Source organism: Poecile atricapillus, chromosome W (assembly GCF_030490865.1).
Source record: "Poecile atricapillus isolate bPoeAtr1 chromosome W, bPoeAtr1.hap1, whole genome shotgun sequence".
In the NCBI taxonomy this organism is placed as follows: Eukaryota; Metazoa; Chordata; class Aves; order Passeriformes; family Paridae; genus Poecile; species Poecile atricapillus.
In genome coordinates this window covers 72,011,039-72,153,877 of record NC_081288.1, presented here as the reverse complement: position 1 = coordinate 72,153,877, position 142,839 = coordinate 72,011,039, and positions in this window count along the sequence as shown.

The following is a 142,839-nucleotide window of genomic DNA, read 5'->3' as shown; positions in this document are numbered from 1 at the left end:
TTCCCTGCTCGAGGCTCTGCTGCTCGATTATGAGCCCCGGCTGGTCCAGCTGCTAAGGGTTTGGCGGCAGTGCGCCCGTGTTTTGCATAGTCGCTCGCCCTCTTCTGTGAGTTCTGTGGCCACTCTCTCTGATCTGGATGAGAGCGGCGACTCTGATTCCAGCTGTGGCAGTGAGGCGGAGTTTTCCCTCTCCCCCGGTGATGCGGAGCGGGTGGATGAGGCCCCGTCTCGCCCAGCACCCCGGCGGCGCCGGTCTGGGGCAGGGTTGGATTCCGAACGGGGGGATGTAACTCCACCGCGTCCGGCACCCCGGCTGCGTCGGGCTGGGGTGGGGTCGCCTCCTTGGTGTGCTTTCCCGGCACAGGCCGATGGGGGGCCACCTGAGCAGGGGGCGCCGCCGCCCCTGGGGGCGATGTCAGGGACGGTCCCCTGCCCCTGCTGTGGCTGGGCCGTGTCGTATCCCGCTGTGGGGGATGGGGCAGGCCCGGGCTCTGCGGCAGCGCCTGCGCACGCTGCTCCAAAGGGGGGCTGGCCGGTACCGGCTCCTGGCTTTCGCGCTCCCGACGGGATGTTGCTGGGGGCGCTGCCGAGCGTTGTCCCTCCCGCGCCGGATTTGTGCGATGTGAGGCCAGGTGCGGCGCGTTGTGCAGACGCTGGGCCGGCTGCCAGCTCCGGGGCGCGGTTTTCTCCCCCTGCGAGCCCGGGACGGCCCCTGGGGGCGGAACGGGACGGTGCCGCGTCTCCACGGGCTACGCCCCAGCCGGCGCCGCGTTCCCCCCCCTCACGGGAGGGGGGCCGCGCTGCGCCGGCTTCACCTCGCCCCGCCTTGCGTTCTCGGGCATCGCCGGCGCCTGCGGCTGGGGGCAGCCCCCCCCCGTCGCCTCCGGCGGCCGCGGGGACGAAACCGGTGGCCCCCAAGGGGGAGGGATCCCGGGCTGCCAAGGCTTCTTCGGCTACCCGGCGGACCTTGCCTTCCAGCCCGGTGCCTGATCCTGTCTTGGGGCACTCTCCGAGACGGGGAGCGGCAAGTGAGGCCGCTCCTCCGGGGGGGTACCAGGCATTTCCTGTGCTTCAGGATGGGGCTCAAAAGACTCATCAGCCGTTACCCTGGAAGGCTTTGACAGATCTCCGCGAGACGGCTGAAAAGCATGGCCTTGGATCGAACGAGGTTATGCAGCCTCTTCGAGGCATTGTGGGGGGTGTGCTGGTACCCTATGACATTCGGAATATAGCCCGTGTTGTCTTTCAGCCAGTGGAGTATGGCATTTTTGAGGCGGTATGGGCTGAGATGGCTTGTCAAGTGGTACAGCAGAATACTGCCTTGGGTCAGCGAGATCCCAGGCGGGTGGCCAGCTCAGATGTTCTGCTGGGTAGGGATGTCTTTGCTGATGTTAATAGGCAGGTTAACCTTGACCCTCTTGTACTTGAGCAGTGTAAGGAGACCGGCGTGGCGGCGTTGGTGCGGACCTTAGAACTGGCCGCCCCCAAGGAGCCCTTTGCAACTGTTGTCCAGCGAGATGGCGAGTCTTTTCTGCGTTTTGCAAATCGGCTGACTGCTTCTGTGGAGCGGCAGGTGCAGGATGGTATGGCGAGGGAGATGATGCTTAAGACTCTCGCAAAGACTAATTGTAATGCCGCATGTCGGAGGGTCATTAGTGCGATCCCTGGTGATCCTTCGCTGCCACAGATGGCGCGAGCCTGTGTAGAGGCTGGTGTCGATGTTGGAGAGACCCCTACTGTGGCTGCTGCGCAGCGGCCACCTTGGGTGAAGCCGCCGGGTGGGCAGCAACAACAGGGGACCGCTCAGGCCGGCAAGAAGCAGAAGAAAAAGGCGCAGGGAGCCTCGGCTCCTTTGTATTACTGCGCCCGGTGTGGTAGGGCCAATCATGGGGCGGATGTGTGCAGGGCGACGGTCCATGTCAATGGTAAATCTTTGACGGGCTCGGGAAACGAGAAGCCGAGCGCGAAGGGGAGACGCGCTCAGACACAAGTCTCTCTTCACACTCCGGAGCCAATGGAGGTCTGCTCAGCCAGCTTGTAGCCAGCACCTCCGGCTCTGCAGGCCTTGATGTCTGCACAGCAGACACAGTTGTCTTGGACTCTTGTAGGGTGCACAGGGTCCCTTTGGATGCCTCAGGCCCAGTGGGTGGAGGCATGAGTGCTCTTCTTGTGGGGAGATCTAGTGCCACTGCTCAGGGCATCATTGTGCACCTAGGAATCATTGATTCAGACTTCACGGGGCGGATTTATGCCATGGTTTCCACACTCACCCCTCCTGTTACTATCCCTGCGGGAACCAGACTTGCTCAACTTGTGCCCTTTAAGTCTTGTATTCGCAGGGCAGAAGGTCGGCAGCGGGGAACTGGCGGCTTCGGATCCACGGGGCCACCTCAGGTTCACTGGACTGCAGTTCTGGCGGCCAAGGATCGTCCTGAGCGGCTCTGCATCCTGTCCAACCCTGGCGAGACGCCATCAGAAGTCAGTCTCCGCGGGCTTCTTGACACTGGCGCAGATGTTACGATCATCGGATCTGCCGACTGGCCCTCGGGATGGCCCTTGGACCCAGTGCAGACGTCAGTTGTGGGGCTGGCAGGAGCTGCACAATGCTATGTGAGCCGAAGGCCTGTGTTCGTCACGAACCCCGAGGGGGACACGGCCATGGTCTGGCCGTATGTCACGAAAGACTCCCGGTTAACACTCTGGGGGAGGGACGTTCTGGCTGCATGGGGGGTGCGTATGGGGACGGATTTTTGATGGGGGCCACTGTGTTGGAGGGTGCAGATTGTCCTACACCTCCCATACGTTGGTTGGTGGACAAACCCGTTTGGGAAAATCAGTGGCCCCTCTCTCAAGACAAGTTAGTCGCCCTCCGTGAATTGGTGCAGGAACAGTTGGACCAGGGTCATCTGGAGCCTTCAACCAGTCCCTGGAACACTCCTGTTTTCTGCATCAAGAAGAAATCTGGGAAATGGAGGTTGTTGCAAGACCTCCGGAAAGTTAATGCCGTGATGGAAAGCATGGGAGCATTGCAGGTTGGAATGCCATCACCCACCATGCTTCCTGCTGATTGGCCCGTTCTCATTGTGGATCTGAAGGATTGTTTCTTCACAATTCCTTTGCATCCCGATGACAGACCGAAATTTGCTTTCTCAGTGCCGGCTATCAATAATGCTGAGCCTGCACAGAGATATCAATGGAGGGTTTTGCCGCAAGGCATGAGAAACTCACCGGCCCTTTGCCAATGGTATGTGGCTCGAGCCCTGTCTGGAGTTCGCGAGCAGTTTCCTGATGCTCATATTTATCATTATATGGATGATATCTTGGTGGCTGCGCCCACCCAGGATGAGCTGCTGAGGATACGGCCTCAGCTGCTCACTGCTTTGCATTCTTATGGGCTGCAAGTGGCTCCAGAAAAGGTTCAGCAACAACCTCCTTGGAAGTACTTAGGGATGAAAATTTTGGAACGGACAGTCCAACACCAGGAGGTGCAATTTGTGCATTCGGTGAAGACACTGAATGATGTTCAGAAATTGGTGGGTGTCGTTACTTGGTTGCGTCCCTACTTGGGACTGACCACGGCACAATTATCCCCCTTGTTTGGTCTATTGAAAGGGGACTCTGATTTAAAGTCACCTCGGACACTGACCCCGGAGGCACAGCAGGTACTGGAGGAGGTTCAGCGAGCGGTTTCCGCTCGTCAGGTTCATCGCATTGACCCTTCCATTGATGTCGCTGTGTTCATTGTTACTCCAGATTTGCATCCTGCGGGTATCATTGGCCAGTGGAATGATGAGTGGTCTGATCCCTTGCATGTCCTAGAATGGATTTTCCTGCCCCATCAGCCGCAGAAGACGGCGACAACGATGTTTGAGCTGATAGCTCATTTGATAATTAAATGCCGACAACGGTGTTTACAATTGATGGGTGCAGATCCCGCAAAGATTGTGCTCCCGGTACCACGGGAGGACTTTGATTGGAGCTTTGCAAACAGTATTTCCATGCAAAGTGCTCTGGAGAATTTTTCTGGGCACATCACTTACCATCTGCCCAGTCATAAGTTGCTGCAAGTGGCAAACTTCACAAAACTTTCTTTGCGGCCCAAACATAGTCAGGAGCCTGTGCAAGGCCCCACTGTCTTTACTGATGGTTCAGGGAGGACTGGAAAGGCCATTGCTACCTGGAAGGAAGGATCTGAGTGGCAAGTCTTGGAGAGTCGTGAGACTGGGTCAGCCCAATTGGTGGAATTACGGGCTGCCGTCATGGCGTTTCAGAAGTTTTCCCAGGAACCTTTCAATTTGGTCACGGATTCCGCCTACGTGGCCGATATAGCCCAGCGGTTGGGTCATTCAGTCTTGAAGGAGGTCAGCAATCCTGCCTTGTTTAGTTTACTGAAGGCCCTGTGGAGTGCTATTCAGGCCCGGGTGCATCCATATTACGTTCTGCATGTGCGGAGTCACACCAATTTGCCAGGGTTTGTTGCAGAGGGTAACGCAAGGGCTGACAAGTTGGCTAACCCTGCATGGGTTGCACCTCAGCCTGATACGCTCAGCCAGGCCAAGGCATCGCATGGATTCTTCCATCAGAATGCGCATACTTTGCAGAAACAGTTTCAGCTGACGTCAGCTGAGGCCCATGACATCGTTGAGTCTTGTGACGATTGTCATGCACTTGCTGCACCTCTGCCGGCAGGGGTAAACCCCAGGGGCCTTCGGGCCTTGGAGCTCTGGCAGACAGATGTCACTCAGGTTGCCGAGTTCGGCCGGCTTCGGTATGTGCACGTTAGTGTGGACACTTTCTCCTCTGCCATGTGGGCTTCTGCTCACACGGGAGAAAAAACCTGCGATGTCATTGCCCACTGGAAGCAGGCCTTTGCTGTTTTGGGCGTGCCTTCTGCTGTGAAGACCGATAATGGTCCTGCTTACACCTCTCAGAAGGTGCGGCAGTTCCTGCAGTTGTGGGGTGTGTCACACAAGTTTGGTATCCCTCATTCTCCGACAGGTCAGGCTATCGTAGAACGCGCTCACGGTACGCTGAAGCGAGTTCTGCAGAAGCAGAAACGGGGAATGCAGGGTGAGACCCCACACAGTCGGTTGGGGAAAGCTTTATATACCCTCAATCACCTCACGGTGCCGCAGAACTCCAGTAACCCGGTCATGTTGAATCACCACCTTTCTTTGCGGGCTTCGGATGAGACGCCTCAGCCTCGGGCAAAGGTTAGAGTGAGGAATCTCGTCACAAAACAGTGGGAGGGTCCCTATGACCTCATTGCCTCGGGGCGAGGGTATGCTTGTGTATCCACAGATACTGGGGTACGCTGGGTACCTGCGAAGTGTGTCCGTCCTGACCTGCAACCACAGAGGCAGCATTCGACCGGTGAGCGGGCTGGAGACCGTGACCAAATTGGAAGTCAGCGGATGGGTGGGTCATCGGATGAGGACTCAGATGTAGATGACATGCGTGCTCACCCCGATGGCCCATCCACAAGCAGGTGTTGATGTTGGACAATTGTGTCATTTATTTTTGAGTTTTGTTGTTTTTTCTGGTTCTTGTTTTTTTTGGGTTTTGTTCTTTGTTTTTTTTTGTTTTTTTTATAATAACGAAAGGGTGAGATATCACCCTGAAATTACAGCCTTCTGATTGTATGGAGTATTGTATTTTTCCTGTTATTTATCTTTTGATTGTTTATAATGTTGCTAGTTTCTTTGTTCATTTTTCTTTTTTCTTTTCTTTTTATTAAACCGAAAAGGGTGAGATGTCGCCCTGAAAACTCAGCTTCTGAGCTTGCTAACATAGTTTTCTAAAGACTTTCCCAGGACAGTAACTGTAAACATAGATATGTGTACATTCTTTCTGTTACACGTCTTGTGATGGACATCTCTCATGGCCAGTGCTGTGAGAAAGTGTTATCCTGACCATCCAATCTCTGGCCGTGGTCAGAAACCTATAAATCCTGGAGGGAAAAATAAACTTCTCTCTTCTCTTCACCACACCTCGACCTGTGTCCGTGTGATCTATTCATCTTCAGCGGTAACACAGCGCAGCCTCTTCTTTTCTGTGTGATCAGCTGCTCAACATGTAACTCGCACACACTGAACTGCATCCACCTCCCTGGAGATATAAAATGTGTACATCACTTTCCTCAAACTCTATGTATTACCTTGCACTCTAGCAGATCCCAAACCGCTTCAAAACGTCCAGCAGCTACTCAAAAAGAAAAAGTCCAACAAAAAGCTAGTGCTGGCCTTTAGAGTGCCTTTGCAGTCCGTAAAATGGACGAAATGCACTAGGGCTTTGAATGCTTCTTCCCAACTATATAAATTCTCTCCAAGTGGCAAAGTCCATCATTACAGCAAAATTTTTCAGCTGGAGTTCTGACTGAGAGATGTGCCAGGACAGAAGGCATTTGCTGACCTACCCTTTTTCCCTGTGTAACTTGGTATTTGCAGTGCAATTATTTTCAGTGCCGCTGTGTCCAAGCAGCTAGAGATTACACAGATAGAAGTGTCAAGAGAGATGCTGCTAAAGTACGCCCTTCTTATAGCAGCATTTAAATGGCACACGACGCCTTGCTGCTTTTTCTTTCCCAGAGAGACCTGCTGTCAATTTTTTCACTCTGGCTTCTTGATCAAAAATGTCCACCTGAAATGTCTTACAGAAATAGGCTCCAGGTGTAAAAACCAGTACGGGGCTACATTTTCTGCGTGCTCCACATAAGTCACATCAAACTCACTCATCAAACTTCACTCTCTCCTTCCATTCTCCACTGCCTCTACCATTGTGTTCTCTGGATCTCAGAGTCTAAAGGCAGGCGCAATAGTTTCCACTGAGGGGTTGGAAGAGGTGTACAAGCAGCACAAATAGCTTCTGCGCTGTGCAGGCCATTTCTCTGCATTTTAGAGTCTAAGGGAAAGCGCTAGTGTTCCTGCGGAGAGCTGCAACAGCTGCAGAATATGTGTTGTCTTGGCACATGTTTGCAATCCACCATGATGGATCCTTAGTGAAACCAAACTGTGGTTCTGCTTCAAACATCTCACCCTGCTTGGCCACAAAGCTTTCGCTGACATGTCCCATTGCCTTTTTATTGCTGCGTTTCATTTTCAGAGTTTGTACGGAATCATTGCACTTTGCTTCTAAGCTGAACGTCGATACTGCTGGAGTCTCATATGTCCATTTTCTTCTCACACAAAAAAACTGCTTCCTTTAAAACATGCTGATGCGACCTGCTTTCTTGCTCAGCTGTAATTTTAGGGGTGTTCTCTGTCCCGCTTACAGTCTGAATCTAAACGAAGAAGTTTATGGGACACAGATGTGCCAAGACAAATAGTTTGCTTGGACCTTGCCACGTGTATTCAAAAGCATCCTTTCACTCCACCATCAAGTCTCTGCTTTACATCCTGCAAACTTCACACACACATACATACATACTAACTGGAATGAGGCACTTTCTTTCTTTCTTTCTTTCTTTCTCAGCTACACTCACCTATCCCCCACGCTAACTTCTTTACCGCTTTTCTCTTGGCCTTGCTATGCATACTTTTCCTCTTAAGACACCCATTGTCTGGCCTACCCCTTCCCTACATTGCCTTGCCTTTCCTTTCCTATCCAACCTTGCATTTCTTTGTCATTCCTGGCCATTGTTTTCCTCTTCCTTCCTGACCCATCCATGTCTTTCCCTTGCCCTTCCTACCAGTCCAGTGCCTTGCACCACCCATCCCCCTTGCCACTTTGTCCGGTTTCCCTTCCCCTTTGTCCAGCTCCAATCTTTCATTTCCTTCTCCTTCTAGGACTCTCATTGCCTTGCTTGCCTCTCCTTTGTCTTGCCTGGCAAAGCCACCACTTTTCTTGGCGTTACCTTTGAACCTCTCCTCTCCCTTGCCTTGCATTCCCTTGCTCACTCGTCCCCCACCTGGAATTCAATACCCCTCTTTTTGCGGCATTTCTTCATCTTGCCTTGCCCTCCCTGCTTCTCCTAGGACTCTCAAGGCTTTCACGTACCTCCAGCGTTTCAGGAGCATGTGAGAGGAAGCCCAAAAGAGGTCACGTGCAAGCACACCCATCTGTCCTGGCAGCTTGCTTCTGGCACCTATCCTTACATGTCTTGAATTTTGGACATAAAATTCACATTTCACCTTTGCGCTTCAGGACCAGAATGACAGTTCTTTTGTATACCAAGGAAAGCAGGTAATCCAAGTGTTTTAGGTGCAGATTAGAGATGGCCCATGTGAGATCAAGGCCAGACAGAGAAGTCTGTCCTAGCCCCTTTTGTGTACCAGCAGTCTTTGAATGTACCTCTCATTTGTCTTGCCTTGGTGACCCAAAAGTTTCCGTGCCTTGCCCTGCCTTGCCTCCCTAGCCTTGCACTCCCTCCAGTGCCTACGCCCACACTTGACCTGCCTACTGCTTTCCTCCAGGGAAACCTAGCCTTGCCTAGGCCTTCCTGTTTCTGCCTGGCCTTCCTATGCCCATCCTTGCCTAGAAGTTCTGGGCCTTCTCTCACCTACCACTCCATTTGCTTGCCCCTCATGGCTCCAGCCTTGTCAGCTTCTCCCTTGACTTGCCTACAATTGCGCCTACACTTGGTTTGCATTGCAAAGAGCGGTAGGCAAGGCAAAGCAAAGCAAGGAAGGTCTTTCTAGGTCTTGCCAGGCAAGGCACACATAAGCAAGCAAGCAAAACAAGAGTAGACTAGCCACAGCATCAAAGGCAAGGCAAGGCCAAGTGACTCTGAGTGCCTTTCCTTGGCAAGTAAAAGATATAGTGACAATGTAATAGGGCAGGCGTTAAAGGTACCATGAGGAGGTATAGTCCAGCAAGATATTTATGTCGTAGACCCTTCTGTGCAGGAGCCATTGTTGGACATAGTACAGGACATGGCATACAGCTTGGCTTGGTAAGTTCCTGAAGGAGAATGGCAATGCTTTCTCATGGAAAGGAAAGCACGTAGCCCCAGAGTTGGAGGTGCAGATAAGAAGCTGTGTCGCGCAGCTCAAGGACGACAGCAGCTTCTTGTGCCGGCATATTTGGAAGCACTCCCTCAATTTGTACAGTCATTGAGTCAGTATCCATCTTTGGAAGGCTGTCTGCCTCTAGTAAGAGTGTTCTGACACCATTGTATGGGATCAGTCACTGGATGTTTTGGATTTTGGAGGAGGGGATGCCCTTTCTCTTGAAATGAGCTTCTTGTTCTTCTCTTTGGCAAAGAAATTAAGTTTGGATGGGCACTTTGGGTGGTCTCAGTGAATTTAAAGGTTTTTCCCAAGAGGTTTCCCTGTGGGTTAGAGCTGTTGAACTGACAGTGGGAATCTAGACAGCAAGTTGTTGAGCTTTTTGTCCTTGTAGCTTTAGTGTGTGAGTAGTCCCTGTTGCCGTGCTGCTTGGATCTTGACTCTGAGACTGAAAGCTTAGGAGCGTAGAGCTGAAAAGAAAAGTGCCAATAGCAGGGTGTGTGTTCATTGTTTGATGGGTGAAGCTGAAATTGTAGGCAGCAAAGAACTTTCTCTCTCCGCTGGCACATTTGTTGTGCAGATGTCTTTGAGTTTGTTAGCGGAATCTGCGAGAGTGAAAATGTTTGTTAGGGCAGAGGATTTCGTGTTGCCCTTTGAGTGTGGTGCAAAAGTGTTTGCACACTTGGAGGGGGAAGATCAGCAAAGTCTTTTTTTCCTGGCACAGTTAATTTGAGAGCAGGGACGTTTCCAACTCGGCTCTGTCCTTTGGAGCTGGCCTCGGTGCGTTTCCTTCTTTTGTTAGTCGACAGCGCCATCGTGTGGTTATTTTGATGAGCGCTGGCAGACGGTGCCAGGGAAAAAGCCAAGCTGTTTGCGGCTCCGGCCTCATTGGTGTAGGAGCAGCGCAGGGAAGAGCTCCGCTGGGGGTCCTGGCCCTTAGAGACTGAGAGAATGTGATCCTGTATGTAGCACAGAAGGAAGTGGAATTGTTTCATTGTGGGCTGTGCAGTTTATAAGCTGCAAATGAAAAGGCAATTGCAGCGCAGCCTCTTCTTTTCTGTGTGATCAGCTGCTCAACATGTAACTCGCACACACTGAACTGCATCCACCTCCCTGGAGATATAAAATGTGTATATCACTTTCCTCAAACTCTATGTATTACCTTGCACTCTAGCAGATCCAAAACCGCTTCAAAACGTCCAGCAGCTACTCAAAAAGAAAAAGTCCAACAAAAAGCTAGTGCTGGATTTTATAGTGCCTTTGCAGTCTGTAAAATAGACGAAATGCACTACGGCTTTGAATGCTTCTTCCCAACTATATAAATTCTCTCCAAGTGGCAAAGTCCATCATTACAGCAAAATTTTTCAGCTGGAGTTCTGACTGAGAGATGTGCCAGGACAGAAGGCATTTGCTGACCTACCCTTTTTCCCTGTGTCACTTGGTATTTGCAGTACAATTATTTTCAGTGTCGCTGTGTCCAAGCAGCTAGAGATTACACAGATAAAAGTGTCAAGAGAGATGCTGCTGAAGTACGCCCTTCTTATAGCAGCATTTAAATGGCACACGACGCCTTGCTGCTTTTTCTTTCCCAGAGAGACCTGCTGTCAATTTTTTCACTCTGGCTTCTTGATCAAAAATGTCCACCTGAAATGTCTTACAGAAATAGGCTCCAGGTGTAAAAACCAGTACGGGGCTACATTTTCTGCGTGCTCCACATAAGTCACATCAAACTCACTCATCAAACTTCACTCTCTCCTTCCATTCTCCACTGCCTCTACCATTGTATTCTCTGGATCTCAGAGTCTAAAGGCAGGCGCAATAGTTTCCACTGAGGGGTTGGAAGAGGTGTACAAGCAGCACAAATAGCTTCTGCGCTGCGCAGGCCATTTCTCTGCATTTTAGAGTCTAAGGGAAAGCGCTAGTGTTCCTGCGGAGAGCTGCAACAGCTGCAGAATATGTGTTGTCTTGGCACATGTTTGCAATCCACCATGATGGATCCTTAGTGAAACCAAACTGTGGTTCTGCTTCAAACATCTCACCCTGCTTGGCCACAAAGCTTTCGCTGACATGTCCCATTGCCTTTTTATTGCTGCGTTTCATTTTCAGAGTTTGTACGGAATCATTGCACTTTGCTTCTAAGCTGAACGTCGATACTGCTGGAGTCTCATATGTCCATTTTCTTCTCACACAAAAAAACTGCTTCCTTTAAAACATGCTGATGCGACCTGCTTTCTTGCTCAGCTGTAATTTTAGGGGTGTTCTCTGTCCCGCTTACAGTCTGAATCTAAACGAAGAAGTTTATGGGACACAGATGTGCCAAGACAAATAGTTTGCTTGGACCTTGCCACGTGTATTCAAAAGCATCCTTTCACTCCACCATCAAGTCTCTGCTTTACATCCTGCAAACTTCACACACACATACATACATACTAACTGGAATGAGGCACTTTCTTTCTTTCTTTCTCAGCTACACTCACCTATCCCCCACGCTAACTTCTTTACCGCTTTTCTCTTGGCCTTGCTATGCATACTTTTCCTCTTAAGACACCCATTGTCTGGCCTACCCCTTCCCTACATTGCCTTGCCTTTCCTTTCCTATCCAACCTTGCATTTCTTTGTCATTCCTGGCCATTGTTTTCCTCTTCCTTCCTGACCCATCCATGTCTTTCCCTTGCCCTTCCTACCAGTCCAGTGCCTTGCACCACCCATCCCCCTTGCCACTTTGTCCAGTTTCCCTTCCCCTTTGTCCAGCTCCAATCTTTCATTTCCTTCTCCTTCTAGGACTCTCATTGCCTTGCTTGCCTCTCCTTTGTCTTGCCTGGCAAAGCCACCACTTTTCTTGGCGTTACCTTTGAACCTCTCCTCTCCCTTGCCTTGCATTCCCTTGCTCACTCGTCCCCCACCTGGAATTCAATACCCCTCTTTTTGCGGAATTTCTTCATCTTGCCTTGCCCTGCCTGTCTCTCCTAGGACTCTCAAGGCTTTCACGTACCTCCAGCGCTTCAGGAGCATGTGAGAGAAAGCCCAAAAGAGGTCACGTGCAAGCACACCCATCTGTCCTGGCAGCTTGCTTCTGGCACCTATCCTTACATGTCTTGAATTTTGGACATAAAATTCACATTTCACCTTTGCACTTCAGGACCAGAATGACAGTTCTTTTGTATACCAAGGAAAGCAGGTAATCCAAGTGTTTTATGTGCAGATTAGAGATGGCCCATGTGAGATCAAGGCCAGCCAGAGAAGTCTGTCCTAGCCCCTTTTGTGTACCAGCAGTCTTTGAATGTACCTCTCATTTGTCTTGCCTTGGTGACCCAAAAGTTTCCTTGCCTTGCCCTGCCTTGCCTCCCTAGCCTTGCACTCCCTCCAGTGCCTACGCCCACACTTGACCTGCCTACTGCTTTCCTCCGGGGAAACCTAGCCTTGCCTAGGCCTTCCTGTTTCTGCCTGGCCTTCCTATGCCCATCCTTGCCTAGAAGTTCTGGGCCTTCTCTCACCTACCACTCCATTTGCTTGCCCCTCATGGCTCCAGCCTTGTCAGCTTCTCCCTTGACTTGCCTACAATTGCGCCTACACTTGGTTTGCATTGCAAAGAGCGGTAGGCAAGGCAAAGCAAAGCAAGGAAGGTCTTTCTAGGTCTTGCCAGGCAAGGCACACATAAGCAAGCAAGCAAAACAAGAGTAGACTAGCCACAGCATCAAAGGCAAGGCAAGGCCAAGTGACTCTGAGTGCCTTTCCTTGGCAAGTAAAAGATATAGTGACAATGTAATAGGGCAGGCGTTAAAGGTACCATGAGGAGGTATAGTCCAGCAAGATATTTATGTCGTAGACCCTTCTGTGCAGGAGCCATTGTTGGACATACTACAGGACATGGCATACAGCTTGGCTTGGTAAGTTCCTGAAGGAGAATGGCAATGCTTTCTCATGGGAAGGAAAGCACGTAGCCCCAGAGTTGGAGGTGCAGATAAGAAGCTGTGTCGCGCAGCTCAAGGACGACAGCAGCTTCTTGTGCCGGCATATTTGGAAGCACTCCCTCAATTTGTACAGTCGTTGAGTCAGTATCCATCTTTGGAAGGCTGTCTGCCTCTAGTAAGAGTGTTCTGACACCATTGTATGGGATCAGTCACTGGATGTTTTGGATTTTGGAGGAGGGGATGCCCTTTCTCTTGAAATGAGCTTCTTGTTCTTCTCTTTGGCAAAGAAATTAAGTTTGGATGGGCACTTTGGGTGGTCTCAGTGAATTTAAAGGTTTTTCCCAAGAGGTTTCCCTGTGGGTTAGAGCTGTTGAACTGACAGTGGGAATCTAGACACCAAGTTGTTGAGCTTTTTGTCCTTGTAGCTTTAGTGTGTGAGTAGTCCCTGTTGCCGTGCTGCTTGGATCTTGACTCTGAGACTGAAAGCTTAGGAGCGTAGAGCTGAAAAGAAAAGTGCCAATAGCAGGGTGTGTGTTCATTGTTTGATGGGTGAAGCTGAAATTGTAGGCAGCAAAGAACTTTCTCAGCTGGCACATTTGTTGAGCGGATGTCTTTGAGTTTGTTACCGGACTCTGCGAGAGTGAAAATGTTTGTTAGGGCAGAGGATTTCGTGTTGCCCTTTGAGTGTGGTGCAAAAGTGTTTGCACACTTGGAGGGGGAAGATCAGCAAAGTCTTTTTTTCCTGGCACAGTTAATTTGAGAGCAGGGACGTTTCCAACTCGGCTCTGTCCTTTGGAGCTGGCCTCGGTGCGTTTCCTTCTTTTGTTAGTCGACATCGCCATCGTGTGGTTATTTTGATGAGCGCTGGCAGACGGTGCCAGGGAAAAAGCCAAGCTGTTTGCGGCTCCGGCCTCATTGGTGTAGGAGCAGCGCAGGGAAGAGCTCCGCTGGGGGTCCTGGCTCTTAGAGACTGAGAGAATGTGATCCTGTATGTAGCACAGAAGGAAGTGGAATTGTTTCATTGTGGGCTGTGCAGTTTATAAGCTGCAAATGAAAAGGCAATTGCAGCGCAGCCTCTTCTTTTCTGTGTGATCAGCTGCTCAACATGTAACTCGCACACACTGAACTGCATCCACCTCCCTGGAGATATAAAATGTGTATATCACTTTCCTCAAACTCTATGTATTACCTTGCACTCTAGCAGATCCCAAACCGCTTCAAAACGTCCAGCAGCTACTCAAAAAGAAAAAGTCCAACAAAAAGCTAGTGCTGGCCTTTATAGTGCCTTTGCAGTCCGTAAAATAGACGAAATGCACTAGGGCTTTGAATGCTTCTTCCCAACTATATAAATTCTCTCCAAGTGGCAAAGTCCATCATTACAGCAAAATTTTTCAGCTGGAGTTCTGACTGAGAGATGTGCCAGGACAGAAGGCATTTGCTGACCTACCCTTTTTCCCTGTGTAACTTGGTATTTGCAGTACAATTATTTTCAGTGTCGCTGTGTCCAAGCAGCTAGAGATTACACAGATAGAAGTGTCAAGAGAGATGCTGCTAAAGTACGCCCTTCTTATAGCAGCATTTAAATGGCACACGACGCCTTGTTGCTTTTTCTTTCCCAGAGAGACCTGCTGTCAATTTTTTCACTCTGGCTTCTTGATCAAAGATGTCCACCAGAAATGTCTTACAGAAATAGGCTCCAGGTGTAAAAACCAGTACGGGGCTACATTTTCTGCGTGCTCCACATAAGTCACATCAAACTCACTCATCAAACTTCACTCTCTCCTTCCATTCTCCACTGCCTCTACCATTGTGTTCTCTGGATCTCAGAGTCTAAAGGCAGGCGCAATAGTTTCCACTGAGGGGTTGGAAGAGGTGTACAAGCAGCACAAATAGCTTCTGCGCTGCGCAGGCCATTTCTCTGCATTTTAGAGTCTAAGGGAAAGCGCTAGTGTTCCTGCGGAGAGCTGCAACAGCTGCAGAATATGTGTTGTCTTGGCACATGTTTGCAATCCACCATGATGGATCCTTAGTGAAACCAAACTGTGGTTCTGCTTCAAACATCTCACCCTGCTTGGCCACAAAGCTTTCGCTGACATGTCCCATTGCCTTTTTATTGCTGCGTTTCATTTTCAGAGTTTGTACGGAATCATTGCACTTTGCTTCTAAGCTGAACGTCGATACTGCTGGAGTCTCATATGTCCATTTTCTTCTCACACAAAAAAACTGCTTCCTTTAAAACATGCTGATGCGACCTGCTTTCTTGCTCAGCTGTAATTTTAGGGGTGTTCTCTGTCCCGCTTACAGTCTGAATCTAAACTAAGAAGTTTATGGGACACAGATGTGCCAAGACAAATAGTTTGCTTGGACCTTGCCACGTGTATTCAAAAGCATCCTTTCACTCCACCATCAAGTCTCTGCTTTACATCCTGCAAACTTCACACACACATACATACATACATACTGGAATGAGGCACTTTCTTTCTTTCTTTCTTTCTTTCTCAGCTACACTCACCTAACCCCCACGCTAACTTCTTTACCGCTTTTCTCTTGGCCTTGCTATGCATACTTTTCCTCTTAAGACACCCATTGTCTGGCCTACCCCTTCCCTACATTGCCTTGCCTTTCCTTTCCTATCCAACATTGCATTTCTTTGTCATTCCTGGCCATTGTTTTCCTCTTCCTCCCTGACCCATCCATGTCTTTCCCTTGCCCTTCCTACCAGTCCAGTGCCTTGCACCACCCATCCCCCTTGCCACTTTGTCCAGTTTCCCTTCCCCTTTGTCCAGCTCCAATCTTTCATTTCCTTCTCCTTCTAGGACTCTCATTGCCTTGCTTGCCTCTCCTTTGTCTTGCCTGGCAAAGCCACCACTTTTCTTGGCGTTACCTTTGAACCTCTCCTCTCCCTTGCCTTGCATTCCCTTGCTCACTCGTCCCCCACCTGGAATTCAATACCCCTCTCTTTGCTGCATTTCTTCATCTTGCCTTGCCCTGCCCGTCTCTCCTAGGACTCTCAAGGCTTTCACGTACCTCCAGTGCTTCAGGAGCATGTGAGAGAAAGCCCAAAAGAGGTCACATGCAAGCACACCCATCTGTCCTGGCAGCTTGCTTCTGGCACCTATCCTTACATGTCTTGAATTTTGGACATAAAATTCACATTTCACCTTTGCACTTCAGGACCAGAATGACAGTTCTTTTGTATACCAAGGAAAGCAGGTAATCCAAGTGTTTTAGGTGCAGATTAGAGATGGCCCATGTGAGATCAAGGCCAGACAGAGAAGTCTGTCCTAGCCCCTTTTGTGTACCAGCAATCTTTGAATGTACCTCTCATTTGTCTTGCCTTGGTGACCCAAAAGTTTCCTTGCCTTGCCCTGCCTTGCCTCCCTAGCCTTGCACTCCCTCCAGTGCCTACGCCCACACTTGACCTGCCTACTGCTTTCCTCCGGGGAAACCTAGCCTTGCCTAGGCCTTCCTGTTTCTGCCTGGCCTTCCTATGCCCATCCTTGCCTAGAAGTTCTGGGCCTTCTCTCACCTACCACTCCATTTGCTTGCCCCTCATGGCTCCAGCCTTGTCAGCTTCTCCCTTGACTTGCCTACAATTGCGCCTACACTTGGTTTGCATTGCAAAGAGCGGTAGGCAAGGCAAAGCAAAGCAAGGAAGGTCTTTCTAGGTCTTGCCAGGCAAGGCACACATAAGCAAGCAAGCAAAACAAGAGTAGACTAGCCACAGCATCAAAGGCAAGGCAAGGCCAAGTGACTCTGAGTGCCTTTCCTTGGCAAGTAAAAGATATAGTGACAATGTAATAGGGCAGGCGTTAAAGGTACCATGAGGAGGTATAGTCCAGCAAGATATTTATGTCGTAGACCCTTCTGTGCAGGAGCCATTGTTGGACATAGTACAGGACATGGCATACAGCTTGGCTTGGTAAGTTCCTGAAGGAGAATGGCAATGCTTTCTCATGGGAAGGAAAGCACGTAGCCCCAGAGTTGGAGGTGCAGATAAGAAGCTGTGTCGCGCAGCTCAAGGACGACAGCAGCTTCTTGTGCCGGCATATTTGGAAGCACTCCCTCAATTTGTACAGTCATTGAGTCAGTATCCATCTTTGGAAGGCTGTCTGCCTCTAGTAAGAGTGTTCTGACACCATTGTATGGGATCAGTCACTGGATGTTTTGGATTTTGGAGGAGGGGATGCCCTTTCTCTTGAAATGAGCTTCTTGTTCTTCTCTTTGGCAAAGAAATTAAGTTTGGATGGGCACTTTGGGTGGTCTCAGTGAATTTAAAGGTTTTTCCCAAGAGGTTTCCCTGTGGGTTAGAGCTGTTGAACTGACAGTGGGAATCTAGACACCAAGTTGTTGAGCTTTTTGTCCTTGTAGCTTTAGTGTGTGAGTAGTCCCTGTTGCCGTGCTGCTTGGATCTTGACTCTGAGACTGAAAGCTTAGGAGCGTAGAGCTGAAAAGAAAAGTGCCAATAGCAGGGTGTGTGTTCATTGTTTGATGGGTGAAGCTGAAATTGTAGGCAGCAAAGAACTTTCTCTCTCCGCTGGCACATTTGTTGAGCGGATGTCTTTGAGTTTGTTACCGGACTCTGCGAGAGTGAAAATGTTTGTTAGGGCAGAGGATTTCGTGTTGCCCTTTGAGTGTGGTGCAAAAGTGTTTGCACACTTGGAGGGGGAAGATCAGCAATGTCTTTTTCTCCTGGCACAGTTAATTTGAGAGCAGGGACGTTTCCAACTCGGCTCTGTCCTTTGGAGCTGGCCTCGGTGCGTTTCCTTCTTTTGTTAGTCGACAGCGCCATCGTGTGGTTATTTTGATGAGCGCTGGCAGACGGTGCCAGGGAAAAAGCCAAGCTGTTTGCGGCTCCGGCCTCATTGGTGTAGGAGCAGCGCAGGGAAGAGCTCCGCTGGGGGTCCTGGCACTTAGAGACTTAGAGAATGTGATCCTGTATGTAGCACAGAAGGAAGTGGAATTGTTTCATTGTGGGCTGTGCAGTTTATAAGCTGCAAATGAAAAGGCAATTGCAGCGCAGCCTCTTCTTTTCTGTGTGATCAGCTGCTCAACATGTAACTCGCACACACTGAACTGCATCCACCTCCCTGGAGATATAAAATGTGTACATCACTTTCCTCAAACTCTATGTATTACCTTGCACTCTAGCAGATCCCAAACCGCTTCAAAACGTCCAGCAGCTACTCAAAAAGAAAAAGTCCAACAAAAAGCTAGTGCTGGCCTTTAGAGTGCCCTTGCATTCCGTAAAATGGACGAAATGCACTAGGGCTTTGAATGCTTCTTCCCAACTATATAAATTCTCTCCAAGTGGCAAAGTCCATCATTACAGCAAAATTTTTCAGCTGGAGTTCTGACTGAGAGATGTGCCAGGACAGAAGGCATTTGCTGACCTACCCTTTTTCCCTGTGTAACTTGGTATTTGCAGTGCAATTATTTTCAGTGCCGCTGTGTCCAAGCAGCTAGAGATTACACAGATAGAAGTGTCAAGAGAGATGCTGCTAAAGTACGCCCTTCTTATAGCAGCATTTAAATGGCACACGACGCCTTGCTGCTTTTTCTTTCCCAGAGAGACCTGCTGTCAATTTTTTCACTCTGGCTTCTTGATCAAAAATGTCCACCTGAAATGTCTTACAGAAATAGGCTCCAGGTGTAAAAACCAGTACGGGGCTACATTTTCTGCGTGCTCCACATAAGTCACATCAAACTCACTCATCAAACTTCACTCTCTCCTTCCATTCTCCACTGCCTCTACCATTGTGTTCTCTGGATCTCAGAGTCTAAAGGCAGGCGCAATAGTTTCCACTGAGGGGTTGGAAGAGGTGTACAAGCAGCACAAATAGCTTCTGCGCTGTGCAGGCCATTTCTCTGCATTTTAGAGTCTAAGGGAAAGCGCTAGTGTTCCTGCGGAGAGCTGCAACAGCTGCAGAATATGTGTTGTCTTGGCACATGTTTGCAATCCACCATGATGGATCCTTAGTGAAACCAAACTGTGGTTCTGCTTCAAACATCTCACCCTGCTTGGCCACAAAGCTTTCGCTGACATGTCCCATTGCCTTTTTATTGCTGCGTTTCATTTTCAGAGTTTGTACGGAATCATTGCACTTTGCTTCTAAGCTGAACGTCGATACTGCTGGAGTCTCATATGTCCATTTTCTTCTCACACAAAAAAACTGCTTCCTTTAAAACATGCTGATGCGACCTGCTTTCTTGCTCAGCTGTAATTTTAGGGGTGTTCTCTGTCCCGCTTACAGTCTGAATCTAAACGAAGAAGTTTATGGGACACAGATGTGCCAAGACAAATAGTTTGCTTGGACCTTGCCACGTGTATTCAAAAGCATCCTTTCACTCCACCATCAAGTCTCTGCTTTACATCCTGCAAACTTCACACACACATACATACATACATACTGGAATGAGGCACTTTCTTTCTTTCTTTCCTTCTCAGCTACACTCACCTATCCCCCACGCTAACTTTTTTACCGCTTTTCTCTTGGCCTTGCTATGCATACTTTTCCTCTTAAGACACCCATTGTCTGGCCTACCCCTTCCCTACATTGCCTTGCCTTTCCTTTCCTATCCAACCTTGCATTTCTTTGTCATTCCTGGCCATTGTTTTCCTCTTCCTTCCTGACCCATCCATGTCTTTCCCTTGCCCTTCCTACCAGTCCAGTGCCTTGCACCACTCATCCCCCTTGCCACTTTGTCCGGTTTCCCTTCCCCTTTGTCCAGCTCCAATCTTTCATTTCCTTCTCCTTCTAGGACTCTCATTGCCTTGCTTGCCTCTCCTTTGTCTTGCCTGGCAAAGCCACCACTTTTCTTGGCGTTACCTTTGAACCTCTCCTCTCCCTTGCCTTGCATTCCCTTGCTCACTCGTCCCCCACCTGGAATTCAATACCCCTCTTTTTGCGGCATTTCTTCATCTTGCCTTGCCCTCCCTGCTTCTCCTAGGACTCTCAAGGCTTTCACGTACCTCCAGCGTTTCAGGAGCATGTGAGAGGAAGCCCAAAAGAGGTCACGTGCAAGCACACCCATCTGTCCTGGCAGCTTGCTTCTGGCACCTATCCTTACATGTCTTGAATTTTGGACATAAAATTCACATTTCACCTTTGCGCTTCAGGACCAGAATGACAGTTCTTTTGTATACCAAGGAAAGCAGGTAATCCAAGTGTTTTAGGTGCAGATTAGAGATGGCCCATGTGAGATCAAGGCCAGACAGAGAAGTCTGTCCTAGCCCCTTTTGTGTACCAGCAGTCTTTGAATGTACCTCTCATTTGTCTTGCCTTGGTGACCCAAAAGTTTCCTTGCCTTGCCCTGCCTTGCCTCCCTAGCCTTGCACTCCCACCAGTGCCTACGCCCACACTTGACCTGCCTACTGCTTTCCTCCGGGGAAACCTAGCCTTGCCTAGGCCTTCCTGTTTCTGCCTGGCCTTCCTATGCCCATCCTTGCCTAGAAGTTCTGGGCCTTCTCTCACCTACCACTCCATTTGCTTGCCCCTCATGGCTCCAGCCTTGTCAGCTTCTCCCTTGACTTGCCTACAATTGCGCCTACACTTGGTTTGCATTGCAAAGAGCGGTAGGCAAGGCAAAGCAAAGCAAGGAAGGTCTTTCTAGGTCTTGCCAGGCAAGGCACACATAAGCAAGCAAGCAAAACAAGAGTAGACTAGCCACAGCATCAAAGGCAAGGCAAGGCCAAGTGACTCTGAGTGCCTTTCCTTGGCAAGTAAATGATATAGTGACAATGTAATAGGGCAGGCGTTAAAGGTACCATGAGGAGGTATAGTCCAGCAAGATATTTATGTCGTAGACCCTTCTGTGCAGGAGCCATTGTTGGACATAGTACAGGACATGGCATACAGCTTGGCTTGGTAAGTTCCTGAAGGAGAATGGCAATGCTTTCTCATGGAAAGGAAAGCACGTAGCCCCAGAGTTGGAGGTGCAGATAAGAAGCTGTGTCGCGCAGCTCAAGGACGACAGCAGCTTCTTGTCTCAGCATATTTGGAAGCACTCCCTCAATTTGTACAGTCATTGAGTCAGTATCCATCTTTGGAAGGCTGTCTGCCTCTAGTAAGAGTGTTCTGACACCATTGTATGGGATCAGTCACTGGATGTTTTGGATTTTGGAGGAGGGGATGCCCTTTCTCTTGAAATGAGCTTCTTGTTCTTCTCTTTGGCAAAGAAATTAAGTTTGGATGGGCACTTTGGGTGGTCTCAGTGAATTTAAAGGTTTTTCCCAAGAGGTTTCCCTGTGGGTTAGAGCTGTTGAACTGACAGTGGGAATCTAGACACCAAGTTGTTGAGCTTTTTGTCCTTGTAGCTTTAGTGTGTGAGTAGTCCCTGTTGCCGTGCTGCTTGGATCTTGACTCTGAGACTGAAAGCTTAGGAGCGTAGAGCTGAAAAGAAAAGTGCCAATAGCAGGGTGTGTGTTCATTGTTTGATGGGTGAAGATGAAATTGTAGGCAGCAAAGAACTTTCTCTCTCCGCTGGCACATTTGTTGTGCGGATGTCTTTGAGTTTGTTAGCGGAATCTGCGAGAGTGAAAATGTTTGTTAGGGCAGAGGATTTCGTGTTGCCCTTTGAGTGTGGTGCAAAAGTGTTTGCACACTTGGAGGGGGAAGATCAGCAAAGTCTTTTTTTCCTGGCACAGTTAATTTGAGAGCAGGGACGTTTCCAACTCAGCTCTGTCCTTTGGAGCTGGCCTCGGTGCGTTTCCTTCTTTTGTTAGTCGACAGCGCCATCGTGTGGTTATTTTGATGAGCGCTGGCAGACGGTGCCAGGGAAAAAGCCAAGCTGTTTGCGGCTCCGGCCTCATTGGTGTAGGAGCAGCGCAGGGAAGAGCTCCGCTGGGGGTCCTGGCCCTTAGAGACTGAGAGAATGTGATCCTGTATGTAGCACAGAAGGAAGTGGAATTGTTTCATTGTGGGCTGTGCAGTTTATAAGCTGCAAATGAAAAGGCAATTGCAGCGCAGCCTCTTCTTTTCTGTGTGATCAGCTGCTCAACATGTAACTCGCACACACTGAACTGCATCCACCTCCCTGGAGATATAAAATGTGTATATCACTTTCCTCAAACTCTATGTATTACCTTGCACTCTAGCAGATCCCAAACCGCTTCAAAACGTCCAGCAGCTACTCAAAAAGAAAAAGTCCAACAAAAAGCTAGTGCTGGATTTTATAGTGCCTTTGCAGTCTGTAAAATAGACGAAATGCACTACGGCTTTGAATGCTTCTTCCCAACTATATAAATTCTCTCCAAGTGGCAAAGTCCATCATTACAGCAAAATTTTTCAGCTGGAGTTCTGACTGAGAGATGTGCCAGGACAGAAGGCATTTGCTGACCTACCCTTTTTCCCTGTGTCACTTGGTATTTGCAGTACAATTATTTTCAGTGTCGCTGTGTCCAAGCAGCTAGAGATTACACAGATAAAAGTGTCAAGAGAGATGCTGCTGAAGTACGCCCTTCTTATAGCAGCATTTAAATGGCACACGACGCCTTGCTGCTTTTTCTTTCCCAGAGAGACCTGCTGTCAATTTTTTCACTCTGGCTTCTTGATCAAAAATGTCCACCTGAAATGTCTTACAGAAATAGGCTCCAGGTGTAAAAACCAGTACGGGGCTACATTTTCTGCGTGCTCCACATAAGTCACATCAAACTCACTCATCAAACTTCACTCTCTCTTTCCATTCTCCACTGCCTCTACCATTGTATTCTCTGGATCTCAGAGTCTAAAGGCAGGCGCAATAGTTTCCACTGAGGGGTTGGAAGAGGTGTACAAGCAGCACAAATAGCTTCTGCGCTGTGCAGGCCATTTCTCTGCATTTTAGAGTCTAAGGGAAAGCGCTAGTGTTCCTGCGGAGAGCTGCAACAGCTGCAGAATATGTGTTGTCTTGGCACATGTTTGCAATCCACCATGATGGATCCTTAGTGAAACCAAACTGTGGTTCTGCTTCAAACATCTCACCCTGCTTGGCCACAAAGCTTTCGCTGACATGTCCCATTGCCTTTTTATTGCTGCGTTTCATTTTCAGAGTTTGTACGGAATCATTGCACTTTGCTTCTAAGCTGAACGTCGATACTGCTGGAGTCTCATATGTCCATTTTCTTCTCACACAAAAAAACTGCTTCCTTTAAAACATGCTGATGCGACCTGCTTTCTTGCTCAGCTGTAATTTTAGGGGTGTTCTCTGTCCCGCTTACAGTCTGAATCTAAACGAAGAAGTTTATGGGACACAGATGTGCCAAGACAAATAGTTTGCTTGGACCTTGCCACGTGTATTCAAAAGCATCCTTTCACTCCACCATCAAGTCTCTGCTTTACATCCTGCAAACTTCACACACACATACATACATACATACTGGAATGAGGCACTTTCTTTCTTTCTTTCTCAGCTACACTCACCTAACCCCCACGCTAACTTCTTTACCGCTTTTTTCTTGGCCTTGCTATGCATACTTTTCCTCTTAAGACACCCATTGTCTGGCCTACCCCTTCCCTACATTGCCTTGCCTTTCCTTTCCTATCCAACCTTGCATTTCTTTGTCATTCCTGGCCATTGTTTTCCTCTTCCTTCCTGACCCATCCATGTCTTTCCCTTGCCCTTCCTACCAGTCCAGTGCCTTGCACCACCCATCCCCCTTGCCACTTTGTCCAGTTTCCCTTCCCCTTTGTCCAGCTCCAATCTTTCATTTCCTTCTCCTTCTAGGACTCTCATTGCCTTGCTTGCCTCTCCTTTGTCTTGCCTGGCAAAGCCACCACTTTTCTTGGCGTTACCTTTGAACCTCTCCTCTCCCTTGCCTTGCATTCCCTTGCTCACTCGTCCCCCACCTGGAATTCAATACCCCTCTTTTTGCGGAATTTCTTCATCTTGCCTTGCCCTGCCTGCTTCTCCTAGGACTCTCAAGGCTTTCACGTACCTCCAGCGTTTCAGGAGCATGTGAGAGGAAGCCCAAAAGAGGTCACGTGCAAGCACACCCATCTGTCCTGGCAGCTTGCTTCTGGCACCTATCCTTACATGTCTTGAATTTTGGACATAAAATTCACATTTCACCTTTGCGCTTCAGGACCAGAATGACAGTTCTTTTGTATACCAAGGAAAGCAGGTAATCCAAGTGTTTTAGGTGCAGATTAGAGATGGCCCATGTGAGATCAAGGCCAGACAGAGAAGTCTGTCCTAGCCCCTTTTGTGTACCAGCAGTCTTTGAATGTACCTCTCATTTGTCTTGCCTTGGTGACCCAAAAGTTTCCTTGCCTTGCCCTGCCTTGCCTCCCTAGCCTTGCACTCCCTCCAGTGCCTACGCCCACACTTGATCTGCCTACTGCTTTCCTCCAGGGAAACCTAGCCTTGCCTAGGCCTTCCTGTTTCTGCCTGGCCTTCCTATGCCCATCCTTGCCTAGAAGTTCTGGGCCTTCTCTCACCTACCACTCCATTTGCTTGCCCCTCATGGCTCCAGCCTTGTCAGCTTCTCCCTTGACTTGCCTACAATTGCGCCTACACTTGGTTTGCATTGCAAAGAGCGGTAGGCAAGGCAAAGCAAAGCAAGGAAGGTCTTTCTAGGTCTTGCCAGGCAAGGCACACATAAGCAAGCAAGCAAAACAAGAGTAGACTAGCCACAGCATCAAAGGCAAGGCAAGGCCAAGTGACTCTGAGTGCCTTTCCTTGGCAAGTAAAAGATATAGTGACAATGTAATAGGGCAGGCGTTAAAGGTACCATGAGGAGGTATAGTCCAGCAAGATATTTATGTCGTAGACCCTTCTGTGCAGGAGCCATTGTTGGACATAGTACAGGACATGGCATACAGTTTGGCTTGGTAAGTTCCTGAAGGAGAATGGCAATGCTTTCTCATGGGAAGGAAAGCACATAGCCCCAGAGTTGGAGGTGCAGATAAGAAGCTGTGTCGCGCAGCTCAAGGACGACAGCAGCTTCTTGTGCCGGCATATTTGGAAGCACTCCCTCAATTTGTACAGTCATTGAGTCAGTATCCATCTTTGGAAGGCTGTCTGCCTCTAGTAAGAGTGTTCTGACACCATTGTATGGGATCAGTCACTGGATATTTTGGATTTTGGAGGAGGGGATGCCCTTTCTCTTGAAATGAGCTTCTTGTTCTTCTCTTTGGCAAAGAAATTAAGTTTGGATGGGCACTTTGGGTGGTCTCAGTGAATTTAAAGGTTTTTCCCAAGAGGTTTCCCTGTGGGTTAGAGCTGTTGAACTGACAGTGGGAATCTAGACAGCAAGTTGTTGAGCTTTTTGTCCTTGTAGCTTTAGTGTGTGAGTAGTCCCTGTTGCCATGCTGCTTGGATCTTGACTCTGAGACTGAAAGCTTAGGAGCGTAGAGCTGAAAAGAAAAGTGCCAATAGCAGGGTGTGTGTTCATTGTTTGATGGGTGAAGCTGAAATTGTAGGCAGCAAAGAACTTTCTCTCTCCGCTGGCACATTTGTTGAGCGGATGTCTTTGAGTTTGTTACCGGACTCTGCGAGAGTGAAAATGTTTGTTAGGGCAGAGGATTTCGTGTTGCCCTTTGAGTGTGGTGCAAAAGTGTTTGCACACTTGGAGGGGGAAGATCAGCAAAGTCTTTTTTTCCTGGCACAGTTAATTTGAGAGCAGGGACGTTTCCAACTCGGCTCTGTCCTTTGGAGCTGGCCTCGGTGCGTTTCCTTCTTTTGTTAGTCGACACCGCCATCGTGTGGTTATTTTGATGAGCGCTGGCAGACGGTGCCAGGGAAAAAGCCAAGCTGTTTGCGGCTCCGGCCTCATTGGTGTAGGAGCAGCGCAGGGAAGAGCTCCGCTGGGGGTCCTGGCCCTTAGAGACTGAGAGAATGTGATCCTGTATGTAGCACAGAAGGAAGTGGAATTGTTTCATTGTGGGCTGTGCAGTTTATAAGCTGCAAATGAAAAGGCAATTGCAGCGCAGCCTCTTCTTTTCTGTGTGATCAGCTGCTCAACATGTAACTCGCACACACTGAACTGCATCCACCTCCCTGGAGATATAAAATGTGTATATCACTTTCCTCAAACTCTATGTATTACCTTGCACTCTAGCAGATCCAAAACCGCTTCAAAACGTCCAGCAGCTACTCAAAAAGAAAAAGTCCAACAAAAAGCTAGTGCTGGATTTTATAGTGCCTTTGCAGTCTGTAAAATAGACGAAATGCACTACGGCTTTGAATGCTTCTTCCCAACTATATAAATTCTCTCCAAGTGGCAAAGTCCATCATTACAGCAAAATTTTTCAGCTGGAGTTCTGACTGAGAGATGTGCCAGGACAGAAGGCATTTGCTGACCTACCCTTTTTCCCTGTGTCACTTGGTATTTGCAGTACAATTATTTTCAGTGTCGCTGTGTCCAAGCAGCTAGAGATTACACAGATAAAAGTGTCAAGAGAGATGCTGCTGAAGTACGCCCTTCTTATAGCAGCATTTAAATGGCACACGACGCCTTGCTGCTTTTTCTTTCCCAGAGAGACCTGCTGTCAATTTTTTCACTCTGGCTTCTTGATCAAAAATGTCCACCTGAAATGTCTTACAGAAATAGGCTCCAGGTGTAAAAACCAGTACGGGGCTACATTTTCTGCGTGCTCCACATAAGTCACATCAAACTCACTCATCAAACTTCACTCTCTCTTTCCATTCTCCACTGTCTCTACCATTGTATTCTCTGGATCTCAGAGTCTAAAGGCAGGCGCAATAGTTTCCACTGAGGGGTTGGAAGAGGTGTACAAGCAGCACAAATAGCTTCTGTGCTGCGCAGGCCATTTCTCTGCATTTTAGAGTCTAAGGGAAAGCGCTAGTGTTCCTGCGGAGAGCTGCAACAGCTGCAGAATATGTGTTGTCTTGGCACATGTTTGCAATCCACCATGATGGATCCTTAGTGAAACCAAACTGTGGTTCTGCTTCAAACATCTCACCCTGCTTGGCCACAAAGCTTTCGCTGACATGTCCCATTGCCTTTTTATTGCTGCGTTTCATTTTCAGAGTTTGTACGGAATCATTGCACTTTGCTTCTAAGCTGAACGTCGATACTGCTGGAGTCTCATATGTCCATTTTCTTCTCACACAAAAAAACTGCTTCCTTTAAAACATGCTGATGCGACCTGCTTTCTTGCTCAGCTGTAATTTTAGGGGTGTTCTCTGTCCCGCTTACAGTCTGAATCTAAACGAAGAAGTTTATGGGACACAGATGTGCCAAGACAAATAGTTTGCTTGGACCTTGCCACGTGTATTCAAAAGCATCCTTTCACTCCACCATCAAGTCTCTGCTTTACATCCTGCAAACTTCACACACACATACATACATACATACTGGAATGAGGCACTTTCTTTCTTTCTTTCTCAGCTACACTCACCTATCCCCCACGCTAACTTCTTTACCGCTTTTTTCTTGGCCTTGCTATGCATACTTTTCCTCTTAAGACACCCATTGTCTGGCCTACCCCTTCCCTACATTGCCTTGCCTTTCCTTTCCTATCCAACCTTGCATTTCTTTGTCATTCCTGGCCATTGTTTTCCTCTTCCTTCCTGACCCATCCATGTCTTTCCCTTGCCCTTCCTACCAGTCCAGTGCCTTGCACCACCCATCCCCCTTGCCACTTTGTCCAGTTTCCCTTCCCCTTTGTCCAGCTCCAATCTTTCATTTCCTTCTCCTTCTAGGACTCTCATTGCCTTGCTTGCCTCTCCTTTGTCTTGCCTGGCAAAGCCACCACTTTTCTTGGCGTTACCTTTGAACCTCTCCTCTCCCTTGCCTTGCATTCCCTTGCTCACTCGTCCCCCACCTGGAATTCAATACCCCTCTTTTTGCGGAATTTCTTCATCTTGCCTTGCCCTCCCTGCTTCTCCTAGGACTCTCAAGGCTTTCACGTACCTCCAGCGTTTCAGGAGCATGTGAGAGGAAGCCCAAAAGAGGTCACGTGCAAGCACACCCATCTGTCCTGGCAGCTTGCTTCTGGCACCTATCCTTACATGTCTTGAATTTTGGACATAAAATTCACATTTCACCTTTGCGCTTCAGGACCAGAATGACAGTTCTTTTGTATACCAAGGAAAGCAGGTAATCCAAGTGTTTTAGGTGCAGATTAGAGATGGCCCATGTGAGATCAAGGCCAGACAGAGAAGTCTGTCCTAGCCCCTTTTGTGTACCAGCAGTCTTTGAATGTACCTCTCATTTGTCTTGCCTTGGTGACCCAAAAGTTTCCTTGCCTTGCCCTGCCTTGCCTCCCTAGCCTTGCACTCCCTCCAGTGCCTACGCCCACACTTGATCTGCCTACTGCTTTCCTCCAGGGAAACCTAGCCTTGCCTAGGCCTTCCTGTTTCTGCCTGGCCTTCCTATGCCCATCCTTGCCTAGAAGTTCTGGGCCTTCTCTCACCTACCACTCCATTTGCTTGCCCCTCATGGCTCCAGCCTTGTCAGCTTCTCCCTTGACTTGCCTACAATTGCGCCTACACTTGGTTTGCACTGCAAAGAGCGGTTGGCAAGGCAAAGCAAAGCAAGGAAGGTCTTTCTAGGTCTTGCCAGGCAAGGCACACATAAGCAAGCAAGCAAAACAAGAGTAGACTAGCCACAGCATCAAAGGCAAGGCAAGGCCAAGTGACTCTGAGTGCCTTTCCTTGGCAAGTAAAAGATATAGTGACAATGTAATAGGGCAGGCGTTAAAGGTACCATGAGGAGGTATAGTCCAGCAAGATATTTATGTCGTAGACCCTTCTGTGCAGGAGCCATTGTTGGACATAGTACAGGACATGGCATACAGTTTGGCTTGGTAAGTTCCTGAAGGAGAATGGCAATGCTTTCTCATGGGAAGGAAAGCACATAGCCCCAGAGTTGGAGGTGCAGATAAGAAGCTGTGTCGCGCAGCTCAAGGACGACAGCAGCTTCTTGTGCCGGCATATTTGGAAGCACTCCCTCAATTTGTACAGTCATTGAGTCAGTATCCATCTTTGGAAGGCTGTCTGCCTCTAGTAAGAGTGTTCTGACACCATTGTATGGGATCAGTCACTGGATGTTTTGGATTTTGGAGGAGGGGATGCCCTTTCTCTTGAAATGAGCTTCTTGTTCTTCTCTTTGGCAAAGAAATTAAGTTTGGATGGGCACTTTGGGTGGTCTCAGTGAATTTAAAGGTTTTTCCCAAGAGGTTTCCCTGTGGGTTAGAGCTGTTGAACTGACAGTGGGAATCTAGACAGCAAGTTGTTGAGCTTTTTGTCCTTGTAGCTTTAGTGTGTGAGTAGTCCCTGTTGCCATGCTGCTTGGATCTTGACTCTGAGACTGAAAGCTTAGGAGCGTAGAGCTGAAAAGAAAAGTGCCAATAGCAGGGTGTGTGTTCATTGTTTGATGGGTGAAGCTGAAATTGTAGGCAGCAAAGAACTTTCTCTCTCCGCTGGCACATTTGTTGAGCGGATGTCTTTGAGTTTGTTACCGGACTCTGCGAGAGTGAAAATGTTTTTAGGGCAGAGGATTTCGTGTTGCCCTTTGAGTGTGGTGCAAAAGTGTTTGCACACTTGGAGGGGGAAGATCAGCAAAGTCTTTTTTTCCTGGCACAGTTAATTTGAGAGCAGGGACGTTTCCAACTCGGCTCTGTCCTTTGGAGCTGGCCTCGGTGCGTTTCCTTCTTTTGTTAGTCGACAGCGCCATCGTGTGGTTATTTTGATGAGCGCTGGCAGACGGTGCCAGGGAAAAAGCCAAGCTGTTTGCGGCTCCGGCCTCATTGGTGTAGGAGCAGCGCAGGGAAGAGCTCCGCTGGGTGTCCTGGCTCTTAGAGACTGAGAGAATGTGATCCTGTATGTAGCACAGAAGGAAGTGGAATTGTTTCATTGTGGGCTGTGCAGTTTATAAGCTGCAAATGAAAAGGCAATTGCAGCGCAGCCTCTTCTTTTCTGTGTGATCAGCTGCTCAACATGTAACTCGCACACACTGAACTGCATCCACCTCCCTGGAGATATAAAATGTGTATATCACTTTCCTCAAACTCTATGTATTACCTTGCACTCTAGCAGATCCCAAACCGCTTCAAAACGTCCAGCAGCTACTCAAAAAGAAAAAGTCCAACAAAAAGCTAGTGCTGGCCTTTATAGTGCCTTTGCAGTCCGTAAAATAGACGAAATGCACTACGGCTTTGAATGTTTCTTCCCAACTATATAAATTCTCTCCAAGTGGCAAAGTCCATCATTACTGCAAAATTTTTCAGCTGGAGTTCTGACTGAGAGATGTGCCAGGACAGAAGGCATTTGCTGACCTACCCTTTTTCCCTGTGTCACTTGGTATTTGCAGTACAATTATTTTCAGTGTCGCTGTGTCCAAGCAGCTAGAGATTACACAGATAGAAGTGTCAAGAGAGATGCTGCTAAAGTACGCCCTTCTTATAGCAGCATTTAAATGGCACACGACGCCTTGCTGCTTTTTCTTTCCTAGAGAGACCCGCTGTCAATTTTTTCACTCTGGCTTCTTGATCAAAAATGTCCACCTGAAATGTCTTACAGAAATAGGCTTTAGGTGTAAAAACCAGTACGGAGCTACATTTTCTGCGTGCTCCACATAAGTCACATCAAACTCACTCATCAAACTTCACTCTCTCCTTCCATTCTCCACTGCTTCTACCATTGTGTTCTCTGGATCTCAGAGTCTAAAGGCAGGCGCAATAGTTTCCACTGAGGGGTTGGAAGAGGTGTACAAGCAGCACAAATAGCTTCTGCGCTGCGCAGGCCATTTCTCTGCATTTTAGAGCCTAAGGGAAAGCGCTAGTGTTCCTGCGGAGAGCTGCAACAGCTGCAGAATATGTGTTGTCTTGGCACATGTTTGCAATCCACCATGATGGATCCTTAGTGAAACCAAACTGTGGTTCTGCTTCAAACATCTCACCCTGCTTGGCCACAAAGCTTTCGCTGACATGTCCCATTGCCTTTTTATTGCCGCGTTTCATTTTCAGAGTTTGTACGGAATCATTGCACTTTGCTTCTAAGCTGAACGTCGATACTGCTGGAGTCTCATATGTCTATTTTCTTCTCGCACAAAAAAACTGCTTCCTTTAAAACATGCTGATGCGACCTGCTTTCTTGCTCAGCTGTAATTTTAGGGGTGTTCTCTGTCCCGCTTACAGTCTGAATCTAAACTAAGAAGTTTATGGGACACAGATGTGCCAAGACAAATAGTTTGCTTGGACCTTGCCACGTGTATTCAAAAGCATCCTTTCACTCCACCATCAAGTCTCTGCTTTACATCCTGCAAACTTCACACACACATACATATATACATACTGGAATGAGGCACTTTCTTCCTTTCTTTCTCAGCTACACTCACCTATCCCCCACGCTAACTTCTTTACCGCTTTTCTCTTGGCCTTGCTATGCATACTTTTCTTCTTAAGACACCCATTGTCTGGCCTACCCCTTCCCTACATTGCCTTGCCTTTCCTTTCCTATCCAACCTTGCATTTCTTTGTCATTCCTGGCCATTGTTTTCCTCTTCCTTCCTGACCCATCCATGTCTTTTCCTTGCCCTTCCTACCAGTCCAGTGCCTTGCACCACCCATCCCCCTTGCCACTTTGTCCAGTTTCCCTTCCCTTTTGTCCAGCTCCAATCTTTCATTTCCTTCTCCTTTTAGGACTCTCATTGCCTTGCTTGCCTCTCCTTTGTCTTGCCTGGCAAAGTCACCACTTTTCTTGGCGTTCCCTTTGAACCTCTCCTCTCCCTTGCCTTGCATTCCCTTGCTCACTCGTCCCCCACCTGGAATTCAATACCCCTCTTTTTGCGGAATTTCTTCATCTTGCCTTGCCCTGCCTGCTTCTCCTAGGACTCTCAAGGCTTTCACGTACCTCCAGCGTTTCAGGAGCATGTGAGAGGAAGCCCAAAAGAGGTCACGTGCAAGCACACCCATCTGTCCTGGCAGCTTGCTTCTGGCACCTATCCTTACATGTCTTGAATTTTGGACATAAAATTCACATTTCACCTTTGCGCTTCAGGACCAGAATGACAGTTCTTTTGTATACCAAGGAAAGCAGGTAATCCAAGTGTTTTAGGTGCAGATTAGAGATGGCCCATGTGAGATCAAGGCCAGACAGAGAAGTCTGTCCTAGCCCCTTTTGTGTACCAGCAGTCTTTGAATGTACCTCTCATTTGTCTTGCCTTGATGACCCAAAAGTTTCCTTGCCTTGCCCTGCCTTGCCTCCCTAGCTTTGCACTCCCTCCAGTGCCTACGCCCACACTTGACCTGCCCACACTTGACTGCTTTCCTCCAGGGAAACCTAACCTTGCCTAGGCCTTCCTGTTTCTGCCTGGCCTTCCTATGCCCATCCTTGCCTAGAAGTTCTGGGCCTTCTCTCACCTACCACTCCATTTGCTTGCCCCTCATGGCTCCAGCCTTGTCAGCTTCTCCCTTGACTTGCCTACAATTTCGCCTACACTTGGTTTGCATTGCAAAGAGCGGTAGGCAAGGCAAAGCAAAGCAAGGAAGGTCTTTCTAGGTCTTGCCAGGCAAGGCACACATAAGCAAGCAAGCAAAACAAGAGTAGACTAGCCACAGCATCAAAGGCAAGGCAAGGCCAAGTGACTCTGAGTGCCTTTCCTTGGCAAGTAAAAGATATAGTGACAATGTAATAGGGCAGGCGTTAAAGGTACCATGAGAAGGTATAGTCCAGCGAGATATTTATGTCGTAGACCCTTCTGTGCAGGAGCCATTGTTGGACATAGTACAGGACATGGCATACAGCTTGGCTTGGTAAGTTCCTGAAGGAGAATGGCAATGCTTTCTCATGGGAAGGAAAGCACGTAGCCCCAGAGTTGGAGGTGCAGATAAGAAGCTGTGTCGCGCAGCTCAAGGACGACAGCAGCTTCTTGTGCCGGCATATTTGGAAGCACTCCCTCAATTTGTACAGTCATTGAGTCAGTATCCATCTTTGGAAGGCTGTCTGCCTCTAGTAAGAGTGTTCTGACACCATTGTATGGGATCAGTCACTGGATGTTTTGGATTTTGGAGGAGGGGATGCCCTTTCTCTTGAAATGAGCTTCTTGTTCTTCTCTTTGGCAAAGAAATTAAGTTTGGATGGGCACTTTGGGTGGTCTCAGTGAATTTAAAGGTTTTTCCCAAGAGGTTTCCCTGTGGGTTAGAGCTGTTGAACTGACAGTGGGAATCTAGACAGCAAGTTGTTGAGCTTTTTGTCCTTGTAGCTTTAGTGTGTGAGTAGTCCCTGTTGCCATGCTGCTTGGATCTTGACTCTGAGACTGAAAGCTTAGGAGCGTAGAGCTGAAAAGAAAAGTGCCAATAGCAGGGTGTGTGTTCATTGTTTGATGGGTGAAGCTGAAATTGTAGGCAGCAAAGAACTTTCTCTCTCCGCTGGCACATTTGTTGAGCGGATGTCTTTGAGTTTGTTACCGGACTCTGCGAGAGTGAAAATGTTTGTTAGGGCAGAGGATTTCGTGTTGCCCTTTGAGTGTGGTGCAAAAGTGTTTGCACACTTGGAGGGGGAAGATCAGCAAAGTCTTTTTTTCCTGGCACAGTTAATTTGAGAGCAGGGACGTTTCCAACTCGGCTCTGTCCTTTGGAGCTGGCCTCGGTGCGTTTCCTTCTTTTGTTAGTCGACAGCGCCATCGTGTGGTTATTTTGATGAGCGCTGGCAGACGGTGCCAGGGAAAAAGCCAAGCTGTTTGCGGCTCCGGCCTCATTGGTGTAGGAGCAGCGCAGGGAAGAGCTCCGCTGGGTGTCCTGGCTCTTAGAGACTGAGAGAATGTGATCCTGTATGTAGCACAGAAGGAAGTGGAATTGTTTCATTGTGGGCTGTGCAGTTTATAAGCTGCAAATGAAAAGGCAATTGCAGCGCAGCCTCTTCTTTTCTGTGTGATCAGCTGCTCAACATGTAACTCGCACACACTGAACTGCATCCACCTCCCTGGAGATATAAAATGTGTATATCACTTTCCTCAAACTCTATGTATTACCTTGCACTCTAGCAGATCCAAAACCGCTTCAAAACGTCCAGCAGCTACTCAAAAAGAAAAAGTCCAACAAAAAGCTAGTGCTGGCCTTTATAGTGCCTTTGCAGTCCGTAAAATAGACGAAATGCACTACGGCTTTGAATGTTTCTTCCCAACTATATAAATTCTCTCCAAGTGGCAAACTCCATCATTACAGCAAAATTTTTCAGCTGGAGTTCTGACTGAAAGATGTGCCAAGACAGAAGGCATTTGCTGACCTACCCTTTTTCCCTGTGTAACTTGGTATTTGCAGTACAATTATTTTCAGTGCCGCTGTGTCCAAGCAGCTAGAGATTACACAGATAGAAGTGTCAAGAGAGATGCTGCTAAAGTACGCCCTTCTTATAGCAGCATTTAAATGGCACACGACGCCTTGCTGCTTTTTCTTTCCCAGAGAGACCTGCTGTCAATTTTTTCACTCTGGCTTCTTGATCAAAAATGTCCACCTGAAATGTCTTACAGAAATAGGCTCCAGGTGTAAAAACCAGTACGGGGCTACATTTTCTGCGTGCTCCACATAAGTCACATCAAACTCACTCATCAAACTTCACTCTCTCCTTCCATTCTCCACTGCCTCTACCATTGTGTTCTCTGGATCTCAGAGTCTAAAGGCAGGCGCAATAGTTTCCACTGAGGGGTTAGAAGAGGTGTACAAGCAGCACAAATAGCTTCTGCGCTGCGCAGGCCATTTCTCTGCATTTTAGAGTCTAAGGGAAAGCGCTAGTGTTCCTGCGGAGAGCTGCAACAGCTGCAGAATATGTGTTGTCTTGGCACATGTTTGCAATCCACCATGATGGATCCTTAGTGAAACCAAACTGTGGTTCTGCTTCAAACATCTCACCCTGCTTGGCCACAAAGCTTTCGCTGACATGTCCCATTGCCTTTTTATTGCTGCGTTTCATTTTCAGAGTTTGTACGGAATCATTGCACTTTGCTTCTAAGCTGAACGTCGATACTGCTGGAGTCTCATATGTCCATTTTCTTCTCACACAAAAAAACTGCTTCCTTTAAAACATGCTGATGCGACCTGCTTTCTTGCTCAGCTGTAATTTTAGGGGTGTTCTCTGTCCCGCTTACAGTCTGAATCTAAACTAAGAAGTTTATGGGACACAGATGTGCCAAGACAAATAGTTTGCTTGGACCTTGCCACGTGTATTCAAAAGCATCCTTTCACTCCACCATCAAGTCTCTGCTTTACATCCTGCAAACTTCACACACACATACATACATACATACTGGAATGAGGCACTTTCTTTCTTTCTTTCTCAGCTACACTCACCTATCCCCCACGCTAACTTCTTTACCGCTTTTCTCTTGGCCTTGCTATGCATACTTTTCCTCTTAAGACACCCATTGTCTGGCCTACCCCTTCCCTACATTGCCTTGCCTTTCCTTTCCTATCCAACCTTGCATTTCTTTGTCATTCCTGGCCATTGTTTTCCTCTTCCTTCCTGACCCATCCATGTCTTTCCCTTGCCCTTCCTACCAGTCCAGTGCCTTGCACCACCCATCCCCCTTGCCACTTTGTCCAGTTTCCCTTCCCCTTTGTCCAGCTCCAATCTTTCATTTCCTTCTCCTTCTAGGACTCTCATTGCCTTGCTTGCCTCTCCTTTGTCTTGCCTGGCAAAGCCACCACTTTTCTTGGCGTTACCTTTGAACCTCTCCTCTCCCTTGCCTTGCATTCCCTTGCTCACTCGTCCCCCACCTGGAATTCAATACCCCTCTTTTTGCGGAATTTCTTCATCTTGCCTTGCCCTGCCTGCTTCTCCTAGGACTCTCAAGGCTTTCACGTACCTCCAGCGTTTCAGGAGCATGTGAGAGGAAGCCCAAAAGAGGTCACGTGCAAGCACACCCATCTGTCCTGGCAGCTTGCTTCTGGCACCTATCCTTACATGTCTTGAATTTTGGACATAAAATTCACATTTCACCTTTGCGCTTCAGGACCAGAATGACAGTTCTTTTGTATACCAAGGAAAGCAGGTAATCCAAGTGTTTTAGGTGCAGATTAGAGACGGCCCATGTGAGATCAAGGCCAGCCAGAGAAGTCTGTCCTAGCCCCTTTTGTGTACCAGCAGTCTTTGAATGTACCTCTCATTTGTCTTGCCTTGATGACCCAAAAGTTTCCTTGCCTTGCCCTGCCTTGCCTCCCTAGCCTTGCACTCCCTCCAGTGCCTACGCCCACCCTTGACCTGCCCACACTTGACTGCTTTCCTCCAGGGAAACCTAGCCTTGCCTAGGCCTTCCTGTTTCTGCCTGGCCTTCCTATGCCCATCCTTGCCTAGAAGTTCTGGGCCTTCTCTCACCTACCACTCCATTTGCTTGCCCCTCATGGCTCCAGCCTTGTCAGCTTCTCCCTTGACTTGCCTACAATTGCGCCTACACTTGGTTTGCATTGCAAAGAGCGGTAGGCAAGGCAAAGCAAAGCAAGGAAGGTCTTTCTAGGTCTTGCCAGGCAAGGCACACATGAGCAAGCAAGCAAAACAAGAGTAGACTAGCCACAGCATCAAAGGCAAGGCAAGGCCAAGTGACTCTGAGTGCCTTTCCTTGGCAAGTAAAAGATATAGTGACAATGTAATAGGGCAGGCGTTAAAGGTACCATGAGGAGGTATAGTCCAGCGAGATATTTATGTCGTAGACCCTTCTGTGCAGGAGCCATTGTTGGACATAGTACAGGACATGGCATACAGCTTGGCTTGGTAAGTTCCTGAAGGAGAATGGCAATGCTTTCTCATGGGAAGGAAAGCACGTAGCCCCAGAGTTGGAGGTGCAGATAAGAAGCTGTGTCGCGCAGCTCAAGGACGACAGCAGCTTCTTGTGCCGGCATATTTGGAAGCACTCCCTCAATTTGTACAGTCATTGAGTCAGTATCCATCTTTGGAAGGCTGCCTCTAGTAAGAGTGTTCTGACACCATTGTATGGGATCAGTCACTGGATGTTTTGGATTTTGGAGGAGGGGATGCCCTTTCTCTTGAAATGAGCTTCTTGTTCTTCTCTTTGGCAAAGAAATTAAGTTTGGATGGGCACTTTGGGTGGTCTCAGTGAATTTAAAGGTTTTTCCCAAGAGGTTTCCCTGTGGGTTAGAGCTGTTGAACTGACAGTGGGAATCTAGACAGCAAGTTGTTGAGCTTTTTGTCCTTGTAGCTTTAGTGTGTGAGTAGTCCCTGTTGCCATGCTGCTTGGATCTTGACTCTGAGACTGAAAGCTTAGGAGCGTAGAGCTGAAAAGAAAAGTGCCAATAGCAGGGTGTGTGTTCATTGTTTGATGGGTGAAGTTGAAATTGTAGGCAGCAAAGAACTTTCTCTCTCCGCTGGCACATTTGTTGAGCGGATGTCTTTGAGTTTGTTACCGGACTCTGCGAGAGTGAAAATGTTTGTTAGGGCAGAGGATTTCGTGTTGCCCTTTTAGTGTGGTGCAAAAGTGTTTGCACACTTGGAGGGGGAAGATCAGCAAAGTCTTTTTTTCCTGGCACAGTTAATTTGAGAGCAGGGACGTTTCCAACTCGGCTCTGTCCTTTGGAGCTGGCCTCGGTGCGTTTCCTTCTTTTGTTAGTCGACAGCGCCATCGTGTGGTTATTTTGATGAGCGCTGGCAGACGGTGCCAGGGAAAAAGCCAAGCTGCGGCTCCGGCCTCATTGGTGTAGGAGCAGCGCAGGGAAGAGCTCCGCTGGGGGTCCTGGCTCTTAGAGACTGAGAGAATGTGATCCTGTATGTAGCACAGAAGGAAGTGGGATTGTTTCATTGTGGGCTGTGCAGTTTATAAGCTGCAAATGAAAAGGCAATTGCAGCGCAGCCTCTTCTTTTCTGTGTGATCAGCTGCTCAACATGTAACTCGCACACACTGAACTGCATCCACCTCCCTGGAGATATAAAATGTGTATATCACTTTCCTCAAACTCTATGTATTACCTTGCACTCTAGCAGATCCCAAACCGCTTCAAAACGTCCAGCAGCTACTCAAAAAGTCCAACAAAAAGCTAGTGCTGGCCTTTAGAGTGCCTTTGCAGTTTGTAAAATAGACGAAATGCACTAGGGCTTTGAATGCTTCTTCCCAACTATATAAATTCTCTCCAAGTGGCAAAGTCCATCATTACAGCAAAATTTTTCAGCTGGAGTTCTGACTGAGAGATGTGCCAGGACAGAAGGCATTTGCTGACCTACCCTTTTTCCCTGTGTCACTTGGTATTTGCAGTACAATTATTTTCAGTGTCGCTGTGTCCAAGCAGCTAGAGATTACACAGATAGAAGTGTCAAGAGAGATGCTGCTAAACTACGCCCTTCTTATAGCAGCATTTAAATGGCACACGACGCCTTGCTGCTTTTTCTTTCCTAGAGAGACCCGCTGTCAATTTTTTCACTCTGGCTTCTTGATCAAAAATGTCCACCTGAAATGTCTTACAGAAATAGGCTCCAGGTGTAAAAACCAGTACGGGGCTACATTTTCTGCGTGCTCCACATAAGTCACATCAAACTCACTCATCAAACTTCACTCTCTCCTTCCATTCTCCACTGCTTCTACCATTGTGTTCTCTGGATCTCAGAGTCTAAAGGCAGGCGCAATAGTTTCCACTGAGGGGTTGGAAGAGGTGTACAAGCAGCACAAATAGCTTCTGCGCTGCGCAGGCCATTTCTCTGCATTTTAGAGTCTAAGGGAAAGCGCTAGTGTTCCTGCGGAGAGCTGCAACAGCTGCAGAATATGTGTTGTCTTGGCACATGTTTGCAATCCACCATGATGGATCCTTAGTGAAACCAAACTGTGGTTCTGCTTCAAACATCTCACCCTGCTTGGCCACAAAGCTTTCGCTGACATGTCCCATTGCCTTTTTATTGCCGCGTTTCATTTTCAGAGTTTGTACGGAATCATTGCACTTTGCTTCTAAGCTGAACGTCGATACTGCTGGAGTCTCATATGTCTATTTTCTTCTCGCACAAAAAAACGGCTTCCTTTAAAACATGCTGATGCGACCTGCTTTCTTGCTCAGCTGTAATTTTAGGGGTGTTCTCTGTCCCGCTTACAGTCTGAATCTAAACTAAGAAGTTTATGGGACACAGATGTGCCAAGACAAATAGTTTGCTTGGACCTTGCCACGTGTATTCAAAAGCATCTTTTCACTCCACCATCAAGTCTCTGCTTTACATCCTGCAAACTTCACACACACATACATACATACATACTGGAATGAGGCACTTTCTTTCTTTCTTTCTCAGCTACACTCACCTATCCCCCACGCTAACTTCTTTACCGCTTTTCTCTTGGCCTTGCTATGCATACTTTTCTTCTTAAGACACCCATTGTCTGGCCTACCCCTTCCCTACATTGCCTTGCCTTTCCTTTCCTATCCAACCTTGCATTTCTTTGTCATTCCTGGCCATTGTTTTCCTCTTCCTTCCTGACCCATCCATGTCTTTCCCTTGCCCTTCCTACCAGTCCAGTGCCTTGCACCACCCATCCCCCTTGCCACTTTGTCCAGTTTCCCTTCCCTTTTGTCCAGCTCCAATCTTTCATTTCCTTCTCCTTTTAGGACTCTCATTGCCTTGCTTGCCTCTCCTTTGTCTTGCCTGGCAAAGTCACCACTTTTCTTGGCGTTCCCTTTGAACCTCTCCTCTCCCTTGCCTTGCATTCCCTTGCTCACTCGTCCCCCACCTGGAATTCAATACCCCTCTTTTTGCAGAATTTCTTCATCTTGCCTTGCCCTGCCTGCTTCTCCTAGGACTCTCAAGGCTTTCACGTACCTCCAGCGTTTCAGAAGCATGTGAGAGGAAGCCCAAAAGAGGTCACGTGCAAGCACACCCATCTGTCCTGGCAGCTTGCTTCTGGCACCTATCCTTACATGTCTTGAATTTTGGACATAAAATTCACATTTCACCTTTGCGCTTCAGGACCAGAATGACAGTTCTTTTGTATACCAAGGAAAGCAGGTAATCCAAGTGTTTTAGGTGCAGATTAGAGATGGCCCATGTGAGATCAAGGCCAGCCAGAGAAGTCTGTCCTAGCCCCTTTTGTGTACCAGCAGTCTTTGAATGTACCTCTCATTTGTCTTGCCTTGGTGACCCAAAAGTTTCCTTGCCTTGCCCTGCCTTGCCTCCCTAGCTTTGCACTCCCTCCAGTGCCTACGCCCACACTTGACCTGCCCACACTTGACTGCTTTCCTCCAGGGAAACCTAACCTTGCCTAGGCCTTCCTGTTTCTGCCTGGCCTTCCTATGCCCATCCTTGCCTAGAAGTTCTGGGCCTTCTCTCACCTACCACTCCATTTGCTTGCCCCTCATGGCTCCAGCCTTGTCAGCTTCTCCCTTGACTTGCCTACAATTTCGCCTACACTTGGTTTGCATTGCAAAGAGCGGTAGGCAAGGCAAAGCAAAGCAAGGAAGGTCTTTCTAGGTCTTGCCAGGCAAGGCACACATAAGCAAGCAAGCAAAACAAGAGTAGACTAGCCACAGCATCAAAGGCAAGGCAAGGCCAAGTGACTCTGAGTGCCTTTCCTTGGCAAGTAAAAGATATAGTGACAATGTAATAGGGCAGGCGTTAAAGGTACCATGAGAAGGTATAGTCCAGCGAGATATTTATGTCGTAGACCCTTCTGTGCAGGAGCCATTGTTGGACATAGTACAGGACATGGCATACAGCTTGGCTTGGTAAGTTCCTGAAGGAGAATGGCAATGCTTTCTCATGGGAAGGAAAGCATGTAGCCCCAGAGTTGGAGGTGCAGATAAGAAGCTGTGTCGCGCAGCTCAAGGACGACAGCAGCTTCTTGTGCCGGCATATTTGGAAGCACTCCCTCAATTTGTACAGTCATTGAGTCAGTATCCATCTTTGGAAGGCTGTCTGCCTCTAGTAAGAGTGTTCTGACACCATTGTATGGGATCAGTCACTGGATGTTTTGGATTTTGGAGGAGGGGATGCCCTTTCTCTTGAAATGAGCTTCTTGTTCTTCTCTTTGGCAAAGAAATTAAGTTTGGATGGGCACTTTGGGTGGTCTCAGTGAATTTAAAGGTTTTTCCCAAGAGGTTTCCCTGTGGGTTAGAGCTGTTGAACTGACAGTGGGAATCTAGACACCAAGTTGTTGAGCTTTTTGTCCTTGTAGCTTTAGTGTGTGAGTAGTCCCTGTTGCCATGCTGCTTGGATCTTGACTCTGAGACTGAAAGCTTAGGAGCGTAGAGCTGAAAAGAAAAGTGCCAATAGCAGGGTGTGTGTTCATTGTTTGATGGGTGAAGCTGAAATTGTAGGCAGCAAAGAACTTTCTCTCTCCGCTGGCACATTTGTTGAGCGGATGTCTTTGAGTTTGTTACCGGACTCTGCGAGAGTGAAAATGTTTGTTAGGGCAGAGGATTTCGTGTTGCCCTTTGAGTGTGGTGCAAAAGTGTTTGCACACTTGGAGGGGGAAGATCAGCAAAGTCTTTTTTTCCTGGCACAGTTAATTTGAGAGCAGGGACGTTTCCAACTCGGCTCTGTCCTTTGGAGCTGGCCTCGGTGCGTTTCCTTCTTTTGTTAGTCGACAGCGCCATCGTGTGGTTATTTTGATGAGCGCTGGCAGACGGTGCCAGGGAAAAAGCCAAGCTGTTTGCAGCTCCGGCCTCATTGGTGTAGGAGCAGCGCAGGGAAGAGCTCCGCTGGGGGTCCTGGCTCTTAGAGACTGAGAGAATGTGATCCTGTATGTAGCACAGAAGGAAGTGGAATTGTTTCATTGTGGGCTGTGCAGTTTATAAGCTGCAAATGAAAAGGCAATTACAGCGCAGCCTCTTCTTTTCTGTGTGATCAGCTGCTCAACATGTAACTCGCACACACTGAACTGCATCCACCTCCCTGGAGATATAAAATGTGTATATCACTTTCCTCAAACTCTATGTATTACCTTGCACTCTAGCAGATCCCAAACCGCTTCAAAACGTCCAGCAGCTACTCAAAAAGTCCAACAAAAAGCTAGTGCTGGGCTTTATAGTGCCCTTGCAGTCCGTAAAATAGACGAAATGCACTAGGGCTTTGAATGCTTCTTCCCAACTATATAAATTCTCTCCAAGTGGCAAAGTCCATCATTACAGCAAAATTTTTCAGCTGGAGTTCTGACTGAGAGATGTGCCAGGACAGAAGGCATTTGCTGACCTACCCTTTTTCCCTGTGTCACTTGGTATTTGCAGTACAATTATTTTCAGTGTCGCTGTGTCCAAGCAGCTAGAGATTACACAGATAGAAGTGTCAAGAGAGATGCTGCTAAAGTACGCCCTTCTTATAGCAGCATTTAAATGGCACACGACGCCTTGCCGCTTTTTCTTTCCTAGAGAGACCCGCTGTCAATTTCTTCACTCTGGCTTCTTGATCAAAAATGTCCACCTGAAATGTCTTACAGAAATAGGCTCCAGGTGTAAAAACCAGTACGGGGCTACATTTTCTGCGTGCTCCACATAAGTCACATCAAACTCACTCATCAAACTTCACTCTCTCCTTCCATTCTCCACTGCCTCTACCATTGTGTTCTCTGGATCTCAGAGTCTAAAGGCAGGCGCAATAGTTTCCACTGAGGGGTTGGAAGAGGTGTACAAGCAGCACAAATAGCTTCTGCGCTGCGCAGGCCATTTCTCTGCATTTTAGAGTCTAAGGGAAAGCGCTAGTGTTCCTGCGGAGAGCTGCAACAGCTGCAGAATATGTGTTGTCTTGGCACATGTTTGCAATCCACCATGATGGATCCTTAGTGAAACCAAACTGTGGTTCTGCTTCAAACATCTCACCCTGCTTGGCCACAAAGCTTTCGCTGACATGTCCCATTGCCTTTTTATTGCTGCGTTTCATTTTCAGAGTTTGTACGGAATCATTGCACTTTGCTTCTAAGTTGAACGTCGATACTGCTGGAGTCTCATATGTCCATTTTCTTCTCACACAAAAAAACTGCTTCCTTTAAAACATGCTGATGCGACCTGCTTTCTTGCTCAGCTGTAATTTTAGGGGTGTTCTCTGTCCCGCTTACAGTCTGAATCTAAACTAAGAAGTTTATGGGACACAGATGTGCCAAGACAAATAGTTTGCTCGGACCTTGCCACGTGTATTCAAAAGCATCCTTTCACTCCACCATCAAGTCTCTGCTTTACATCCTGCAAACTTCACACACACATACATACATACATACTGGAATGAGGCACTTTCTTTCTTTCTTTCTCAGCTACACTCACCTATTCCCCACGCTAACTTCTTTACCGCTTTTCTCTTGGCCTTGCTATGCATACTTTTCCTCTTAAGACACCCATTGTCTGGCCTACCCCTTCCCTACATTGCCTTGCCTTTCCTTTCCTATCCAACCTTGCATTTCTTTGTCATTCCTGGCCATTGTTTTCCTCTTCCTTCCTGACCCATCCATGTCTTTCCCTTGCCCTTCCTACCAGTCCAGTGCCTTGCACCACCCATCCCCCTTGCCACTTTGTCCAGTTTCCCTTCCCCTTTGTCCAGCTCCAATCTTTCATTTCCTTCTCCTTCTAGGACTCTCATTGCCTTGCTTGCCTCTCCTTTGTCTTGCCTGGCAAAGCCACCACTTTTCTTGGCGTTACCTTTGAACCTCTCCTCTCCCTTGCCTTGCATTCCCTTGCTCACTCGTCCCCCACCTGGAATTCAATACCCCTCTTTTTGCGGAATTTCTTCATCTTGCCTTGCCCTGCCTGCTTCTCCTAGGACTCTCAAGGCTTTCACGTACCTCCAGCGTTTCAGGAGCATGTGAGAGGAAGCCCAAAAGAGGTCACGTGCAAGCACACCCATCTGTCCTGGCAGCTTGCTTCTGGCACCTATCCTTACATGTCTTGAATTTTGGACATAAAATTCACATTTCACCTTTGCGCTTCAGGACCAGAATGACAGTTCTTTTGTATACCAAGGAAAGCAGGTAATCCAAGTGTTTTAGGTGCAGATTAGAGACGGCCCATGTGAGATCAAGGCCAGCCAGAGAAGTCTGTCCTAGCCCCTTTTGTGTACCAGCAGTCTTTGAATGTACCTCTCATTTGTCTTGCCTTGATGACCCAAAAGTTTCCTTGCCTTGCCCTGCCTTGCCTCCCTAGCCTTGCACTCCCTCCAGTGCCTACGCCCACCCTTGACCTGCCCACACTTGACTGCTTTCCTCCAGGGAAACCTAGCCTTGCCTAGGCCTTCCTGTTTCTGCCTGGCCTTCCTATGCCCATCCTTGCCTAGAAGTTCTGGGCCTTCTCTCACCTACCACTCCATTTGCTTGCCCCTCATGGCTCCAGCCTTGTCAGCTTCTCCCTTGACTTGCCTACAATTGCGCCTACACTTGGTTTGCATTGCAAAGAGCGGTAGGCAAGGCAAAGCAAAGCAAGGAAGGTCTTTCTAGGTCTTGCCAGGCAAGGCACACATGAGCAAGCAAGCAAAACAAGAGTAGACTAGCCACAGCATCAAAGGCAAGGCAAGGCCAAGTGACTCTGAGTGCCTTTCCTTGGCAAGTAAAAGATATAGTGACAATGTAATAGGGCAGGCGTTAAAGGTACCATGAGGAGGTATAGTCCAGCGAGATATTTATGTCGTAGACCCTTCTGTGCAGGAGCCATTGTTGGACATAGTACAGGACATGGCATACAGCTTGGCTTGGTAAGTTCCTGAAGGAGAATGGCAATGCTTTCTCATGGGAAGGAAAGCACGTAGCCCCAGAGTTGGAGGTGCAGATAAGAAGCTGTGTCGCGCAGCTCAAGGACGACAGCAGCTTCTTGTGCCGGCATATTTGGAAGCACTCCCTCAATTTGTACAGTCATTGAGTCAGTATCCATCTTTGGAAGGCTGCCTCTAGTAAGAGTGTTCTGACACCATTGTATGGGATCAGTCACTGGATGTTTTGGATTTTGGAGGAGGGGATGCCCTTTCTCTTGAAATGAGCTTCTTGTTCTTCTCTTTGGCAAAGAAATTAAGTTTGGATGGGCACTTTGGGTGGTCTCAGTGAATTTAAAGGTTTTTCCCAAGAGGTTTCCCTGTGGGTTAGAGCTGTTGAACTGACAGTGGGAATCTAGACAGCAAGTTGTTGAGCTTTTTGTCCTTGTAGCTTTAGTGTGTGAGTAGTCCCTGTTGCCATGCTGCTTGGATCTTGACTCTGAGACTGAAAGCTTAGGAGCGTAGAGCTGAAAAGAAAAGTGCCAATAGCAGGGTGTGTGTTCATTGTTTGATGGGTGAAGTTGAAATTGTAGGCAGCAAAGAACTTTCTCTCTCCGCTGGCACATTTGTTGAGCGGATGTCTTTGAGTTTGTTACCGGACTCTGCGAGAGTGAAAATGTTTGTTAGGGCAGAGGATTTCGTGTTGCCCTTTTAGTGTGGTGCAAAAGTGTTTGCACACTTGGAGGGGGAAGATCAGCAAAGTCTTTTTTTCCTGGCACAGTTAATTTGAGAGCAGGGACGTTTCCAACTCGGCTCTGTCCTTTGGAGCTGGCCTCGGTGCGTTTCCTTCTTTTGTTAGTCGACAGCGCCATCGTGTGGTTATTTTGATGAGCGCTGGCAGACGGTGCCAGGGAAAAAGCCAAGCTGCGGCTCCGGCCTCATTGGTGTAGGAGCAGCGCAGGGAAGAGCTCCGCTGGGGGTCCTGGCTCTTAGAGACTGAGAGAATGTGATCCTGTATGTAGCACAGAAGGAAGTGGGATTGTTTCATTGTGGGCTGTGCAGTTTATAAGCTGCAAATGAAAAGGCAATTGCAGCGCAGCCTCTTCTTTTCTGTGTGATCAGCTGCTCAACATGTAACTCGCACACACTGAACTGCATCCACCTCCCTGGAGATATAAAATGTGTATATCACTTTCCTCAAACTCTATGTATTACCTTGCACTCTAGCAGATCCCAAACCGCTTCAAAACGTCCAGCAGCTACTCAAAAAGTCCAACAAAAAGCTAGTGCTGGCCTTTAGAGTGCCTTTGCAGTTTGTAAAATAGACGAAATGCACTAGGGCTTTGAATGCTTCTTCCCAACTATATAAATTCTCTCCAAGTGGCAAAGTCCATCATTACAGCAAAATTTTTCAGCTGGAGTTCTGACTGAGAGATGTGCCAGGACAGAAGGCATTTGCTGACCTACCCTTTTTCCCTGTGTCACTTGGTATTTGCAGTACAATTATTTTCAGTGTCGCTGTGTCCAAGCAGCTAGAGATTACACAGATAGAAGTGTCAAGAGAGATGCTGCTAAACTACGCCCTTCTTATAGCAGCATTTAAATGGCACACGACGCCTTGCTGCTTTTTCTTTCCTAGAGAGACCCGCTGTCAATTTTTTCACTCTGGCTTCTTGATCAAAAATGTCCACCTGAAATGTCTTACAGAAATAGGCTCCAGGTGTAAAAACCAGTACGGGGCTACATTTTCTGCGTGCTCCACATAAGTCACATCAAACTCACTCATCAAACTTCACTCTCTCCTTCCATTCTCCACTGCTTCTACCATTGTGTTCTCTGGATCTCAGAGTCTAAAGGCAGGCGCAATAGTTTCCACTGAGGGGTTGGAAGAGGTGTACAAGCAGCACAAATAGCTTCTGCGCTGCGCAGGCCATTTCTCTGCATTTTAGAGTCTAAGGGAAAGCGCTAGTGTTCCTGCGGAGAGCTGCAACAGCTGCAGAATATGTGTTGTCTTGGCACATGTTTGCAATCCACCATGATGGATCCTTAGTGAAACCAAACTGTGGTTCTGCTTCAAACATCTCACCCTGCTTGGCCACAAAGCTTTCGCTGACATGTCCCATTGCCTTTTTATTGCCGCGTTTCATTTTCAGAGTTTGTACGGAATCATTGCACTTTGCTTCTAAGCTGAACGTCGATACTGCTGGAGTCTCATATGTCTATTTTCTTCTCGCACAAAAAAACGGCTTCCTTTAAAACATGCTGATGCGACCTGCTTTCTTGCTCAGCTGTAATTTTAGGGGTGTTCTCTGTCCCGCTTACAGTCTGAATCTAAACTAAGAAGTTTATGGGACACAGATGTGCCAAGACAAATAGTTTGCTTGGACCTTGCCACGTGTATTCAAAAGCATCTTTTCACTCCACCATCAAGTCTCTGCTTTACATCCTGCAAACTTCACACACACATACATACATACATACTGGAATGAGGCACTTTCTTTCTTTCTTTCTCAGCTACACTCACCTATCCCCCACGCTAACTTCTTTACCGCTTTTCTCTTGGCCTTGCTATGCATACTTTTCTTCTTAAGACACCCATTGTCTGGCCTACCCCTTCCCTACATTGCCTTGCCTTTCCTTTCCTATCCAACCTTGCATTTCTTTGTCATTCCTGGCCATTGTTTTCCTCTTCCTTCCTGACCCATCCATGTCTTTCCCTTGCCCTTCCTACCAGTCCAGTGCCTTGCACCACCCATCCCCCTTGCCACTTTGTCCAGTTTCCCTTCCCTTTTGTCCAGCTCCAATCTTTCATTTCCTTCTCCTTTTAGGACTCTCATTGCCTTGCTTGCCTCTCCTTTGTCTTGCCTGGCAAAGTCACCACTTTTCTTGGCGTTCCCTTTGAACCTCTCCTCTCCCTTGCCTTGCATTCCCTTGCTCACTCGTCCCCCACCTGGAATTCAATACCCCTCTTTTTGCAGAATTTCTTCATCTTGCCTTGCCCTGCCTGCTTCTCCTAGGACTCTCAAGGCTTTCACGTACCTCCAGCGTTTCAGAAGCATGTGAGAGGAAGCCCAAAAGAGGTCACGTGCAAGCACACCCATCTGTCCTGGCAGCTTGCTTCTGGCACCTATCCTTACATGTCTTGAATTTTGGACATAAAATTCACATTTCACCTTTGCGCTTCAGGACCAGAATGACAGTTCTTTTGTATACCAAGGAAAGCAGGTAATCCAAGTGTTTTAGGTGCAGATTAGAGATGGCCCATGTGAGATCAAGGCCAGCCAGAGAAGTCTGTCCTAGCCCCTTTTGTGTACCAGCAGTCTTTGAATGTACCTCTCATTTGTCTTGCCTTGGTGACCCAAAAGTTTCCTTGCCTTGCCCTGCCTTGCCTCCCTAGCTTTGCACTCCCTCCAGTGCCTACGCCCACACTTGACCTGCCCACACTTGACTGCTTTCCTCCAGGGAAACCTAACCTTGCCTAGGCCTTCCTGTTTCTGCCTGGCCTTCCTATGCCCATCCTTGCCTAGAAGTTCTGGGCCTTCTCTCACCTACCACTCCATTTGCTTGCCCCTCATGGCTCCAGCCTTGTCAGCTTCTCCCTTGACTTGCCTACAATTTCGCCTACACTTGGTTTGCATTGCAAAGAGCGGTAGGCAAGGCAAAGCAAAGCAAGGAAGGTCTTTCTAGGTCTTGCCAGGCAAGGCACACATAAGCAAGCAAGCAAAACAAGAGTAGACTAGCCACAGCATCAAAGGCAAGGCAAGGCCAAGTGACTCTGAGTGCCTTTCCTTGGCAAGTAAAAGATATAGTGACAATGTAATAGGGCAGGCGTTAAAGGTACCATGAGAAGGTATAGTCCAGCGAGATATTTATGTCGTAGACCCTTCTGTGCAGGAGCCATTGTTGGACATAGTACAGGACATGGCATACAGCTTGGCTTGGTAAGTTCCTGAAGGAGAATGGCAATGCTTTCTCATGGGAAGGAAAGCATGTAGCCCCAGAGTTGGAGGTGCAGATAAGAAGCTGTGTCGCGCAGCTCAAGGACGACAGCAGCTTCTTGTGCCGGCATATTTGGAAGCACTCCCTCAATTTGTACAGTCATTGAGTCAGTATCCATCTTTGGAAGGCTGTCTGCCTCTAGTAAGAGTGTTCTGACACCATTGTATGGGATCAGTCACTGGATGTTTTGGATTTTGGAGGAGGGGATGCCCTTTCTCTTGAAATGAGCTTCTTGTTCTTCTCTTTGGCAAAGAAATTAAGTTTGGATGGGCACTTTGGGTGGTCTCAGTGAATTTAAAGGTTTTTCCCAAGAGGTTTCCCTGTGGGTTAGAGCTGTTGAACTGACAGTGGGAATCTAGACACCAAGTTGTTGAGCTTTTTGTCCTTGTAGCTTTAGTGTGTGAGTAGTCCCTGTTGCCATGCTGCTTGGATCTTGACTCTGAGACTGAAAGCTTAGGAGCGTAGAGCTGAAAAGAAAAGTGCCAATAGCAGGGTGTGTGTTCATTGTTTGATGGGTGAAGCTGAAATTGTAGGCAGCAAAGAACTTTCTCTCTCCGCTGGCACATTTGTTGAGCGGATGTCTTTGAGTTTGTTACCGGACTCTGCGAGAGTGAAAATGTTTGTTAGGGCAGAGGATTTCGTGTTGCCCTTTGAGTGTGGTGCAAAAGTGTTTGCACACTTGGAGGGGGAAGATCAGCAAAGTCTTTTTTTCCTGGCACAGTTAATTTGAGAGCAGGGACGTTTCCAACTCGGCTCTGTCCTTTGGAGCTGGCCTCGGTGCGTTTCCTTCTTTTGTTAGTCGACAGCGCCATCGTGTGGTTATTTTGATGAGCGCTGGCAGACGGTGCCAGGGAAAAAGCCAAGCTGTTTGCGGCTCCGGCCTCATTGGTGTAGGAGCAGCGCAGGGAAGAGCTCCGCTGGGGGTCCTGGCTCTTAGAGACTGAGAGAATGTGATCCTGTATGTAGCACAGAAGGAAGTGGAATTGTTTCATTGTGGGCTGTGCAGTTTATAAGCTGCAAATGAAAAGGCAATTACAGCGCAGCCTCTTCTTTTCTGTGTGATCAGCTGCTCAACATGTAACTCGCACACACTGAACTGCATCCACCTCCCTGGAGATATAAAATGTGTATATCACTTTCCTCAAACTCTATGTATTACCTTGCACTCTAGCAGATCCCAAACCGCTTCAAAACGTCCAGCAGCTACTCAAAAAGTCCAACAAAAAGCTAGTGCTGGGCTTTATAGTGCCCTTGCAGTCCGTAAAATAGACGAAATGCACTAGGGCTTTGAATGCTTCTTCCCAACTATATAAATTCTCTCCAAGTGGCAAAGTCCATCATTACAGCAAAATTTTTCAGCTGGAGTTCTGACTGAGAGATGTGCCAGGACAGAAGGCATTTGCTGACCTACCCTTTTTCCCTGTGTCACTTGGTATTTGCAGTACAATTATTTTCAGTGTCGCTGTGTCCAAGCAGCTAGAGATTACACAGATAGAAGTGTCAAGAGAGATGCTGCTAAAGTACGCCCTTCTTATAGCAGCATTTAAATGGCACACGACGCCTTGCCGCTTTTTCTTTCCTAGAGAGACCCGCTGTCAATTTCTTCACTCTGGCTTCTTGATCAAAAATGTCCACCTGAAATGTCTTACAGAAATAGGCTCCAGGTGTAAAAACCAGTACGGGGCTACATTTTCTGCGTGCTCCACATAAGTCACATCAAACTCACTCATCAAACTTCACTCTCTCCTTCCATTCTCCACTGCCTCTACCATTGTGTTCTCTGGATCTCAGAGTCTAAAGGCAGGCGCAATAGTTTCCACTGAGGGGTTGGAAGAGGTGTACAAGCAGCACAAATAGCTTCTGCGCTGCGCAGGCCATTTCTCTGCATTTTAGAGTCTAAGGGAAAGCGCTAGTGTTCCTGCGGAGAGCTGCAACAGCTGCAGAATATGTGTTGTCTTGGCACATGTTTGCAATCCACCATGATGGATCCTTAGTGAAACCAAACTGTGGTTCTGCTTCAAACATCTCACCCTGCTTGGCCACAAAGCTTTCGCTGACATGTCCCATTGCCTTTTTATTGCTGCGTTTCATTTTCAGAGTTTGTACGGAATCATTGCACTTTGCTTCTAAGTTGAACGTCGATACTGCTGGAGTCTCATATGTCCATTTTCTTCTCACACAAAAAAACTGCTTCCTTTAAAACATGCTGATGCGACCTGCTTTCTTGCTCAGCTGTAATTTTAGGGGTGTTCTCTGTCCCGCTTACAGTCTGAATCTAAACTAAGAAGTTTATGGGACACAGATGTGCCAAGACAAATAGTTTGCTCGGACCTTGCCACGTGTATTCAAAAGCATCCTTTCACTCCACCATCAAGTCTCTGCTTTACATCCTGCAAACTTCACACACACATACATACATACATACTGGAATGAGGCACTTTCTTTCTTTCTTTCTCAGCTACACTCACCTATTCCCCACGCTAACTTCTTTACCGCTTTTCTCTTGGCCTTGCTATGCATACTTTTCCTCTTAAGACACCCATTGTCTGGCCTACCCCTTCCCTACATTGCCTTGCCTTTCCTTTCCTATCCAACCTTGCATTTCTTTGTCATTCCTGGCCATTGTTTTCCTCTTCCTTCCTGACCCATCCATGTCTTTCCCTTGCCCTTCCTACCAGTCCAGTGCCTTGCACCACCCATCCCCCTTGCCACTTTGTCCAGTTTCCCTTCCCCTTTGTCCAGCTCCAATCTTTCATTTCCTTCTCCTTCTAGGACTCTCATTGCCTTGCTTGCCTCTCCTTTGTCTTGCCTTGCAAAGCCACCACTTTTCTTGGCGTTACCTTTGAACCTCTCCTCTCCCTTGCCTTGCATTCCCTTGCTCACTCGTCCCCCACCTGGAATTCAATACCCCTCTTTTTGCGGAATTTCTTCATCTTGCCTTGCCCTTCCTGCTTCTCCTAGGACTCTCAAGGCTTTCACGTACCTCCAGCGTTTCAGGAGCATGTGAGAGGAAGCCCAAAAGAGGTCACGTGCAAGCACACCCATCTGTCCTGGCAGCTTGCTTCTGGCACCTATCCTTACATGACTTGAATTTTGGACATAAAATTCACATTTCACCTTTGCGCTTCAGGACCAGAATGACAGTTCTTTTGTATACCAAGGAAAGCAGGTAATCCAAGTGTTTTAGGTGCAGATTAGAGATGGCCCATGTGAGATCAAGGCCAGCCAGAGAAGTCTGTCCTAGCCCCTTTTGTGTACCAGCAGTCTTTGAATGTACCTCTCATTTGTCTTGCCTTGGTGACCCAAAAGTTTCCTTGCCTTGCCCTGCCTTGCCTCCCTAGCTTTGCACTCCCTCCAGTGCCTACGCCCACACTTGACCTGCCCACACTTGACTGCTTTCCTCCAGGGAAACCTAGCCTTGCCTAGGCCTTCCTGTTTCTGCCTGGCCTTCCTATGCCCATCCTTGCCTAGAAGTTCTGGGCCTTCTCTCACCTACCACTCCATTTGCTTGCCCCTCATGGCTCCAGCCTTGTCAGCTTCTCCTTTGACTTGCCTACAATTTCGCCTACACTTGGTTTGCATTGCAAAGAGCGGTAGGCAAGGCAAAGCAAAGCAAGGAAGGTCTTTCTAGGTCTTGCCAGGCAAGGCACACATAAGCAAGCAAGCAAAACAAGAGTAGACTAGCCACAGCATCAAAGGCAAGGCAAGGCCAAGTGACTCTGAGTGCCTTTCCTTGGCAAGTAAAAGATATAGTGACAATGTAATAGGGCAGGCGTTAAAGGTACCATGAGGAGGTATAATCCAGCGAGATATTTATGTCGTAGACCCTTCTGTGCAGGAGCCATTGTTGGACATAGTACAGGACATGGCATACAGCTTGGCTTGGTAAGTTCCTGAAGGAGAATGGCAATGCTTTCTCATGGGAAGGAAAGCATGTAGCCCCAGAGTTGGAGGTGCAGATAAGAAGCTGTGTCGCGCAGCTCAAGGACGACAGCAGCTTCTTGTGCCGGCATATTTGGAAGCACTCCCTCAATTTGTACAGTCATTGAGTCAGTATCCATCTTTGGAAGGCTGTCTGCCTCTAGTAAGAGTGTTCTGACACCATTGTATGGGATCAGTCACTGGATGTTTTGGATTTTGGAGGAGGGGATGCCCTTTCTCTTGAAATGAGCTTCTTGTTCTTCTCTTTGGCAAAGAAATTAAGTTTGGATGGGCACTTTGGGTGGTCTCAGTGAATTTAAAGGTTTTTCCCAAGAGGTTTCCCTGTGGGTTAGAGATGTTGAACTGACAGTGGGAATCTAGACAGCAAGTTGTTGAGCTTTTTGTCCTTGTAGCTTTAGTGTGTGAGTAGTCCCTGTTGCCATGCTGCTTGGATCTTGACTCTGAGACTGAAAGCTTAGGAGCGTAGAGCTGAAAAGAAAAGTGCCAATAGCAGGGTGTGTGTTCATTGTTTGATGGGTGAAGCTGAAATTGTAGGCAGCAAAGAACTTTCTCTCTCCGCTGGCACATTTGTTGAGCGGATGTCTTTGAGTTTGTTACCGGACTCTGCGAGAGTGAAAATGTTTGTTAGGGCAGAGGATTTCGTGTTGCCCTTTGAGTGTGGTGCAAAAGTGTTTGCACACTTGGAGGGGGAAGATCAGCAAAGTCTTTTTTTCCTGGCACAGTTAATTTGAGAGCAGGGACGTTTCCAACTCGGCTCTGTCCTTTGGAGCTGGCCTCGGTGCGTTTCCTTCTTTTGTTAGTCGACAGCGCCATCGTGTGGTTATTTTGATGAGCGCTGGCAGACGGTGCCAGGGAAAAAGCCAAGCTGTTTGCAGCTCCGGCCTCATTGGTGTAGGAGCAGCGCAGGGAAGAGCTCCGCTGGGGGTCCTGGCTCTTAGAGACTGAGAGAATGTGATCCTGTATGTAGCACAGAAGGAAGTGGAATTGTTTCATTGTGGGCTGTGCAGTTTATAAGCTGCAAATGAAAAGGCAATTGCAGCGCAGCCTCTTCTTTTCTGTGTGATCAGCTGCTCAACATGTAACTCGCACACACTGAACTGCATCCACCTCCCTGGAGATATAAAATGTGTATATCACTTTCCTCAAACTCTATGTATTACCTTGCACTCTAGCAGATCCCAAACCGCTTCAAAACGTCCAGCAGCTACTCAAAAAGAAAAAGTCCAACAAAAAGCTAGTGCTGGGCTTTATAGTGCCCTTGCAGTCCGTAAAATAGACGAAATGCACTAGGGCTTTGAATGCTTCTTCCCAACTATATAAATTCTCTCCAAGTGGCAAAGTCCATCATTACAGCAAAATTTTTCAGCTGGAGTTCTGACTGAGAGATGTGCCAGGACAGAAGGCATTTGCTGACCTACCCTTTTTCCCTGTGTCACTTGGTATTTGCAGTACAATTATTTTCAGTGTCGCTGTGTCCAAGCAGCTAGAGATTACACAGATAGAAGTGTCAAGAGAGATGCTGCTAAAGTACGCCCTTCTTATAGCAGCATTTAAATGGCACACGACGCCTTGCCGCTTTTTCTTTCCTAGAGAGACCTGCTGTCAATTTCTTCACTCTGGCTTCTTGATCAAAAATGTCCACCTGAAATGTCTTACAGAAATAGGCTCCAGGTGTAAAAACCAGTACGGGGCTACATTTTCTGCGTGCTCCACATAAGTCACATCAAACTCACTCATCAAACTTCACTCTCTCCTTCCATTCTCCACCACTGCCTCTACCATTGTGTTCTCTGGATCTCAGAGTCTAAAGGCAGGCGCAATAGTTTCCACTGAGGGGTTGGAAGAGGTGTACAAGCAGCACAAATAGCTTCTGCGCTGTGCAGGCCATTTCTCTGCATTTTAGAGTCTAAGGGAAAGCGCTAGTGTTCCTGCGGAGAGCTGCAACAGCTGCAGAATATGTGTTGTCTTGGCACATGCTTGCAATCCACCATGATGGATCCTTAGTGAAACCAAACTGTGGTTCTGCTTCAAACATCTCACCCTGCTTGGCCACAAAGCTTTCGCTGACATGTCCCATTGCCTTTTTATTGCTGCGTTTCATTTTCAGAGTTTGTACGGAATCATTGCACTTTGCTTCTAAGCTGAACGTCGATACTGCTGGAGTCTCATATGTCCATTTTCTTCTCACACAAAAAAACTGCTTCCTTTAAAACATGCTGATGCGACCTGCTTTCTTGCTCAGCTGTAATTTTAGGGGTGTTCTCTGTCCCGCTTACAGTCTGAATCTAAACTAAGAAGTTTATGGGACACAGATGTGCCAAGACAAATAGTTTGCTTGGACCTTGCCACGTGTATTCAAAAGCATCCTTTCACTCCACCATCAAGTCTCTGCTTTACATCCTGCAAACTTCACACACACATACATACATACATACTGGAATGAGGCACTTTCTTTCTTTCTTTCTCAGCTACACTCACCTATTCCCCACGCTAACTTCTTTACCGCTTTTCTCTTGGCCTTGCTATGCATACTTTTCCTCTTAAGACACCCATTGTCTGGCCTACCCCTTCCCTACATTGCCTTGCCTTTCCTTTCCTATCCAACCTTGCATTTCTTTGTCATTCCTGGCCATTGTTTTCCTCTTCCTTCCTGACCCATCCATGTCTTTCCCTTGCCCTTCCTACCAGTCCAGTGCCTTGCACCACCCATCCCCCTTGCCACTTTGTCCAGTTTCCCTTCCCCTTTGTCCAGCTCCAATCTTTCATTTCCTTCTCCTTCTAGGACTCTCATTGCCTTGCTTGCCTCTCCTTTGTCTTGCCTGGCAAAGCCACCACTTTTCTTGGCGTTCCCTTTGAACCTCTCTTCTCCCTTGCCATGCATTCCCTTGCTCACTCGTCCCCCACCTGGAATTCAATACCCCTCTTTTTGCGGAATTTCTTCATCTTGCCTTGCCCTGCCTGCTTCTCCTAGGACTCTCAAGGCTTTCACGTACCTCCAGCGTTTCAGGAGCATGTGAGAGGAAGCCCAAAAGAGGTCACGTGCAAGCACACCCATCTGTCCTGGCAGCTTGCTTCTGGCACCTATCCTTACATGTCTTGAATTTTGGACATAAAATTCACATTTCACCTTTGCGCTTCAGGACCAGAATGACAGTTCTTTTGTATACCAAGGAAAGCAGGTAATCCAAGTGTTTTAGGTGCAGATTAGAGATGGCCCATGTGAGATCAAGGCCAGCCAGAGAAGTCTGTCCTAGCCCCTTTTGTGTACCAGCAGTCTTTGAATGTACCTCTCATTTGTCTTGCCTTGATGACCCAAAAGTTTCCTTGCCTTGCCCTGCCTTGCCTCCCTAGCCTTGCACTCCCTCCAGTGCCTACGCCCACCCTTGACCTGCCCACACTTGACTGCTTTCCTCCAGGGAAACCTAGCCTTGCCTAGGCCTTCCTGTTTCTGCCTGGCCTTCCTATGCCCATCCTTGCCTAGAAGTTCTGGGCCTTCTCTCACCTACCACTCCATTTGCTTGCCCCTCATGGCTCCAGCCTTGTCAGCTTCTCCCTTGACTTGCCTACAATTGCGCCTACACTTGGTTTGCATTGCAAAGAGCGGTAGGCAAGGCAAAGCAAAGCAAGGAAGGTCTTTCTAGGTCTTGCCAGGCAAGGCACACATGAGCAAGCAAGCAAAACAAGAGTAGACTAGCCACAGCATCAAAGGCAAGGCAAGGCCAAGTGACTCTGAGTGCCTTTCCTTGGCAAGTAAAAGATATAGTGACAATGTAATAGGGCAGGCGTTAAAGGTACCATGAGGAGGTATAGTCCAGCAAGATATTTATGTCGTAGACCCTTCTGTGCAGGAGCCATTGTTGGACATAGTACAGGACATGGCATACAGCTTGGCTTGGTAAGTTCCTGAAGGAGAATGGCAATGCTTTCTCATGGGAAGGAAAGCACGTAGCCCCAGAGTTGGAGGTGCAGATAAGAAGCTGTGTCGCGCAGCTCAAGGACGACAGCAGCTTCTTGTGCCAGCATATTTGGAAGCACTCCCTCAATTTGTACAGTCATTGAGTCAGTATCCATCTTTGGAAGGCTGTCTGCCTCTAGTAAGAGTGTTCTGACACCATTGTATGGGATCAGTCACTGGATGTTTTGGATTTTGGAGGAGGGGATGCCCTTTCTCTTGAAATGAGCTTCTTGTTCTTCTCTTTGGCAAAGAAATTAAGTTTGGATGGGCACTTTGGGTGGTCTCAGTGAATTTAAAGGTTTTTCCCAAGAGGTTTCCCTGTGGGTTAGAGATGTTGAACTGACAGTGGGAATCTAGACAGCAAGTTGTTGAGCTTTTTGTCCTTGTAGCTTTAGTGTGTGAGTAGTCCCTGTTGCCATGCTGCTTGGATCTTGACTCTGAGACTGAAAGCTTAGGAGCGTAGAGCTGAAAAGAAAAGTGCCAATAGCAGGGTGTGTGTTCATTGTTTGATGGGTGAAGCTGAAATTGTAGGCAGCAAAGAACTTTCTCTCTCCGCTGGCACATTTGTTGAGCGGATGTCTTTGAGTTTGTTACCGGACTCTGCGAGAGTGAAAATGTTTGTTAGGGCAGAGGATTTCGTGTTGCCCTTTGAGTGTGGTGCAAAAGTGTTTGCACACTTGGAGGGGGAAGATCAGCAAAGTCTTTTTTTCCTGGCACAGTTAATTTGAGAGCAGGGACGTTTCCAACTCGGCTCTGTCCTTTGGAGCTGGCCTCGGTGCGTTTCCTTCTTTTGTTAGTCGACAGCGCCATCGTGTGGTTATTTTGATGAGCGCTGGCAGACGGTGCCAGGGAAAAAGCCAAGCTGTTTGCAGCTCCGGCCTCATTGGTGTAGGAGCAGCGCAGGGAAGAGCTCCGCTGGGGGTCCTGGCTCTTAGAGACTGAGAGAATGTGATCCTGTATGTAGCACAGAAGGAAGTGGAATTGTTTCATTGTGGGCTGTGCAGTTTATAAGCTGCAAATGAAAAGGCAATTGCAGCGCAGCCTCTTCTTTTCTGTGTGATCAGCTGCTCAACATGTAACTCGCACACACTGAACTGCATCCACCTCCCTGGAGATATAAAATGTGTATATCACTTTCCTCAAACTCTATGTATTACCTTGCACTCTAGCAGATCCCAAACCGCTTCAAAACGTCCAGCAGCTACTCAAAAAGTCCAACAAAAAGCTAGTGCTGGCCTTTAGAGTGCCCTTGCAGTCCGTAAAATAGACGAAATGCACTAGGGCTTTGAATGCTTCTTCCCAACTATATAAATTCTCTCCAAGTGGCAAAGTCCATCATTACAGCAAAATTTTTCAGCTGGAGTTCTGACTGAGAGATGTGCCAGGACAGAAGGCATTTGCTGACCTACCCTTTTTCCCTGTGTAACTTGGTATTTGCAGTACAATTATTTTCAGTGTCGCTGTGTCCAAGCAGCTAGAGATTACACAGATAGAAGTGTCAAGAGAGATGCTGCTAAAGTACGCCCTTCTTATAGCAGCATTTAAATGGCACACGACGCCTTGCTGCTTTTTCTTTCCTAGAGAGACCCGCTGTCAATTTCTTCACTCTGGCTTCTTGATCAAAAATGTCCACCTGAAATGTCTTACAGAAATAGGCTCCAGGTGTAAAAACCAGTACGGGGCTACATTTTCTGCGTGCTCCACATAAGTCACATCAAACTCACTCATCAAACTTCACTCTCTCCTTCCATTCTCCACCACTGCCTCTACCATTGTGTTCTCTGGATCTCAGAGTCTAAAGGCAGGCGCAATAGTTTCCACTGAGGGGTTGGAAGAGGTGTACAAGCAGCACAAATAGCTTCTGCGCTGTGCAGGCCATTTCTCTGCATTTTAGAGTCTAAGGGAAAGCGCTAGTGTTCCTGCGGAGAGCTGCAACAGCTGCAGAATATGTGTTGTCTTGGCACATGCTTGCAATCCACCATGATGGATCCTTAGTGAAACCAAACTGTGGTTCTGCTTCAAACATCTCACCCTGCTTGGCCACAAAGCTTTCGCTGACATGTCCCATTGCCTTTTTATTGCTGCGTTTCATTTTCAGAGTTTGTACGGAATCATTGCACTTTGCTTCTAAGCTGAACGTCGATACTGCTGGAGTCTCATATGTCCATTTTCTTCTCACACAAAAAAACTGCTTCCTTTAAAACATGCTGATGCGACCTGCTTTCTTGCTCAGCTGTAATTTTAGGGGTGTTCTCTGTCCCGCTTACAGTCTGAATCTAAACTAAGAAGTTTATGGGACACAGATGTGCCAAGACAAATAGTTTGCTTGGACCTTGCCACGTGTATTCAAAAGCATCCTTTCACTCCACCATCAAGTCTCTGCTTTACATCCTGCAAACTTCACACACACATACATACATACATACTGGAATGAGGCACTTTCTTTCTTTCTTTCTCAGCTACACTCACCTATTCCCCACGCTAACTTCTTTACCGCTTTTCTCTTGGCCTTGCTATGCATACTTTTCCTCTTAAGACACCCATTGTCTGGCCTACCCCTTCCCTACATTGCCTTGCCTTTCCTTTCCTATCCAACCTTGCATTTCTTTGTCATTCCTGGCCATTGTTTTCCTCTTCCTTCCTGACCCATCCATGTCTTTCCCTTGCCCTTCCTACCAGTCCAGTGCCTTGCACCACCCATCCCCCTTGCCACTTTGTCCAGTTTCCCTTCCCCTTTGTCCAGCTCCAATCTTTCATTTCCTTCTCCTTCTAGGACTCTCATTGCCTTGCTTGCCTCTCCTTTGTCTTGCCTGGCAAAGCCACCACTTTTCTTGGCGTTACCTTTGAACCTCTCCTCTCCCTTGCCTTGCATTCCCTTGCTCACTCGTCCCCCACCTGGAATTCAATACCCCTCTTTTTGCCAAATTTCTTCATCTTGCCTTGCCCTGCCTGCTTCTCCTAGGACTCTCAAGGCTTTCACGTACCTCCAGCGTTTCAGGAGCATGTGAGAGGAAGCCCAAAAGAGGTCACGTGCAAGCACACCCATCTGTCCTGGCAGCTTGCTTCTGGCACCTATCCTTACATGTCTTGAATTTTGGACATAAAATTCACATTTCACCTTTGCGCTTCAGGACCAGAATGACAGTTCTTTTGTATACCAAGGAAAGCAGGTAATCCAAGTGTTTTAGGTGCAGATTAGAGATGGCCCATGTGAGATCAAGGCCAGACAGAGAAGTCTGTCCTAGCCCCTTTTGTGTACCAGCAGTCTTTGAATGTACCTCTCATTTGTCTTGCCTTGGTGACCCAAAAGTTTCCTTGCCTTGCCCTGCCTTGCCTCCCTTGCCTTGCACTCCCTCCAGTGCCTACGCCCACCCTTGACCTGCCTACTGCTTTCCTCCAGGGAAACCTAGCCTTGCCTAGCCCTTCCTGTTTCTGCCTGGCCTTCCTATGCCCATCCTTGCCTAGAAGTTCTGGGCCTTCTCTCACCTACCACTCCATTTGCTTGCCCCTCATGGCTCCAGCCTTGTCAGCTTCTCCCTTGACTTGCCTACAATTGCGCCTACACTTGGTTTGCATTGCAAAGAGCGGTAGGCAAGGCAAAGCAAAGCAAGGAAGGTCTTTCTAGGTCTTGCCAGGCAAGGCACACATGAGCAAGCAAGCAAAACAAGAGTAGACTAGCCACAGCATCAAAGGCAAGGCAAGGCCAAGTGACTCTGAGTGCCTTTCCTTGGCAAGTAAAAGATATAGTGACAATGTAATAGGGCAGGCGTTAAAGGTACCATGAGGAGGTATAGTCCAGCAAGATATTTATGTCGTAGACCCTTCTGTGCAGGAGCCATTGTTGGACATAGTACAGGACATGGCATACAGCTTGGCTTGGTAAGTTCCTGAAGGAGAATGGCAATGCTTTCTCATGGGAAGGAAAGCACGTAGCCCCAGAGTTGGAGGTGCAGATAAGAAGCTGTGTCGCGCAGCTCAAGGACGACAGCAGCTTCTTGTGCCGGCATATTTGGAAGCACTCCCTCAATTTGTACAGTCATTGAGTCAGTATCCATCTTTGGAAGGCTGTCTGCCTCTAGTAAGAGTGTTCTGACACCATTGTATGGGATCAGTCACTGGATGTTTTGGATTTTGGAGGAGGGGATGCCCTTTCTCTTGAAATGAGCTTCTTGTTCTTCTCTTTGGCAAAGAAATTAAGTTTGGATGGGCACTTTGGGTGGTCTCAGTGAATTTAAAGGTTTTTCCCAAGAGGTTTCCCTGTGGGTTAGAGATGTTGAACTGACAGTGGGAATCTAGACACCAAGTTGTTGAGCTTTTTGTCCTTGTAGCTTTAGTGTGTGAGTAGTCCCTGTTGCCATGCTGCTTGGATCTTGACTCTGAGACTGAAAGCTTAGGAGCGTAGAGCTGAAAAGAAAAGTGCCAATAGCAGGGTGTGTGTTCATTGTTTGATGGGTGAAGCTGAAATTGTAGGCAGCAAAGAACTTTCTCTCTCCGCTGGCACATTTGTTGAGCGGATGTCTTTGAGTTTGTTACCGGACTCTGCGAGAGTGAAAATGTTTGTTAGGGCAGAGGATTTCGTGTTGCCCTTTGAGTGTGGTGCAAAAGTGTTTGCACACTTGGAGGGGGAAGATCAGCAAAGTCTTTTTTTCCTGGCACAGTTAATTTGAGAGCAGGGACGTTTCCAACTCGGCTCTGTCCTTTGGAGCTGGCCTCGGTGCGTTTCCTTCTTTTGTTAGTCGACAGCGCCATCGTGTGGTTATTTTGATGAGCGCTGGCAGACGGTGCCAGGGAAAAAGCCAAGCTGTTTGCAGCTCCGGCCTCATTGGTGTAGGAGCAGCGCAGGGAAGAGCTCCGCTGGGGGTCCTGGCTCTTAGAGACTGAGAGAATGTGATCCTGTATGTAGCACAGAAGGAAGTGGAATTGTTTCATTGTGGGCTGTGCAGTTTATAAGCTGCAAATGAAAAGGCAATTGCAGCGCAGCCTCTTCTGTGTGATCAGCTGCTCAACATGTAACTCGCACACACTGAACTGCATCCACCTCCCTGGAGATATAAAATGTGTATATCACTTTCCTCAAACTCTATGTATTACCTTGCACTCTAGCAGATCCCAAACCGCTTCAAAACGTCCAGCAGCTACTCAAAAAGAAAAAGTCCAACAAAAAGCTAGTGCTGGCCTTTAGAGTGCCCTTGCAGTCCGTAAAATAGACGAAATGCACTAGGGCTTTGAATGCTTCTTCCCAACTATATAAATTCTCTCCAAGTGGCAAAGTCCATCATTACAGCAAAATTTTTCAGCTGGAGTTCTGACTGAGAGATGTGCCAGGACAGAAGGCATTTGCTGACCTACCCTTTTTCCCTGTGTAACTTGGTATTTGCAGTACAATTATTTTCAGTGTCGCTGTGTCCAAGCAGCTAGAGATTACACAGATAGAAGTGTCAAGAGAGATGCTGCTAAAGTACGCCCTTCTTATAGCAGCATTTAAATGGCACACGACGCCTTGCTGCTTTTTCTTTCCCACAGACACCTGCTGTCAATTTTTTCACTCTGGCTTCTTGATCAAAAATGTCCACCTGAAATGTCTTACAGAAATAGGCTCCAGGTGTAAAAACCAGTACGGGGCTACATTTTCTGCGTGCTCCACATAAGTCACATCAAACTCACTCATCAAACTTCACTCTCTCCTTCCATTCTCCACCACTGCCTCTACCATTGTGTTCTCTGGATCTCAGAGTCTAAAGGCAGGCGCAATAGTTTCCACTGAGGGGTTGGAAGAGGTGTACAAGCAGCACAAATAGCTTCTGCGCTGCGCAGGCCATTTCTCTGCATTTTAGAGTCTAAGGGAAAGCGCTAGTGTTCCTGCGGAGAGCTGCAACAGCTGCAGAATATGTGTTGTCTTGGCACATGTTTGCAATCCACCATGATGGATCCTTAGTGAAACCAAACTGTGGTTCTGCTTCAAACATCTCACCCTGCTTGGCCACAAAGCTTTCGCTGACATGTCCCATTGCCTTTTTATTGATGCGTTTCATTTTCAGAGTTTGTACGGAATCATTGCGCTTTGCTTCTAAGCTGAACGTCGATACTGCTGGAGTCTCATATGTCCATTTTCTTCTCACACAAAAAAACTGCTTCCTTTAAAACATGCTGATGCGACCTGCTTTCTTGCTCAGCTGTAATTTTAGGGGTGTTCTCTGTCCCGCTTACAGTCTGAATCTAAACTAAGAAGTTTATGGGACACAGATGTGCCAAGACAAATAGTTTGCTTGGACCTTGCCACGTGTATTCAAAAGCATCCTTTCACTCCACCATCAAGTCACTGCTTTCTTCTGCTTTACATCCTGCAAACTTCACACACACATACATACATACATACTGGAATGAGGCACTTTCTTTCTTTCTTTCTCAGCTACACTCACCTATCCCCCACGCTAACTTCTTTACCGCTTTTCTCTTGGCCTTGCTATGCATACTTTCCTCTTAAGACACCCATTGTCTGGCCTACCCCTTCCCTACATTGCCTTGCCTTTCCTTTCCTATCCAACCTTGCATTTCTTTGTCATTCCTGGCCATTGTTTTCCTCTTCCTTCCTGACCCATCCATGTCTTTCCCTTGCCCTTCCTACCAGTCCAGTGCCTTGCACCACCCATCCCCCTTGCCACTTTGTCCAGTTTCCCTTCCCCTTTGTCCAGCTCCAATCTTTCATTTCCTTCTCCTTCTAGGACTCTCATTGCCTTGCTTGCCTCTCCTTTGTCTTGCCTGGCAAAGCCACCACTTTTCTTGGCGTTCCCTTTGAACCTCTCCTCTCCCTTGCCTTGCATTCCCTTGCTCACTCGTCCCCCACCTGGAATTCAATACCCCTCTTTTTGCCAAATTTCTTCATCTTGCCTTGCCCTGCCTGCTTCTCCTAGGACTCTCAAGGCTTTCACGTACCTCCAGCGTTTCAGGAGTATGTGAGAGGAAGCCCAAAAGAGGTCACGTGCAAGCACACCCATCTGTCCTGGCAGCTTGCTTCTGGCACCTATCCTTACATGTCTTGAATTTTGGACATAAAATTCACATTTCACCTTTGCGCTTCAGGACCAGAATGACAGTTCTTTTGTATACCAAGGAAAGCAGGTAATCCAAGTGTTTTAGGTGCAGATTAGAGATGGCCCATGTGAGATCAAGGCCAGCCAGAGAAGTCTGTCCTAGCCCCTTTTGTGTACCAGCAGTCTTTGAATGTACCTCTCATTTGTCTTGCCTTGGTGACCCAAAAGTTTCCTTGCCTTGCCCTGCCTTGCCTCCCTTGCCTTGCACTCCCTCCAGTGCCTACGCCCACCCTTGACCTGCCTACTGCTTTCCTCCAGGGAAACCTAGCCTTGCCTAGCCCTTCCTGTTTCTGCCTGGCCTTCCTATGCCCATCCTTGCCTAGAAGTTCTGGGCCTTCTCTCACCTACCACTCCATTTGCTTGCCCCTCATGGCTCCAGCCTTGTCAGCTTCTCCCTTGACTTGCCTACAATTGCGCCTACACTTGGTTTGCATTGCAAAGAGCGGTAGGCAAGGCAAAGCAAAGCAAGGAAGGTCTTTCTAGGTCTTGCCAGGCAAGGCACACATAAGCAAGCAAGCAAAACAAGAGTAGACTAGCCACAGCATCAAAGGCAAGGCAAGGCCAAGTGACTCTGAGTGCCTTTCCTTGGCAAGAAAAAGATATAGTGACAATGTAATAGGGCAGGCGTTAAAGGAACCATGAAGAGGTATAGTCCAGCAAGATATTTATGTCGTAGACCCTTCTGTGCAGGAGCCATTGTTGGACATAGTACAGGACATGGCATACAGTTTGGCTTGGTAAGTTCCTGAAGGAGAATGGCAATGCTTTCTCATGGGAAAGAAAGCACGTAGCCCCAGAGTTGGAGGTGCAGATAAGAAGCTGTGTCGCGCAGCTCAAGGACGACAGCAGCTTCTTGTGCCGGCATATTTGGAAGCACTCCCGCAATTTGTACAGTCATTGAGTCAGTATCCATCTTTGGAAGGCTGTCTGCCTCTAGTAAGAGTGTTCTGACACCATTGTATGGGATCAGTCACTGTATGTTTTGGATTATGGAGGAGGGGATGCCATTTCTCTTGAAATGAGCTTCTTGTTCTTCTCTTTGGCAAAGAAATTAAGTTTGGATGGGCACTTTGAGTGGTCTCAGTGAATGTAAAGGTTTTTCCCAAGAGGTTTCCCTGTGGGTTAGAGATGTTGAACTGACAGTGGGAATCTAGACAGCAAGTTGTTGAGCTTTTTGTCCTTGTAGCTTTAGTGTGTGAGTAGTCCCTGTTGCCATGCTGCTTGGATCTTGACTCTGAGACTGAAAGCTTAGGAGCGTAGAGCTGAAAAGAAAAGTGCCAATAGCAGGGTGTGTGTTCATTGTTTGATGGGTGAAGTTGAAATTGTAGGCAGCAAAGAACTTTCTCTCTCAGCTGGCACATTTGGTGAGCGGATGTCTTTGAGTTTGTTACTGGACTCTGCGAGAGTGAAAATGTTTGTTAGGGCAGAGGATTTCGTGTTGCCCTTTGAGTGTGGTGCAAAAGTGTTTGCACAGTTGGAGGGGGAAGATCAGCAAAGTCTTTTTTTCCTGGCACAGTTAATTTGAGAGCAGGGACGTTTCCAACTCGGCTCTGTCCTTTGGAGCTGGCCTCGGTGCGTTTCCTTCTTTTGTTAGTCGACAGCGCCATCGTGTGGTTATTTTGATGAGCGCTGGCAGACGGTGCCAGGGAAAAAGCCAAGCTGTTTGCGGCTCCGGCCTCATTGGTGTAGGAGCAGCGCAGGGAAGAGCTCCGCTGGGGGTCCTGGCTCTTAGAGACTGAGAGAATGTGATCCTGTATGTAGCACAGAAGGAAGTGGAATTGTTTCATTGTGGGCTGTGCAGTTTATAAGCTGCAAATGAAAAGGCAATTGCAGCGCAGCCTCTTCTTTTCTGTGTGATCAGCTGCTCAACATGTAACTCGCACACACTGAACTGCATCCACCTCCCTGGAGATATAAAATGTGTATATCACTTTCCTCAAACTCTATGTATTACCTTGCACTCTAGCAGATCCCAAACCGCTTCAAAACGTCCAGCAGCTACTCAAAAAGAAAAAGTCCAACAAAAAGCTAGTGCTGGCCTTTATAGCGCCCTTGCAGTCCGTAAAATAGACGAAATGCACTAGGGCTTTGAATGCTTCTTCCCAACTATATAAATTCTCTCCAAGTGGCAAAGTCCATCATTACAGCAAAATTTTTCAGCTGGAGTTCTGACTGAGAGATGTGCCAGGACAGAAGGCATTTGCTGACCTAGCCTTTTTCCCTGTGTAACTTGGTATTTGCAGTACAATTATTTTCAGTGTCGCTGTGTCCAAGCAGCTAGAGATTACACAGATAGAAGTGTCAAGAGAGATGCTGCTAAAGTACGCCCTTCTTATAGCAGCATTTAAATGGCACACGACGCCTTGCTGCTTTTTCTTTCCCAGAGAGACCTGCTGTCAATTTTTTCACTCTGGCTTCTTGATCAAAAATGTCCACCTGAAATGTCTTACAGAAATAGGCTCCAGGTGTAAAAACCAGTACGGGGCTACATTTTCTGCGTGCTCCACATAAGTCACATCAAACTCACTCATCAAACTTCACTCTCTCCTTCCATTCTCCACCACTGCCTCTACCATTGTGTTCTCTGGATCTCAGAGTCTAAAGGCAGGCGCAATAGTTTCCACTGAGGGGTTGGAAGAGGTGTACAAGCAGCACAAATAGCTTCTGCGCTGCGCAGGCCATTTCTCTGCATTTTAGAGTCTAAGGGAAAGCGCTAGTGTTCCCGCAAAGAGCTGCAACAGCTGCAGAATATGTGTTGTCTTGGCACATGTTTGCAATCCACCATGATGGATCCTTAGTGAAACCAAACTGTGGTTCTGCTTCAAACATCTCACCCTGCTTGGCCACAAAGCTTTCGCTGACATGTCCCATTGCCTTTTTATTGCTGCGTTTCATTTTCAGAGTTTGTACGGAATCATTGCGCTTTGCTTCTAAGCTGAACGTCGATACTGCTGGTGTCTCATATGTCCATTTTCTTCTCACACAAAAAAACTGCTTCCTTTAAAACATGCTGATGCGACCTGCTTTCTTGCTCAGCTGTAATTTTAGGGGTGTTCTCTGTCCCACTTACAGTCTGAATCTAAACTAAGAAGTTTATGGGACACAGATGTGCCAAGACAAATAGTTTGCTTGGACCTTGCCACGTGTATTCAAAAGCATCCTTTCACTCCACCATCAAGTCACTGCTTTCTTCTGCTTTACATCCTGCAAACTTCACACACACATACATACATACATACTGGAATGAGGCACTTTCTTTCTTTCTCAGCTACACTCACCTATCCCCCACGCTAACTTCTTTACCGCTTTTCTCTTGGCCTTGCTATGCATACTTTCCTCTTAAGACACCCATTGTCTGGCCTACCCCTTCCCTACATTGCCTTGCCTTTCCTTTCCTATCCAACCTTGCATTTCTTTGTCATTCCTGGCCATTGTTTTCCTCTTCCTTCCTGACCCATCCATGTCTTTCCCTTGCCCTTCCTACCAGTCCAGTGCCTTGCACCACCCATCCCCCTTGCCACTTTGTCCAGTTTCCCTTCCCCTTTGTCCAGCTCCAATCTTTCATTTCCTTCTCCTTCTAGGACTCTCATTGCCTTGCTTGCCTCTCCTTTGTCTTGCCTGGCAAAGCCACCACTTTTCTTGGCGTTCCCTTTGAACCTCTCCTCTCCCTTGCCTTGCATTCCCTTGCTCACTCGTCCCCCACCTGGAATTCAATACCCCTCTTTTTGCGGAATTTCTTCATCTTGCCTTGCCCTGCCTGCTTCTCCTAGGACTCTCAAGGCTTTCACGTACCTCCAGCGTTTCAGGAGCATGTGAGAGGAAGCCCAAAAGAGGTCACGTGCAAGCACACCCATCTGTCCTGGCAGCTTGCTTCTGGCACCTATCCTTACATGTCTTGAATTTTGGACATAAAATTCACATTTCACCTTTGCGCTTCAGGACCAGAATGACAGTTCTTTTGTATACCAAGGAAAGCAGGTAATCCAAGTGTTTTAGGTGCAGATTAGAGATGGCCCATGTGAGATCAAGGCCAGCCAGAGAAGTCTGTCCTAGCCCCTTTTGTGTACCAGCAGTCTTTGAATGTACCTCTCATTTGTCTTGCCTTGGTGACCCAAAAGTTTCCTTGCCTTGCCCTGCCTTGCCTCCCTTGCCTTGCACTCCCTCCAGTGCCTACGCCCACCCTTGACCTGCCTACTGCTTTCCTCCAGGGAAACCTAGCCTTGCCTAGCCCTTCCTGTTTCTGCCTGGCCTTCCTATGCCCATCCTTGCCTAGAAGTTCTGGGCCTTCTCTCACCTACCACTCCATTTGCTTGCCCCTCATGGCTCCAGCCTTGTCAGCTTCTCCCTTGACTTGCCTACAATTGCGCCTACACTTGGTTTGCATTGCAAAGAGCGGTAGGCAAGGCAAAGCAAAGCAAGGAAGGTCTTTCTAGGTCTTGCCAGGCAAGGCACACATAAGCAAGCAAGCAAAACAAGAGTAGACTAGCCACAGCATCAAAGGCAAGGCAAGGCCAAGTGACTCTGAGTGCCTTTCCTTGGCAAGAAAAAGATATAGTGACAATGTAATAGGGCAGGCGTTAAAGGAACCATGAAGAGGTATAGTCCAGCAAGATATTTATGTCGTAGACCCTTCTGTGCAGGAGCCATTGTTGGACATAGTACAGGACATGGCATACAGCTTGGCTTGGTAAGTTCCTGAAGGAGAATGGCAATGCTTTCTCATGGGAAAGAAAGCACGTAGCCCCAGAGTTGGAGGTGCAGATAAGAAGCTGTGTCGCGCAGCTCAAGGACGACAGCAGCTTCTTGTGCCGGCATATTTGGAAGCACTCCCTCAATTTGTACAGTCATTGAGTCAGTATCCATCTTTGGAAGGCTGTCTGCCTCTAGTAAGAGTGTTCTGACACCATTGTATGGGATCAGTCACTGTATGTTTTGGATTATGGAGGAGGGGATGCCATTTCTCTTGAAATGAGCTTCTTGTTCTTCTCTTTGGCAAAGAAATTAAGTTTGGATGGGCACTTTGGGTGGTCTCAGTGAATGTAAAGGTTTTTCCCAAGAGGTTTCCCTGTGGGTTAGAGATGTTGAACTGACAGTGGGAATCTAGACAGCAAGTTGTTGAGCTTTTTGTCCTTGTAGCTTTAGTGTGTGAGTAGTCCCTGTTGCCATGCTGCTTGGATCTTGACTCTGAGACTGAAAGCTTAGGAGCGTAGAGCTGAAAAGAAAAGTGCCAATAGCAGGGTGTGTGTTCATTGTTTGATGGGTGAAGTTGAAATTGTAGGCAGCAAAGAACTTTCTCTCTCAGCTGGCACATTTGGTGAGCGGATGTCTTTGAGTTTGTTACTGGACTCTGCGAGAGTGAAAATGTTTGTTAGGGCAGAGGATTTCGTGTTGCCCTTTGAGTGTGGTGCAAAAGTGTTTGCACAGTTGGAGGGGGAAGATCAGCAAAGTCTTTTTTTCCTGGCACAGTTAATTTGAGAGCAGGGACGTTTCCAACTCGGCTCTGTCCTTTGGAGCTGGCCTCGGTGCGTTTCCTTCTTTTGTTAGTCGACAGCGCCATCGTGTGGTTATTTTGATGAGCGCTGGCAGACGGTGCCAGGGAAAAAGCCAAGCTGTTTGCGGCTCCGGCCTCATTGGTGTAGGAGCAGCGCAGGGAAGAGCTCCGCTGGGGGTCCTGGCTCTTAGAGACTGAGAGAATGTGATCCTGTATGTAGCACAGAAGGAAGTGGAATTGTTTCATTGTGGGCTGTGCAGTTTATAAGCTGCAAATGAAAAGGCAATTGCAGCGCAGCCTCTTCTTTTCTGTGTGATCAGCTGCTCAACATGTAACTCGCACACACTGAACTGCATCCACCTCCCTGGAGATATAAAATGTGTATATCACTTTCCTCAAACTCTATGTATTACCTTGCACTCTAGCAGATCCCAAACCGCTTCAAAACGTCCAGCAGCTACTCAAAAAGAAAAAGTCCAACAAAAAGCTAGTGCTGGCCTTTAGAGTGCCCTTGCAGTCCGTAAAATAGACGAAATGCACTAGGGCTTTGAATGCTTCTTCCCAACTATATAAATTCTCTCCAAGTGGCAAAGTCCATCATTACAGCAAAATTTTTCAGCTGGAGTTCTGACTGAGAGATGTGCCAGGACAGAAGGCATTTGCTGACCTACCCTTTTTCCCTGTGTAACTTGGTATTTGCAGTACAATTATTTTCAGTGTCGCTGTGTCCAAGCAGCTAGAGATTACACAGATAGAAGTGTCAAGAGAGATGCTGCTAAAGTACGCCCTTCTTATAGCAGCATTTAAATGGCACACGACGCCTTGCTGCTTTTTCTTTCCCAGAGAGACCTGCTGTCAATTTTTTCACTCTGGCTTCTTGATCAAAAATGTCCACCTGAAATGTCTTACAGAAATAGGCTCCAGGTGTAAAAACCAGTACGGGGCTACATTTTCTGCGTGCTCCACATAAGTCACATCAAACTCACTCATCAAACTTCACTCTCTCCTTCCATTCTCCACCACTGCCTCTACCATTGTGTTCTCTGGATCTCAGAGTCTAAAGGCAGGCGCAATAGTTTCCACTGAGGGGTTGGAAGAGGTGTACAAGCAGCACAAATAGCTTCTGCGCTGCGCAGGCCATTTCTCTGCATTTTAGAGTCTAAGGGAAAGCGCTAGTGTTCCTGCGGAGAGCTGCAACAGCTGCAGAATATGTGTTGTCTTGGCACATGTTTGCAATCCACCATGATGGATCCTTAGTGAAACCAAACTGTGGTTCTGCTTCAAACATCTCACCCTGCTTGGCCACAAAGCTTTCGCTGACATGTCCCATTGCCTTTTTATTGATGCGTTTAATTTTCAGAGTTTGTACGGAATCATTGCGCTTTGCTTCTAAGCTGAACGTCGATACTGCTGGAGTCTCATATGTCCATTTTCTTCTCACACAAAAAAACTGCTTCCTTTAAAACATGCTGATGCGACCTGCTTTCTTGCTCAGCTGTAATTTTAGGGGTGTTCTCTGTCCCGCTTACAGTCTGAATCTAAACTAAGAAGTTTATGGGACACAGATGTGCCAAGACAAATAGTTTGCTTGGACCTTGCCACGTGTATTCAAAAGCATCCTTTCACTCCACCATCAAGTCACTGCTTTCTTCTGCTTTACATCCTGCAAACTTCACACACACATACATACATACATACTGGAATGAGGCACTTTCTTTCTTTCTCAGCTACACTCACCTATCCCCCACGCTAACTTCTTTACCGCTTTTCTCTTGGCCTTGCTATGCATACTTTCCTCTTAAGACACCCATTGTCTGGCCTACCCCTTCCCTACATTGCCTTGCCTTTCCTTTCCTATCCAACCTTGCATTTCTTTGTCATTCCTGGCCATTGTTTTCCTCTTCCTTCCTGACCCATCCATGTCTTTCCCTTGCCCTTCCTACCAGTCCAGTGCCTTGCACCACCCATCCCCCTTGCCACTTTGTCCAGTTTCCCTTCCCCTTTGTCCAGCTCCAATCTTTCATTTCCTTCTCCTTCTAGGACTCTCATTGCCTTGCTTGCCTCTCCTTTGTCTTGCCTGGCAAAGCCACCACTTTTCTTGGCGTTACCTTTGAACCTCTCCTCTCCCTTGCCTTGCATTCCCTTGCTCACTCGTCCCCCACCTGGAATTCAATACCCCTCTTTTTGCGGCATTTCTTCATCTTGCCTTGCCCTGCCTGCTTCTCCTAGGACTCTCAAGGCTTTCACGTACCTCCAGCGTTTCAGGAGCATGTGAGAGGAAGCCCAAAAGAGGTCACGTGCAAGCACACCCATCTGTCCTGGCAGCTTGCTTCTGGCACCTATCCTTACATGTCTTGAATTTTGGACATAAAATTCACATTTCACCTTTGCGCTTCAGGACCAGAATGACAGTTCTTTTGTATACCAAGGAAAGCAGGTAATCCAAGTGTTTTAGGTGCAGATTAGAGATGGCCCATGTGAGATCAAGGCCAGCCAGAGAAGTCTGTCCTAGCCCCTTTTGTGTACCAGCAGTCTTTGAATGTACCTCTCATTTGTCTTGCCTTGGTGACCCAAAAGTTTCCTTGCCTTGCCCTGCCTTGCCTCCCTAGCCTTGCACTCCCTCCAGTGCCTACGCCCACCCTTGACCTGCCTACTGCTTTCCTCCAGGGAAACCTAGCCTTGCCTAGCCCTTCCTGTTTCTGCCTGGCCTTCCTATGCCCATCCTTGCCTAGAAGTTCTGGGCCTTCTCTCACCTACCACTCCATTTGCTTGCCCCTCATGGCTCCAGCCTTGTCAGCTTCTCCCTTGACTTGCCTACAATTGCGCCTACACTTGGTTTGCATTGCAAAGAGCGGTAGGCAAGGCAAAGCAAAGCAAGGAAGGTCTTTCTAGGTCTTGCCAGGCAAGGCACACATAAGCAAGCAAGCAAAACAAGAGTAGACTAGCCACAGCATCAAAGGCAAGGCAAGGCCAAGTGACTCTGAGTGCCTTTCCTTGGCAAGAAAAAGATATAGTGACAATGTAATAGGGCAGGCGTTAAAGGAACCATGAAGAGGTATAGTCCAGAGAGATATTTATGTCGTAGACCCTTCTGTGCAGGAGCCATTGTTGGACATAGTACAGGACATGGCATACAGTTTGGCTTGGTAAGTTCCTGAAGGAGAATGGCAATGCTTTCTCATGGGAAAGAAAGCACGTAGCCCCAGAGTTGGAGGTGCAGATAAGAAGCTGTGTCGCGCAGCTCAAGGACGACAGCAGCTTCTTGTGCCGGCATATTTGGAAGCACTCCCTCAATTTGTACAGTCATTGAGTCAGTATCCATCTTTGGAAGGCTGTCTGCCTCTAGTAAGAGTGTTCTGACACCATTGTATGGGATCAGTCACTGTATGTTTTGGATTATGGAGGAGGGGATGCCATTTCTCTTGAAATGAGCTTCTTGTTCTTCTCTTTGGCAAAGAAATTAAGTTTGGATGGGCACTTTGGGTGGTCTCAGTGAATTTAAAGGTTTTTCCCAAGAGGTTTCCCTGTGGGTTAGAGCTGTTGAACTGACAGTGGGAATCTAGACAGCAAGTTGTTGAGCTTTTTGTCCTTGTAGCTTTAGTGTGTGAGTAGTCCCTGTTGCCATGCTGCTTGGATCTTGACTCTGAGACTGAAAGCTTAGGAGCGTAGAGCTGAAAAGAAAAGTGCCAATAGCAGGGTGTGTGTTCATTGTTTGATGGGTGAAGTTGAAATTGTAGGCAGCAAAGAACTTTCTCTCTCAGCTGGCACATTTGGTGAGCGGATGTCTTTGAGTTTGTTACTGGACTCTGCGAGAGTGAAAATGTTTGTTAGGGCAGAGGATTTCGTGTTGCCCTTTGAGTGTGGTGCAAAAGTGTTTGCACAGTTGGAGGGGGAAGATCAGCAAAGTCTTTTTTTCCTGGCACAGTTAATTTGAGAGCAGGGACGTTTCCAACTCGGCTCTGTCCTTTGGAGCTGGCCTCGGTGCGTTTCCTTCTTTTGTTAGTCGACAGCGCCATCGTGTGGTTATTTTGATGAGCGCTGGCAGACGGTGCCAGGGAAAAAGCCAAGCTGTTTGCGGCTCCGGCCTCATTGGTGTAGGAGCAGCGCAGGGAAGAGCTCCGCTGGGGGTCCTGGCTCTTAGAGACTGAGAGAATGTGATCCTGTATGTAGCACAGAAGGAAGTGGAATTGTTTCATTGTGGGCTGTGCAGTTTATAAGCTGCAAATGAAAAGGCAATTGCAGCGCAGCCTCTTCTTTTCTGTGTGATCAGCTGCTCAACATGTAACTCGCACACACTGAACTGCATCCACCTCCCTGGAGATATAAAATGTGTATATCACTTTCCTCAAACTCTATGTATTACCTTGCACTCTAGCAGATCCCAAACCGCTTCAAAACGTCCAGCAGCTACTCAAAAAGAAAAAGTCCAACAAAAAGCTAGTGCTGGCCTTTAGAGTGCCCTTGCAGTCCGTAAAATAGACGAAATGCACTAGGGCTTTGAATGCTTCTTCCCAACTATATAAATTCTCTCCAAGTGGCAAAGTCCATCATTACAGCAAAATTTTTCAGCTGCAGTTCTGACTGAGAGATGTGCCAGGACAGAAGGCATTTGCTGACCTACCCTTTTTCCCTGTGTAACTTGGTATTTGCAGTACAATTATTTTCAGTGTCGCTGTGTCCAAGCAGCTAGAGATTACACAGATAGAAGTGTCAAGAGAGATGCTGCTAAAGTACGCCCTTCTTATAGCAGCATTTAAATGGCACACGACGCCTTGCTGCTTTTTCTTTCCCAGAGAGACCTGCTGTCAATTTTTTCACTCTGGCTTCTTGATCAAAAATGTCCACCTGAAATGTCTTACAGAAATAGGCTCCAGGTGTAAAAACCAGTACGGGGCTACATTTTCTGCGTGCTCCACATAAGTCACATCAAACTCACTCATCAAACTTCACTCTCTCCTTCCATTCTCCACCACTGCCTCTACCATTGTGTTCTCTGGATCTCAGAGTCTAAAGGCAGGCGCAATAGTTTCCACTGAGGGGTTGGAAGAGGTGTACAAGCAGCACAAATAGCTTCTGCGCTGCGCAGGCCATTTCTCTGCATTTTAGAGTCTAAGGGAAAGCGCTAGTGTTCCTGCGGAGAGCTGCAACAGCTGCAGAATATGTGTTGTCTTGGCACATGTTTGCAATCCACCATGATGGATCCTTAGTGAAACCAAACTGTGGTTCTGCTTCAAACATCTCACCCTGCTTGGCCACAAAGCTTTCGCTGACATGTCCCATTGCCTTTTTATTGCTGCGTTTCATTTTCAGAGTTTGTACGGAATCATTGCACTTTGCTTCTAAGCTGAACGTCGATACTGCTGGAGTCTCATATGTCCATTTTCTTCTCACACAAAAAAACTGCTTCCTTTAAAACATGCTGATGCGACCTGCTTTCTTGCTCAGCTGTAATTTTAGGGGTGTTCTCTGTCCCGCTTACAGTCTGAATCTAAACTAAGAAGTTTATGGGACACAGATGTGCCAAGACAAATAGTTTGCTTGGACCTTGCCACGTGTATTCAAGAGCATCCTTTCACTCCACCATCAAGTCACTGCTTTCTTCTGCTTTACATCCTGCAAACTTCACACACACATACATACATACATACTGGAATGAGGCACTTTTTTTCTCAGCTACACTCACCTATCCCCCACGCTAACTTCTTTACCGCTTTTCTCTTGGCCTTGCTATGCATACTTTTCCTCTTAAGACACCCATTGTCTGGCCTACCCCTTCCCTACATTGCCTTGCCTTTCCTTTCCTATCCAACCTTGCATTTCTTTGTCATTCCTGGCCATTGTTTTCCTCTTCCTTCCTGACCCATCCATGTCTTTCCCTTGCCCTTCCTACCAGTCCAGTGCCTTGCACCACCCATCCCCTTTGCCACTTTGTCCAGTTTCCCTTCCCCTTTGTCCAGCTCCAATCTTTCATTTCCTTCTCCTTCTAGGACTCTCATTGCCTTGCTTGCCTCTCTTTTGTCTTGCCTGGCAAAGCCACCACTTTTCTTGGCGTTACCTTTGAACCTCTCCTCTCCCTTGCCTTGCATTCCCTTGCTCACTCGTCCCCCACCTGGAATTCAATACCCCTCTTTTTGCGGCATTTCTTCATCTTGCCTTGCCCTGCCTGCTTCTCCTAGGACTCTCAAGGCTTTCACGTACCTCCAGCGTTTCAGGAACATGTGAGAGGAAGCCCAAAAGAGGTCACGTGCAAGCACACCCATCTGTCCTGGCAGCTTGCTTCTGGCACCTATCCTTACATGTCTTGAATTTTGGACATAAAATTCACATTTCACCTTTGCGCTTCAGGACCAGAATGACAGTTCTTTTGTATACCAAGGAAAGCAGGTAATCCAAGTGTTTTAGGTGCAGATTAGAGATGGCCCATGTGAGATCAAGGCCAGCCAGAGAAGTCTGTCCTAGCCCCTTTTGTGTACCAGCAGTCTTTGAATGTACCTCTCATTTGTCTTGCCTTGGTGACCCCAAAGTTTCCTTGCCTTGCCCTGCCTTGCCTCCCTAGCCTTGCACTCCCTCCAGTGCCTATGCCCACACTTGACCTGCCTACTGCTTTCCTCCAGGGAAACCTAGCCTTGCCTAGGCCTTCCTGTTTCTGCCTGGCCTTCCTATGCCCATCCTTGCCTAGAAGTTCTGGGCCTTCTCTCACCTACCACTCCATTTGCTTGCCCCTCATGGCTCCAGCCTTGTCAGCTTCTCCCTTGACTTGCCTACAATTGCGCCTACACTTGGTTTGCATTGCAAAGAGCGGTAGGCAAGGCAAAGCAAAGCAAGGAAGGTCTTTCTAGGTCTTGCCAGGCAAGGCACACATAAGCAAGCAAGCAAAACAAGAGTAGACTAGCCACAGCATCAAAGGCAAGGCAAGGCCAAGTGACTCTGAGTGCCTTTCCTTTGCAAGAAAAAGATATAGTGACAATGTAATAGGGCAGGCGTTAAAGGAACCATGAAGAGGTATAGTCCAGCAAGATATTTATGTCGTAGACCCTTCTGTGCAGGAGCCATTGTTGGACATAGTACAGGACATGGCATACAGCTTGGCTTGGTAAGTTCCTGAAGGAGAATGGCAATGCTTTCTCATGGGAAGGAAAGCACGTAGCCCCAGAGTTGGAGGTGCAGATAAGAAGCTGTGTCGCGCAGCTCAAGGACGACAGCAGCTTCTTGTGCCGGCATATTTGGAAGCACTCCCTCAATCTGTACAGTCATTGAGTCAGTATCCATCTTTGGAAGGCTGTCTGCCTCTAGTAAGAGTGTTCTGACACCATTGTATGGGATCAGTCACTGGATGTTTTGGATTTTGGAGGAGGGGATGCCCTTTCTCTTGAAATGAGCTTCTTGTTCTTCTCTTTGGCAAAGAAATTAAGTTTGGATGGGCACTTTGGGTGGTCTCAGTGAATTTAAAGGTTTTTCCCAAGAGGTTTCCCTGTGGGTTAGAGCTGTTGAACTGACAGTGGGAATCTAGACAGCAAGTTGTTGAGCTTTTTGTCCTTGTAGCTTTAGCGTGTGAGTAGTCCCTGTTGCCATGCTGCTTGGATCTTGACTCTGAGACTGAAAGCTTAGGAGCGTAGAGCTGAAAAGAAAAGTGCCAATAGCAGGGTGTGTGTTCATTGTTTGATGGGTGAAGTTGAAATTGTAGGCAGCAAAGAACTTTCTCTCTCAGCTGGCACATTTGGTGAGCGGATGTCTTTGAGTTTGTTACTGGACTCTGCGAGAGTGAAAATGTTTGTTAGGGCAGAGGATTTCGTGTTGCCCTTTGAGTGTGGTGCAAAAGTGTTTGCACAGTTGGAGGGGGAAGATCAGCAAAGTCTTTTCTTCCTGGCACAGTTAATTTGAGAGCAGGGACGTTTCCAACTCGGCTCTGTCCTTTGGAGCTGGCCTCGGTGCGTTTCCTTCTTTTGTTAGTCGACAGCGCCATCGTGTGGTTATTTTGATGAGCGCTGGCAGACGGTGCCAGGGAAAAAGCCAAGCTGTTTGCGGCTCCGGCCTCATTGGTGTAGGAGCAGCGCAGGGAAGAGCTCCGCTGGGGGTCCTGGCTCTTAGAGACTGAGAGAATGTGATCCTGTATGTAGCACAGAAGGAAGTGGAATTGTTTCATTGTGGGCTGTGCAGTTTATAAGCTGCAAATGAAAAGGCAATTGCAGCGCAGCCTCTTCTTTTCTGTGTGATCCGCTGCTCAACATGTAACTCGCACACACTGAACTGCATCCACCTCCCTGGAGATATAAAATGTGTATATCACTTTCCTCAAACTCTATGTATTACCTTGCACTCTAGCAGATCCCAAACCGCTTCAAAACGTCCAGCAGCTACTCAAAAAGAGAAAGTCCAACAAAAAGCTAGTGCTGGCTTTTAGAGTGCCCTTGCAGTCCGTAAAATAGACGAAATGCACTAGGGCTTTGAATGCTTCTTCCCAACTATATAAATTCTCTCCAAGTGGCAAAGTCCATCATTACAGCAAAATTTTTCAGCTGCAGTTCTGACTGAGAGATGTGCCAAGACAGAAGGCATTTGCTGACCTACCTTTTTTCCCTGTGTAACTTGGTATTTGCAGTACAATTATTTTCAGTGTCGCTGTGTCCAAGCAGCTAGAGATTACACAGATAGAAGTGTCAAGAGAGATGCTGCTAAAGTACGCCCTTCTTATAGCAGCATTTAAATGGCACACGACGCCTTGCTGCTTTTTCTTTCCCAGAGAGACCTGCTGTCAATTTTTTCACTCTGGCTTCTTGATCAAAAATGTCCACCTGAAATGTCTTACAGAAATAGGCTCCAGGTGTAAAAACCAGTACGGGGCTACATTTTCTGCGTGCTCCACATAAGTCACATCAAACTCACTCATCAAACTTCACTCTCTCCTTCCATTCTCCACCACTGCCTCTACCATTGTGTTCTCTGGATCTCAGAGTCTAAAGGCAGGCGCAATAGTTTCCACTGAGCGGTTGGAAGAGGTGTACAAGCAGCACAAATAGCTTCTGCGCTGCGCAGGCCATTTCTCTGCATTTTAGAGTCTAAGGGAAAGCGCTAGTGTTCCTGCGGAGAGCTGCAACAGCTGCAGAATATGTGTTGTCTTGGCACATGTTTGCAATCCACCATGATGGATCCTTAGTGAAACCAAACTGTGGTTCTGCTTCAAACATCTCACCCTGCTTGGCCACAAAGCTTTCGCTGACATGTCCCATTGCCTTTTTATTGCTGCGTTTCATTTTCAGAGTTTGTACGGAATCATTGCACTTTGCTTCTAAGCTGAACGTCGATACTGCTGGAGTCTCATATGTCCATTTTCTTCTCACACAAAAAAACTGCTTCCTTTAAAACATGCTGATGCGACCTGCTTTCTTGCTCAGCTGTAATTTTAGGGGTGTTCTCTGTCCCGCTTACAGTCTGAATCTAAACTAAGAAGTTTATGGGACACAGATGTGCCAAGACAAATAGTTTGCTTGGACCTTGCCACGTGTATTCAAAAGCATCCTTTCACTCCACCATCAAGTCACTGCTTTCTTCTGCTTTACATCCTGCAAACTTCACACACACATACATACATACATACTGGAATGAGGCACTTTTTTTCTCAGCTACACTCACCTATCCCCCACGCTAACTTCTTTACCGCTTTTCTCTTGGCCTTGCTATGCATACTTTTCCTCTTAAGACACCCATTGTCTGGCCTACCCCTTCCCTACATTGCCTTGCCTTTCCTTTCCTATCCAACCTTGCATTTCTTTGTCATTCCTGGCCATTGTTTTCCTCTTCCTTCCTGACCCATCCATGTCTTTCCCTTGCCCTTCCTACCAGTCCAGTGCCTTGCACCACCCATCCCCCTTGCCACTTTGTCCAATTTCCCTTCCCCTTTGTCCAGCTTCAATCTTTCATTTCCTTCTCCTTCTAGGACTCTCATTGCCTTGCTTGCCTCTCCTTTGTCTTGCCTGGCAAAGCCACCACTTTTCTTGGTGTTACCTTTGAACCTCTCCTCTCCCTTGCCTTGCATTCCCTTGCTCACTCGTCCCCCACCTGGAATTCAATACCCCTCTTTTTGCGGCATTTCTTCATCTTGCCTTGCCCTGCCTGCTTCTCCTAGGACTCTCAAGGCTTTCACGTACCTCCAGCGTTTCAGGAGCATGTGAGAGGAAGCCCAAAAGAGGTCACGTGCAAGCACACCCATCTGTCCTGGCAGCTTGCTTCTGGCACCTATCCTTACACGTCTTGAATTTTGGACATAAAATTCACATTTCACCTTTGCGCTTCAGGACCAGAATGACAGTTCTTTTGTATACCAAGGAAAGCAGGTAATCCAAGTGTTTTAGGTGCAGATTAGAGATGGCCCATGTGAGATCAAGGCCAGCCAGAGAAGTCTGTCCTAGCCCCTTTTGTGTACCAGCAGTCTTTGAATGTACCTCTCATTTGTCTTGCCTTGGTGACCCAAAAGTTTCCTTGCCTTGCCCTGCCTTGCCTCCCTAGCCTTGCACTCCCTCCAGTGCCTACGCCCACACTTGACCTGCCTACTGCTTTCCTCCAGGGAAACCTAGCCTTGCCTAGGCCTTCCTGTTTCTGCCTGGCCTTCCTATGCCCATCCTTGCCTAGAAGTTCTGGGCCTTCTCTCACCTACCACTCCATTTGCTTGCCCCTCATGGCTCCAGCCTTGTCAGCTTCTCCCTAGACTTGCCTACAATTGCGCCTACACTTGGTTTGCATTGCAAAGAGCGGTAGGCAAGGCAAAGCAAAGCAAGGAAGGTCTTTCTAGGTCTTGCCAGGCAAGGCACACATAAGCAAGCAAGCAAAACAAGAGTAGACTAGCCACAGCATCAAAGGCAAGGCCAAGTGACTCTGAGTGCCTTTCCTTGGCAAGTAAAAGATATAGTGACAATGTAATAGGGCAGGCGTTAAAGGTACCATGAGGAGGTATAGTCCAGCAAGATATTTATGTCGTAGACCCTTCTGTGCAGGAGCCATTGTTGGACATAGTACAGGACATGGCATACAGCTTGGCTTGGTAAGTTTTTGAAGGAGAATGGCAATGCTTTCTCATGGGAAGGAAAGCACGTAGCCCCAGAGTTGGAGGTGCAGATAAGAAGCTGTGTCGCGCAGCTCAAGGACGACAGCAGCTTCTTGTGCCGGCATATTTGGAAGCACTCCCTCAATTTGTACTGTCATTGAGTCAGTATCCATCTTTGGAAGGCTGTCTGCCTCTAGTAAGAGTGTTCTGACACCATTGTATGGGATCAGTCACTGTATGTTTTGGATTTTTGAGGAGGGGATGCCATTTCTCTTGAAATGAGCTTCTTGTTCTTCTCTTTGGCAAAGAAATTAAGTTTGGATGGGCACTTTGGGTGGTCTCAGTGAATTTAAAGGTTTTTCCCAAGAGGTTTCCCTGTGGGTTAGAGATGTTGAACTGACAGTGGGAATCTAGACAGCAAGTTGTTGAGCTTTTTGTCCTTGTAGCTTTAGTGTGTGAGTAGTCCCTGTTGCCATGCTGCTTGGATCTTGACTCTGAGACTGAAAGCTTAGGAGCGTAGAGCTGAAAAGAAAAGTGCCAATAGCAGGGTGTGTGTTCATTGTTTGATGGGTGAAGTTGAAATTGTAGGCAGCAAAGAACTTTCTCTCTCAGCTGGCACATTTGGTGAGCGGATGTCTTTGAGTTTGTTACTGGACTCTGCGAGAGTGAAAATGTTTGTTAGGGCAGAGGATTTCGTGTTGCCCTTTGAGTGTGGTGCAAAAGTGTTTGCACAGTTGGAGGGGGAAGATCAGCAAAGTCTTTTTTTCCTGGCACAGTTAATTTGAGAGCAGGGACGTTTCCAACTCGGCTCTGTCCTTTGGAGCTGGCCTCGGTGCGTTTCCTTCTTTTGTTAGTCGACAGCGCCATCGTGTGGTTATTTTGATGAGCGCTGGCAGACGGTGCCAGGGAAAAAGCCAAGCTGTTTGCGGCTCCGGCCTCATTGGTGTAGGAGCAGCGCAGGGAAGAGCTCTGCTGGGGGTCCTGGCTCTTAGAGACTGAGAGAATGTGATCCTGTATGTAGCACAGAAGGAAGTGGAATTGTTTCATTGTGGGCTGTGCAGTTTATAAGCTGCAAATGAAAAGGCAATTGCAGCGCAGCCTCTTCTTTTCTGTGTGATCAGCTGCTCAACATGTAACTCGCACACACTGAACTGCATCCACCTCCCTGGAGATATAAAATGTGTATATCACTTTCCTCAAACTCTATGTATTACCTTGCACTCTAGCAGATCCCAAACCGCTTCAAAATGTCCAGCAGCTACTCAAAAAGAAAAAGTCCAACAAAAAGCTAGTGCTGGCCTTTAGAGTGCCCTTGCAGTCCGTAAAATAGACGAAATGCACTAGGGCTTTGAATGCTTCTTCCCAACTATATAAATTCTCTCCAAGTGGCAAAGTCCATCATTACAGCAAAATTTTTCAGCTGGAGTTCTGACTGAGAGATGTGCCAGGACAGAAGGCATTTGCTGACCTACCCTTTTTCCCTGTGTAACTTGGTATTTGCAGTACAATTATTTTCAGTGTCGCTGTGTCCAAGCAGCTAGAGATTACACAGATAGAAGTGTCAAGAGAGATGCTGCTAAAGTACGCCCTTCTTATAGCAGCATTTAAATGGCACACGACTCCTTGCTGCTTTTTCTTTCCCAGAGAGACCTGCTGTCAATTTTTTCACTCTGGCTTCTTGATCAAAAATGTCCACCTGAAATGTCTTACAGAAATAGGCTCCAGGTGTAAAAACCAGTACGGGGCTACATTTTCTGCGTGCTCCACATAAGTCACATCAAACTCACTCATCAAACTTCACTCTCTCCTTCCATTCTCCACCACTGCCTCTACCATTGTGTTCTCTGGATCTCAGAGTCTAAAGGCAGGCGCAATAGTTTCCACTGAGGGGTTGGAAGAGGTGTACAAGCAGCACAAATAGCTTCTGCGCTGCGCAGGCCATTTCTCTGCATTTTAGAGTCTAAGGGAAAGCGCTAGTGTTCCCGCAAAGAGCTGCAACAGCTGCAGAATATGTGTTGTCTTGGCACATGTTTGCAATCCACCATGATGGATCCTTAGTGAAACCAAACTGTGGTTCTGCTTCAAACATCTCACCCTGCTTGGCCACAAAGCTTTCGCTGACATGTCCCATTGCCTTTTTATTGCTGCGTTTCATTTTCAGAGTTTGTACGGAATCATTGCACTTTGCTTCTAAGCTGAACGTCGATACTGCTGGAGTCTCATATGTCCATTTTCTTCTCACACAAAAAAACTGCTTCCTTTAAAACATGCTGATGCGACCTGCTTTCTTGCTCAGCTGTAATTTTAGGGGTGTTCTCTGTCCCGCTTACAGTCTGAATCTAAACTAAGAAGTTTATGGGACACAGATGTGCCAAGACAAATAGTTTGCTTGGACCTTGCCACGTGTATTCAAAAGCATCCTTTCACTCCACTTTAAAGTCACTGCTTTCTTCTGCTTTACATCCTGCAAACTTCACACACACATACATACATACATACTGGAATGAGGCACTTTTTTTCTCAGCTACACTCACCTATCCCCCACGCTAACTTCTTTACCGCTTTTCTCTTGGCCTTGCTATGCATACTTTTCCTCTTAAGACACCCATTGTCTGGCCTACCCCTTCCCTACATTGCCTTGCCTTTCCTTTCCTATCCAACCTTGCATTTCTTTGTCATTCCTGGCCATTGTTTTCCTCTTCCTTCCTGACCCATCCATGTCTTTCCCTTGCCCTTCCTACCAGTCCAGTGCCTTGCACCACCCATCCCCCTTGCCACTTTGTCCAGTTTCCCTTCCCCTTTGTCCAGCTCCAATCTTTCATCTCCTTCTAGGACTCTCATTGCCTTGCTTGCCTCTCCTTTGTCTTGCCTGGCAAAGCCACCACTTTTCTTGGCGTTACCTTTGAACCTCTCCTCTCCCTTGCCTTGCATTCCCTTGCTCACTCGTCCCCCACCTGGAATTCAATACCCCTCTTTTTGCGGCATTTCTTCATCTTGCCTTGCCCTGCCTGCTTCTCCTAGGACTCTCAAGGCTTTCACGTACCTCCAGCGTTTCAGGAGCATGTGAGAAGAAGCCCAAAAGAGGTCACGTGCAAGCACACCCATCTGTCCTGGCAGCTTGCTTCTGGCACCTATCCTTACACGTCTTGAATTTTGGACATAAAATTCACATTTCACCTTTGCGCTTCAGGACCAGAATGACAGTTCTTTTGTATACCAAGGAAAGCAGGTAATCCAAGTGTTTTAGGTGCAGATTAGAGATGGCCCATGTGAGATCAAGGCCAGCCAGAGAAGTCTGTCCTAGCCCCTTTTGTGTACCAGCAGTCTTTGAATGTACCTCTCATTTGTCTTGCCTTGGTGACCCAAAAGTTTCCTTGCCTTGCCCTGCCTTGCCTCCCTAGCCTTGCACTCCCTCCAGTGCCTACGCCCACACTTGACCTGCCTACTGCTTTCCTCCAGGGAAACCTAGCCTTGCCTAGGCCTTCCTGTTTCTGCCTGGCCTTCCTATGCCCATCCTTGCCTAGAAGTTCTGGGCCTTCTCTCACCTACCACTCCATTTGCTTGCCCCTCATGGCTCCAGCCTTGTCAGCTTCTCCCTTGACTTGCCTACAATTGCGCCTACACTTGGTTTGCATTGCAAAGAGCGGTAGGCAAGGCAAAGCAAAGCAAGGAAGGTCTTTCTAGGTCTTGCCAGGCAAGGCACACATAAGCAAGCAAGCAAAACAAGAGTAGACTAGCCACAGCATCAAAGGCAAGGCCAAGTGACTCTGAGTGCCTTTCCTTGGCAAGTAAAAGATATAGTGACAATGTAATAGGGCAGGCGTTAAAGGTACCATGAGGAGGTATAGTCCAGCAAGATATTTATGTCGTAGACCCTTCTGTGCAGGAGCCATTGTTGGACATAGTACAGGACATGGCATACAGCTTGGCTTGGTAAGTTCCTGAAGGAGAATGGCAATGCTTTCTCATGGGAAGGAAAGCACGTAGCCCCAGAGTTGGAGGTGCAGATAAGAAGCTGTGTCGCGCAGCTCAAGGACGACAGCAGCTTCTTGTGCCGGCATATTTGGAAGCACTCCCTCAATTTGTACAGTCATTGAGTCAGTATCCATCTTTGGAAGGCTGTCTGCCTCTAGTAAGAGTGTTCTGACACCATTGTATGGGATCAGTCACTGGATGTTTTGGATTTTGGAGGAGGGGATGCCATTTCTCTTGAAATGAGCTTCTTGTTCTTCTCTTTGGCAAAGAAATTAAGTTTGGATGGGCACTTTGGGTGGTCTCAGTGAATTTAAAGGTTTTTCCCAAGAGGTTTCCCTGTGGGTTAGAGATGTTGAACTGACAGTGGGAATCTAGACAGCAAGTTGTTGAGCTTTTTGTCCTTGTAGCTTTAGTGTGTGAGTAGTCCCTGTTGCCATGCTGCTTGGATCTTGACTCTGAGACTGAAAGCTTAGGAGCGTAGAGCTGAAAAGAAAAGTGCCAATAGCAGGGTGTGTGTTCATTGTTTGATGGGTGAAGTTGAAATTGTAAGCAGCAAAGAACTTTCTCTCTCCGCTGGCACATTTGTTGAGCGGATGTCTTTGAGTTTGTTACCGGACTCTGCGAGAGTGAAAATGTTTGTTAGGGCAGAGGATTTCGTGTTGCCCTTTGAGTGTGGTGCAAAAGTGTTTGCACACTTGGAGGGGGAAGATCAGCAAAGTCTTTTTTTCCTGGCACAGTTAATTTGAGAGCAGGGACGTTTCCAACTCGGCTCTGTCCTTTGGAGCTGGCCTCCGTGCGTTTCCTTCTTTTGTTAGTCGACAGCGCCATCGTGTGGTTATTTTGATGAGCGCTGGCAGACGGTGCCAGGGAAAAAGCCAAGCTGTTTGCGGCTCCGGCCTCATTGGTGTAGGAGCAGCGCAGGGAAGAGCTCCGCTGGGGGTCCTGGCTCTTAGAGACTGAGAGAATGTGATCCTGTATGTAGCACAGAAGGAAGTGGAATTGTTTCATTGTGGGCTGTGCAGTTTATAAGCTGCAAATGAAAAGGCAATTGCAGCGCAGCCTCTTCTTTTCTGTGTGATCAGCTGCTCAACATGTAACTCGCACACACTGAACTGCATCCACCTCCCTGGAGATATAAAATGTGTATATCACTTTCCTCAAACTCTATGTATTACCTTGCACTCTAGCAGATCCCAAACCGCTTCAAAACGTCCAGCAGCTACTCAAAAAGAAAAAGTCCAACAAAAAGCTAGTGCTGGCCTTTAGAGTGCCTTTGCAGTCCGTAAAATAGACGAAATGCACTAGGGCTTTGAATGCTTCTTCCCAACTATATAAATTCTCTCCAAGTGGCAAAGTCTATCATTACAGCAAAATTTTTCAGCTGGAGTTCTGACTGAGAGTTGTGCCAGGACAGAAGGCATTTGCTGACCTACCCTTTTTCCCTGTGTAACTTGGTATTTGCAGTACAATTATTTTCAGTGTCGCTGTGTCCAAGCAGCTAGAGATTACACAGATAGAAGTGTCAAGAGAGATGCTGCTAAAGTACGCCCTTCTTATAGCAGCATTTAAATGGCACACGACGCCTTGCTGCTTTTTCTTTCCCAGAGAGACCTGCTGTCAATTTTTTCACTCTGGCTTCTTGATCAAAAATGTCCACCTGAAATGTCTTACAGAAATAGGCTCCAGGTGTAAAAACCAGTACGGGGCTACATTTTCTGCGTGCTCCACATAAGTCACATCAAACTCACTCATCAAACTTCACTCTCTCCTTCCATTCTCCACCACTGCCTCTACCATTGTGTTCTCTGGATCTCAGAGTCTAAAGGCAGGCGCAATAGTTTCCACTGAGCAGTTGGAAGAGGTGTACAAGCAGCACAAATAGCTTCTGCGCTGCGCAGGCCATTTCTCTGCATTTTAGAGCCTAAGGGAAAGCGCTAGTGTTCCTGCGGAGAGCTGCAACAGCTGCAGAATATGTGTTGTCTTGGCACATGTTTGCAATCCACCATGATGGATCCTTAGTGAAACCAAACTGTGGTTCTGCTTCAAACATCTCACCCTGCTTGGCCACAAAGCTTTCGCTGACATGTCCCATTGCCTTTTTATTGCCGCGTTTCATTTTCAGAGTTTGTACGGAATCATTGCACTTTGCTTCTAAGCTGAACGTCGATACTGCTGGAGTCTCATATGTCCATTTTCTTCTCACACAAAAAAACTGCTTCCTTTAAAACATGCTGATGCGACCTGCTTTCTTGCTCAGCTGTAATTTTAGGGGTGTTCTCTGTCCCGCTTACAGTCTGAATCTAAACTAAGAAGTTTATGGGACACAGATGTGCCAAGACAAATAGTTTGCTTGGACCTTGCCACGTGTATTCAAAAGCATCCTTTCACTCCACCATCAAGTCACTGCTTTCTTCTGCTTTACATCCTGCAAACTTCACACACACATACATACATACAAACTGGAATGAGGCACTTTCTTTCTTTCTTTCTCAGCTACACTCACCTATCCCCCACGCTAACTTCTTTACCGCTTTTCTCTTGGCCTTGCTATGCATACTTTTCCTCTTAAGACACCCATTGTCTGGCCTACCCCTTCCCTACATTGCCTTGCCTTTCCTTTCCTATCCAACCTTGCATTTCTTTGTCATTCCTGGCCATTGTTTTCCTCTTCCTTCCTGACCCATCCATGTCTTTCCCTTGCCCTTCCTACCAGTCCAGTGCCTTGCACCACCCATCCCCCTTGCCACTTTGTCCGGTTTCCCTTCCCATTTGTCCAGCACCAATCTTTCATTTCCTTCTCCTTCTAGGACTCTCATTGCCTTGCTTGCCTCTCCTTTGTCTTGCCTGGCAAAGCCACCACTTTTCTTGGCGTTACCTTTGAACCTCTCCTCTCCCTTGCCTTGCATTCCCTTGCTCACTCGTCCCCCACCTGGAATTCAATACCCCTCTTTTTGCGGCATTTCTTCATCTTGCCTTGCCCTGCCTGCTTCTCCTAGGACTCTCAAGGCTTTCACGTACCTCCAGCGTTTCAGGAGCATGTGAGAGGAAGCCCAAAAGAGGTCACGTGCAAGCACACCCATCTGTCCTGGCAGCTTGCTTCTGGCACCTATCCTTACACGTCTTGAATTTTGGACATAAAATTCACATTTCACCTTTGCGCTTCAGGACCAGAATGACAGTTCTTTTGTATACCAAGGAAAGCAGGTAATCCAAGTGTTTTAGGTGCAGATTAGAGATGGCCCATGTGAGATCAAGGCCAGCCAGAGAAGTCTGTCCTAGCCCCTTTTGTGTACCAGCAGTCTTTGAATGTACCTCTCATTTGTCTTGCCTTGGTGACCCCAAAGTTTCCTTGCCTTGCCCTGCCTTGCCTCCCTAGCCTTGCACTCCCTCCAGTGCCTACGCCCACACTTGACCTGCCCACACTTGACTGCTTTCCTCCAGGGAAACCTAGCCTTGCCTAGCCCCTCCTGTTTCTGCCTGGCCTTCCTATGCCCATCCTTGCCTAGAAGTTCTGGGCCTTCTCTCACCTACCACTCCATTTGCTTGCCCCTCATGGCTCCAGCCTTGTCAGCTTCTCCCTTGACTTGCCTACAATTGCGCCTACACTTGGTTTGCATTGCAAAGAGCGGTAGGCAAGGCAAAGCAAAGCAAGGAAGGTCTTTCTAGGTCTTGCCAGGCAAGGCACACATAAGCAAGCAAGCAAAACAAGAGTAGACTAGCCACAGCATCAAAGGCAAGGCAAGGCCAAGTGACTCTGAGTGCCTTTCCTTGGCAAGTAAAAGATATAGTGACAATGTAATAGGGCAGGCGTTAAAGGTACCATGAGGAGGTATAGTCCAGCAAGATATTTATGTCGTAGACCCTTCTGTGCAGGAGCCATTGTTGGACATAGTACAGGACATGGCATACAGTTTGGCTTGGTAAGTTCCTGAAGGAGAATGGCAATGCTTTCTCATGGGAAGGAAAGCACGTAGCCCCAGAGTTGGAGGTGCAGATAAGAAGCTGTGTCGCACAGCTCAAGGACGACAGCAGCTTCTTGTGCCGGCATATTTGGAAGCACTCCCTCAATTTGTACAGTCATTGAGTCAGTATCCATCTTTGGAAGGCTGTCTGCCTCTAGTAAGAGTGTTCTGACACCATTGTATGGGATCAGTCACTGGATGTTTTGGATTTTGGAGGAGGGGATGCCCTTTCTCTTGAAATGAGCTTCTTGTTCTTCTCTTTGGCAAAGAAATTAAGTTTGGATGGGCACTTTGGGTGGTCTCAGTGAATTTAAAGGTTTTTCCCAAGAGGTTTCCCTGTGGGTTAGAGCTGTTGAACTGACAGTGGGAATCTAGACACCAAGTTGTTGAGCTTTCTGTCCTTGTAGCTTTAGTGTGTGAGTAGTCCCTGTTGCCGTGCTGCTTGGATCTTGACTCTGAGACTGAAAGCTTAGGAGCGTAGAGCTGAAAAGAAAAGTGCCAATAGCAGGGTGTGTGTTCATTGTTTGATGGGTGAAGCTGAAATTGTAGGCAGCAAAGAACTTTCTCTCTCCGCTGGCACATTTGTTGAGCGGATGTCTTTGAGTTTGTTACCGGACTCTGCGAGAGTGAAAATGTTTGTTAGGGCAGAGGATTTTGTGTTGCCCTTTGAGTGTGGTGCAAAAGTGTTTGCACACTTGGAGGGGGAAGATCAGCAAAGTCTTTTTTTCCTGGCACAGTTAATTTGAGAGCAGGGACGTTTCCAACTCGGCTCTGTCCTTTGGAGCTGGCCTCGGTGCGTTTCCTTCTTTTGTTAGTCAACAGCGCCATCGTGTGGTTATTTTGATGAGCGCTGGCAGACAGTGCCAGGGAAAAAGCCAAGCTGTTTGCGGCTCCGGCCTCATTGGTGTAGGAGCAGCGCAGGGAAGAGCTCCGCTGGGGGTCCTGGCTCTTAGAGACTGAGAGAATGTGATCCTGTATGTAGCACAGAAGGAAGTGGAATTGTTTCATTGTGGGCTGTGCAGTTTATAAGCTGCAAATGAAAAGGCAATTGCAGCGCAGCCTCTTCTTTTCTGTGTGATCAGCTGCTCAACATGTAACTCGCACACACTGAACTGCATCCACCTCCCTGGAGATATAAAATGTGTATATCACTTTCCTCAAACTCTATGTATTACCTTGCACTCTAGCAGATCCCAAACCGCTTCAAAACGTCCAGCAGCTACTCAAAAAGAAAAAGTCCAACAAAAAGCTAGTGCTGGCCTTTAGAGTGCCCTTGCAGTCCGTAAAATAGACGAAATGCACTAGGGCTTTGAATGCTTCTTCCCAACTATATAAATTCTCTCCAAGTGGCAAAGTCCATCATTACAGCAAAATTTTTCAGCTGGAGTTCTGACTGAGAGATGTGCCAGGACAGAAGGCATTTGCTGACCTACCCTTTTTCCCTGTGTAACTTGGTATTTGCAGTACAATTATTTTCAGTGTCGCTGTGTCCAAGCAGCTAGAGATTACACAGATAGAAGTGTCAAGAGAGATGCTGCTAAAGTACGCCCTTCTTATAGCAGCATTTAAATGGCACACGACGCCTTGCTGCTTTTTCTTTCCTAGAGAGACCCGCAGTCAATTTTTTCACTCTGGTTTCTTGATCAAAAATGTCCACCTGAAATGTCTTACAGAAATAGGCTCCAGGTGTAAAAACCAGTACGGGGCTACATTTTCTGCGTGCTCCACATAAGTCACATCAATCTCACTCATCAAACTTCACTCTCTCCTTCCATTCTCCACTGCCTCTACCATTGTGTTCTCTGGATCTCAGAGTCTAAAGGCAGGCGCAATAGTTTCCACTGAGGGGTTGGAAGAGGTGTACAAGCAGCACAAATAGCTTCTGTGCTGCGCAGGCCATTTCTCTGCATTTTAGAGTTTAAGGGAAAGTGTGATAAACAGAGACCCTTTTGTTCGACTAAACATGCAGATAGGATATCCTGTAATGTTATGTTCTGTAAAATCAAGATTTTTATTTACCCCTTACTTATTTACGATAGTTACTTACGTATGCATAGTAATTGATGCTTGTATAGCTACTGACGTTTATCATGTCCTTGCTAAGATTCCGTGCATTCCAAAAAATTACTGAGCTAAGCCTTTACAGAGAACAGTGAAGAAAGGTTAAAAGAAGATTAGGTAAAGACCGCACGATCGGACCCCTAGACCGATGAAGGCGCATGCGTAGAAAGACCCGAGGAAGGACACCTCACAGGAGAGCCCGGAGAGCTGGACTGATTAAAAGGAGACACACGAAAAATGAAAGCACGGCCGCGGAAAAGCGGGATCGCTTCCCGGCTGTCCAGCGCTGTCTTTTGCTTATTGCTTGCTTGCTATAATTAATAAAACTTCCCTTTATTAAACTTTAACACTCTCTCGAGTGAATTTATAACAATTTGTTGCCGTGACTTGGATGCAATCTGTAGGACGGATCGGCACTTCCGGGGGGCGCCCCGCTCTAAGGTTTAGCGGCCCTGGGGGGCCGGTTCCTGCCTCAATTGCACCGACAAACCTAAAATTAAAGCAATAAGCATAAGGGAGACCGGTCGACCCCTTAAATTCTGTGCACAGAGTCCGGACGAAGACACGGGACGTGGGACGCGTGAGTATAACGGGGATCCGTCTGGGCGGGGTCGGGATCCCGGAGTGTGGTGAGTGTGTGTCTGAGAAGGGAACCGGCAGCTGGATTCCCCGAGCAAGAGCGGTACGAACGAGGGGAAGCGAAAGGAATTGTGTGATTGAAGGCACTCTGGAAGAATGGGACAGGGGAAGAGCAAGCCTCCTGTACCTGTTAAACTCCCACCGATACCTAAAGATAGTCCGTTGAGTTTTATACTAGATAATTGGAAACATTTCCCGGGGACAGAAAATAAAGATAGGGCAAAAATGATTTTGTGTAGTAATTATTGTGTAGTAATATAGAGAGGAAAAGAAATTTCAAAGAATGTATTTTGGCCTATATTTGGATCAACCGAAGAGTGGGTTAAACAAAAATTAAATTCCTGGGAACAAAGGATCCCCTTTAACCCAGAGGAAAGTGCTTATGCAAAGACCTGAGTAGAAAATCCACTAGGATTTTGATCTACTAAGATCCACTAGGACCAAGAAGTATTTAAATCTTCCTACCTTTGGTAGTTCTGTGAAGTCAATTTGAATATTTGCAAAGGGTCTTTTGCTAAGGGTCTCCCTCCATAAGGTAATTTTCAGAGATTTTTCCTATTTGTTTTTAAACATAGGAGGCAGCTTCTAGTAATTTGCTTAGCTAAGTTTCGAATACCTGTGCTCATATACTTTGCTGCAAAATAATCTATTAACCCTTGTGCTCCCCAATGTGTTCTTTGATGTATTTTTCTAATATTCTTTGAGCTATGGCTTTTGGTAGTACTTCCCGGCCATCTGAGAGAGGCTATCTCCCCTCTGAGTTTTCTATTGCTCCTGTCTCTGAGAGTTTTGGCTTTTCTTCCTCAGTAAGTCTACTTCTTAAGTCACTATTCTTATGTTCTAAAGTTTCTTCCTGTCCCTCCCTTTTTTTTTCTTTTAAGACCATTGTTTGTAATGCCGCCTGTTTTGCCTCCTAATCAGCAGCATTATTTCCTCTACTCCTCAAGTCTATTCCCTTCTGGTGTCCTTTCAAATAAAACACTGCTAACCTCTTGGGCCTTCTCAGGGCCTTTAATACTGCAATTATAAGTTTTTGATGAACCAAATCTTTCCCTTGAGAGTTTATTAAACCTCTTTCTTCCCACAGTTTACCAAACATATGCACCACCCCATAACTATATCTGGAATCTGTATATATTGTCCCCTCCTTTCCTTCTAGTGATTTCAATGCCCTTAATGCTGCATACAATTCACAGGCTTGGGCTGACCAAGATTTGTCTAATGGACCTGATTCTAAAACTTGAATATCAGGTCCTCTTATTATAGCATAGCCTGTTTTCCTCTTTCCTTCTATCACTCTGGAGGACCCATCCACAAACAGCTTTTCTCCGCTTTCTAATACCTCTTCTTCCAGATCAGGTCTAATTTTGGTTTGTTCCTCAATTGTAGTTATACAGTCATGTGTCAAAGATTTACTTTCAGGTTCTCCATACAAAAGGCAGCCGGGTTTTGTACAGTTGTGGTTTTTAATATTAAGTTTAGGGCTTCAGTTGGAATTCCTTCATGTTTTAAAAGTCTAGCATCTGAAATCCATTTTTCCGCTTTTTGTTGTAGCACACCCCGAATGTTATGAGGGGACATTATCTTCAAATTGCTATTAAAGGTGATTTTGCTAGCTTCTTCTACCAGTAAGGTACATCCTGCTACTACTTGTAAACAGGCTAGCCAGCTTTTACTCACAAGGTCTAAGATCTTTGATAAATACCCTATTAGCTTCTTCCTCCCTGCCCACTCCTGAGTTAGGACTCCAGAGGCGACCCTATTTTCTACATTTACAAACAAGTAAAAGGGTCTCTTTAAATCTGAGAGACTCAAGACAGGAGCATGAATTAAACTTTCTTGTAGTTCCCGGAATTTTTCTGTATCTTCTAAACTCCATTTTATTACTCCCTCCTGTGTCAATTTTTGATATAAAAATTATACTTTACTACTATAGTTTTCAATCCACTGTCTACGATACCCTGTTAATCCCAAGATTTGACGTATCTGTCTTTTATTTTTAGGAATTAGTAGTGACAAAATTCCTTGTATTTTTTTCAGAGTCTATTTTTTCTCCCCTTTTCTAAAGTAATGGCCTAAATATTTTACTTCTTTTCCACAAATTGGAGCTTTGCCTTAGATACTTGCAATCCTTTTAAACCCAGGAAATTTAACGATTTAATACTCTCTCTCCTTACATCTTCCTCCTCTTTCCAGCTAAAAGCAAACCATCCACGTATTGTATCAGAGTCACTCCTGGGTCTGTCTGATAATCCTGTAGAATCTGTTCTAGTGCTTGTCCAGGCAAGTTGAGAGGTTTTGTAAATCCCTGGGGCAATAGTGTCCATCTCAATTGTTGTCTCCTCTCTGTGTCTGGATCTTCCCATTCAAATGTAAAATAATTTCGACTAGTCTCATCAAGAGATGAGACCAAGGCCCAAAATGTATCCTTTAAATCTATAACACTGTACTATAGACTGTCAGGTCCCAATTTGCTTAATGATGTATACGAATTTGCTATTACAGGGAACCGTGCCACTGTACGTTTATTAAATTCTTATTAATTTCTCTTAAATCTTGTACCAAACGATAAGTCCCATCTGGCTTCTTTACTAGCAGTATGAGTGTGTTAAAAAGTGACATACATGGTTCTAATAGTCCCTTATTTAACAATCTATCTATTTCTGGTTTCAACCCTCTTCGTCCCTCAAGTGACAAGAAATACTGTTTTATTCTAACTGAGATTTCTGAGTTTTTAATAGTGACCGAGAATGGAGTTATCTTCAACTGCCCTACACTCTCAAGTACAACCTGGAGAGTAAGCGCTGATAAGAAACTAGAAAGAAAATCCCTAACACCGAAGTGAAAAAAGCCGTACCAAGTGTTATTAACAACTGACTCTGTAGTTCGAACAGCTGAAAAGGAGTGGACACATGCCAGTCATATAAAGAGACCTGTGAACCCACAAAAGACTAATAACTGAGAAGTGGTTAGCCCGGCTGGGAACCTGAGACTTAAGGTATCCCGAACAAAGTAACATCCAAGGACTATTAACCGGCTTAAAAACTTATAAATAGTAAATTTCATAAAGATTTTTATATAGAATATAAAATACCCCCATCTAGTAGTAAAGAAATATATAATAGAAGTGTTAAAATAAGCTGTACTTTATGTCAGAATTGTTATCTTTTTGTTTGTTTTAAATGTATAATATGTAAAGAACATTAGTAGACCCACTGTCATAGAGGCTACCCACTAAGAAAGGTGTGTAGATCCTGCTACACTGCCCAGAGAAAACTCACGGATTCGCCCTTAATAACTAAAATAAGAGCAAAAAAAAAAAAAATTTTTGAGACAAAATCAGAGGAGTGGTGGACTATTTATGCCAGAGGAGTTAACCCCTTGTATTATTACCATCCAAACGAACCTGCACCTTTTATAGTAAATATAGTAGCTGGGTTGTGCAGACAGTGTCTCCAGGAATTGAGGTGTAATACCCCTTTAGTAAAGCATAAAAGTTGAGAAAAATACATAAAAATAATTAATAAGAGAAGGAGTAATTTCCCTCCCGAAGAATACTCTTGCTGCCGAGAAGATGGTACACCCCGTGTCCCGTAGCAACCAGGTCGACGATGGGAGAGGCAGAGGAGTAATAAACTGTGGAAGGAAACACTCCAATATATATGGGACCAAAAGGTCATAGACCTGGAAATGCCACAAGAATGGAAATGATACAACCCAGCGAAATAATTTTTGGAAAATCAAAACTAACACTATACAAAAGAAAAGCCTCTATTATAGCAGGGGAAGCTAATGCTCATTAAAGAAGTTAATAACATTTACAATCTTAATTAGCACATTTGACATTTGTATAGGTAAGACTCACGAACCCTTTAATTGGTCTATAATTCGATGGGAAGACCAAGCTATTATCCAATCACAGATCACTTCTGGAGACCCTAGCTTTCAAGTTACACTAGATTCTCTTATTAAATGGAAGAGTACTAGCAATATCCCGCTCGGGCGAGTACTATATATGTACCCAGCTTCTAATCCAAGCAGAGGATATTGTAATTATCCTGGGGAATTTTACTGTAGATATTAGAACTGTGAAACAATTTCCATGGGGTGGAAAGTACAAAACCCAGATAAGTATCTAAAGGTTGAACAAGGTCCACATAGATGTATAAAGCCCTGGATAGGCCCCTCAGGGGAAGTAACATATACTGGGACTTGTAAATTTCATTACATCAATATTACACAGTCCCAAATCCCTGGGTGGTTACTGAGACGAACCTGGAGTCTCAGAGTATGGAAACCCGGAAAAGATCGGGGAGTGCACATTCTTATAAAGAAAGAAATGGTTCCACATGATTCGGGATCTGTTGGACCAAATCCAGTGGTGTGGGGAGTAATAGATCCCAAAGTAAGAGATCAGAGTAACTATTCAGAAAAATTAGAAAATAGCACACAAGTAACAACTACAGTAGAAACACCCCAAGAATATGGAAATGAAGTTCTTTGGAAAATATTGCAAGCTACCTTTAAAGTATTAAATGATACATACCCAAATTTAACTAGAGAATGTTGGTTATGCTATAACATTAACCCACCCTTTTATGAGGCCATAGGCTCCATAGCAGAACCAAAAAGAGTAAATGGCACTAATCCTGCTGCCTGTTTATGGAAATTGGGAAGGAAAAACACTCCAGGAATAACATTATCTAGAGTCACTGGAAAAGAGAAATGTGTGGGAAATGTGCCCCCAGATAAGAAACACTTATGTCAGACAAAAATACAGATTAATGACCCTTGCAAGCCAGCTCAGTAGCTGATTCCAGCACCTAATACTAAATGGGTTTGTAACACTTTAGGAGTAACCCCATGTGTCTCTGTAACAGCCTTTAATGAAACTTATGAATTTTATATACAAGTTATAATAGTTCCCCGAATTATTTATCATTCTAAAGAATATATGTATACACAATACCAAAACTCAGAACACCATTTGGTGAAACGAGAACCCCTCACAGTATTAACAATATCCGTATTACTAAGCATAAGAGGAGCTGGATTAGGAACAGGTGTAGCATCCTTAGTTAATCAACACCAGGGGCTTAAAGAGCTTAAAATTTCAGTAGATGAAAATTTAAGAAGAATTGATAAATCCATAAAAGACCTCACAGACTCCCTAGACTCACTAGTTGAAGTAGTCTTGCAAAATAGAAGAGGATTAAACTTATTATTTTTACAACAAGGGGGCCTGTGTACTACACTTAAAGAAGAGTGTTGTGTATATGTAAATAAAAGCGAGATAGTAAGAGAAACCATGGCCAAATCACAAAAAGAACTGAAAAAGAGAAAGAAAGAACAAATGCAACAGAGTTGGTACGAATCCTAGTTTAATTATTCTCCCTAGCAAACAACTTTACTATCTACTACAGCAGGACCACTAATTTTACTAATTTTAAGTCTTACTTTTAGCCCTTGCACTCTTAATAAAGTTATTAACATTGTAAAAAGCAAGTTAGAAGTAGCTCACCTTATGAAACCTTAAATGAGGCAAAAACCAAAGATTATTTAGAACTAAGTAAAAAAAGAATTGCAAAGATTTAGCGAAAAAAAGTAGGGAATAGAAAAAGGGGGGATTGTGATAAACAGAGACCCTTTTGTTCGACTAAACATGCAGATAGGATATCCTGTAATGTTATGTTCTGTAAAATCAAGATTTTTATTTACCCCTTACTTACTTACGATAGTTACTTACGTATGCATAGTAACTGATGCTTGTTTAGATACTGACGTTTATCATGTCCTTGCTAAGATTCCTTACATTCCAAAAAATTACTGAGCTAAGCCTTTACAGAGAACAGTGAAGAAAGGTTAAAAGAAGATAAGGTAAAGACCGAACAATCGGACCCCTAGACCGATGAAGGCGCATGCGTAGAAAGACCCGAGGAAGGACACCTCACAGGAGAGCCCGGAGAGCTGGACTGATTAAAAGGAGACACACGAAAACGAAAGCACGGCCGCGGAAAAGCAGGATCGCTTCCCGGCTGTCCAGTGCTGTCTTTTGCTTATTGCTTGCTTGCTATAATTAATAAAACTTCCCTTTATTAAACTTTAACACTCTCTCGAGTGAATTTATAACAGAAAGCACTAGTGTTCCTGCGGAGAGCTGCAACAGCTGCAGAATATGTGTTGTCTTGGCACATGTTTGCAATCCACCATGATGGATCCTTAGTGAAACCAAACTGTGGTTCTGCTTCAAACATCTCACCCTGCTTGGCCACAAAGCTTTCGCTGACATGTCCCATTGCCTTTTTATTGCCGCGTTTCATTTTCAGAGTTTGTACGGAATCATTGCACTTTGCTTCTAAGCAGAACGTCGATACTGCTGGAGTCTCATATGTCCATTTTCTTCTCACACAAAAAAACTGCTTCCTTTAAAACATGCTGATGCGACCTGCTTTCTTGCTCAGCTGTAATTTTAGGGGTGTTCTCTGTCCCGCTTACAGTCTGAATCTAAACTAAGAAGTTTATGGGACACAGATGTGCCAAGACAAATAGTTTGCTTGGACCTTGCCACGTGTATTCAAAAGCATCCTTTCACTCCACCATCAAGTCTCTGCTTTACATCCTGCAAACTTCACACACACATACATACATACATACTGGAATGAGGCACTTTCTTTCTTTCTTTCTTTCTTTCTTTCTTTCTCAGCTACACTCACCTATCCCCCACGCTAACTTCTTTACCGCTTTTCTCTTGGCCTTGCTATGCATACTTTTCCTCTTAAGACACCCATTGTCTGGCCTACCCCTTCCCTACATTGCCTTGCCTTTCCTTTCCTATCCAACCTTGCATTTCTTTGTCATTCCTGGCCATTGTTTTCCTCTTCCTTCCTGACCCATCCATGTCTTTCCCTTGCCCTTCCTACCAGTCCAGTGCCTTGCACCACCCATCCCCCTTGCCACTTTGTCCAGTTTCCCTTCACCTTTGTCCAGCTCCAATCTTTCATTTCCTTCTCCTTCTAGGACTCTCATTGCCTTGCTTGCCTCTCCTTTGTCTTGCCTGGCAAAGCCACCACTTTTCTTGGCGTTACCTTTGAACCTCTCCTCTCCCTTGCCTTGCATTCCCTTGCTCACTCGTCCCCCACCTGGAATTCAATACCCCTCTTTTTGCGGCATTTCTTCATCTTGCCTTGCCCTGCCTGCTTCTCCTAGGACTCTCAAGGCTTTCACGTACCTCCAGCGTTTCAGGAGCATGTGAGAGGAAGCCCAAAAGAGGTCACGTGCAAGCACACCCATCTGTCCTGGCAGCTTGCTTCTGGCACCTATCCTTACATGTCTTGAATTTTGGACATAAAATTCACATTTCACCTTTGCGCTTCAGGACCAGAATGACAGTTCTTTTGTATACCAAGGAAAGCAGGTAATCCAAGTGTTTTAGGTGCAGATTAGAGATGGCCCATGTGAGATCAAGGCCAGCCAGAGAAGTCTGTCCTAGCCCCTTTTGTGTACCAGCAGTCTTTGAATGTACCTCTCATTTGTCTTGCCTTGGTGACCCAAAAGTTTCCTTGCCTTGCCCTGCCTTGCCTCCCTAGCCTTGCACTCCCTCCAGTGCCTACGCCCACACTTGACCTGCCTACTGCTTTTCTCCAGGGAAACCTCGCCTTGCCTAGCCCCTCCTGTTTCTGCCTGGCCTACCTGTGCCCAAACTTGCCTAGAAGTTCTGGGCCTTCTCTCACCCACCACTCCATTTGCTTGCCCCTCATGGCTCCAGCCTTGTCAGCTTCTCCCTTGACTTGCCTACAATTGCGCCTACACTTGGTTTGCATTGCAAAGAGCGGTAGGCAAGGCAAAGCAAAGCAAGGAAGGTCTTTCTAGGTCTTGCCAGGCAAGGCACACATAAGCAAGCAAGCAAAACAAGAGTAGACTAGCCACAGCATCAAAGGCAAGGCAAGGCCAAGTGACTCTGAGTGCCTTTCCTTGGCAAGTAAAAGATATAGTGACAATGTAATAGGGCAGGCGTTAAAGGTACCATGAGGAGGTATAGTCCAGCAAGATATTTATGTCGTAGACCCTTCTGTGCAGGAGCCATTGTTGGACATAGTACAGGACATGGCATACAGCTTGGCTTGGTAAGTTCCTGAAGGAGAATGGCAATGCTTTCTCATGGGAAGGAAAGCACGTAGCCCCAGAGTTGGAGGTGCAGATAAGAAGCTGTGTCGCACAGCTCAAGGACGACAGCAGCTTCTTGTGCCGGCATATTTGGAAGCACTCCCTCAATTTGTACAGTCATTGAGTCAGTATCCATCTTTGGAAGGCTGTCTGCCTCTAGTAAGAGTGTTCTGACACCATTGTATGGGATCAGTCACTGGATGTTTTGGATTTTGGAGGAGGGGATGCCATTACTCTTGAAATGAGCTTCTTGTTCTTCTCTTTGGCAAAGAAATTAAGTTTGGATGGGCACTTTGGGTGGTCTCAGTGAATTTAAAGGTTTTTCCCAAGAGGTTTCCCTGTGGGTTAGAGCTGTTGAACTGACAGTGGGAATCTAGACAGCAAGTTGTTGAGCTTTCTGTCCTTGTAGCTTTAGTGTGTGAGTAGTCCCTGTTGCCATGCTGCTTGGATCTTGATTCTGAGACTGAAAGCTTAGGAGCGTAGAGCAGAAAAGAAAAGTGCCAATAGCAGGGTGTGTGTTCATTGTTTGATGGGTGAAGCTGAAATTGTAGGCAGCAATGAACTTTCTCTCTCCGCTGGCACATTTGTTGAGCGGATGTCTTTGAGTTTGTTACCGGACTCTGCGAGAGTGAAAATGTTTGTTAGGGCAGAGGATTTCGTGTTGCCCTTTGAGTGTGGTGCAAAAGTGTTTGCACACTTGGAAGGGGAAGATCAGCAAAGTCCTTTTTTTCCTGGCACAGTTAATTTGAGAGCAGGGACGTTTCCAACTCGGCTCTGTCCTTTGGAGCTGGCCTCGGTGCGTTTCCTTCTTTTGTTAGTCGACAGCGCCATCGTGTGGTTATTTTGATGAGCGCTGGCAGCCGGTGCCAGGGAAAAAGCCAAGCTGTTTGCGGCTCCGGCCTCATTGGTGTAGGAGCAGCGCAGGGAAGAGCTCCGCTGGGGGTCCTGGCTCTTAGAGACTGAGAGAATGTGATCCTGTATGTAGCACAGAAGGAAGTGGAATTGTTTCATTGTGGGCTGTGCAGTTTATAAGCTGCAAATGAAAAGGCAATTGCAGCGCAGCCTCTTCTTTTCTGTGTGATCAGCTGCTCAACATGTAACTCGCACACACTGAACTGCCTCCACCTCCCTGGAGATATAAAATGTGTATATCACTTTCCTCAAACTCTATGTATTACCTTGCACTCTAGCAGATCCCAAACCGCTTCAAAACGTCCAGCAGCTACTCAAAAAGAAAAAGTCCAACAAAAAGCTAGTGCTGGCCTTTAGAGTGCCCTTGCAGTCCGTAAAATAGACGAAATGCACTAGGGCTTTGAATGCTTCTTCCCAACTATATAAATTCTCTCCAAGTGGCAAAGTCCATCATTACAGCAACATTTTTCAGCTGGAGTTCTGACTGAGAGATGTGCCAGGACAGAAGGCATTTGCTGACCTACCCTTTTTCCCTATGTAACTTGGTATTTGCAGTACAATTATTTTCAGTGTCGCTGTGTCCAAGCAGCTAGAGATTACACAGATAGAAGTGTCAAGAGAGATGCTGCTAAAGTACGCCCTTCTTATAGCAGCATTTAAATGGCACACGACGCCTTGCTGCTTTTTCTTTCCCAGAGAGACCTGCTGTCAATTTTTTCACTCTGGCTTCTTGATCAAAAATGTCCACCTGAAATGTCTTACAGAAATAGGCTCCAGGTGTAAAAACCAGTACGGGGCTACATTTTCTGCGTGCTCCACATAAGTCACATCAAACTCACTCATCAAACTTCACTCTCTTCTTCCATTCTCCACTGCCCCTACCATTGTGTTCTCTGGATCTCAGAGTCTAAAGGCAGGCGCAATAGTTTCCATTGAGGGGTTGGAAGAGGTGTACAAGCAGCACAAATAGCTTCTGCGCTGCACAGGCCATTTCTCTGCATTTTAGAGTCTAAGGGAAAGTGCTAGTGTTCCTGCGGAGAGCTGCAACAGCTGCAGAATATGTGTTGTCTTGGCACATGTTTGCAATCCACCATGATGGATCCTTAGTGAAACCAAACTGTGGTTCTGCTTCAAACATCTCACCCTGCTTGGCCACAAAGCTTTCGCTGACATGTCCCATTGCCTTTTTATTGCCGCGTTTCATTTTCAGAGTTTGTACGGAATCATTGCACTTTGCTTCTAAGCTGAACGTCGATACTGCTGGAGTCTCATATGTCCATTTTCTTCTCACACAAAAAAACTGCTTCCTTTAAAACATGCTGATGCGACCTGCTTTCTTGCTCAGCTGTAATTTTAGGGGTGTTCTCTGTCCCGCTTACAGTCTGAATCTAAACTAAGAAGTTTATGGGACACAGATGTGCCAAGACAAATAGTTTGCTTGGACCTTGCCACGTGTATTCAAAAGCATCCTTTCACTCCACCATCAAGTCTCTGCTTTACATCCTGCAAACTTCACACACACATACATACATACATACTGGAATGAGGCACTTTCTTTCTTTCTTTCTTTCTTTCTTTCTTTCTTTCTCAGCTACACTCACCTATCCCCCACGCTAACTTCTTTACCGCTTTTCTCTTGGCCTTGCTATGCATACTTTTCCTCTTAAGACACCCATTGTCTGGCCTACCCCTTCCCTACATTGCCTTGCCTTTCCTTTCCTATCCAACCTTGCATTTCTTTGTCATTCCTGGCCATTGTTTTCCTCTTCCTTCCTGACCCATCCATGTCTTTCCCTTGCCCTTCCTACCAGTCCAGTGCCTTGCACCACCCATCCCCCTTGCCACTTTGTCCAGTTTCCCTTCCCCTTTGTCCAGCTCCAATCTTTCATTTCCTTCTCCTTCTAGGACTCTCATTGCCTTGCTTGCCTCTCCTTTGTCTTGCCTGGCAAAGCCACCACTTTTCTTGGCGTTACCTTTGAACCTCTCCTCTCCCTTGCCTTGCATTCCCTTGCTCACTCGTCCCCCACCTGGAATTCAATACCCCTCTTTTTGCCAAATTTCTTCATCTTGCCTTGCCCTGCCTGCTTCTCCTAGGACTCTCAAGGCTTTCACGTACCTCCAGCGTTTCAGGAGCATGTGAGAGGAAGCCCAAAAGAGGTCACGTGCAAGCACACCCATCTGTCCTGGCAGCTTGCTTCTGGCACCTATCCTTACATGTCTTGAATTTTGGACATAAAATTCACATTTCACCTTTGCGCTTCAGGACCAGAATGACAGTTCTTTTGTATACCAAGGAAAGCAGGTAATCCAAGTGTTTTAGGTGCAGATTAGAGATGGCCCATGTGAGATCAAGGCCAGCCAGAGAAGTCTGTCCTAGCCCCTTTTGTGTACCAGCAGTCTTTGAATGTACCTCTCATTTGTCTTGCCTTGGTGACCCAAAAGTTTCCTTGCCTTGCCCTGCCTTGCCTCCCTAGCATTGCACTCCCTCCAGTGCCTACGCCCACACTTGACCTGCCTACTGCTTTCCTCCAGGGAAACCTAGCCTTGCCTAGCCCCGCCTGTTTCTGCCTGGCCTTCCTATGCCCATCCTTGCCTAGAAGTTCTGGGCCTTCTCTCACCTACCACTCCATTTGCTTGCCCCTCATGGCTCCAGCCTTGTCAGCTTCTCCCTTGACTTGCCTACAATTGCGCCTACACTTGGTTTGCATTGCAAAGAGCGGTAGGCAAGGCAAAGCAAAGCAAGGAAGGTCTTTCTAGGTCTTGCCAGGCAAGGCACACATAAGCAAGCAAGCAAAACAAGAGTAGACTAGCCACAGCATCAAAGGCAAGGCAAGGCCAAGTGACTCTGAGTGCCTTTCCTTGGCAAGTAAAAGATATAGTGACAATGTAATAGGGCGGGCGTTAAAGGTACCATGAGGAGGTATAGTCCAGCAAGATATTTATGTCGTAGACCCTTCTGTGCAGGAGCCATTGTTGGACATAGTACAGGACATGGCATACAGTTTGGCTTGGTAACTTCCTGAAGGAGAATGGCAATGCTTTCTCATGGGAAGGAAAGCACGTAGCCCCAGAGTTGGAGGTGCAGATAAGAAGCTGTGTCGCGCAGCTCAAGGACGACAGCAGCTTCTTGTGCCAGCATATTTGGAAGCACTCCCTCAATTTGTACAGTCATTGAGTCAGTATCCATCTTTGGAAGGCTGTCTGCCTCTAGTAAGAGTGTTCTGACACCATTGTATGGGATCAGTCACTGGATGTTTTGGATTTTGGAGGAGGGGATGCCATTTCTCTTGAAATGAGCTTCTTGTTCTTCTCTTTGGCAAAGAAATTAAGTTTGGATGGGCACTTTGGGTGGTCTCAGTGAATTTAAAGGTTTTTCCCAAGAGGTTTCCCTGTGGGTTAGAGCTGTTGAACTGACAGTGGGAATCTAGACAGCAAGTGGTTGAACTTTTTGTCCTTGTAGCTTTAGTGTGTGAGTAGTCCCTGTTGCCGTGCTGCTTGGATCTTGACTCTGAGACTGAAAGCTTAAGAGCGCAGAGCTGAAAAGAAAAGTGCCAATAGCAGGGTGTGTGTTCATTGTTTGATGGGTGAAGCTGAAATTGTAGGCAGCAAAGAACTTTCTCTCTCTGCTGGCACATTTGTTGAGTGGATGTCTTTGAGTTTGTTATCTGACTCTGCGAGAGTGAAAATGTTTGTTAGGGCAGAGGATTTCGTGTTGCCCTTTGAGTGTGGTGCAAAAGTGTTTGCACACTTGGAGGGGGAAGATCAGCAAAGTCTTTTTTTCCTGGCACAGTTAATTTGAGAGCAGGGACGTTTCCAACTCGGCTCTGTCCTTTGGAGCTGGCCTCGGTGCGTTTCCTTCTTTTGTTAGTCGACATCGCCATCGTGTGGTTATTTTGATGAGCGCTGGCAGACGGTGCCAGGGAAAAAGCCAAGCTGTTTGCGGCTCCGGCCTCATTGGTGTAGGAGCAGCGCAGGGAAGAGCTCCGCTGGGGGTCCTGGCTCTTAGAGACTGAGAGAATGTGATCCTGTATGTAGCACAGAAGGAAGTGGAATTGTTTCATTGTGGGCTGTGCAGTTTATAAGCTGCAAATGAAAAGGCAATTGCAGCGCAGCCTCTTCTTTTCTGTGTGATCAGCTGCTCAACATGTAACTCGCACACACTGAACTGCATCCACCTCCCTGGAGATATAAAATGTGTATATCACTTTCCTCAAACTCTATGTATTACCTTGCACTCTAGCAGATCCCAAACCGCTTCAAAACGTCCAGCAGCTACTCAAAAAGAAAAAGTCCAACAAAAAGCTAGTGCTGGCCTTTAGAGTGCCCTTGCAGTCCGTAAAATAGACGAAATGCACTAGGGCTTTGAATGCTTCTTCCCAACTATATAAATTCTCTCCAAGTGGCAAAGTCCATCATTACAGCAAAATTTTTCAGCTGGAGTTCTGACTGAGAGATGTGCCAGGACAGAAGGCATTTGCTGACCTACCCTTTTTCCCTGTGTAACTTGGTATTTGCAGTACAATTATTTTCAGTGTCGCTGTGTCCAAGCAGCTAGAGATTACACAGATAGAAGTGTCAAGAGAGATGCTGCTAAAGTACGCCCTTCTTATAGCAGCATTTAAATGGCACACGACGCCTTGCTGCTTTTTCTTTCCCAGAGAGACCTGCTGTCAATTTTTTCACTCTGGCTTCTTGATCAAAAATGTCCACCTGAAATGTCTTACAGAAATAGGCTCCAGGTGTAAAAACCAGTACGGGGCTACATTTTCTGCGTGCTCCACATAAGTCACATCAAACTCACTCATCAAACTTCACTCTCTTCTTCCATTCTCCACTGCCTCTACCATTGTGTTCTCTGGATCTCAGAGTCTAAAGGCAGGCGCAATAGTTTCCACTGAGGGGTTGGAAGAGGTGTACAAGCAGCACAAATAGCTTCTGCGCTGCACAGGCCATTTCTCTGCATTTTAGAGTCTAAGGGAAAGTGCTAGTGTTCCTGCGGAGAGCTGCAACAGCTGCAGAATATGTGTTGTCTTGGCACATGTTTGCAATCCACCATGATGGATCCTTAGTGAAACCAAACTGTGGTTCTGCTTCAAACATCTCACCCTGCTTGGCCACAAAGCTTTCGCTGACATGTCCCATTGCCTTTTTATTGCTGCGTTTCATTTTCAGAGTTTGTACGGAATCATTGCACTTTGCTTCTAAGCAGAACGTCGATACTGCTGGAGTCTCATATGTCCATTTTCTTCTCACACAAAAAAACTGCTTCCTTTAAAACATGCTGATGCGACCTGCTTTGTTGCTCAGCTGTAATTTTAGGGGTGTTCTCTGTCCCGCTTATAGTCTGAATCTAAACTAAGAAGTTTATGGGACACAGATGTGCCAAGACAAATAGTTTGCTTGGACCTTGCCACGTGTATTCAAAAGCATCCTTTCACTCCACCATCAAGTCTCTGCTTTACATCCTGCAAACTTCACACACACATACATACATACATACTGGAATGAGGCACTTTCTTTCTTTCTTTCTTTCTTTCTTTCTCAGCTACACTCACCTATCCCCCACGCTAACTTCTTTACCGCTTTTCTCTTGGCCTTGCTATGCATACTTTTCCTCTTAAGACACCCATTGTCTGGCCTACCCCTTCCCTACATTGCCTTGCCTTTCCTTTCCTATCCAACCTTGCATTTCTTTGTCATTCCTGGCCATTGTTTTCCTCTTCCTTCCTGACCCATCCATGTCTTTCCCTTGCCCTTCCTACCAGTCCAGTGCCTTGCACCACCCATCCCCCTTGCCACTTTGTCCAGTTTCCCTTCCCCTTTGTCCAGCTCCAATCTTTCATTTCCTTCTCCTTCTAGGACTCTCATTGCCTTGCTTGCCTCTCCTTTGTCTTGCCTGGCAAAGCCACCACTTTTCTTGGCGTTACCTTTGAACCTCTCCTCTCCCTTGCCTTGCATTCCCTTGCTCACTCGTCCCCCACCTGGAATTCAATACCCCTCTTTTTGCCAAATTTCTTCATCTTGCCTTGCCCTGCCTGCTTCTCCTAGGACTCTCAAGGCTTTCACGTACCTCCAGCGTTTCAGGAGCATGTGAGAGGAAGCCCAAAAGAGGTCACGTGCAAGCACACCCATCTGTCCTGGCAGCTTGCTTCTGGCACCTATCCTTACATGTCTTGAATTTTGGACATAAAATTCACATTTCACCTTTGCGCTTCAGGACCAGAATGACAGTTCTTTTGTATACCAAGGAAAGCAGGTAATCCAAGTGTTTTAGGTGCAGATTAGAGATGGCCCATGTGAGATCAAGGCCAGCCAGAGAAGTCTGTCCTAGCCCCTTTTGTGTACCAGCAGTCTTTGAATGTACCTCTCATTTGTCTTGCCTTGGTGACCCAAAAGTTTCCTTGCCTTGCCCTGCCTTGCCTCCCTAGCATTGCACTCCCTCCAGTGCCTACGCCCACACTTGACCTGCCTACTGCTTTTCTCCAGGGAAACCTCGCCTTGCCTAGCCCCTCCTGTTTCTGCCTGGCCTACCTGTGCCCATCCTTGCCTAGAAGTTCTGGGCCTTCTCTCACCCACCACTCCATTTGCTTGCCCCTCATGTCTCCAGCCTTGTCAGCTTCTCCCTTGACTTGCCTACAATTGCGCCTACACTTGGTTTGCATTGCAAAGAGCGGTAGGCAAGGCAAAGCAAAGCAAGGAAGGTCTTTCTAGGTCTTGCCAGGCAAGGCACACATAAGCAAGCAAGCAAAACAAGAGTAGACTAGCCACAGCATCAAAGGCAAGGCAAGGCCAAGTGACTCTGAGTGCCTTTCCTTGGCAAGTAAAAGATATAGTGACAATGTAATAGGGCGGGCGTTAAAGGTACCATGAGGAGGTATAGTCCAGAGAGATATTTATGTCGTAGACCCTTCTGTGCAGGAGCCATTGTTGGACATAGTACAGGACATGGCATACAGTTTGGCTTGGTAAGTTCCTGAAGGAGAATGGCAATGCTTTCTCATGGGAAGGAAAGCACGTAGCCCCAGAGTTGGAGGTGCAGATAAGAAGCTGTGTCGCACAGCTCAAGGACGACAGCAGCTTCTTGTGCCGGCATATTTGGAAGCACTCCCTCAATTTGTACAGTCATTGAGTCAGTATCCATCTTTGGAAGGCTGTCTGCCTCTAGTAAGAGTGTTCTGACACCATTGTATGGGATCAGTCACTGGATGTTTTGGATTTTGGAGGAGGGGATGCCCTTTCTCTTGAAATGAGCTTCTTGTTCTTCTCTTTGGCAAAGAAATTAAGTTTGGATGGGCACTTTGGGTGGTCTCAGTGAATTTAAAGGTTTTTCCCAAGAGGTTTCCCTGTGGGTTAGAGCTGTTGAACTGACAGTGGGAATCTAGACAGCAAGTTGTTGAGCTTTCTGTCCTTGTAGCTTTAGTGTGTGAGTAGTCCCTGTTGCCATGCTGCTTGGATCTTGATTCTGAGACTGAAAGCTTAGGAGCGTAGAGCAGAAAAGAAAAGTGCCAATAGCAGGGTGTGTGTTCATTGTTTGATGGGTGAAGCTGAAATTGTAGGCAGCAAAGAACTTTCTCTCTCCGCTGGCACATTTGTTGAGCGGATGTCTTTGAGTTTGTTACCGGACTCTGCGAGAGTGAAAATGTTTGTTAGGGCAGAGGATTTCGTGTTGCCCTTTGAGTGTGGTGCAAAAGTGTTTGCACACTTGGAAGGGGAAGATCAGCAAAGTCCTTTTTTTCCTGGCACAGTTAATTTGAGAGCAGGGACGTTTCCAACTCGGCTCTGTCCTTTGGAGCTGGCCTCGGTGCGTTTCCTTCTTTTGTTAGTCGACAGCGCCATCGTGTGGTTATTTTGATGAGCGCTGGCAGACGGTGCCAGGGAAAAAGCCAAGCTGTTTGCGGCTCCGGCCTCATTGGTGTAGGAGCAGCGCAGGGAAGAGCTCCGCTGGGGGTCCTGGCTCTTAGAGACGGAGAGAATGTGATCCTGTATGTAGCACAGAAGGAAGTGGAATTGTTTCATTGTGGGCTGTGCAGTTTATAAGCTGCAAATGAAAAGGCAATTGCAGCGCAGCCTCTTCTTTTCTGTGTGATCAGCTGCTCAACATGTAACTCGCACACACTGAACTGCCTCCACCTCCCTGGAGATATAAAATGTGTATATCACTTTCCTCAAACTCTATGTATTACCTTGCACTCTAGCAGATCCCAAACCGCTTCAAAACGTCCAGCAGCTACTCAAAAAGAAAAAGTCCAACAAAAAGCTAGTGCTGGCCTTTAGAGTGCCCTTGCAGTCCGTAAAATAGACGAAATGCACTAGGGCTTTGAATGCTTCTTCCCAACTATATAAATTCTCTCCAAGTGGCAAAGTCCATCATTACAGCAACATTTTTCAGCTGGAGTTCTGACTGAGAGATGTGCCAGGACAGAAGGCATTTGCTGACCTACCCTTTTTCCCTGTGTAACTTGGTATTTGCAGTACAATTATTTTTAGTGTCGCTGTGTCCAAGCAGCTAGAGATTACACAGATAGAAGTGTCAAGAGAGATGCTGCTAAAGTACGCCCTTCTTATAGCAGCATTTAAATGGCACACGACGCCTTGCTGCTTTTTCTTTCCCAGAGAGACCTGCTGTCAATTTTTTCACTCTGGCTTCTTGATCAAAAATGTCCACCTGAAATGTCTTACAGAAATAGGCTCCAGGTGTAAAAACCAGTACGGGGCTACATTTTCTGCGTGCTCCACATAAGTCACATCAAACTCACTCATCAAACTTCACTCTCTCCTTCCATTCTCCACCACTGCCTCTACCATTGTGTTCTCTGGATCTCAGAGTCTAAAGGCAGGCGCAATAGTTTCCACTGAGGGGTTGGAAGAGGTGTACAAGCAGCACAAATAGCTTCTGCGCTGCGCAGGCCATTTCTCTGCATTTTAGAGCCTAAGGGAAAGCGCTAGTGTTCCTGCGGAGAGCTGCAACAGCTGCAGAATATGTGTTGTCTTGGCACATGTTTGCAATCCACCATGATGGATCCTTAGTGAAACCAAACTGTGGTTCTGCTTCAAACATCTCACCCTGCTTGGCCACAAAGCTTTCGCTGACATGTCCCATTGCCTTTTTATTGCTGCGTTTCATTTTCAGAGTTTGTACGGAATCATTGCACTTTGCTTCTAAGCTGAACGTCGATACTGCTGGAGTCTCATATGTCCATTTTCTTCTCACACAAAAAAACTGCTTCCTTTAAAACATGCTGATGCGACCTGCTTTCTTGCTCAGCTGTAATTTTAGGGGTGTTCTCTGTCCCGCTTACAGTCTGAATCTAAACTAAGAAGTTTATGGGACACAGATGTGCCAAGACAAATAGTTTGCTTGGACCTTGCCACGTGTATTCAAAAGCATCCTTTCACTCCACCATCAAGTCTCTGCTTTACATCCTGCAAACTTCACACACACATACATACATACATACTGGAATGAGGCACTTTCTTTCTTTCTTTCTTTCTTTCTTTCTTTCTTTCTTTCTTTCTTTCTCAGCTACACTCACCTATCCCCCACGCTAACTTCTTTACCGCTTTTCTCTTGGCCTTGCTATGCATACTTTTCCTCTTAAGACACCCATTGTCTGGCCTACCCCTTCCCTACATTGCCTTGCCTTTCCTTTCCTATCCAACCTTGCATTTCTTTGTCATTCCTGGCCATTGTTTTCCTCTTCCTTCCTGACCCATCCATGTCTTTCCCTTGCCCTTCCTACCAGTCCAGTGCCTTGCACCACCCATCCCCCTTGCCACTTTGTCCGGTTTCCCTTCACCTTTGTCCAGCTCCAATCTTTCATTTCCTTCTCCTTCTAGGACTCTCATTGCCTTGCTTGCCTCTCCTTTGTCTTGCCTGGCAAAGCCACCACTTTTCTTGGCGTTACCTTTGAACCTCTCCTCTCCCTTGCCTTGCATTCCCTTGCTCACTCGTCCCCCACCTGGAATTCAATACCCCTCTTTTTGCCAAATTTCTTCATCTTGCCTTGCCCTGCCTGCTTCTCCTAGGACTCTCAAGGCTTTCACGTACCTCCAGCGTTTCAGGAGCATGTGAGAGGAAGCCCAAAAGAGGTCACGTGCAAGCACACCCATCTGTCCTGGCAGCTTGCTTCTGGCACCTATCCTTACATGTCTTGAATTTTGGACATAAAATTCACATTTCACCTTTGCGCTTCAGGACCAGAATGACAGTTCTTTTGTATACCAAGGAAAGCAGGTAATCCAAGTGTTTTAGGTGCAGATTAGAGATGGCCCATGTGAGATCAAGGCCAGCCAGAGAAGTCTGTCCTAGCCCCTTTTGTGTACCAGCAGTCTTTGAATGTACCTCTCATTTGTCTTGCCTTGGTGACCCAAAAGTTTCCTTGCCTTGCCCTGCCTTGCCTCCCTAGCCTTGCACTCCCTCCAGTGCCTACACCCACACTTGACCTGCCTACAGCTTTCCTCCAGGGAAACCTAGCCTTGCCTAGGCCTTCCTGTTTCTGCCTGGCCTTCCTGTGCCCATCCTTGCCTAGAAGTTCTGGGCCTTCTCTCACCCACCACTCCATTTGCTTGCCCCTCATGGCTCCAGCCTTGTCAGCTTCTCCCTTGACTTGCCTACAATTGCGCCTACACTTGGTTTGCATTGCAAAGAGCGGTAGGCAAGGCAAAGCAAAGCAAGGAAGGTCTTTCTAGGTCTTGCCAGGCAAGGCACACATAAGCAAGCAAGCAAAACAAGAGTAGACTAGCCACAGCATCAAAGGCAAGGCAAGGCCAAGTGACTCTGAGTGCCTTTCCTTGGCAAGTAAAAGATATAGTGACAATGTAATAGGGCAGGCGTTAAAGGTACCATGAGGAGGTATAGTCCAGCAAGATATTTATGTCGTAGACCCTTCTGTGCAGGAGCCATTGTTGGACATAGTACAGGACATGGCATACAGTTTGGCTTGGTAAGTTCCTGAAGGAGAATGGCAATGCTTTCTCATGGGAAGGAAAGCACGTAGCCCCAGAGTTGGAGGTGCAGATAAGAAGCTGTGTCGCGCAGCTCAAGGACGACAGCAGCTTCTTGTGCCGGCATATTTGGAAGCACTCCCTCAATTTGTACAGTCATTGAGTCAGTATCCATCTTTGGAAGGCTGTCTGCCTCTAGTAAGAGTGTTCTGACACCATTGTATGGGATCAGTCACTGGATGTTTTGGATTTTGGAGGAGGGGATGCCCTTTCTCTTGAAATGAGCTTCTTGTTCTTCTCTTTGGCAAAGAAATTAAGTTTGGATGGGCACTTTGGGTGGTCTCAGTGAATTTAAAGGTTTTTCCCAAGAGGTTTCCCTGTGGGTTAGAGCTGTTGAACTGACAGTGGGAATCTAGACAGCAAGTTGTTGAGCTTTTTGTCCTTGTAGCTTTAGTGTGTGAGTAGTCCCTGTTGCCATGCTGCTTGGATCTTGACTCTGAGACTGAAAGCTTAGGAGCGTAGAGCTGAAAAGAAAAGTGCCAATAGCAGGGTGTGTGTTCATTGTTTGATGGGTGAAGTTGAAATTGTAGGCAGCAAAGAACTTTCTCTCTCAGCTGGCACATTTGTTGAGCGGATGTCTTTGAGTTTGTTACCGGATTCTGCGAGAGTGAAAATGTTTGTTAGGGCAGAGGATTTCGTGTTGCCTTTTGAGTGTGGTGCAAAAGTGTTTGCACACTTGGAGGGGGAAGATCAGCAAAGTCTTTTTTTCCTGGCACAGTTAATTTGAGAGCAGGGACGTTTCCAACTCGGCTCTGTCCTTTGGAGCTGGCCTCGGTGCGTTTCCTTCTTTTGTTAGTCGACAGCGCCATCGTGTGGTTATTTTGATGAGCGCTGGCAGACGGTGCCAGGGAAAAAGCCAAGCTGTTTGCGGCTCCGGCCTCATTGGTGTAGGAGCAGCGCAGGGAAGAGCTCCGCTGGGGGTCCTGGCTCTTAGAGACTGAGAGAATGTGATCCTGTATGTAGCACAGAAGGAAGTGGAATTGTTTCATTGTGGGCTGTGCAGTTTATAAGCTGCAAATGAAAAGGCAATTGCAGCGCAGCCTCTTCTTTTCTGTGTGATCAGCTGCTCAACATGTAACTCGCACACACTGAACTGCATCCACCTCCCTGGAGATATAAAATGTGTATATCACTTTCCTCAAACTCTATGTATTACCTTGCACTCTAGCAGATCCCAAACCGCTTCAAAACGTCCAGCAGCTACTCAAAAAGAAAAAGTCCAACAAAAAGCTAGTGCTGGCCTTTATAGTGCCTTTGCAGTCCGCAAAATAGACAAAATGCACTAGGGCTTTGAATGCTTCTTCCCAACTATATAAATTCTCTCCAAGTGGCAAAGTCCATCATTACAGCAAAATTTTTCAGCTGGAGTTCTGACTGAGAGATGTGCCAGGACAGAAGGCATTTGCTGACCTACCCTTTTTCCCTGTGTAACTTGGTATTTGCAGTACAATTATTTTCAGTGTCGCTGTGTCCAAGCAGCTAGAGATTACACAGATAGAAGTGTCAAGAGAGATGCTGCTAAAGTACGCCCTTCTTATAGCAGCATTTAAATGGCACACGACGCCTTGCTGCTTTTTCTTTCCCAGAGAGACCTGCTGTCAATTTTTTCACTCTGGCTTCTTGATCAAAAATGTCCACCTGAAATGTCTTACAGAAATAGGCTCCAGGTGTAAAAACCAGTACGGGGCTACATTTTCTGCGTGCTCCACATAAGTCACATCAAACTCACTCATCAAACTTCACTCTCTCCTTCCATTCTCCACCACTGCCTCTACCATTGTGTTCTCTGGATCTCAGAGTCTAAAGGCAGGCGCAATAGTTTCCACTGAGGGGTTGGAAGAGGTGTACAAGCAGCACAAATAGCTTCTGCGCTGCGCAGGCCATTTCTCTGCATTTTAGAGCCTAAGGGAAAGCGCTAGTGTTCCTGCGGAGAGCTGCAACAGCTGCAGAATATGTGTTGTCTTGGCACATGTTTGCAATCCACCATGATGGATCCTTAGTGAAACCAAACTGTGGTTCTGCTTCAAACATCTCACCCTGCTTGGCCACAAAGCTTTCGCTGACATGTCCCATTGCCTTTTTATTGCTGCGTTTCATTTTCAGAGTTTGTACGGAATCATTGCACTTTGCTTCTAAGCTGAACGTCGATACTGCTGGAGTCTCATATGTCCATTTTCTTCTCACACAAAAAAACTGCTTCCTTTAAAACATGCTGATGCGACCTGCTTTCTTGCTCAGCTGTAATTTTAGGGGTGTTCTCTGTCCGGCTTACAGTCTGAATCTAAACTAAAAAGTTTATGGGACACAGATGTGCCAAGACAAATAGTTTGCTTGGACCTTGCCACGTGTATTCAAAAGCATCCTTTCACTCCACCATCAAGGCACTGCTTTCTTCTGCTTTACATCCTGCAAACTTCACACACACATACATACATACAAACTGGAATGAGGCACTTTGTTTCTTTCTTTCTCAGCTACACTCACCTATCCCCCACGCTAACTTCTTTACCGCTTTTCTCTTGGCCTTGCTATGCATACTTTTCCTCTTAAGACACCCATTGTCTGGCCTACCCCTTCCCTACATTGCCTTGCCTTTCCTTTCCTATCCAACCTTGCATTTCTTTGTCATTCCTGGCCATTGTTTTCCTCTTCCTTCCTGACCCATCCATGTCTTTCCCTTGCCCTTCCTACCAGTCCAGTGCCTTGCACCACCCATCCCCCTTGCCACTTTGTCCAGTTTCCCTTCCCCTTTGTCCAGCTCCAATCTTTCATTTCCTTCTCCTTCTAGGACTCTCATTGCCTTGCTTGCCTCTCCTTTGTCTTGCCTGGCAAAGCCACCACTTTTCTTGGCGTTACCTTTGAACCTCTCCTCTCCCTAGCCTTGCACTCCCTCCAGTGCCTACACCCACACTTGACCTGCCAACAGCTTTCCTCCAGGGAAACCTAGCCTTGCCTAGGCCTTCCTGTTTCTGCCTGGCCTTCCTGTGCCCATCCTTGCCTAGAAGTTCTGGGCCTTCTCTCACCCACCACTCCATTTGCTTGCCCCTCATGGCTCCAGCCTTGTCAGCTTCTCCCTTGACTTGCCTACAATTGCGCCTACACTTGGTTTGCATTGCAAAGAGCGGTAGGCAAGGCAAAGCAAAGCAAGGAAGGTCTTTCTAGGTCTTGCCAGGCAAGGCACACATAAGCAAGCAAGCAAAACAAGAGTAGACTAGCCACAGCATCAAAGGCAAGGCAAGGCCAAGTGACTCTGAGTGCCTTTCCTTGGCAAGTAAAAGATATAGTGACAATGTAATAGGGCGGGCGTTAAAGGTACCATGAGGAGGTATAGTCCAGAGAGATATTTATGTCGTAGACCCTTCTGTGCAGGAGCCATTGTTGGACATAGTACAGGACATGGCATACAGCTTGGCTTGGTAAGTTCCTGAAGGAGAATGGCAATGCTTTCTCATGGGAAGGAAAGCACGTAGCCCCAGAGTTGGAGGTGCAGATAAGAAGCTGTGTCGCACAGCTCAAGGACGACAGCAGCTTCTTGTGCCGGCATATTTGGAAGCACTCCCTCAATTTGTACAGTCATTGAGTCAGTATCCATCTTTGGAAGGCTGTCTGCCTCTAGTAAGAGTGTTCTGACACCATTGTATGGGATCAGTCACTGGATGTTTTGGATTTTGGAGGAGGGGATGCCATTTCTCTTGAAATGAGCTTCTTGTTCTTCTCTTTGGCAAAGAAATTAAGTTTGGATGGGCACTTTGGGTGGTCTCAGTGAATTTAAAGGTTTTTCCCAAGAGGTTTCCCTGTGGGTTAGAGCTGTTGAACTGACAGTGGGAATCTAGACAGCAAGTTGTTGAGCTTTCTGTCCCTGTAGCTTTAGTGTGTGAGTAGTCCCTGTTGCCATGCTGCTTGGATCTTGATTCTGAGACTGAAAGCTTAGGAGCGTAGAGCTGAAAAGAAAAGTGCCAATAGCAGGGTGTGTGTTCATTGTTTGATGGGTGAAGCTGAAATTGTAGGCAGCAAAGAACTTTCTCTCTCAGCTGGCACATTTGTTGAGCGGATGTCTTTGAGTTTGTTACCGGACTCTGCGAGAGTGAAAATGTTTGTTAGGGCAGAGGATTTCGTGTTGCCCTTTGAGTGTGGTGCAAAAGTGTTTGCACACTTGGAAGGGGAAGATCAGCAAAGTCCTTTTTTTCCTGGCACAGTTAATTTGAGAGCAGGGACGTTTCCAACTCGGCTCTGTCCTTTGGAGCTGGCCTCGGTGCGTTTCCTTCTTTTGTTAGTCGACAGCGCCATCGTGTGGTTATTTTGATGAGCGCTGGCAGACGGTGCCAGGGAAAAAGCCAAGCTGTTTGCGGCTCCGGCCTCATTGGTGTAGGAGCAGCGCAGGGAAGAGCTCCGCTGGGGGTCCTGGCTCTTAGAGACGGAGAGAATGTGATCCTGTATGTAGCACAGAAGGAAGTGGAATTGTTTCATTGTGGGCTGTGCAATTTATAAGCTGCAAATGAAAAGGCAATTGCAGCGCAGCCTCTTCTTTTCTGTGTGATCAGCTGCTCAACATGTAACTCGCACACACTGAACTGCATCCACCTCCCTGGAGATATAAAATGTGTATATCACTTTCCTCAAACTCTATGTATTACCTTGCACTCTAGCAGATCCCAAACCGCTTCAAAACGTCCAGCAGCTACTCAAAAAGAAAAAGTCCAACAAAAAGCTAGTGCTGGCCTTTAGAGTGCCCTTGCAGTCCGTAAAATAGACGAAATGCACTAGGGCTTTGAATGCTTCTTCCCAACTATATAAATTCTCTCCAAGTGGCAAAGTCCATCATTACAGCAAAATTTTTCAGCTGGAGTTCTGACTGAGAGATGTGCCAGGACAGAAGGCATTTGCTGACCTATCCTTTTTCCCTGTGTAACTTGGTATTTGCAGTACAATTATTTTCAGTGTCGCTGTGTCCAAGCAGCTAGAGATTTCACAGATAGAAGTGTCAAGAGAGATGCTGCTAAAGTACGCCCTTCTTATAGCAGCATTTAAATGGCACACGACGCCTTGCTGCTTTTTCTTTCCCAGAGAGACCTGCTGTCAATTTTTTCACTCTGGCTTCTTGATCAAAAATGTCCACCTGAAATGTCTTACAGAAATAGGCTCCAGGTGTAAAAACCAGTACGGGGCTACATTTTCTGCGTGCTCCACATAAGTCACATCAAACTCACTCATCAAACTTCACTCTCTTCTTCCATTCTCCACTGCCTCTACCATTGTGTTCTCTGGATCTCAGAGTCTAAAGGCAGGCGCAATAGTTTCCACTGAGGGGTTGGAAGAGGTGTACAAGCAGCACAAATAGCTTCTGCGCTGCGCAGGCCATTTCTCTGCATTTTAGAGTCTAAGGGAAAGTGCTAGTGTTCCTGCGGAGAGCTGCAACAGCTGCAGAATATGTGTTGTCTTGGCACATGTTTGCAATCCACCATGATGGATCCTTAGTGAAACCAAACTGTGGTTCTGCTTCAAACATCTCACCCTGCTTGGCCACAAAGCTTTCGCTGACATGTCCCATTGCCTTTTTATTGCTGCGTTTCATTTTCAAAGTTTGTACGGAATCATTGCACTTTGCTTCTAAGCTGAACGTCGATACTGCTGGAGTCTCATATGTCCATTTTCTTCTCACACAAAAAAACTGCTTCCTTTAAAACATGCTGATGCGACCTGCTTTCTTGCTCAGCTGTAATTTTAGGGGTGTTCTCTGTCCCGCTTACAGTCTGAATCTAAACTAAGAAGTTTATGGGACACAGATGTGCCAAGACAAATAGTTTGCTTGGACCTTGCCACGTGTATTCAAAAGCATCCTTTCACTCCACCATCAAGTCTCTGCTTTACATCCTGCAAACTTCACACACACATACATACATACATACTGGAATGAGGCACTTTCTTTCTTTCTTTCTTTCTTTCTCAGCTACACTCACCTATCCCCCACGCTAACTTCTTTACCGCTTTTCTCTTGGCCTTGCTATGCATACTTTTCCTCTTAAGACACCCATTGTCTGGCCTACCCCTTCCCTACATTGCCTTGCCTTTCCTTTCCTATCCAACCTTGCATTTCTTTGTCATTCCTGGCCATTGTTTTCCTCTTCCTTCCTGACCCATCCATGTCTTTCCCTTGCCCTTCCTACCAGTCCAGTGCCTTGCACCACCCATCCCCCTTGCCACTTTGTCCAGTTTCCCTTCCCCTTTGTCCAGCTCCAATCTTTCATTTCCTTCTCCTTCTAGGACTCTCATTGCCTTGCTTGCCTCTCCTTTGTCTTGCCTGGCAAAGCCACCACTTTTCTTGGCGTTACCTTTGAACCTCTCCTCTCCCTTGCCTTGCATTCCCTTGCTCACTCGTCCCCCACCTGGAATTCAATACCCCTCTTTTTGCGGAATTTCTTCATCTTGCCTTGCCCTGCCTGCTTCTCCTAGGACTCTCAAGGCTTTCACGTACCTCCAGCGTTTCAGGAGCATGTGAGAGGAAGCCTAAAAGAGGTCACGTGCAAGCACACCCATCTGTCCTGGCAGCTTGCTTCTGGCACCTATCCTTACATGTCTTGAATTTTGGACATAAAATTCACATTTCACCTTTGCGCTTCAGGACCAGAATGACAGTTCTTTTGTATACCAAGGAAAGCAGGTAATCCAAGTGTTTTAGGTGCAGATTAGAGATGGCCCATGTGAGATCAAGGCCAGCCAGAGAAGTCTGTCCTAGCCCCTTTTGTGTACCAGCAGTCTTTGAATGTACCTCTCATTTGTCTTGCCTTGGTGACCCCAAAGTTTCCTTGCCTTGCCCTGCCTTGCCTCCCTAGCCTTGCACTCCCTCCAGTGCCTACGCCCACACTTGACCTGCCTACTGCTTTCCTCCAGGGAAACCTAGCCTTGCCTAGGCCTTCCTCTTTCTGTCTGGCCTTCCTGTGCCCATCCTTGCCTAGAAGTTCTGGGCCTTCTCTCACCTACCACTCCATTTGCTTGCCCCTCATGGCTCCAGCCTTGTCAGCTTCTCCCTTGACTTGCCTACAATTGCGCCTACACTTGGTTTGCATTGCAAAGAGCGGTAGGCAAGGCAAAGCAAAGCAAGGAAGGTCTTTCTAGGTCTTGCCAGGCAAGGCACACATAAGCAAGCAAGCAAAACAAGAGTAGACTAGCCACAGCATCAAAGGCAAGGCAAGGCCAAGTGACTCTGAGTGCCTTTCCTTGGCAAGTAAAAGATATAGTGACAATGTAATAGGGCAGGCGTTAAAGGTACTATGAGGAGGTATAGTCCAGCAAGATATTTATGTCGTTGACCCTTCTGTGCAGGAGCCATTGTTGGACATAGTACAGGACATGGCATACAGTTTGGCTTGGTAAGTTCCTGAAGGAGAATGGCAATGCTTTCTCATGGGAAGGAAAGCACGTAGCCCCAGAGTTGGAGGTGCAGATAAGAAGCTGTGTCGCGCAGCTCAAGGACGACAGCAGCTTCTTGTGCCGGCATATTTGGAAGCACTCCCTCAATTTGTACTGTCATTGAGTCAGTATCCATCTTTGGAAGGCTGTCTGCCTCTAGTAAGAGTGTTCTGACACCATTGTATGGGATCAGTCACTGGATGTTTTGGATTTTGGAGGAGGGGATGCCATTTCTCTTGAAATGAGCTTCTTGTTCTTCTCTTTGGCAAAGAAATTAAGTTTGGATGGGCACTTTGGGTGGTCTCAGTGAATTTAAAGGTTTTTCCCAAGAGGTTTCCCTGTGGGTTAGAGCTGTTGAACTGACAGTGGGAATCTAGACAGCAAGTTGTTGAGCTTTTTGTCCTTGTAGCTTTAGTGTGTGAGTAGTCCCTGTTGCCATGCTGCTTGGATCTTGACTCTGAGACTGAAAGCTTAGGAGCGTAGAGCTGAAAAGAAAAGTGCCAATAGCAGGGTGTGTGTTCATTGTTTGATGGGTGAAGTTGAAATTGTAGGCAGCAAAGAACTTTCTCTCTCCGCTGGCACATTTGTTGAGCGGATGTCTTTGAGTTTGTTACCGGACTCTGCGAGAGTGAAAATGTTTGTTAGGGCAGAGGATTTCGTGTTGCCCTTTGAGTGTGGTGCAAAAGTGTTTGCACACTTGGAGGGGGAAGATCAGCAAAGTCTTTTTTTCCTGGCACAGTTAATTTGAGAGCAGGGACGTTTCCAACTCGGCTCTGTCCTTTGGAGCTGGCCTCGGTGCGTTTCCTTCTTTTGTTAGTCGACAGCGCCATCGTGTGGTTATTTTGATGAGCGCTGGCAGACGGTGCCAGGGAAAAAGCCAAGCTGTTTGCGGCTCCGGCCTCATTGGTGTAGGAGCAGCGCAGGGAAAAGCTCCGCTGGGGGTCCTGGCTCTTAGAGACTGAGAGAATGTGATCCTGTATGTAGCACAGAAGGAAGTGGAATTGTTTCATTGTGGGCTGTGCAGTTTATAAGCTGCAAATGAAAAGGCAATTGCAGCGCAGCCTCTTCTTTTCTGTGTGATCAGCTGCTCAACATGTAACTCGCACACACTGAACTGCATCCACCTCCCTGGAGATATAAAATGTGTATATCACTTTCCTCAAACTCTATGTATTACCTTGCACTCTAGCAGATCCCAAACCGCTTCAAAACGTCCAGCAGCTACTCAAAAAGAAAAAGTCCAACAAAAAGCTAGTGCTGGCCTTTAGAGTGCCCTTGCAGTCCGTAAAATAGACGAAATGCACTAGGGCTTTGAATGCTTCTTCCCAACTATATAAATTCTCTCCAAGTGGCAAAGTCCATCATTACAGCAAAATTTTTCAGCTGGAGTTCTGACTGAGAGATGTGCCAGGACAGAAGGCATTTGCTGACCTACCCTTTTTCCCTGTGTAACTTGGTATTTGCAGTACAATTATTTTTAGTGTCGCTGTGTCCAAGCAGCTAGAGATTACACAGATAGAAGTGTCAAGAGAGATGCTGCTAAAGTACGCCCTTCTTATAGCAGCATTTAAATGGCACACGACGCCTTGCTGCTTTTTCTTTCCCAGAGAGACCTGCTGTCAATTTTTTCACTCTGGCTTCTTGATCAAAAATGTCCACCTGAAATGTCTTACAGAAATAGGCTCCAGGTGTAAAAACCAGTACGGGGCTACATTTTCTGCGTGCTCCACATAAGTCACATCAAACTCACTCATCAAACATCACTCTCTCCTTCCATTCTCCACCACTGCCTCTACCATTGTGTTCTCTGGATCTCAGAGTCTAAAGGCAGGCGCAATAGTTTCCACTGAGGGGTTGGAAGAGGTGTACAAGCAGCACAAATAGCTTCTGCGCTGCGCAGGCCATTTCTCTGCATTTTAGAGCCTAAGGGAAAGCGCTAGTGTTCCTGCGGAGAGCTGCAACAGCTGCAGAATATGTGTTGTCTTGGCACATGTTTGCAATCCACCATGATGGATCCTTAGTGAAACCAAACTGTGGTTCTGCTTCAAACATCTCACCCTGCTTGGCCACAAAGCTTTCGCTGACATGTCCCATTGCCTTTTTATTGCTGCGTTTCATTTTCAGAGTTTGTACGGAATCATTGCACTTTGCTTCTAAGCTGAACGTCGATACTGCTGGAGTCTCATATGTCCATTTTCTTCTCACACAAAAAAACTGCTTCCTTTAAAACATGCTGATGCGACCTGCTTTCTTGCTCAGCTGTAATTTTAGGGGTGTTCTCTGTCCGGCTTACAGTCTGAATCTAAACTAAGAAGTTTATGGGACACAGATGTGCCAAGACAAATAGTTTGCTTGGACCTTGCCACGTGTATTCAAAAGCATCCTTTCACTCCACCATCAAGGCACTGCTTTCTTCTGCTTTACATCCTGCAAACTTCACACACACATACATACATACAAACTGGAATGAGGCACTTTGTTTCTTTCTTTCTCAGCTACACTCACCTATCCCCCACGCTAACTTCTTTACCGCTTTTCTCTTGGCCTTGCTATGCATACTTTTCCTCTTAAGACACCCATTGTCTGGCCTACCCCTTCCCTACATTGCCTTGCCTTTCCTTTCCTATCCAACCTTGCATTTCTTTGTCATTCCTGGCCATTGTTTTCCTCTTCCTTCCTGACCCATCCATGTCTTTCCCTTGCCCTTCCTACCAGTCCAGTGCCTTGCACCACCCATCCCCCTTGCCACTTTGTCGTTTCCCTTCCCCTTTGTCCAGCTCCAATCTTTCATTTCCTTCTCCTTCTAGGACTCTCATTGCCTTGCTTGCCTCTCCTTTGTCTTGCCTGGCAAAGCCACCACTTTTCTTGGCGTTACCTTTGAACCTCTCCTCTCCCTTGCCTTGCATTCCCTTGCTCACTCGTCCCCCACCTGGAATTCAATACCCCTCTTTTTGCGGAATTTCTTCATCTTGCCTTGCCCTGCCTGCTTCTCCTAGGACTCTCAAGGCTTTCACGTACCTCCAGCGTTTCAGGAGCATGTGAGAGGAAGCCTAAAAGAGGTCACGTGCAAGCACACCCATCTGTCCTGGCAGCTTGCTTCTGGCACCTATCCTTACATGTCTTGAATTTTGGACATAAAATTCACATTTCACCTTTGCGCTTCAGGACCAGAATGACAGTTCTTTTGTATACCAAGGAAAGCAGGTAATCCAAGTGTTTTAGGTGCAGATTAGAGATGGCCCATGTGAGATCAAGGCCAGCCAGAGAAGTCTGTCCTAGCCCCTTTTGTGTACCAGCAGTCTTTGAATGTACCTCTCATTTGTCTTGCCTTGGTGACCCCAAAGTTTCCTTGCCTTGCCCTGCCTTGCCTCCCTAGCCTTGCACTCCCTCCAGTGCCTACGCCCACACTTGACCTGCCTACTGCTTTCCTCCAGGGAAACCTAGCCTTGCCTAGGCCTTCCTCTTTCTGTCTGGCCTTCCTGTGCCCATCCTTGCCTAGAAGTTCTGGGCCTTCTCTCACCTACCACTCCATTTGCTTGCCCCTCATGGCTCCAGCCTTGTCAGCTTCTCCCTTGACTTGCCTACAATTGCGCCTACACTTGGTTTGCATTGCAAAGAGCGGTAGGCAAGGCAAAGCAAAGCAAGGAAGGTCTTTCTAGGTCTTGCCAGGCAAGGCACACATAAGCAAGCAAGCAAAACAAGAGTAGACTAGCCACAGCATCAAAGGCAAGGCAAGGCCAAGTGACTCTGAGTGCCTTTCCTTGGCAAGTAAAAGATATAGTGACAATGTAATAGGGCAGGCGTTAAAGGTACCATGAGGAGGTATAGTCCAGCAAGATATTTATGTCGTTGACCCTTCTGTGCAGGAGCCATTGTTGGACATAGTACAGGACATGGCATACAGTTTGGCTTGGTAAGTTCCTGAAGGAGAATGGCAATGCTTTCTCATGGGAAGGAAAGCACGTAGCCCCAGAGTTGGAGGTGCAGATAAGAAGCTGTGTCGCGCAGCTCGAGGACGACAGCAGCTTCTTGTGCCGGCATATTTGGAAGCACTCCCTCAATTTGTACAGTCATTGAGTCAGTATCCATCTTTGGAAGGCTGTCTGCCTCTAGTAAGAGTGTTCTGACACCATTGTATGGGATCAGTCACTGGATGTTTTGGATTTTGGAGGAGGGGATGCCCTTTCTCTTGAAATGAGCTTCTTGTTCTTCTCTTTGGCAAAGAAATTAAGTTTGGATGGGCACTTTGGGTGGTCTCAGTGAATTTAAAGGTTTTTCCCAAGAGGTTTCCCTGTGGGTTAGAGCTGTTGAACTGACAGTGGGAATCTAGACAGCAAGTTGTTGAGCTTTTTGTCCTTGTAGCTTTAGTGTGTGAGTAGTCCCTGTTGCCATGCTGCTTGGATCTTGACTCTGAGACTGAAAGCTTAGGAGCGTAGAGCTGAAAAGAAAAGTGCCAATAGCAGGGTGTGTGTTCATTGTTTGATGGGTGAAGTTGAAATTGTAGGCAGCAAAGAACTTTCTCTCTCCGCTGGCACATTTGTTGAGCGGATGTCTTTGAGTTTGTTACCGGACTCTGCGAGAGTGAAAATGTTTGTTAGGGCAGAGGATTTCGTGTTGCCCTTTGAGTGTGGTGCAAAAGTGTTTGCACACTTGGAGGGGGAAGATCAGCAAAGTCTTTTTTTCCTGGCACAGTTAATTTGAGAGCAGGGACGTTTCCAACTCGGCTCTGTCCTTTGGAGCTGGCCTCGGTGCGTTTCCTTCTTTTGTTAGTCGACAGCGCCATCGTGTGGTTATTTTGATGAGCGCTGGCAGACGGTGCCAGGGAAAAAGCCAAGCTGTTTGCGGCTCCGGCCTCATTGGTGTAGGAGCAGCGCAGGGAAAAGCTCCGCTGGGGGTCCTGGCTCTTAGAGACTGAGAGAATGTGATCCTGTATGTAGCACAGAAGGAAGTGGAATTGTTTCATTGTGGGCTGTGCAGTTTATAAGCTGCAAATGAAAAGGCAATTGCAGCGCAGCCTCTTCTTTTCTGTGTGATCAGCTGCTCAACATGTAACTCGCACACACTGAACTGCATCCACCTCCCTGGAGATATAAAATGTGTATATCACTTTCCTCAAACTCTATGTATTACCTTGCACTCTAGCAGATCCCAAACCGCTTCAAAACGTCCAGCAGCTACTCAAAAAGAAAAAGTCCAACAAAAAGCTAGTGCTGGCCTTTATAGTGCCTTTGCAGTCCGTAAAATAGACGAAATGCACTAGGGCTTTGAATGCTTCTTCCCAACTATATAAATTCTCTCCAAGTGGCAAAGTCCATCATTACAGCAAAATTTTTCAGCTGGAGTTCTGACTGAGAGATGTGCCAGGACAGAAGGCATTTGCTGACCTACCCTTTTTCCCTGTGTAACTTGGTATTTGCAGTACAATTATTTTTAGTGTCGCTGTGTCCAAGCAGCTAGAGATTACACAGATAGAAGTGTCAAGAGAGATGCTGCTAAAGTACGCCCTTCTTATAGCAGCATTTAAATGGCACACGACGCCTTGCTGCTTTTTCTTTCCCAGAGAGACCTGCTGTCAATTTTTTCACTCTGGCTTCTTGATCAAAAATGTCCACCTGAAATGTCTTACAGAAATAGGCTCCAGGTGTAAAAACCAGTACGGGGCTACATTTTCTGCGTGCTCCACATAAGTCACATCAAACTCACTCATCAAACATCACTCTCTCCTTCCATTCTCCACCACTGCCTCTACCATTGTGTTCTCTGGATCTCAGAGTCTAAAGGCAGGCGCAATAGTTTCCACTGAGGGGTTGGAAGAGGTGTACAAGCAGCACAAATAGCTTCTGCGCTGCGCAGGCCATTTCTCTGCATTTTAGAGCCTAAGGGAAAGCGCTAGTGTTCCTGCGGAGAGCTGCAACAGCTGCAGAATATGTGTTGTCTTGGCACATGTTTGCAATCCACCATGATGGATCCTTAGTGAAACCAAACTGTGGTTCTGCTTCAAACATCTCACCCTGCTTGGCCACAAAGCTTTCGCTGACATGTCCCATTGCCTTTTTATTGCTGCGTTTCATTTTCAGAGTTTGTACGGAATCATTGCACTTTGCTTCTAAGCTGAACGTCGATACTGCTGGAGTCTCATATGTCCATTTTCTTCTCACACAAAAAAACTGCTTCCTTTAAAACATGCTGATGCGACCTGCTTTCTTGCTCAGCTGTAATTTTAGGGGTGTTCTCTGTCCGGCTTACAGTCTGAATCTAAACTAAGAAGTTTATGGGACACAGATGTGCCAAGACAAATAGTTTGCTTGGACCTTGCCACGTGTATTCAAAAGCATCCTTTCACTCCACCATCAAGGCACTGCTTTCTTCTGCTTTACATCCTGCAAACTTCACACACACATACATACATACAAACTGGAATGAGGCACTTTGTTTCTTTCTTTCTCAGCTACACTCACCTATCCCCCACGCTAACTTCTTTACCGCTTTTCTCTTGGCCTTGCTATGCATACTTTTCCTCTTAAGACACCCATTGTCTGGCCTACCCCTTCCCTACATTGCCTTGCCTTTCCTTTCCTATCCAACCTTGCATTTCTTTGTCATTCCTGGCCATTGTTTTCCTCTTCCTTCCTGACCCATCCATGTCTTTCCCTTGCCCTTCCTACCAGTCCAGTGCCTTGCACCACCCATCCCCCTTGCCACTTTGTCCAGTTTCCCTTCCCCTTTGTCCAGCTCCAATCTTTCATTTCCTTCTCCTTCTAGGACTCTCATTGCCTTGCTTGCCTCTCCTTTGTCTTGCCTGGCAAAGCCACCACTTTTCTTGGCGTTACCTTTGAACCTCTCCTCTCCCTTGCCTTGCATTCCCTTGCTCACTCGTCCCCCACCTGGAATTCAATACCCCTCTTTTTGCCAAATTTCTTCATCTTGCCTTGCCCTGCCTGCTTCTCCTAGGACTCTCAAGGCTTTCACGTACCTCCAGCGTTTCAGGAGCATGTGAGAGGAAGCCTAAAAGAGGTCACGTGCAAGCACACCCATCTGTCCTGGCAGCTTGCTTCTGGCACCTATCCTTACATGTCTTGAATTTTGGACATAAAATTCACATTTCACCTTTGCGCTTCAGGACCAGAATGACAGTTCTTTTGTATACCAAGGAAAGCAGGTAATCCAAGTGTTTTAGGTGCAGATTAGAGATGGCCCATGTGAGATCAAGGCCAGCCAGAGAAGTCTGTCCTAGCCCCTTTTGTGTACCAGCAGTCTTTGAATGTACCTCTCATTTGTCTTGCCTTGGTGACCCCAAAGTTTCCTTGCCTTGCCCTGCCTTGCCTCCCTAGCCTTGCACTCCCTCCAGTGCCTACGCCCACACTTGACCTGCCTACTGCTTTCCTCCAGGGAAACCTAGCCTTGCCTAGGCCTTCCTCTTTCTGTCTGGCCTTCCTGTGCCCATCCTTGCCTAGAAGTTCTGGGCCTTCTCTCACCTACCACTCCATTTGCTTGCCCCTCATGGCTCCAGCCTTGTCAGCTTCTCCCTTGACTTGCCTACAATTGCGCCTACACTTGGTTTGCATTGCAAAGAGCGGTAGGCAAGGCAAAGCAAAGCAAGGAAGGTCTTTCTAGGTCTTGCCAGGCAAGGCACACATAAGCAAGCAAGCAAAACAAGAGTAGACTAGCCACAGCATCAAAGGCAAGGCAAGGCCAAGTGACTCTGAGTGCCTTTCCTTGGCAAGTAAAAGATATAGTGACAATGTAATAGGGCAGGCGTTAAAGGTACCATGAGGAGGTATAGTCCAGCAAGATATTTATGTCGTTGACCCTTCTGTGCAGGAGCCATTGTTGGACATAGTACAGGACATGGCATACAGTTTGGCTTGGTAAGTTCCTGAAGGAGAATGGCAATGCTTTCTCATGGGAAGGAAAGCACGTAGCCCCAGAGTTGGAGGTGCAGATAAGAAGCTGTGTCGCGCAGCTCGAGGACGACAGCAGCTTCTTGTGCCGGCATATTTGGAAGCACTCCCTCAATTTGTACAGTCATTGAGTCAGTATCCATCTTTGGAAGGCTGTCTGCCTCTAGTAAGAGTGTTCTGACACCATTGTATGGGATCAGTCACTGGATGTTTTGGATTTTGGAGGAGGGGATGCCCTTTCTCTTGAAATGAGCTTCTTGTTCTTCTCTTTGGCAAAGAAATTAAGTTTGGATGGGCACTTTGGGTGGTCTCAGTGAATTTAAAGGTTTTTCCCAAGAGGTTTCCCTGTGGGTTAGAGCTGTTGAACTGACAGTGGGAATCTAGACAGCAAGTTGTTGAGCTTTTTGTCCTTGTAGCTTTAGTGTGTGAGTAGTCCCTGTTGCCATGCTGCTTGGATCTTGACTCTGAGACTGAAAGCTTAGGAGCGTAGAGCTGAAAAGAAAAGTGCCAATAGCAGGGTGTGTGTTCATTGTTTGATGGGTGAAGTTGAAATTGTAGGCAGCAAAGAACTTTCTCTCTCAGCTGGCACATTTGTTGAGCGGATGTCTTTGAGTTTGTTACCGGATTCTGCGAGAGTGAAAATGTTTGTTAGGGCAGAGGATTTCGTGTTGCCTTTTGAGTGTGGTGCAAAAGTGTTTGCACACTTGGAGGGGGAAGATCAGCAAAGTCTTTTTTTCCTGGCACAGTTAATTTGAGAGCAGGGACGTTTCCAACTCGGCTCTGTCCTTTGGAGCTGGCCTCGGTGCGTTTCCTTCTTTTGTTAGTCGACAGCGCCATCGTGTGGTTATTTTGATGAGCGCTGGCAGACGGTGCCAGGGAAAAAGCCAAGCTGTTTGCGGCTCCGGCCTCATTGGTGTAGGAGCAGCGCAGGGAAGAGCTCCGCTGGGGGTCCTGGCTCTTAGAGACTGAGAGAATGTGATCCTGTATGTAGCACAGAAGGAAGTGGAATTGTTTCATTGTGGGCTGTGCAGTTTATAAGCTGCAAATGAAAAGGCAATTGCAGCGCAGCCTCTTCTTTTCTGTGTGATCAGCTGCTCAACATGTAACTCGCACACACTGAACTGCATCCACCTCCCTGGAGATATAAAATGTGTATATCACTTTCCTCAAACTCTATGTATTACCTTGCACTCTAGCAGATCCCAAACCGCTTCAAAACGTCCAGCAGCTACTCAAAAAGAAAAAGTCCAACAAAAAGCTAGTGCTGGCCTTTATAGTGCCTTTGCAGTCCGCAAAATAGACAAAATGCACTAGGGCTTTGAATGCTTCTTCCCAACTATATAAATTCTCTCCAAGTGGCAAAGTCCATCATTACAGCAAAATTTTTCAGCTGGAGTTCTGACTGAGAGATGTGCCAGGACAGAAGGCATTTGCTGACCTACCCTTTTTCCCTGTGTAACTTGGTATTTGCAGTACAATTATTTTTAGTGTCGCTGTGTCCAAGCAGCTAGAGATTACACAGATAGAAGTGTCAAGAGAGATGCTGCTAAAGTACGCCCTTCTTATAGCAGCATTTAAATGGCACACGACGCCTTGCTGCTTTTTCTTTCCCAGAGAGACCTGCTGTCAATTTTTTCACTCTGGCTTCTTGATCAAAAATGTCCACCTGAAATGTCTTACAGAAATAGGCTCCAGGTGTAAAAACCAGTACGGGGCTACATTTTCTGCGTGCTCCACATAAGTCACATCAAACTCACTCATCAAACATCACTCTCTCCTTCCATTCTCCACCACTGCCTCTACCATTGTGTTCTCTGGATCTCAGAGTCTAAAGGCAGGCACAATAGTTTCCACTGAGGGGTTGGAAGAGGTGTACAAGCAGCACAAATAGCTTCTGCGCTGCGCAGGCCATTTCTCTGCATTTTAGAGCCTAAGGGAAAGCGCTAGTGTTCCTGCGGAGAGCTGCAACAGCTGCAGAATATGTGTTGTCTTGGCACATGTTTGCAATCCACCATGATGGATCCTTAGTGAAACCAAACTGTGGTTCTGCTTCAAACATCTCACCCTGCTTGGCCACAAAGCTTTCGCTGACATGTCCCATTGCCTTTTTATTGCTGCGTTTCATTTTCAGAGTTTGTACGGAATCATTGCACTTTGCTTCTAAGCTGAACGTCGATACTGCTGGAGTCTCATATGTCCATTTTCTTCTCACACAAAAAAACTGCTTCCTTTAAAACATGCTGATGCGACCTGCTTTCTTGCTCAGCTGTAATTTTAGGGGTGTTCTCTGTCCGGCTTACAGTCTGAATCTAAACTAAGAAGTTTATGGGACACAGATGTGCCAAGACAAATAGTTTGCTTGGACCTTGCCACGTGTATTCAAAAGCATCCTTTCACTCCACCATCAAGGCACTGCTTTCTTCTGCTTTACATCCTGCAAACTTCACACACACATACATACATACAAACTGGAATGAGGCACTTTGTTTCTTTCTTTCTCAGCTACACTCACCTATCCCCCACGCTAACTTCTTTACCGCTTTTCTCTTGGCCTTGCTATGCATACTTTTCCTCTTAAGACACCCATTGTCTGGCCTACCCCTTCCCTACATTGCCTTGCCTTTCCTTTCCTATCCAACCTTGCATTTCTTTGTCATTCCTGGCCATTGTTTTCCTCTTCCTTCCTGACCCATCCATGTCTTTCCCTTGCCCTTCCTACCAGTCCAGTGCCTTGCACCACCCATCCCCCTTGCCACTTTGTCGTTTCCCTTCCCCTTTGTCCAGCTCCAATCTTTCATTTCCTTCTCCTTCTAGGACTCTCATTGCCTTGCTTGCCTCTCCTTTGTCTTGCCTGGCAAAGCCACCACTTTTCTTGGCGTTACCTTTGAACCTCTCCTCTCCCTTGCCTTGCATTCCCTTGCTCACTCGTCCCCCACCTGGAATTCAATACCCCTCTTTTTGCGGAATTTCTTCATCTTGCCTTGCCCTGCCTGCTTCTCCTAGGACTCTCAAGGCTTTCACGTACCTCCAGCGTTTCAGGAGCATGTGAGAGGAAGCCTAAAAGAGGTCACGTGCAAGCACACCCATCTGTCCTGGCAGCTTGCTTCTGGCACCTATCCTTACATGTCTTGAATTTTGGACATAAAATTCACATTTCACCTTTGCGCTTCAGGACCAGAATGACAGTTCTTTTGTATACCAAGGAAAGCAGGTAATCCAAGTGTTTTAGGTGCAGATTAGAGATGGCCCATGTGAGATCAAGGCCAGCCAGAGAAGTCTGTCCTAGCCCCTTTTGTGTACCAGCAGTCTTTGAATGTACCTCTCATTTGTCTTGCCTTGGTGACCCCAAAGTTTCCTTGCCTTGCCCTGCCTTGCCTCCCTAGCCTTGCACTCCCTCCAGTGCCTACGCCCACACTTGACCTGCCTACTGCTTTCCTCCAGGGAAACCTAGCCTTGCCTAGGCCTTCCTCTTTCTGTCTGGCCTTCCTGTGCCCATCCTTGCCTAGAAGTTCTGGGCCTTCTCTCACCTACCACTCCATTTGCTTGCCCCTCATGGCTCCAGCCTTGTCAGCTTCTCCCTTGACTTGCCTACAATTGCGCCTACACTTGGTTTGCATTGCAAAGAGCGGTAGGCAAGGCAAAGCAAAGCAAGGAAGGTCTTTCTAGGTCTTGCCAGGCAAGGCACACATAAGCAAGCAAGCAAAACAAGAGTAGACTAGCCACAGCATCAAAGGCAAGGCAAGGCCAAGTGACTCTGAGTGCCTTTCCTTGGCAAGTAAAAGATATAGTGACAATGTAATAGGGCAGGCGTTAAAGGTACCATGAGGAGGTATAGTCCAGCAAGATATTTATGTCGTTGACCCTTCTGTGCAGGAGCCATTGTTGGACATAGTACAGGACATGGCATACAGTTTGGCTTGGTAAGTTCCTGAAGGAGAATGGCAATGCTTTCTCATGGGAAGGAAAGCACGTAGCCCCAGAGTTGGAGGTGCAGATAAGAAGCTGTGTCGCGCAGCTCGAGGACGACAGCAGCTTCTTGTGCCGGCATATTTGGAAGCACTCCCTCAATTTGTACAGTCATTGAGTCAGTATCCATCTTTGGAAGGCTGTCTGCCTCTAGTAAGAGTGTTCTGACACCATTGTATGGGATCAGTCACTGGATGTTTTGGATTTTGGAGGAGGGGATGCCCTTTCTCTTGAAATGAGCTTCTTGTTCTTCTCTTTGGCAAAGAAATTAAGTTTGGATGGGCACTTTGGGTGGTCTCAGTGAATTTAAAGGTTTTTCCCAAGAGGTTTCCCTGTGGGTTAGAGCTGTTGAACTGACAGTGGGAATCTAGACAGCAAGTTGTTGAGCTTTTTGTCCTTGTAGCTTTAGTGTGTGAGTAGTCCCTGTTGCCATGCTGCTTGGATCTTGACTCTGAGACTGAAAGCTTAGGAGCGTAGAGCTGAAAAGAAAAGTGCCAATAGCAGGGTGTGTGTTCATTGTTTGATGGGTGAAGTTGAAATTGTAGGCAGCAAAGAACTTTCTCTCTCAGCTGGCACATTTGTTGAGCGGATGTCTTTGAGTTTGTTACCGGATTCTGCGAGAGTGAAAATGTTTGTTAGGGCAGAGGATTTCGTGTTGCCTTTTGAGTGTGGTGCAAAAGTGTTTGCACACTTGGAGGGGGAAGATCAGCAAAGTCTTTTTTTCCTGGCACAGTTAATTTGAGAGCAGGGACGTTTCCAACTCGGCTCTGTCCTTTGGAGCTGGCCTCGGTGCGTTTCCTTCTTTTGTTAGTCGACAGCGCCATCGTGTGGTTATTTTGATGAGCGCTGGCAGACGGTGCCAGGGAAAAAGCCAAGCTGTTTGCGGCTCCGGCCTCATTGGTGTAGGAGCAGCGCAGGGAAGAGCTCCGCTGGGGGTCCTGGCTCTTAGAGACTGAGAGAATGTGATCCTGTATGTAGCACAGAAGGAAGTGGAATTGTTTCATTGTGGGCTGTGCAGTTTATAAGCTGCAAATGAAAAGGCAATTGCAGCGCAGCCTCTTCTTTTCTGTGTGATCAGCTGCTCAACATGTAACTCGCACACACTGAACTGCATCCACCTCCCTGGAGATATAAAATGTGTATATCACTTTCCTCAAACTCTATGTATTACCTTGCACTCTAGCAGATCCCAAACCGCTTCAAAACGTCCAGCAGCTACTCAAAAAGAAAAAGTCCAACAAAAAGCTAGTGCTGGCCTTTATAGTGCCTTTGCAGTCCGCAAAATAGACAAAATGCACTAGGGCTTTGAATGCTTCTTCCCAACTATATAAATTCTCTCCAAGTGGCAAAGTCCATCATTACAGCAAAATTTTTCAGCTGGAGTTCTGACTGAGAGATGTGCCAGGACAGAAGGCATTTGCTGACCTACCCTTTTTCCCTGTGTAACTTGGTATTTGCAGTACAATTATTTTTAGTGTCGCTGTGTCCAAGCAGCTAGAGATTACACAGATAGAAGTGTCAAGAGAGATGCTGCTAAAGTACGCCCTTCTTATAGCAGCATTTAAATGGCACACGACGCCTTGCTGCTTTTTCTTTCCCAGAGAGACCTGCTGTCAATTTTTTCACTCTGGCTTCTTGATCAAAAATGTCCACCTGAAATGTCTTACAGAAATAGGCTCCAGGTGTAAAAACCAGTACGGGGCTACATTTTCTGCGTGCTCCACATAAGTCACATCAAACTCACTCATCAAACATCACTCTCTCCTTCCATTCTCCACCACTGCCTCTACCATTGTGTTCTCTGGATCTCAGAGTCTAAAGGCAGGCGCAATAGTTTCCACTGAGGGGTTGGAAGAGGTGTACAAGCAGCACAAATAGCTTCTGCGCTGCGCAGGCCATTTCTCTGCATTTTAGAGCCTAAGGGAAAGCGCTAGTGTTCCTGCGGAGAGCTGCAACAGCTGCAGAATATGTGTTGTCTTGGCACATGTTTGCAATCCACCATGATGGATCCTTAGTGAAACCAAACTGTGGTTCTGCTTCAAACATCTCACCCTGCTTGGCCACAAAGCTTTCGCTGACATGTCCCATTGCCTTTTTATTGCTGCGTTTCATTTTCAGAGTTTGTACGGAATCATTGCACTTTGCTTCTAAGCTGAACGTCGATACTGCTGGAGTCTCATATGTCCATTTTCTTCTCACACAAAAAAACTGCTTCCTTTAAAACATGCTGATGCGACCTGCTTTCTTGCTCAGCTGTAATTTTAGGGGTGTTCTCTGTCCGGCTTACAGTCTGAATCTAAACTAAGAAGTTTATGGGACACAGATGTGCCAAGACAAATAGTTTGCTTGGACCTTGCCACGTGTATTCAAAAGCATCCTTTCACTCCACCATCAAGGCACTGCTTTCTTCTGCTTTACATCCTGCAAACTTCACACACACATACATACATACAAACTGGAATGAGGCACTTTGTTTCTTTCTTTCTCAGCTACACTCACCTATCCCCCACGCTAACTTCTTTACCGCTTTTCTCTTGGCCTTGCTATGCATACTTTTCCTCTTAAGACACCCATTGTCTGGCCTACCCCTTCCCTACATTGCCTTGCCTTTCCTTTCCTATCCAACCTTGCATTTCTTTGTCATTCCTGGCCATTGTTTTCCTCTTCCTTCCTGACCCATCCATGTCTTTCCCTTGCCCTTCCTACCAGTCCAGTGCCTTGCACCACCCATCCCCCTTGCCACTTTGTCCAGTTTCCCTTCCCCTTTGTCCAGCTCCAATCTTTCATTTCCTTCTCCTTCTAGGACTCTCATTGCCTTGCTTGCCTCTCCTTTGTCTTGCCTGGCAAAGCCACCACTTTTCTTGGCGTTCCCTTTGAACCTCTCCTCTCCCTTGCCTTGCATTCCCTTGCTCACTCGTCCCCCACCTGGAATTCAATACCCCTCTTTTTGCCAAATTTCTTCATCTTGCCTTGCCCTGCCTGCTTCTCCTAGGACTCTCAAGGCTTTCACGTACCTCCAGCGTTTCAGGAGCATGTGAGAGGAAGCCTAAAAGAGGTCACGTGCAAGCACACCCATCTGTCCTGGCAGCTTGCTTCTGGCACCTATCCTTACATGTCTTGAATTTTGGACATAAAATTCACATTTCACCTTTGCGCTTCAGGACCAGAATGACAGTTCTTTTGTATACCAAGGAAAGCAGGTAATCCAAGTGTTTTAGGTGCAGATTAGAGATGGCCCATGTGAGATCAAGGCCAGCCAGAGAAGTCTGTCCTAGCCCCTTTTGTGTACCAGCAGTCTTTGAATGTACCTCTCATTTGTCTTGCCTTGGTGACCCCAAAGTTTCCTTGCCTTGCCCTGCCTTGCCTCCCTAGCCTTGCACTCCCTCCAGTGCCTACGCCCACACTTGACCTGCCTACTGCTTTCCTCCAGGGAAACCTAGCCTTGCCTAGGCCTTCCTCTTTCTGTCTGGCCTTCCTGTGCCCATCCTTGCCTAGAAGTTCTGGGCCTTCTCTCACCTACCACTCCATTTGCTTGCCCCTCATGGCTCCAGCCTTGTCAGCTTCTCCCTTGACTTGCCTACAATTGCGCCTACACTTGGTTTGCATTGCAAAGAGCGGTAGGCAAGGCAAAGCAAAGCAAGGAAGGTCTTTCTAGGTCTTGCCAGGCAAGGCACACATAAGCAAGCAAGCAAAACAAGAGTAGACTAGCCACAGCATCAAAGGCAAGGCAAGGCCAAGTGACTCTGAGTGCCTTTCCTTGGCAAGTAAAAGATATAGTGACAATGTAATAGGGCAGGCGTTAAAGGTACCATGAGGAGGTATAGTCCAGCAAGATATTTATGTCGTTGACCCTTCTGTGCAGGAGCCATTGTTGGACATAGTACAGGACATGGCATACAGTTTGGCTTGGTAAGTTCCTGAAGGAGAATGGCAATGCTTTCTCATGGGAAGGAAAGCACGTAGCCCCAGAGTTGGAGGTGCAGATAAGAAGCTGTGTCGCGCAGCTCGAGGACGACAGCAGCTTCTTGTGCCGGCATATTTGGAAGCACTCCCTCAATTTGTACAGTCATTGAGTCAGTATCCATCTTTGGAAGGCTGTCTGCCTCTAGTAAGAGTGTTCTGACACCATTGTATGGGATCAGTCACTGGATGTTTTGGATTTTGGAGGAGGGGATGCCCTTTCTCTTGAAATGAGCTTCTTGTTCTTCTCTTTGGCAAAGAAATTAAGTTTGGATGGGCACTTTGGGTGGTCTCAGTGAATTTAAAGGTTTTTCCCAAGAGGTTTCCCTGTGGGTTAGAGCTGTTGAACTGACAGTGGGAATCTAGACAGCAAGTTGTTGAGCTTTTTGTCCTTGTAGCTTTAGTGTGTGAGTAGTCCCTGTTGCCATGCTGCTTGGATCTTGACTCTGAGACTGAAAGCTTAGGAGCGTAGAGCTGAAAAGAAAAGTGCCAATAGCAGGGTGTGTGTTCATTGTTTGATGGGTGAAGTTGAAATTGTAGGCAGCAAAGAACTTTCTCTCTCAGCTGGCACATTTGTTGAGCGGATGTCTTTGAGTTTGTTACCGGATTCTGCGAGAGTGAAAATGTTTGTTAGGGCAGAGGATTTCGTGTTGCCTTTTGAGTGTGGTGCAAAAGTGTTTGCACACTTGGAGGGGGAAGATCAGCAAAGTCTTTTTTTCCTGGCACAGTTAATTTGAGAGCAGGGACGTTTCCAACTCGGCTCTGTCCTTTGGAGCTGGCCTCGGTGCGTTTCCTTCTTTTGTTAGTCGACAGCGCCATCGTGTGGTTATTTTGATGAGCGCTGGCAGACGGTGCCAGGGAAAAAGCCAAGCTGTTTGCGGCTCCGGCCTCATTGGTGTAGGAGCAGCGCAGGGAAGAGCTCCGCTGGGGGTCCTGGCTCTTAGAGACTGAGAGAATGTGATCCTGTATGTAGCACAGAAGGAAGTGGAATTGTTTCATTGTGGGCTGTGCAGTTTATAAGCTGCAAATGAAAAGGCAATTGCAGCGCAGCCTCTTCTTTTCTGTGTGATCAGCTGCTCAACATGTAACTCGCACACACTGAACTGCATCCACCTCCCTGGAGATATAAAATGTGTATATCACTTTCCTCAAACTCTATGTATTACCTTGCACTCTAGCAGATCCCAAACCGCTTCAAAACGTCCAGCAGCTACTCAAAAAGAAAAAGTCCAACAAAAAGCTAGTGCTGGCCTTTATAGTGCCTTTGCAGTCCGCAAAATAGACAAAATGCACTAGGGCTTTGAATGCTTCTTCCCAACTATATAAATTCTCTCCAAGTGGCAAAGTCCATCATTACAGCAAAATTTTTCAGCTGGAGTTCTGACTGAGAGATGTGCCAGGACAGAAGGCATTTGCTGACCTACCCTTTTTCCCTGTGTAACTTGGTATTTGCAGTACAATTATTTTCAGTGTCGCTGTGTCCAAGCAGCTAGAGATTACACAGATAGAAGTGTCAAGAGAGATGCTGCTAAAGTACGCCCTTCTTATAGCAGCATTTAAATGGCACACGACGCCTTGCTGCTTTTTCTTTCCCAGAGAGACCTGCTGTCAATTTTTTCACTCTGGCTTCTTGATCAAAAATGTCCACCTGAAATGTCTTACAGAAATAGGCTCCAGGTGTAAAAACCAGTACGGGGCTACATTTTCTGCGTGCTCCACATAAGTCACATCAAACTCACTCATCAAACATCACTCTCTCCTTCCATTCTCCACCACTGCCTCTACCATTGTGTTCTCTGGATCTCAGAGTCTAAAGGCAGGCGCAATAGTTTCCACTGAGGGGTTGGAAGAGGTGTACAAGCAGCACAAATAGCTTCTGCGCTGCGCAGGCCATTTCTCTGCATTTTAGAGCCTAAGGGAAAGCGCTAGTGTTCCTGCGGAGAGCTGCAACAGCTGCAGAATATGTGTTGTCTTGGCACATGTTTGCAATCCACCATGATGGATCCTTAGTGAAACCAAACTGGGTTCTGCTTCAAACATCTCACCCTGCTTGGCCACAAAGCTTTCGCTGACATGTCCCATTGCCTTTTTATTGCTGCGTTTCATTTCAGAGTTGTACGGAATCATTGCACTTTGCTTCTAAGCTGAACGTCGATACTGCTGGAGTCTCATATGTCCATTTTCTTCTCACACAAAAAAAACTGCTTCCTTTAAAACATGCTGATGCGGACCTGCTTTCTTGCTCAGCTGTAATTTTAGGGGTGTTCTCTGTCCGGCTTACAGTCTGAATCTAAACTAAGAAGTTTATGGGACAGCAGATGTGCCAAGACAAATAGTTTGCTTGGACCTTGCCACGTGTATTCAAAAGCATCCTTTCACTCCACCATCAGGCACTGCTTTCTTCTGCTTTACATCCTGCAAACTTCACACACACATACATACATACAAACTCGGAATGAGGCACTTTGTTTCTTCTTTCTCAGCTACACTCACCTATCCCCCACGCTAACTTCTTTACCGCTTTTCTCTTGGCCTTGCTATGCATACTTTTCCTCTTAAGACACCCATTGTCTGGCCTACCCCTTCCCTACATTGACTTGCCTTTCCTTTCCTATCCAACCTTGCATTTCTTTGTCATTCCTGGCCATTGTTTTCCTCTTCCTTCCTGACCATCCATGTCTTTCCCTTGCCCTTCCTACCAGTCCAGTGCCTTGCACCACCCATCCCCCTTGCCACTTTGTCCAGTTTCCCTTCCCCTTTGTCCAGCTCCAATCTTTCATTTCCTTCTCCTTCTAGGACTCTCATTGCCTTGCTTGCCTCTCCTTTGTCTTGCCTGGCAAAGCCACCACTTTTCCTTGGCGTTACCTTTGAAAACCTCTCCTCTCCCTTGCCTTGCATTCCCTTGCTCACTCGTCCCCCACCTGGGAATTCAATACCCCTCTTTTTGCCAAATTTCTTCATCTTGCCTTGCCTGCCTGCTTCTCCTAGGACTCTCAAGGCTTTCACGTACCTCAGCGTTTCAGGAGCATGTGAGAGGAAGCCCAAAAGAGGTCACGTGCAAGCACACCCATCTGTCCTGGCAGCTTGCTTCTGGCACCTATCCTTACATGTCTTGAATTTGGACATAAAATTCACATTTCACCTTTGCGCTTCAGGACCAGAATGACAGTTCTTTTGTATACCAAGGAAAGCAGGTAATCCAAGTGTTTTAGGTGCAGATTAGAGATGGCCATGTGAGATCAAGGCCAGCCAGAGAAGTCTGTCCTAGCCCCTTTTGTGTACCAGCAGTCTTTGAATGTACCTCTCATTTGTCTTGCCTTGGTGACCCAAAAGTTTCCTTGCCTTGCCCTGCCTTGCCTCCCTAGCCTTGCACTCCCTCCAGTGCCTACACCCACACTTGACCTGCCTACAGCTTTCCTCCAGGGAAACCTAGCCTTGCCTAGGCCTTCCTGTTTCTGCCTGGCCTTCCTGTGCCCATCCTTGCCTAGAAGTTCTGGGCCTTCTCTCACCCACCACTCCATTTGCTTGCCCCTCATGGCTCCAGCCTGTCAGCTTCTCCTTGACTTGCCTACAATTGCGCCTACACTTGGTTTGCATTGCAAAGAGCGGTAGGCAAGGCAAAGCAAAGCAAGGAAGGTCTTTCTAGGTCTTGCCAGGCAAGGCACACATAAGCAAGCAAGCAAACAAGAGTAGACTAGCCACAGCATCAAAGGCAAGGCAAGGCCAAGTGACTCTGAGTGCCTTTCCTTGGCAAGTAAAAGATATAGTGACAATGTAATAGCTGCCCTCCCAGTCCCGTTAAAGGTACCATGTGGATGTATAGTCCAGCAAAGATATTTATGTCGTTGACCCTTCTGTGCAGGAGCCATTGGTTGACATAGACAGGACATGGCATACAGCTACTTGGCTTGTAAGTTCCTGAAGAGAAATGGCAATGCTTTCTCATGGAAGGAAAGCACGTAGCCCCAGAGTTGGAGTGGCAGATAAGATAGCTGTGTCGCGCAGCTCGAGGACGACAGCAGCTTCTTGTGCCGCATATTTGGAAGCACTCCCTCAATTTGTACAGTCATTGAGTCAGTATCCATCTTTGGAAGGCTGTCTGCCTCTAGTAAGAGTGGTTCTGACACCATTGTATGGGATCAGTCACTGGATGTTTTGGATTTGGAGGAGGGGATGCCCTTTCTCTTGAAATGAGCTTCTTGTTCTTCTCTTGGCAAAGAAATTAAGTTTGGATGGGCACTTTGGGTGGTCTCAGTGAATTTAAAGGTTTTTCCCAAGAGGTTTCCCTGTGGGTTAGAGCTGTTGAACTGACAGTGGGAATCTAGACAGCAAGTTGTTGAGCTTTTTGTCCTTGTAGCTTTAGTGTGTGAGTAGTCCCTGTTGCCATGCTGCTTGGATCTTGACTCTGAGACTGAAAGCTTAGGAGCGTAGAGCTGAAAAGAAAAGTGCCAATAGCAGGGTGTGTGTTCATTGTTTGATGGGTGAAGTTGAAATTGTAGGCAGCAAAGAACTTTCTCTCTCAGCTGGCACATTTGTTGAGCGGATGTCTTTGAGTTTGTTACCGGATTCTGCGAGAGTGAAAATGTTGTTAGGGCAGAGGATTTCGTGTTGCCTTTTGAGTGTGGTGCAAAAGTGTTTGCACACTTGGAGGGGGAAGATCAGCAAAGTCTTTTTTTCCTGGCACAGTTAATTGAGAGCAGGGACGTTTCCAACTCGGCTCTGTCCTTTGGAGCTGGCCTCGGTGCGTTTCCTTCTTTTGTTAGTCGACAGCGGCCATCGTGTGGTTATTTTGATGAGCGCTGGCAGACGGTGCCAGGGAAAAAGCCAAGCTGTTTGCGGCTCCGGCCTCATTGGTGTAGGAGCAGCGCAGGGAAGAGCTCCGCTGGGGGTCCTGGCTCTTAGAGACTGAGAGAATGTGATCCTGTATGTAGCACAGAAGGAAGTGGAATTGTTTCATTGTGGGCTGTGCAGTTTATAAGCTGCAAATGAAAAGGCAATTGCAGCGCAGCCTCTTCTTTTCTGTGTGATCAGCTGCTCAACATGTAACTCGCACACACATGAACTGCATCCACCTCCCTGGAGATATAAAATGTGTATATCACTTTCCTCAAACTCTATGTATTACCTTGCACTCTAGCAGATCCCAAACCGCTTCAAAACGTCCAGCAGCTACTCAAAAAGAAAAAGTCCAACAAAAAGCTAGTGCTGGCCTTTATAGTGCCTTTGCAGTCCGCAAAATAGACAAAATGCACTAGGGCTTGAATGCTTCTTCCCAACTATATAAATTCTCTCCAAGTGGCAAAGTCCATCATTACAGCAAAATTTTTCAGCTGGAGTTCTGACTGAGAGATGTGCCAGGACAGAAGGCATTTGCTGACCTACCCTTTTTTCCCTGTGTAACTTGGTATTTGCAGTACAATTATTTTCAGTGTCCGCTGTGTCCAAGCAGCTAGAGATTACACAGATAGAAGTGTCAAGAGAGATGCTGCTAAAGTACGCCCTTCTTATAGCAGCATTTAAATGGCACACGACGCCTTGCTGCTTTTTCTTTCCCAGAGAGACCTGCTGTCAATTTTTTTCACTCTGGCTTCTTGATCAAAAATGTCCACCTGAAATGTCTTACAGAAATAGGCTCAGGTGTAAAAACCAGTACGGGGCTACATTTCTGCGTGCTCCACATAAGTCACATCAAACTCACTCATCAAACATCACTCTCTCCTTCATTCTCCACCACTGCCTCTACCATTGTGTTCTCTGGATCTCAGAGTCTAAAGGCAGGCGCAATAGTTTCCACTGAGGGGTTGGAAGAGGTGTACAAGCAGCACAAATAGCTTCTGCGCTGCGCAGGCCATTTCTCTGCATTTTAGAGCCTAAGGGAAAGCGCTAGTGTTCCTGCGGAGAGCTGCAACAGCTGCAGAATATGTGTTGTCTTGGCACATGTTTGCAATCCACCATGATGGATCCTTAGTGAAACCAACTGTGGTTCTGCTTCAAACATCTCACCCTGCTTGGCCACAAAGCTTTCGCTGACATGTCCCATTGCCTTTTTATTGCTGCGTTTCATTTTCAGAGTTTGTACGGAATCATTGCACTTTGCTTCTAAGCTGAACGTCGATACTGCTGAGTCTCATATGTCCATTTTCTTCTCACACAAAAAAACTGCTTCCTTTAAAACATGCTGATGCGACCTTGCTTTCTTGCTCAGCTGTAATTTTAGGGGTGTTCTCTGTCCGGCTTACAGTCTGAATCTAAACTAAGAAGTTTATGGGACACAGATGTGCCAAGACAAATAGTTTGCTTGGACCTTGCCACGTGTATTCAAAAGCATCCTTTCACTCCACCATCATGGCACTGCTTTCTTCTGCTTTACATCCTGCAAACTTCACACACACATACATACATACAAACTGGAATGAGGCACTTTGTTTCTTTCTTTCTCAGCTACACTCACCTATCCCCCACGCTAACTTCTTTACCGCTTTTCTCTTGGCATTGCTATGCATACTTTTCCTCTTAAGACACCCATTGTCTGGCCTACCCTTCCCTACATTGCCTTGCCTTTCCTTTCCTATCCAACCTTGCATTTCTTTGTCATTCCTGGCCATTGTTTCCTCTTCCTTCCTGACCCATCCATGTCTTTCCCTTGCCCTTCCTACCAGTCCAGTGCCTTGCACCACCCATCCCCCTTGCCACTTTGTCCAGTTTCCCTTCCCCTTTGTCCAGCTCCAATCTTTCATTTCCTTCTCCTTCTAGGACTCTCATTGCCTTGCTTGCCTCTCCTTTGTCTTGCCTGGCAAAGCCACCACTTTTCTTGGCGTTACTTTGAACCTCTCCTCTCCCTTGCCTTGCATTCCTTGCTCACTCGTCCCCCACCTGGAATTCAATACCCCTCTTTTTGCCAAATTTCCTTCATCTTGCCTTGCCCTGCCTGCTTCTCCTAGGAACTCTCAAGGCTTCACGTACCTCCAGCGTTTCAGGAGCATGTGAGAGGAAGCCCAAAAGAGGTCACGTGCAAGCACACCCATCTGTCCTGGCAGCTTGCTTCTGGCACCTATCCTTACATGTCTTGAATTTTGGACATAAAATTCACATTTCACCTTTGCGCTTCAGGACCAGAATGACAGTTCTTTTGTATACCAAGGAAAGCAGGTAATCCAAGTGTTTTAGGTGCAGATTAGAGATGGCCCATGTGAGATCAAGGCCAGCCAGAGAAGTCTGTCTAGCCCCTTTTGTGTACCAGCAGTCTTTGAATGTACCTCTCATTTGTCTTGCCTTGGTGACCCAAAAGTTTCCTTGCCTTGCCCTGCCTTGCCTCCCTAGCCTTGCACTCCCTCCAGTGCCTACACCCACACTTGACCTGCCTACAGCTTTCCTCCAGGGAAACCTAGCCTTGCCTAGGCCTTCCTGTTTCTGCCTGGCCTTCCTGTGCCCATCCTTGCCTAGAAGTTCTGGGCCTTCTCTCACCCACCACTCCATTTGCTTGCCCCTCATGGCTCCAGCCTTGTCAGCTTCTCCCTTGACTTGCCTACAATTGCGCCTACACTTGGTTTGCATTGCAAAGAGCGGTAGGCAAGCAAAGCAAAGCAAGGAAGGTCTTTCTAGGTCTTGCCAGGCAAGGCACACACATAAGCAAGCAAGCAAAACAAGAGTAGACTAGCCACAGCATCAAAGGCAAGGCAAGGCCCAAGTGACTCTGAGTGCCTTTCCTTGGCAAGTAAAAAGATATAGTGACAATGTAATAGGGCAGGCGTTAAAGGTACCATGAGGAGGTATAGTCCAGCAAGATATTTATGTCGTTGACCCTTCTGTGCAGGAGCCCATTGTTGGACATAGTACAGGACATGGCATACAGTTTGGCTTGGTAAGTTCCTGAAGGAGAATGGCAATGCTTTCTCATGGGAAGGAAAGCACGTAGCCCCAGAGTTGGAGGTGCAGATAAGAAGCTGTGTCGCGCAGCTCGAGGACGACAGCAGCTTCTTGTGCCGGCATATTTGGAAGCACTCCCTCAATTTGTACAGTCATTGAGTCAGTATCCATCTTTGGAAGGCTGGTCTGCCTCTAGTAAGAGTGTTCTGACACCATTGTATGGGATACAGTCACTGGATGTTTTGATTTTGGAGGAGGGGATGCCCTTTCTCTTGAAATGAGCTCTTGTTCTTCTCTTTGGCAAAGAAATTAAGTTTGGATGGGCACTTTGGGTGGTCTCAGTGAATTTAAAGGTTTTTCCCAAGAGGTTTCCCTGTGGGTTAGAGCTGTTGAACTGACCAGTGGGAATCTAGACAGCAAGTTGTTGAGCTTTTTGTCCTTGTAGCTTTAGTGTGTGAGTAGTCCCTGTTGCCATGCTGCTTGGATCTTGACTCTGAGACTGAAAGCTTAGGAGCGTAGAGCTGAAAAGAAAAGTGCCAATAGCAGGGTGTGTGTTCATTGTTTGATGGTGAAGTTGAAATTGTAGGCAGCAAAGAACTTTCTCTCTCAGCTGGCACATTTGTTGAGCGGATGTCTTTGAGTTTGTTACCGGATTCTGCGAGAGTGAAAATGTTTGTGTAGGGCAGAGGATTTCGTGTGCCTTTTGAGTGTGGTGCAAAAGTGTTTGCACACTTGGAGGGGGAAGATCAGCAAAGTCTTTTTTTCCTGGCACAGTTAATTGAGAGCAGGGACGTTTCCAACTCGGCTCTGTCCTTTGGAGCTGGCCTCGGTGCGTTTCCTTCTTTTGTTAGTCGACAGCGCCATCGGTGTGGTATTTTGATGAGCGCTGGCAGACGGTGCCAGGGAAAAAGCCAAGCTGTTTGCGGCTCCGGCCTCATTGGTGTAGGAGCAGCGCAGGGAAGAGCTCCGCTGGGGGTCCTGGCTCTTAGAGACTGAGAGAATGTGATCCTGTATGTAGCACAGAAGGAAGTGGAATTGTTTCATTGTGGGCTGTGCAGTTTATAAGCTGCAAATGAAAAGGCAATTGCAGCGCAGCCTCTTCTTTTCTGTGTGATCAGCTGCTCAACATG